At 45.5% G+C, this 121,896-nt stretch overlaps 1 protein-coding gene across 3 annotated transcripts; it reads right to left on the reverse strand.

Annotated features, from left to right (window-relative positions):
* Window positions 1–34,010: 34,010 nt before the first annotated feature.
* LOC147678714 (phospholipid scramblase 1-like) lies at window positions 34,011–121,545 on the reverse strand. Of its 3 annotated transcripts, none has more exons than XM_086946170.1 (8): window positions 102,275–102,291; window positions 79,367–79,451; window positions 72,626–72,816; window positions 66,973–67,000; window positions 61,382–61,566; window positions 60,795–60,956; window positions 44,783–44,911; window positions 34,011–34,753 (listed from the first exon to the last, which is right to left on the reverse strand). In XM_086946170.1, the coding sequence occupies exons 2-8, from the start codon at window positions 79,377–79,379 to the stop codon at window positions 34,694–34,696; spliced, it is 768 nt and encodes a 255-aa protein (XP_086802296.1). In that variant the 5' UTR covers window positions 79,380–79,451; window positions 102,275–102,291; the 3' UTR covers window positions 34,011–34,693. The 3 variants fall into 3 exon arrangements, with proteins under 3 accessions (XP_086802296.1, XP_086802294.1, XP_086802295.1); XM_086946168.1 differs by lacking the exon at window positions 102,275–102,291 and adding an exon at window positions 121,405–121,545 and having other exon boundaries at window positions 34,012–34,753; XM_086946169.1 differs by lacking the exon at window positions 102,275–102,291 and adding an exon at window positions 104,446–104,557 and having other exon boundaries at window positions 34,012–34,753; window positions 79,367–79,449.
* Between the last annotated feature and the right edge of the window lie 351 nt (window positions 121,546–121,896).

The raw sequence follows: 121,896 nt of genomic DNA on the forward strand, positions 1-121,896 counted from the left end.
CTGGCGTGTGGGTGTGTAGAAGGTCAGGCGGTTGTTGAGGTACTTGGGGCCCAGGTCGTGGAGAGCCTTGTGTGCCTGGGTGAGGAGTCTGAACGTGATCCTCTTGCTGACGGGGAGCCAGTGCAGGTCTCTCAGGTGGGCAGAGATGTGGCTGTGTCGGGGGATGTCCAGGACGAGTCGTGCGGAGGCGTTCTGGATGCGCTGGAGTCTTCTCTGGAGTTTGGCTGTGGTTCCGGCGTAGAGGGTGTTCCCGTAGTCCAGGCGGCTGGTGACGAGTGCCTGGGTGACCGTCTTCCTGGTTCCTGGAAAGGGCATCACCAGCGTCCAAAACAATCTCCAAATATACAGTCTCTTCTTAAAATGGTTACTCATTAACAAGGTTTCCTCCTGGAATTAGTTAACACAAGGAACCCTCTGGGTTGTTAGGTGTTAGGATAGATTGATAACATTAGAGGTTAACAATTCAGACATGAGAGAGTTTTATAAAGCGGCTATCTTCATCGCTTGTACTTCAAGGTGCCCTCAGTCTATGGAGGTGCAAGCAAAATTCAGACAATTGCCTAGGAACACATAATTTGGTCAAGAAGGGAAGCCATAGTTAACCCAGATTTATGGTTTCACTTACACCAGTTGTACCTCCTCGAACAAGGATTTCTGCAGGAAGTCTATAATAAGGCACAAGGCCATCCAATCACTAGTAATTTAAGCACAGACAAACAAATCTTGGTGGTACTTACTGGCGAATGCACAAAGGACAAACATTCACTGAAACCGGATTGACACATTATTAACTTGTTAGCAATAAAATGGTATGTCTAAGTGTAATTTTCATTCAATATTAAATGTGCTATAGGAGTGGTGCTGGAGGTTGCCTGCCTTTCCGCCAGTGCGACCAGGCGGGTCGCAAAAGCTTGTCATCCTAAAAGTATGCAGTGGTCCCAAAAGTTTTGGGGTAAAACTGGGTTGAGCAATTAGACAACAGTTCTTGAAAGCATTCAGGATTCCCACAAATTAAGAAAGGGCAGTTATCTCTACATAATTATTAGTGAGTGGGTTAACATACATCGGTTATTCAGCGCCATCATGCTCACGGGAGCACGCGTGCCTCACAAATATACAATTATGTTATGCTCCAACAAGCACTATACACAAAAAACTGTAAGAGTGGAAGTAAGGTGCATTGGATATCTTTTGACTTCTACCTGCACTGGCACATCTTGTCAAGAGTTGCTTGGGTAAAGGTATTGCACTACTGCCTGGCAACATTGATAACCCATCCACACTAAGGTAGTTGTACTCACAGATGTACATAAGACAAACATTCAATGAAACCGGTCGACACATTATTTCTTCATTATAGTTTTATCAAGAAACTTGTCCGTGCAAATGTATTATTCATTTCAACAGAAATGGTAGATAAGCCAAGTTCGGCCACCTCTTCACCATTGCAGCTTGACGAGTTGCGTAAGTTTGTCAGTATAAAAGAAATTGTGTTGGGGTTCTATACATTTAAGAAACTCTGGGTTACAGCACAAGGGATACTACTTATTGGTCACTTGGCAGGCCCACAATTAAAGAAAGGGTAGGGGATCTGTACTTATTGTTCTCTCCATCCCAGTAGCTTTTATACAAAGTGTGCTGTCCTTCAACAGTGTGGAAACAAAACATGTGGTTGGAGCACAAATGCCGACAACTACCAGTACATTTGGCATTCTTACTTCAGAAGGTGCAGGTACATTTGGCCATGTTTTACTCCTGGTCCTCATATCCAAAATAATTGGTTAACCTTAGTGGCACTCTGGTATACCTTTAGCATAAGCTATTTATGGGTTACATATGCTGGGGTGGGGGACTCCAGCATGGCGACACAGCATCCATTATTGCAGTCAGGCGGATGGGTTTGCAGGCAATGAGGACATGAAATGTAGCAGAAGATTAGGAGTACCATTAGGGGACCTCAGACCTTTCCCCCTGTGGTGATCCACCCTTGTCTTGGTTTAGGTGAGGACACTCACCAGGCATCCTTGTAAGGACACGAGACCGCTTCAATTTGCTCCATGTCTACATGTTCACTGGCTGGGGCAGCACTTGGTCATCAGTCTGAACCCTCGTACTTGGGACCATCCAAGTAAGGGGGCAAACAAGGGCTTAGTCAACCCTGGAAGGAAATGCACAAACTGACACATGGTGGTTAGGGTTCGTATCACACAGAACTGTGCTTTCTCATTTGGGAACTGCCTGTGCCTTGTGTCTTTGGCTGGCTTGTTTTATCTTTTCACAGGGAAGAGACATGTTGGGTACCTACTTGCTTACAGCGTGGCACATTAATGTGGGTGCAAACAGGGATTTTCCCCATTAATGTCGCAACGGCACCTTTTTGCTAGCAGTTAAACAAAATGGAAAGTCTGGGGGGTTACACCACAGATGGAACTGAACAGGCGAAATTCCCGCAAGAAAGAAGAGATACATGGCATGTACATGACTACACACTTGCTTATTGTCACATATTCCTAGTTCATCGGATAGTTGAGCCTTTACACATCATAATGGGATAGTCACCAAGTGGAACAGGTGATTGGGTTCATCTTGTCAGGACATTAACACACCTTCAATTGGACTGGAGCCTCTATAAAGGGGAAAATGCTGGAAACACGGAATGGGGGTACATCTGGCTCAAAAACCAAGTGTTGCCAGGTGTCTTTCAGTGACAGGCAAGTACATTAAGGGAACTGCACGAGGTAGCGAGGTTACTTGCAGTGAGACAGTGTGGTTCCAGCAGACCCACAAAAGGGGTCTGCGTCAAAACATGAACCCGGGAATCTTAGATTCCATCAGTATCATTGTTTAACAATACGCACGACTCTGGTTATGTGGGGTATGAATGTTCCAGCCTGAATTACCAGGTGACTAGAAGGTAAGCCTAATGCGGCTTTGATTTTGTGGAGGCCAAACAATTCCGGGGATAAAGTGAACTAGGTCTATAGCTGGATTGAGCACCAAGGGTCACAGCTGGTTAGCAGGTATGTGTGTATCGGTGATCGAGCTTTAGTTAAGCAAGCCTAGTAGGTGGCGTAAGTTGTCACTCCAAAAAGGGTGCTGTGACTGCAATAGTGTGCGCAATACGAACATTCCTGTTCGTCATGGTTTAGCAATCAAAAAAGGTTTGTTCAATTGTCTGGTCAACTTCAATAAAGTATGTGCACTCTGCTCTGAGGGCAGGTTACAGGTTGCTTCATTTAAGCATAAAAGTCCCCGCCCTGATAGCCATAGTAAATAGGCTGGATGTGGAAGCGGTCATCTAACAAGTGTGCTGCTGTCCCATAAATTGGGGAAACAGGTGTTAAGGCACATAAAGTGCTAGAAGTATTGCAACTACAGGTTGCAGGAGGTTGGAGTCTACATTAGCTTGAAGGGTAATATAGCTGTGGTTAAGAGTAGAGCTCCCTCCCGGGAGGCCATCACATTCCTACGGAAAGGAAAGTAAATCCAGGGTCAAGCCCACCAAGCAGGAGGGCATGGTTCAAATCAAATTCAAGTTAAAATAAGAATGGCTGGTTAATTGGGCGTGGCCGCTTCGTGGAACAACTTGTGGTAATGATAGGGACGGGGTACACCTATCAGAAGTAGATAAGGAAATGATCTACCTAGAAGGGGTAACTGCAGGCTGCAGGTAGTTTAGGAGGCCATGGTGTGGGGAGGCCCCGGATATGATGTGGCCACATCCAGAGCGTTGGCAGAATTACAGGGCGATCCGGCACTGCCAAATCCCCGAAGTCCTCATGGCAGGTCCCTGGAAAAAAAATCGTCAGCGCCCTGCTAGTCCTTAGAGCAGTTGTAAGCCTGCACAGCCGGGGGCTGGCCTTGCAATGCTTCACCCGGAAAGGGGCGTGAGTAAGACGGTGGTCCCCGTGATCCTAGGGAGGGGGATCACACCATAATTGGTAGCACTGACTGGGTTGGCCACAGTGCAATTTGGCTCATCAGGTGGGCAGGGCAGCGTAGGTTAGTCACCGCTGCCTGCCCTTGGATCACCCGCAAGATAACCCATTATGTTGCATACTTTTGTATGGAAAAAACCTGCAGCAATATTTTCCCAAACAACAAATTGTGTTGTGTATTTATTTATTCCATCATGCATGCTATTTGGCATTGAGTGGGGAGTGTTGCCTATATAGGCCCTATGCGGCTGCCCGCGGCTCACGCAGTGGGCCACCTAAAAGGGCGACCCCCTTAGTGCCACTTAGGCACACCATCACCCCTCTAGTCTGGGAACTCGGGGGAGGAGTCCCTCAGCTCGGCACACTGGTTGTGTCATTTCCGGCGCACAGAGGGTTGGGGGAAGGTACGTATACCTCCCTCTGCCTTGCTGGCGCCGCCTTTGCTGCCGGACACGCCGTCTCCCGCCCTACCGCTTACCCGGTGTGTGGCTGGGGAGGAGGGTTAGGTAGGACCTTGTAATGTTCTTTTTTGTATTGGAGGCGGAGTTACAGGGCGATCCGGATGTGGAAGGGTAAAGAAGGGTACCTCTTCAGGAGCACAATAGGGGTGCCAGTGCCAAATCCCGGGAGTCCTCACGGCAGGTCCCTGGAAGAAAATAGTTGGCGCGCTGCTAGGCCTTAGGGCGGTTGTAAGCCTGAACAACCGGGGGCTGGCCTTACACCGCTTCGCCCGGAAAGGGGCGTGAGCAAGAAGGTGGTCCAGTGGTCCACGTGATCCTAGGGAGGGGGATCACACCATAATTGGTAGCAACTATTGGGTTGGCCACAGCGCAATTGGCTGATCAGGAGAGCAGGGCAGATAGGTTGGTCACCCCTGCCTGCCCTTGGATCGCCCGTAAGATATCCCACCAAGTTGCATCGCCCGTAAGATATCCCACCAAGTTGCATACTTTTGTATGGAATATACCTGCAGCAATATTTTACCAAACAATAAATTGTGTTGTGTATTTGTTTATTCCATTATGCATGCTATTTGGCATTGATTAGGGAGTGTTGCCTATATAGGCACTAAGAGAAAAGTGGGACGCGTCACCGGCTTCGGGGCAGGTGAAATTGACTTAATAAATTTCTAGCCTATTTAAGGAAACCAGATGGAGGCATAGCTATTCGAGCGAATTTGATGCTGGTATGGGAACCCATGGCACGCCATACAAGCTGATAACGTCAGGCAGGAGGAGAAGAGTACCGGCACCAGCCTGTAGCACCACCAGCGGCTGCTCAGGACCAGCACGATATTAGCCGGTAAACTGCATGAGTAGAGGCGGTCCCAACAAGTGTGTGTCCTGCCCCAGGTGGCACTAGAGACCAAAGATGCATCGGTCGTCCGGAGAAGAGAGGGAGAGCCTGACAAGGACTGAAAAGCCGATAGCATCAGGCAGGAGGAGAAGAAGAAGAGTGCCACCAGAGCCCATCAACCCTCTGCACCCAACTTTCTCCTTGGTAGAGTGAAACAGAACAATGAGGCAGCAACAGCACCTGCCGGCTGTGTACGGAGACCCTGGCAATCGGGGCAACACAGGACATTGACAGCCGGGGAGGGTGAACTACTGTTCCCTGGAGTGGACCCAGGACATCTTAAGGATTTGGGGGGCCCTGAGCCAAACGTATTTTGGGGGCTCCTGTTTGGACCAGCTTTGAGTTTATGATCCAGTTTCAGCTCTTTAATGCCCTCTTTGGCTAGGTTACCGACAGTGTACAGGCACAGTTGTCTAAATTCTAAATGTGTTTACATCTAATATTGAGGGATAGTGACTTGTGCTTTCAATATTACAGCACAGCAGCAGCTCACTAGTATTACTGCAAATAATCTCTGCGGCATCCTCCCATTTCTCATATGCGAGGTCGGGTTTTGATCTAAAAGAAACTTTTTTAATGGATGTTGCATGAAACAAAAACCCATTTCTTTGCAAAATGTCTGTATTACACTTTTGCATGCCATTCACATTGAAAATAAATTAAAGAAAAGCAGAATTTAAAACAATTCTGTTTAAGAATTATTCAAGGTCATCGGGGCAAGACTCTCTGCATAACAGAGCTCGCTGTTTCAGGGGGCCCCATGAAAGGCTTCGTCCCTGGCTAGGGCCGACTTTGCCATGCCTTAAAATGTCTCTGAGTGGACCATGGTTAAAGACAGACCAGTGCGCTCTCACACAGCGATATGGTCTGGTACTCCCCAAGTCCCCTTTTTTAGCTGTGGTAACCACAGCCCTTGTCCAGATGGGGTCTCCCTCACTCCTTCAAGGCAAGAATTGAGACCACACCAATTTTTGGATTAGGGGGTCTAACCCCCCGGCCGTTTTTATTAGAAAATTAAAAAACATTATTTATTAACATTATGTACAATTACGCAGAAAGGCCAGATACAATGTTAGACAGATGATGTCACATGGCTAACCTTAACTCTAATACACACGACACTCCTACCGTAAATCTAACAATGCATATATTCACTTTCTGCGTGTCCCCTCTAGAGCCTACGGCAGAGTCAATGACTGGCAGCTTCTAGATCCCAGCAAACTACGAAAAATGACTCGCCGGAGTTGGCTTGCGCAGGGGTTAGAGCTTATCGAACGGATACATCATCCCGGGGACTGGACACCATCCCTCAATATAGCACCCCTCACCAGGCCACCCAGAGAATAATGCAACTGGGAGAAGAGGAAAGCACAGGGGACCTGCCAGAAGGAGTCGCCGAGCCTTCCAGGGCTGAACTGTTAGCAGCTATCCAGGGCTCGATCACAAAATTGAGAACGTATCTACTCTGCTACGAGTAGGCCTGAGAAAGGTCACGAACAAAGTAATGACTGCTGGAAGTAACATCCCTGAGCTCCAGGGTGAAGTTGCAGCCCTCAAGCGTCAAATGACCACAGTTACAGGGGAGCTGGAACCTCCCGCTGAACATACAGAGGGTCGCTCCCACTGTAGTAAAACCTCAAAGGGCTCAAGGGTTTCTACAGATAAGTTCCTACAGGACGGTTTGAGGACCGAGCTCAAACCACGGGGCCTTTCAGAATTTTTTGTAGTGGAAAGAGCCCATAGAGCCCTGGTGACCCCTCCACTGCCCAGGGCCGCCCGCCATGGCCAGCATAGCCAGAATCCTCCAAGCTGTCTGTGAGCAGGCCAGCCCCCGCTTCAGCAACAGCAAAATAGCCATCTACCCGGACTATACAAAGTGGGTACAGGAGCAGCGCACGTCTTTTCTCAGCATCAAGCAAAAACTAAGAGCGCTACAGTTGCAATACATCCTCCTGTGTCCAGAAATTTAAATTAAAAAAACGGGACATTTCACAAAAATAGAAGAAGGACCATAACTTTATGTCAAGCGAGCGCACAGAATGACAGCGCTCCTCAGCAAAGAAATACAAAACAGGCAGTAAGAACATACATAAGATGCCATTTTTAAACCCAGTAGCTTGCCTGTGAATTAAATTGCTTTCTTGGAACAACTGCTAACTATCCCTGCTTGTAAAACATAAAAAAACAACTCCCACATTTTTAGTCGACCCCCTCCAAAAACCGGGACATGAGCTAAATTCCTCGAAATCTGCCCGGACAGCTGGTGAAAAACGGGGACCGTCCTGGCAAGTCCAGGACGCCTGGTCACCCTAAGCAAGACTGAAAATCATTTTCCAAGGAAAAGCACATTTCTTTGATCATCCGGAGGAGGTGTAGGAATGGCTTGAACTCTGGGACAAGACAGCCATACCCCGACCGGGAAGCAGCCAACAATGGAGACGGTTGTTCCGCTCCCAGGGGGCCCTCAGCTGTCACTGATGGGTGTGGGAGGAATTGATCACCCTTCTCCAAGCTTGCCGGAAGGTGACGGTCAGTGAGGATGGGACCATGCAGCTATGCACCTCAAACACAAGACATGGAACAGGAAAATGGCACACAACCGCTTGTTGAAGGAGCAGAGACCGGCCCGAGCCCTACCAGATACCATGGTCACCCCAAAGGTGGGGTTTGGAGATGACTGGCCGGAGATGCCTGCTGTTTGAATCTGCGAAGCAGTAAGTTAGGGGATGGCATGATGCATGCCTGGGTAGGGGGGTTCTGAATGCTGCTGGCAGCTAATAGGACTATCGCAACTGCAGGTCCTCACGGTGGTATACTGGACTGCCAGATAACCCAGAATTGATAGGTCATGATCGCATGCCTCTGGGACGTACACATGGAGCACACAGACTCACTAGGCCAGATCGATTGTGGCTGGAGTGAAGCAGGTATAGTGTATGCATATGTGAGTGGCTGGCCAGTTGCTGGCTAGTGGAGTGTGTTAGCAGGTCCCCGTTGGATAGGCTGTGATGCTGAACATATCCTTGCACAAGCAATGGGCGGGTGTAGATGGTCAAATAGTTGCCCTATGGTTGTTTGTGGGTGGGTGGGTGGCATTTAGTTTGTATTCTTTATTTGTTTTGGCAGTTAGGAGCATCAAGGCGTGATAGGGGTAGAGGAGGCTCACACCCGGAATCTGAGAGGATGGTGGGGGGGTGACTCTAAAACACTGACCGGGAACTTCAGCGGATTAGGAACATACATTAAGAGGTACAGGGTACTCACTTTTAGAAACAGCATAAAATCAATATTTCATGCTTGCAAGAAATACACTTGGAGGACAGCTGCCACACAACTAACTACAAAATGTCCAGGACAGGTCTTTTTACTCCTCCTATTCTACATATGCCTGGGGCACTCTAATCTGGGTGACCCCAGGAGTGCCTTTTTCTCTAACATACATGGAGGCCCCACCCGAAGGGTATGCATGTTGAATTCCACGCTGCATAACACCTTCAGCAGGTTAGATAGGATACTGGTGACTGGATTCCCGCAAACAGAAGACATTGAGGTAACACACCTAGCGCACTCCCAATCAGATCACTCACCAGTTGCCCGTTATACTGGGGAGGTCCAGCATGAGGTGACCAGTCCTGGTGGATGCCAGTAGACATAGTAGCGTATCCAGTTGGGAAGGAGGCTCTTTCACAGTCTCAGCCAAACTGCATGGAGGCTAACTGGTGCTCCAAATCAGGTAGCCTATTAGCCTGGATCCTGCGTGGGGAGCATACACCACCACTTACAACACATCTGATTATGCCTGAAGGCACCAGGGTCGCCTCCAGAGTGGGTATAGTGGATACATTTCGGGACCACCTACATCGAGTGTACACCGGAGACCCAGATGCAGACCCAAACCAATACACACCATTCTTGGAGTGCCTAGATGGCCCCAGACTTGGATCGTCGGCTGCCGAGGCCCTGGATGACCCCAAAGAACTTGAGGAGCTATGGTCAGCATTGACCATGCTCCCACGGGCTGAGGCATCAGGCGAGGATGGCTTCTCATCTAAATTGTATCAAGCGTTCTCGGTGCGGATCACCCATGGACTCCTGGAGATCTTCCTTGAGCTAAGCAATGAGTGTTTACTGCCAGGCCCATTGTTGTTTTCCCTATGTTACCCTAATTGTGCACATTATAGGTCACATTTCACTTTGCACCCGTTACTATATAAAAATGCTCGCCTTTGTGCCACGTTGTATTTTCACACAGAAACTGCACGTTTTCGTATTCTGTTCTTTTCCTGGGATTTAGTCTAAACACAGTAGACAAGGTCAAACAACAATGCCCCTTATTATTCTCTATGGTCAGGCACTTGCACCTAAGCATAACATGAGAATGCAGCCGCAGTTTGTTAGCAAACATGTCTTCTCATATAACCGTGGACAGGGGTTCTAAAAACACTCACTGAGCGTGAAGGTCGTGAGGCCAGATTGCTGTGTCAGACGAGATGTAGAGCATCCAGTTATGCATGCCAAGGTATGGGGTCCACCACTAATGCCAGAGATCTGTGATATATAATCATTTAGTTTCAGGAGGAAAGGTTGGGGGTTTAGTCTAATCTGTCATATAGAATGAAGGGCATTTATGGTATATGGTTTATTAATCATGCTAACAATATTTTTGGTCTACATTTATTTTCTAATTGCGGCACAATTACTGCATTTTAGAGCATGATATTTTAAATAAATATTCTAAACTTCTGTTGTGTCTCTTGTTTATCTTAGTGTGTACAAGTACAAGTGAGAGAGCGAAAGGGTGTGTCCTGTTACTGTGATCCCCGAGTGGCTTGAGAGTATTGTGTTCTGGGGAGCCAATTCACTTGTTTCTCTGGGAAGGTTAGGAGAGCAAGTGAGGCACTATATCTAGTAGGACTCAGGCTCATTGATACGGAGGTAGTATGATGACTCAGTCCCAACATGCTGAGGTTCTATGATCGTAAGCAAAGGTCTGTTCCTGAACTCAATCCCGTCAAAAATGGGAAACTGCCACCGACCATGAGGGAGAGAGAGATATGTATTATTCCTCAAACTGGGAGGTGATAGAGCCGACCCCGCAGCATACAGGCCACTCACAATTATTACCTCCGACGTGAAAGTCCTTTCCAAATTACTTGTTAACCGACTGACAGCCCACATGACACAACTGGTACACGAAGACCAGTGTGGGTTTGGAGTTCTGGACTTTTTGGTTCCGTCCAGAGGTGTCAGGGTACAACACCCGAAGACCCCGGAGTTCCACCTGCCTTGGTGCACAAATGAACAGAAACACGGGCTTCTCGATGGTGGCGTCAAAGACCAAAGGTTTATTACTGCAGGGACACAGAAGTCACAGAATCTACACACGGGCAGAATCTAGGAGACTGTTCGATTTGTACATTGAGGGTTGCTCCTTATATACCAAAAATTGTGCTCTAGGCAAATATTTCACATGTCGGTACATTCCCAAACCTTTTGTGTCTCTAAACAATAAATATTTGGCGTTACACAGGAACTGTCGATAATATCTGATACCAAACATCACGAAGAGGGGTTCCCACCAGTCCATCACAATCCCTTGTCAATATTGTATTCAAGAGCCGGACCGCCTCATCGTAAAGTTCGTTACCTCCCCCTAATAAAGGCCCAGAAGGAAAGGAGTAGAGCCAGGTGCAGGAGATAGAAAAGCGGGATAAGAGATGTTTGTGGGTTGTAAATGGGCAAGGCTACCGGCTTCGGCCGCCTAATCATGATCAGGTACAATGGACAGGAAAACCAGTTCAGGTGGGCTGGCCTCGGGCAGAGGAGACAGCCTTTGTCGAGTCATGCAGCTTCAGCGTGATCTGGTTTAAGGTGCACGTGTCATGTAAGAGGTGAATCTCCGGCTAAGGCTACGTGTCTTTAATCAAAGTGAAGTGAATGAAGTAATCAGAGGCTATTGCATATGTGAGGGCAAGGAAACACAAAATGGCGGCCACGATCTAAGATGGATGCCGTGTGTATATCAGAAATGTGTCAGTGGAAGGAGTGCTCTTGCTCGTAGCGTAGCGAAAACACTAGGATATACTAAATGGATCATTTGCGGTTCACTGATACCAATATTATGTATTTCCGACAAACTTGAAAACACGGGTTCAAGTCGTCACGGAACCGTCACGGAACGTTACGGAACCTCACGGAACCTCAGACCCTCCTTTTGCCCTTACATAGGCAATTACTCAGTCTATGTCAGAGTCTAGTTCTATGCTCATCAGGTCAGTGACATGCTGTTGTATCATCATCCTTTCTCGTGTCTTTTCTCCAAACGCAGGTGGTTTTCTAAAACAGGTTGTAGCACAAAGACTACACAGAGCAGGACCACACTGGATAATCAGACAACATGAGAATAGTAATATTAAGATGACACCAATGACCATTAGAACCTTCCATCCCCACGCTGAGATCAGAGTCCAAACCCACTCCATAAAGGACCAGTTTCCCTTGTCTACATGTATGGAGTCCGAAATCTTGTGCAACTTAGAGATCGCCTCGTAAACTGTTGGAGCATTATTAGGAATAAAGACACAGCAGCTCGATTGGATCATTCTGCATACCCCACCTCGATCTGCAAGTATAACATCTAGAACCATACGGTTCTGCAATGTCATGAGCCTATCCGCCTGAAGCTCAGCTGTCAGATTGCTAAGGGCACCAGTAGTTTCGGTAATAGTAGATTCAACTACCCGTGTTAGCTGACGTATGTTTCTACTATTGGCCATAGGCCCCCAGAACGGAAGGAAGCCTTTGAAGAAATCTCCAGCTTCCTGACCAGCGGTATCTTCCTTGCTGAAGACACCTCTCGCTACTCTTGTTCTGTGGTAATCAGGTGAAGCAGTGTATGTCGGAGGCAATAATCGAGCAATATAACATGAACCTGAAAAGTCAGCAGGCAACCATGTATAAGCTCTGTCTCGACAGATGAAGTAGGTACCCCTGGCAGTAAGGAAGGCAGGGGAAGAGTTAGCCGGAAACACATAAGTCTCTACGCACTCACTCCTCCCTAGCTGAGCTCTCGGATTTCTCCCATTACCTTGCAAACAGACCTGACCTCGGTGAGGTACGACCCAGATTGGAGTTGAGCTTTTACGCTTGCTTTCTCCTAAACTAAGGCGATACTCTGAAGTATTCCAACTTAAATATACTCGCAATTCGTCTCTAGGGTAAGATGGAGTATTATTGACGTCTTTGATCATGTCAATAATTCCCTGGACTAAAGCTTTGTTAGCAGAGTTATATTTAGTGGAACGTGGTGGACGTGGAGGATAGGTTTCAAGAGCATAAGCAAAGATGGTTTGGAAGGCCTGAAATGATCCATTATAGCTGAAAGGCAAAACCAGATAGGGAATACCTTTATCCATAGTGTGGGGTATCAAGCCACACACCCAGCAGTCTGTCGTGTTAACTACCAGTTGGTGTTGGTGCAAGAGCTGTACAAAAGTATTATTAATGAATTCTGAGCGTCGAGCTTGCTCATGTTCCGGAAACGAGTGAAAAGAGTGTATAGAAGAAACAGTAGAAATAGCTGGATCAAGGGGAGGCACTGTAGAAACTGGCACAAAAATCAAATTTATGCTAAAGACAATTCCACCCACCAATGTTGCTAAAACAATCAAAAATGTAATGGCACATTGCATCAAGAAACATTTGCTATGAAGAATTCTATTTAGTCTGTTTCTGCGAACGTAAATCACATTTTCTCGTTGCAGCGCAGGAAGTTCCATCTTCTACAATCCGCTCGCGACCACTGATGATGTGTACGTAGATGAAAATGCCTCTGTCAGCCCTGGGAGTTCCCAGTACTAACAGAAAGATCGACCTTGTGTCAGACCCCTGCAAATTCAAACTAGGCACACAGCCACGACCCTACGGCTACCCAGACGGCAAGGCAATTTATTAAAAACAATAAACAATAGCAAACTTCCTGGCTGAAAAGCAAAAAAGTCCAATGTATATAAATATCAAAATCACAATATGCAGTTGCCTGCTTTATTAGTTCGTTTTATGGCTTCTAAGGTTGTATCTTTTCCTTGCTGGTACTGTTTGATCGGAAAATAGTGTATCACTAGCAGCTGTTGTAGAGTTTACGTTCGCAGATGGCAAAGTTTCTTCTGATGCTGGAGACAAATGTTCAATGTTCAAAGTAGTCTTTTCAAGAGGAGAGTCACGTTTCAAAGTGTCAGAAATCAAATCGGCATCGCTGAAAGGGACAAATTTTGGAGTTATTTCAGATTCGGAGGCACCAATTCCCTTCTTCACCCAGTCGTCGTAGGGCAGCGGCAGTGGAACACGCTTTACGTGAGAAGCGTGGATCCAGTTCTTCCGGCCAGCAACACGTACAGCTGTCCTCGTTGCCAGTAGGATTTGGAAGGGGCCGATGTAGCGAGGCTGAAGATTCTTTGTCCTCGCGAAGTTCCGGACCACAATGAAGTCACCCGGTTTCAGTTGATGCCCTGGACTCTCCGGAGGCTTTGGTAAAGCATCAAAAACCTGTTGATGAATAAGACTTAATTTAGCAGTCAAGTCATAAAGATAGTCTATCAACATAGGATATTCAATGGAGCAGAATTGTTTAGGCCTTGGCACACCCCAGACATTTGCCGGGCGGCCAAATACAATCTCATATGGAGAAAGCCCTATTCTAGAATGCACTGTTGCTCTCGTTGATAACAAGGCCAAAGGAAGTGCGTCTGGCCAGGCTAAACCTGTGGATGCTTGTATTTTGGCTATTTTAAGCTTGAGGGTGCCATTGTAACCCTCGACTAAACCAGCTGACTGGGGATGGTTCGCACTATGAAATTTTTGTTTCAATCCTAGACCAGCACACACACTCTGCATAACTTTCCCTATAAACTCACTTCCGTTATCTGACCATACAATCCGTGGCATTCCGTACCTAGGGAAAAATTCTTTGAGAAGAATTTTGGCAGTTGATAAAGCAGTGTTGTCCTTTAGTGGGTATGCTTCTATCCACCTGGAAAAAGCACAAACTACCACCAGGACGTATTTTAAATTGTTGCAGCGTTCCATGTGAATGAAGTCTAACTGTATTACTTCAAAGGGACAGGAAGGAGGAGCAAAATGACCAGCTGGAGTTGGAGTTCCCTTGCCAGGATTATGCATCAAGCACACCATACAATTTTTCACCACTCTCTCTGCACATTTACTGATTCCCTCATTCTTCCAGACCGGAGCTAACATCTTACATATCCCTTTAGAACTTATGTGCGCCACTCCATGCGCCATCGTCACTACTGCAAGCACATACGCATCAGGCAACATCCAACGCTGCTGTTCTGTTAAATCGATCCAACATCCATTCGAGTCCAATTTGCCCATACTTTCTCTCCATACGCGTTTCTCTTTCTCAGTCGCTTCTTTCTGAATCTCTTTCACACTTTCCATAGTGTCCTCACACATTCCAGACTCAGCAATCCATCTTGCAGACGTAGCAACATACATTCTACTCATCATGTCTCTAGCTGTCTGTTTAGCGGTTTCATCAGCAAAGGCATTTCCCCGACCAACATCATCCGTGATTGCTTTATGAGCACTGCACTTCACAATCGCAACTTCAGTCGGTAAGGTTAGAGATTCTAACAAGTCGTTAACTAGCTGACCATGTTGAATCTTAGTCCCATGGGACGTAATGAAACCCCTTTCTCTCCACAACCGGCCAAAACTATGGGCCACGCCAAATGCGTACTGACTATCTGTAAACACATTCACTCTCTTTCCCTCAGCTAAAACACACGCTCTCGTAAGAGCTATTAATTCTGCAGCTTGGGCAGAATTCTGACTCACTCTTGCAGTCTCCACAATCGTCTTCAAAGTCGTTACCGCGTAGGCAGCAGTCACATCACCATTCTCCAATTTAAAACATGACCCGTCCACATACAGCGTACCATCTGGGTCGGATAGAGGAGTATCTCTCAAGTCGATACGACCTTTTGTCTCTTCCTCCGTTTTGAAATAACAGTCATGTGGCTCAGAATCACTCGACTCTTGATCAGTCGGCAACAATGTTGCTGGGTTCAATACATTGCATCTTTTGATCTGAATATGACTCGCTAATAACGTCAGCTCGTAACCAGATAATCTCGCACTAGTAAGGTGTTGTGTCTTCGTTCGGTTCATGAGTGTATCCACTGCATGAGGAACCATGACCACTAGCATATTGTTCATCACCAAACCAGCAGATTGTCGAATGGAAGCCGCAGCTGCCGCTGTAGCCCTCAAACAACTAGGTAATGCTCTAGCTACCGGATCTAATGTTGATGAAAAATACGCACAAGGGCGTTGTTTATCACCAAACTTCTGTGTCAAGACACTCAACGCGCAACCTTCTCTTTCGTGAACGTAGAGCGTGAATGGCTTACTGTAATCAGGTGTGCCCAATACAGGAGCTGAACACAAAGCTTTTCGTAATTCAGCAAAACTCTTTTGACATTCATCAGACCATGGCACCGGACTCGGAACATTTTTCCCAGTCAAAGCTACCAATGGCTTTGCTAAAAGTGAAAAATTTGGGATCCATTGCCTACAGTAAGAGGTAATACCTAGAAAGGCACGTACTTCCCTCTGTGTGCGTGGAACACTCATCTGCGTAATTGCTTTTATTCTTTCTGGGGTCAACTTCCTTCCCTCCTTTGACAAGAGATGACCTAAGTAGGTTACTTCTTGGCAGCAATATTGCATTTTGGAAGGTGACACCTTATGATTCAAATTAGACAAATGATGCAATAGTGAAATTGTAGCTGCCTTGCAAGTTTCCTTGTCATCGGCAGCCACCAAAAGATCGTCTACGTACTGTACTAGGGCAGAACCTGGAGGAAGGACAAAAGAATCTAACTGGCTTTTTAAAGCTTGAGTGTAAATAGATGGACTTTCACAGTAGCCTTGTGGAGCGCGTTTAAATCTGAAACTGCGACCTCCTAGACAGAAGCCAAAAATATCTCTGCTTTCCTCGGCTATCGGAATGCTGAAAAAGGCATTCTTCAAGTCGATGACTGAGAACCAATTGGCTGTAGCGGGAATCAATGTTAGCAAGGCAGTAATGTCTGGCACTACAGGAAACTGCGGAATTACAATCTTATTAACTTCTCTAAGGTCTATGACAAACCTATAAACTGGAGGTTTTGTAGGATCTGTTCGTTTCAAAATCGGCAATACAGGACTATTACAAACATTTCCTCGCGTTTCTTCAACCACACCTTTTTTAATCAAATCTTGCACAATCAATAAGAGTGCACGCTCACCTTCATTCGATATTTTATATTGAGGAATTCTTGGAAATTTCACATTCGCTTTCAAAGTTACTACATACGGTGGAATCTCTAGTAGACCTACATCATTGGGACCAGTCGCCCAAAGAGAATCAGGGAGTGAACGTAGCTCCGGCGGGAGTTTGTCCATTGACAAGTACATCGGAGAGGTGAGTCTTTTACCCAAAGTAAGCTGTACTCCTTCCGGAGAACAGTACAATGTCGCATATAGTCGTTTTAACAAATCTAAACCAAGCAGATTTTCATTACAACCTGTCGTCAAAATCAGGGGTGCTTTCAATTGACACGGTCCAACAGAAATAGACAAAGGACCAGATATCGGGTTGTACACAGGGGCGCCTGAAAAACCTACGGAAACATTTGTTGAGCCAGACAAAGGTGCGCCAGGGAGTTTCGCATGCATGATAGAACTTTTTGCGGCACCAGTATCCAACAGAAACGGTTCGACTACACCTGATGTTGCTACTGCGACATAAGGCCCACTCTGATCCACTGGAACTGATACTACTCCCTCTCTCTGTCCATGGCTGTCCTAGTACCCATTTTGTTGAAAACCCTCTTCTACTTCACAATAATCTTCAACAAGATATTGCTGAGATCTATTTTGCTGAACAGATTGTCCATTTCTCTGATCAAAGTGATTGGAGGGACGATCATTCGTTTGTGGAGGCATAGCACCTCGTCCCCGACCTCTAGAATTCTGTGCAAAACCACCACGACCTCTCTGAGCTGCTGCCGCATTATTTTGCGCTAAAATCTGACAATCATTTTTATAGTGACCCTCTTTCTTACAGTACGCACACTGATTCCACTGGTATTGAGGCCTGGTCGAATTATAATCTGTCTTTTGATACGAATTCTGTTGCATATTAGTCTGATTCGTGCGAGGCGGATACGCCTGCTGTAAAAGAACTTTAGTCTTTAAATCTTTCGTTTTCTTTTCTGATTTCTCCTTTTCCTCTTTATCCCTATTTTCATAGTACTGTGCAGTCGCAAGTATTTGCGCAGTTGTAGATACAGCCCACGCACTTTCTGAGTCTTTCAATTTATTGCATAATTCAGGTAACAAATTATGCACAAATTTATCGACAAACAATCTCTGTCCTCCTTCAGTGCTCATGTCCTGACCACTATGATCCACAAAAGTCTCTTCGAACCTCGTGAAGAAGTCGGAGACACTTTCGTCTTTCTTCTGCTTGCATGCGGATAATTTATCCCAATTAACACGCAATGCTGGCATCAGAGTCTTCATTAAATCAATTATTCTACCTGGCAGATTAGCAATTAGGGGTTCGGGTTTCGCACCACCTGTTTGTTGAGCATCTGCTGCAGTGATAGCTGCCCAATCACCACCTAAAGCAGCCTGATGATCCTCTCTACGAATTTTAGCCCACACTGGTTGCGGAACTACATTACCAAACAACATATCAATGTCGGCTAAGTTCATTATACAAGCCTCAACTGTCTGTGTCAATTCCTTGTAATATCCGGCTGGATTCTTACGTGGATCTGGCAAGGCCTGTTTCACTGCTAACACTTCTGCTCGCTTCCATGGAATATGTATCCATACTCTTTGGAACTGTGCTGGAGCAGCTGCAATACCCGCATTATCATCACGTTGTACTGCCTCGCGCCAAATTGGAGGAACTTCCCTCATAGGATATTGGCGACTTGGCTTCATTCTACCTTTCTCTAAATCTCTCGGGGAACGAAGAGATGGATCATTCCTAAAACTCAAAATGAGTTCCATCGCTTCCTTTATTTTATCACCCACTATCATTCCAGCAGCAAACTCTTTTTGAATTTTAATTAAATCTTCCAAATCTGATTCGACATCGTCTTCTTCTATTTCCTCACGCAACAACGAGCACATCTCGTCGAAGACGTATCGCTGCGTTGGCTCTCCCCATTGCATAAATGTCTCTAACACATCTTTCGTACTATATCTTCTAACTTTTGTAATCCATCTGAGAGCTGTGGAGTCTAAAACTCCCCGTTCCTCAGTACTTGGAAGCTGACTCCGTCTCTGAACAGAGTCAGGAGTAGGAGTCTTAATCAAGGTTTTATATATAGGAGACAGCATATTAGTAACAGAATCAGTGATTCTTCGACGAACAGAAAGTGGAGTTAGTACACTCGCAGACATAGAGAACGCAGTGGAGGTAGGAATAGATGACGAAACAGTAGGAGTATCGAGAAAAATAGTTTGAGGACCAATAGGTACAGTGGTAGGTATAGGAGCGGGCAGTGCAGGAAGAGGAGGAGCTGTAGGAACATTTACATTCACCACAGGAGGTATAGGAACTTGATTCTGAGGAACAAGGACACCAGGTTGTCCAGCAACCGGCAATTGAACATTCGGGATCAGTGGAGCCGTAGCACCTTGTGCATACGGTGGAGGCGACCGTAACAGATAAGATAGCAGAGGATCGTTTTCGGAATCCTCCAGTATCTTAGCCATTTTTGATGGCAAGGCAGGATAGCACTTGTCAATCGCTAAGTTACGCTCTCTAATGGCTACATCTATGGCTTTCTCACACTCGTTAGCCTGCAACTGCTTAGTCGCTTGTTCTAGAGTTAACTCTTCTAGTTCTTTTTGCTCTTTTTTCAACCTTTTCATTTCTCTCTGTTTGGATTCTTTCCGCCAATAACGAAAAGAGTCAAACATTGCCGGCCGGGCTTTCTTCCTAAACAATTTCGCTTCTAAATTGTCGAGAATCTCTTGTTCAAAACTACCATGCAGTGGCCAACTAAGGACACCATCCTTCTTACAATAGCGGACCCATATCTCATTATAAGTTATAGGACCCACGCCATATTTGCAATATAAATCATAAAGGGGAGTCCCAATCGGAGGAACCAGACAAGAGTCCTCCAATCGTGAGTCACGGTTGCAACCAAAACAAGACAACATTTTCCGACTTACCATTTTCAGTCCGGAACACAAAACAAACAAAACACGGAACAAATATGTGCACTCGAACCAAGAACTTAGGCCTACCAAAACGAACTGATGTATCGATACCCAAAACTGAACCAAATAGATTATCGTAACTAGAACAACCAAAGATAATCTTACAAAAACCAAACCAAACCAAGAACCGATCAAGGATTTTTAACAATCCTCACAAAAATAACCAGCTAGCTATCACTAAATACTTAACTGAGTCACTGAAGACGTCACCAAGGAGAAACCCGTCACGTTTCGCTGTACTAAGGACTGCACCACTTCGGGTCCAAGACAGGGCGACGGTCAAGGCAACAGCCCACTGCAGCCGTCCTGAACGGGAACCCTCGTGGAAGAGAACTTCAGGGCCACTTTTGCGATATGCCGGGATCGATGAAGTGGGGCGCCTCCCTCAGGAATCTTCACACGAAGCTTCTCGAACTCTTCAGGCTTTTGGACCGGTACCGAATGACGTCGCCCCACGTTGGGCGCCAATTGGAGTTCTGGACTTTTTGGTTCCGTCCAGAGGTGTCAGGGTACAACACCCGAAGACCCCGGAGTTCCACCTGCCTTGGTGCACAAATGAACAGAAACACGGGCTTCTCGATGGTGGCGTCAAAGACCAAAGGTTTATTACTGCAGGGACACAGAAGTCACAGAATCTACACACGGGCAGAATCTAGGAGACTGTTCGATTTGTACATTGAGGGTTGCTCCTTATATACCAAAAATTGTGCTCTAGGCAAATATTTCACATGTCGGTACATTCCCAAACCTTTTGTGTCTCTAAACAATAAATATTTGGCGTTACACAGGAACTGTCGATAATATCTGATACCAAACATCACGAAGAGGGGTTCCCACCAGTCCATCACAATCCCTTGTCAATATTGTATTCAAGAGCCGGACCGCCTCATCGTAAAGTTCGTTACCTCCCCCTAATAAAGGCCCAGAAGGAAAGGAGTAGAGCCAGGTGCAGGAGATAGAAAAGCGGGATAAGAGATGTTTGTGGGTTGTAAATGGGCAAGGCTACCGGCTTCGGCCGCCTAATCATGATCAGGTACAATGGACAGGAAAACCAGTTCAGGTGGGCTGGCCTCGGGCAGAGGAGACAGCCTTTGTCGAGTCATGCAGCTTCAGCGTGATCTGGTTTAAGGTGCACGTGTCATGTAAGAGGTGAATCTCCGGCTAAGGCTACGTGTCTTTAATCAAAGTGAAGTGAATGAAGTAATCAGAGGCTATTGCATATGTGAGGGCAAGGAAACACAAAATGGCGGCCACGATCTAAGATGGATGCCGTGTGTATATCAGAAATGTGTCAGTGGAAGGAGTGCTCTTGCTCGTAGCGTAGCGAAAACACTAGGATATACTAAATGGATCATTTGCGGTTCACTGATACCAATATTATGTATTTCCGACAAACTTGAAAACACGGGTTCAAGTCGTCACGGAACCGTCACGGAACCTTACGGAACCTCACGGAACCTCAGGTTCATCCCAGGCCGGAATACCGGAATGAAGCTCAGGCATTTAGCCCAAGAAGTCGAGCATTGCGATGAGGAAATGGGGCTGGTCTCTATTGACCTAGAAAAAGCTTTCAGCACAGTGAACTGGTGTTGCTTACTCGAAGTGCTGTGATTCATGGGGTTTAGACCCCGTTTCGTGGGTGGGTCCGGCTGTGGTATACAGAGCCTAGTGCCAGAGTGCATGTGGGACGAAGCCGCTCAGAAAAGTGTGTTTTGGGGCGTGACATAGCTGCCCACTTGAGCCGGTCCTGTTGGAGCTTGCAATGGAGCCCCTGGCCGTATGGGCAGGCCAGGAGCTATGGGACAGGGCATATGTCTAGGAGATGTTCATCACATCATTGTCAATACTGCTGAATCTAATGGATGCGTTTGGAGACCTCTTGGGTCTCAGGTTCAACCGCACCAAATCACTACTGTTTCCCATCACATCCCTGGTCAGAATGCCTCCTGGACATCGTCTTATGCTGGGAGCTGATGCAAATTAGATACTTGAGGATCAAGGCTGCGCACACCAGAACACAACAACTACATCTCAACATAGGGTGATGTACATGTTAAAGACAGACATCGGTGACCTTCTGGAACACACTGTCCCTCTTTTTGATGGGTATGATGGCTATCTCCAACATGGTGCTACTACCACAATGTCTGTAAATACTGCATAACTTGCTATGCCCCTTTTTGAAGAGGGTCTTCAGACAACTGGACTCAATTCTCATCTCCTTGCTGTGGGCGGGCAGGCAGGCGTGGCAGGGTGACCTTGGCCACACTGACCAGACTGTATGAAGAGGGTGGGTTGGATGTGCCATGACTGTACCTATATTACTATGCTGCACACCTACAGTATGCTAGATACAGGAGGCAGCTGTGAAAAGCGTCTGTAGCTGGGATAATGGATTCAGGCCGACTAACAGAATTATTAATGGAGGGTAAAGGGATAACAAAAAACATCCCTCACGTAATTCAACAGTTAGCAAGAATATGGCAACGCTTCGTTGAGGCAGCACTGAGACAGGCCTCATTCCACAGAGAACTCCCAGTTTGGACCTTGATACTGATTAGACAAATAATGGAGGTTATATCCTTTCAAGAACAGAGGGAGGGCGGGTGTCCCGTACTTGCAGATTTATAACCCTTTCATAACCTTCGAGGAGGCTTGCGAAGAATTTACTCTTGGACCGGGGCACTTCCTACTTCAGGCTGGCGTAGCCGAGATAGCCAAGTTCAACTGGCCCTCTTACCCTGCTACGCTCAAACCTACCCACACCCCTGGGTATCCTACTGTCCTGTGGCATGGGCAGGCATTTGATTACAGTGATACATATGAGCTAATGCAGTGGGTCAACCGCTGCAAGCATGCACGACCTGGGATGCTGATCTAGAAACCCCGCTGGTTGATGGGGACTTGGCCTGTCTGCGAACATACTTGCACAGTCTCTTGTAATGCCCACTTTCAGAAACGGTCATTCTTGAACCCTCTCCCATCGAATTAGAGCTTACATCTCCTAGTGCTGTGGGTACAACAGCATTCCCATTGATGTTTGCATTACTCACTCCTCCCACTTGAGTTACATTATACGGGGTGCACAATTTAACAATAACTCATTTATGAAATCCTCATCCGAATCACTATCACTGTTCTCTATACTATTCTATGTCTCATCTACCGCTTCTTTATTTTTCGTTTATTTTTCTCCTCTTCCTCACTCGCCAATGCAGGATATAGTCTAGTTTCATCACATCAGTTCCCCATGTCTTTTGTTCTGCATCCCACCTAGCATCCACACATGTGTGCATTGCTTTCTTGATCCTTCTGTAATATTTCTCCTTATCTTTTATATGGGCTATGTGTTTCCAAGCATTAAGTGCTTCGTAAAGAACAGGTCTAGGAGGCAGTTCCATGTCATACAACACTATCCTCAAATGTTCAAAGATTCTCAAATTATGTGTACCATAGCTTGGAAATTTCAATGCATCCTCTTTCTCCATGATCTTATGCCATTGTTCAAGCCAAATACTAGGGGTGGGTGGAGTTCTACTTTATGGAATTCCATCGAGTTACCAAAAAACGCCATACAAATCAACAGAGTTCTGCATATGGCAGAATGCCACTAGGTCTTAGTGTTTAGTGCCTCCTGTCACCAGAGCTAGCCAGGCCCTAGGTCAGTTCTTTGCACGGTCGAGTTGGTTATGAAAGAAAGTAGATTTTTCACTGAAAAAGTGTTTCTTGTAGGCGAGCCGTTTGGATGTTAGGAGTGAGAGATTTGCCAGTGAGGGATTCTGTCTTCACAACCTTTCAGTCTAAGTTGTCTTCTTTTGTTGTTAAGGTCCAAGTTGAACCAGGATCTGAATTGGATTTTTCTCAATCTCTTTAGTTTGAGTAGCATAACCTGGTTAAGAACATCAGTCATCGATGATCTTTAGTGGACAGTGAGTTCATCGACGGTTTGAAGGAGGGGTTGCAAATGGAATTTAGCTTTGATCCTAGATTCTAGCTCTGTTAGTGGGATATGCTTGATGTTCCTAGCCCAGCGTTTGAGTTTGCTGGCTGGTGCTGGGAAGGATTTGTGGTGTAATTTGAGATTGAATAGAATTTGATGGTGGTCCGACCATTCGATAGGCAAGATGGAATGAAGGAACACAAGCCTATTTCTAGTATTTATTGCATCCAGAGTGGAGCCTTTATTGTGGGTAGGTTCATTGCAGAGTTGCTTGAGATCATTCATTTCCAGTTGGTTATTTAGGTCGCCGATTGTGGGGTCTTCTGTATCATTCCAGTGCAAATTGAAGTCACCCAGGAGCACATCATTGGCTCTTGTTAGTGAGAATTGAGTTATTAAATTGTTAAGTTCATTGGTGAAGAGTGTGTGATCACTGGGTGGGTGATAAATGGTGTGGAGTTAAGGAATCTCAATGCGCAACCCTATTGATACTCACACCTCTACTTGTTACCAAATTGTTGGAACGCCATCACTCCACTGAACGAACCATGTGCTTTGGATATTTGGGCTGGGTTTAGGCAATTTCTGAAGAGGACACCCTAACTCCCTCACTTTGGGGATTAAACCATGCGACAATGCTACCAGCTGGTGGAGCTTTAGGCCACTCACCTAAAATCCGTCCTGAGATGGACCTTTTTGAGTCGTCCCAAAAGATGATGGTAGTTAGCATTATTCACAACAATTTCCAGTTACAATGGTAGCACATTTGGCTACACAACGAGGAGTAGGAATCAGGAATAAAATTAAGAAGTTTATTACAAGTTAACAGTCGGGTTATTGTAAATCAGTCTCAAAACCATGCTGTAAAGATACAGGATCATAACAGGATAACTAAATTGTCTAAAGGAAATTAGGAACATCAGTATAAGGCATAAAAGAAGCTCAGCTACAGCAATACACAAAACTAGCAATTAAGATTTGATTCATGAAAAGACTCTTCGATTCTCCTTCTTAAACATGAGTAGTTTCCAAGGTCATCTAGCTCCAGACCTAAATTAATCTAGGGAATAAAAGTCAGGAAAATGCTAGAAAAAGAAAAATAGGCTCATGCATATTTAGAAGGTGTCAGCATTTCAGCAGCTCGGTAAAGAGTCTTCTTAGAATCGGAAAATAAGTGTTAGCCTAAGCCACACTCAACAAAATGGGACAGAATAAGGATGAAAGTTAGAGGCCTGTACCTCTCAAAGTCCAAAGGGGAATCTGCCTCTCACAACCTCTGTGAGCACTAGTTAATATTACATAAATCCTTCTAAGCAAAACCCCTTGTCTACATCAGCAGTGATTCAATTATCCTTTCTGATTCTCATGTTGTAAGCTGCAACATCTATGGTTTTTCCCAGAGCTGTGCTGAGAATGTCTTCCTACGTCATCATATGTTTTGGAACTCCCTACTGGTAGAGTCGGACAATGTTCCCATTGGACAAAATTAAAAACATTTCTGGGAGGACTAGTTCTACGTAAATAATAAAGTCCATAATGATGGTTATAGAACTTTTAAATACAGTATAATATTCAAGCTCAGAAAGTATTGAATCAACTGTTTCAACATCCCAGTCATCAGAAACAACCCCATGAGTAATAATGTAATTCATAGAAATTTTGAACACATATGGTATTTGTATCATTTCAGGTGATCCAAATATATATAAAAAAGAACTTTATCCCAAACAATACCACAAGGAACTTGAACAGCAGAAATGTTAAGGGATAAGTCTCTTTGCGGGAAGACCAATGAGGCTTTAAAACCTCATCCACCAGTTCAACAGCAGAGCATTCAGGCAAATAATGGCCATGTATGAGCAGAAAAAAAAACCGAACAAATCCAATCTATAGAATGGAAAGCAAGCAATGCCAATATAATACAGAGGTAGTACCATGGACAAATCAGAGAGTTACGTTGTAGCCCGTTAAAACGCTTATATATACCATGTGCTGAGGCAGTAGTAGGTACTAAAGAAATTGAAGAAAAATCATCAGTCTGCAAAATGACCAGAAGCAGTCTGTGCACAAACTGGAGCCGGTGCTAGGGAAAGAGAACAGGTAGATGCATCCAATGGGGGAAACAGCCAGTACAATGAGGCTGTTTCCCCGTATTCCCTTAACCACGCATGCACCCTTACCATGCATAACATATACCAATACTGCCCCTTCAACTAATTATGCTGTAAAGGTATATACAGTAAAGGTCTGTGTGTGGGAAGGGTGTGCACCATTAGAACGCATAGACTTTACAATGTAATTTTTTGTAAAGGCATGCATGGTAAAGACGTGTGGTAAAGGTATGTGTGTGGTAAGGTGGTGGAGGCTATCAGCGTCATTAGAGGAAACAGACCATTCCGCTTCATACATTGCACCTCAGAAGAGCTGGCGAGGTGATGTCGTGGAGCTGTAAGGGGGAATTTGAAATTAATTTATTAATATTTATTTTAATAAACATATTTATTATGTTTTTTAAGTTTATTTTAGGGCGGGGGGCAGTTTTTAGAATTGCTGGGGGCCGAAGGGGAGTGGTCCACTTTGAGGGCTCAGGTGAGGGGAAGTTTTAACAAGGGCTAGGAGGGGGGTGTCACGCAGGGGTCAGTTACTAGGGTTCAGGGGAGGGGTATTTGTTAGAAGAGTTGGGGCCAGGAGGGGGTCGCGCAGACGTGGAGGGGTAAATTGTTTTTTTAAAAAGGACTGAAGGTGGGTGGGGCACAAGGGACCCTATTTTAGGATTTTGGGTAGGGGCCAGGGAAAACCTTTACCAGGAATATGCCCTTAACGTGCATGCTTTTACAGTGAAATTCGTTGTGAAGGTAAGAGTAGTAAAGGCATATTCGTGGTAAAGTTTATGCTTGGTAATGCCATTTGTGTTGTATCGCATGCATGGTAAAGACATGAGTTGCAATAGAATGCTTTCTACTGACATACAACCAGCCAAGGGAGGTTTGTAATAGATAATCCCATCAGTTTACTTTGAACTTGCAAAATGCAAATTCAGATTCTGGACATTTTTTCTCGATTAAGTGGTTACTGAAATCCTCAAAAGTTAATTTCCAACCCTCCCCAACCTCGGGGAAACCATGTCCGTGTTGTTTAATGCTTGAACAGGTATGTCCTATATGGTAGTGAGGGGGGGAAGGGGTCTACCCAGGAACCATCACAGCCTACTGTGTAGGATTGACCACAACCAGCAATTTTGTGTGTTCAATAGAGACAAAGCTGTGGTCTTTGGAGACAGGCAGTGGTGGTAGAATAACAATTCTTCTACCTTGTATTCCAAGAACCAGCACCGGCACCTGGGAGGATGTGCCAGATTCCTTCATCCCAGCAACTTTTTCTTGAATCAGATCCCCAATTTTTGAAATGGAGCCTGTGGAAGTTGCTGAATTCTTCATTCCCAAGGTGGTGGCAGGTGCTGCAGAGTATTCATCACAGAACTGTCGTAATTCCTTCAAGACAGCAACAGGTTCTTTTATGCCAAAATGTGTTTCTGCCACCACAACAGGACCATCAAGATCTTGGACGAACATAGGGATGCTGAACAGGACTTCATTGGGGGTACGGTCTCTCAAAGATCTTCTAGGAAGATTATTGCTCTCCCCTCAACTCTTCAACATTTACATGGAACCCCTCACCACCCTACTCAGAAAAGCGAACATTCCCTTCCACCTATATGCTGATGATACTTAAATTTACTTGGAAATCTCCTCTGCTAAAGACATTCAAAGACTCAATGACATACTAAGGGAAGAGCAACTTTGGCTGTCAAGTAACCACTTAAAACTGAATCCGGACAAAACTGAACGACTCCTCATATTGAGCAAAGAAGAGAACCCACAAATGGTCGAGTGGTTTAAAGCTATTGATGCGCTCAATGGGAACCTCACCCTGGCTGACTCTGTTTCATCATTAGGCATTAGGCTAGACTCAAAACTGGACATGACCAAACACATTAAGATCTCAGCTAAGAGCGCCTTCCTCAACCTGAATCTACTAAACAAAATAAAACCTTTCATTCTACCCAAAGACCTCAAACAAGCCACCCAAGCAGTGGTGCGGTCAAGATTAAACTATGGAAACGCAGTCCTCTCTGGAATAGCTAAAACACATCTTGCTCCTCTGAAAACAACTCTCAACACGGTTGCCAGAATGGTCACCGGAATAAAGAAATGTGATCACATCTCTCCTGCACTCAAAGAACTCAAGTGGCTACCAATAGACATGCGGGCGAACTTCAGAACAGCCTGCCTCACCTACAAAGCCCCTACACACCATCAAACCCGAATATCTGGCGGCCAAACTCAAAAAAGCAGGTCAGAACAGGAACCTCAGAAGCTCTAACACCCTACTACACAACCCGCTGAAATCACGAAAACAACAAACTGCGACCATGTCCTTTGCCAGAAATGCGCCCAAAGTCTGGAGCTCTATTCCCCCCCACATCAGAACTATTCCCTCCTTCGTTAAATTTAAAAGTCAGCTCAAAATCCTTTTTCTCAATCGATCCCTAGCGAACAGATAGGAGCAGTCGGAGTGCTGAAGTGGACACCTCACTCCTCCCTGATGCGGTGTTAACAAGACCCCGAACTGGAACTCTTTATCATTGACATTATTATTACTCTTTTTCGGAACGTCTCACTTTATTGTATTGTGCATTGATCTCTTTTGTTCTGCTCTGTAACTGATGTGAAGTGCCATCTCTTTAAGACAGCATTCTGAGACAGAAACAGGAAATGGGGTATCTTTTAAAGTTAAAGCTTGAAAAACCTACAGACTGAAATAGGAACTACGTATAAAGCGGAGGAGGATTGTTTCCCAACACCATAAACATCTCTGTATAAAAAGGTGCTTAGGGTACCTTTGGCATGCGAGAGAAAGTTATTCAAGAAATCTGTGGCATAAGTACCCGACTTAACATTGGTTGCCATGTCTTGTGGGTCTTATTCTGTAAATAAGACTGCGTGTTTAGGGTGGCAGCACCATGGCATGTGGGAGACTGAGTCAGCCCCACACAGTCTGGTAGCTGTAAGCCTAACTTCTGGCTAGCTCACAGTGCCTCACCCACCCTAATCAGAATAGTAGAGATTCATGGCAACCTAAACCGGACACTTCTGACTCCTCAGTGTGTTGTGCAGATCCCATTATAATAAAAAGACTGATTTTTAGGGTGGCATCACCACAGCGTGAGTGACTAAGTCAGTCCCACACTGTCTGGAAAATGTCGACCTAACTCCGGACTAGCTCAAGGTGCCTCACCCAACCTTAGAAAAGAGAAGATGATTTGTGGCAACCTAGAACCGGACACTCTGACTCCTCAGGGAAGTCATGATGAACAGATCATACCCCTTCCGCTCAGTTACTCAAAAGACTCAGACATGCCAACACAGAATAAAGATGCAAATTGGATGTCAATACATTTTATTGAAGTAATTCCATCCTATTGTAAAAATCATGAGCTGCAATAATTAGGCAGATGAAACATAATACAATGATCATAGTTTCTATCAGTGTGAAAAAGATAAACAATTCCACCATTTTATAGGATTGTGAAAACCTAGAAATTCCTACCTGCACTCTATGTCTAAAAACACGAGAGCATAGCAGTGGTAACCCTTCTGCCTATTCCAGTCTAAGAGAAAGACCCCCAACTCCAAACAAAGCTGGCAAGGGTCTGCCTGTTATCTGAATGGCAATCTTCTAAGTTGGCTGAAGACTCAGTACCAGAATCAGCAAAGCTGGTAATGGAATGGTGTACGTCACAGGACAGCCATGACTGGAATGCCCTCTGAACCCCCTTATGCTCATATGGTGTTTATTTAACAATTCTTGCAGTGTTCTAAGAACAGGTCTGAAGTGATAACTAGGAACTGGCTCTTGAGCTCCTGGAGCAGCAATAACAGTTAGAATATTATGTACTAAACATAATGGCCTGGAACATAGCACAGAGTGAAATGCATACAAATTGCTGATATAATGTGCGGCGCGAACAACTATCTCTTCTCAGAAAGAAGCAGCTGATTTAAATATATAAAAACAACAAGCTGAAGGATGGCTGAAATATGAAAATTAATGAAGCCATGTCTACTTGTACAAGGCACAAGCAACAGGCCTAATGCAAAAATAAGGGTGTCCAACCCAGGCACTAAGGAGAACCCACAACACCCGCCCCTTCTTAGTACAGGAGTGTAGAGTCCAGGACCTAAAATGTTAAGAATATACTACTTAAAAGCACATGTAATATAAAATACATACATTAAAGAGATAAAATGTCAACGTTGGTAACAGACCAGGCCAAAAGTTTAAGGCCAAATTAAAAAGTCAATTTGTAAAAGATGCAGATTAAAAACCATCAGAATCTTGCATGAGGTCATCAAGCTTAGAGGGAGAGATGGAATTCAGGATATACCTCACTTCAGCAGACGATAAAACCACCATGTCCTTATTGGAAGATGAGAAGGAGCACACATGACCAGTCATGGCTGAGGGGGCAGCGTTCTGTGCCGGGCCAGATGTTGTCGAGGCACCAGGAGCTAAAGAGTCTCGATCCCTGGAGTCCGGCTCATAGGAGGTGTCACACATCAACCGCAATCTCATTGGACAACTCTGGCAGTGAACCCTCATCGAGAACACCATTAGGTTTATGGCCACAGAAAGTACACTTGTTGCAGACCAAGACGCACATCCAGTGCATGTTCGAAAGAGCACCAGAAGCTACGGAAGACGGGCTGCAGATAGCAAAGTACTGGTCGAAATGACAATGACCAGCCTTTGTCTAGTTCTTCCAACGGTGCAGCTCCGAAATAAAATATCAAGCATTCATGACACATGTGGACGGGTGGGAGCTCCATCACTCTTCTTTGTTGAGATGGGGCCGCCATTGCGAATTAAATATAGCATGCACATGTAAATGCATGAGACAGGGAAGGCTACCTACCTGTCCGGGGACTGGTAAAAAAGTACCAGAAACTCTGAATCTGTGAACAAAAACAAACACTGCAGTATGCAGTCACAACAGGAAAGACCTATATGAGCCAGTTTATTTAAAGCAGACCAGATGTGAACAGTATCCTGCATATTGCATGCTTCATATATATCTATCATCCAGGAAGAGGTGAAATCTGAACTGGAGAAACTATGCAAAGCAGGAGTCATCGAACCAGTGGATGCAACGGAATGGTTGGCACCCATTGTGACCGCAAAGAAAAAGGATGGGTCGGTTCGGCTCTGCATCGACCTGAGGGCACTTAACAGAGAGGTCGTGGTCGATCGATTTCCCCTTCCGAACATCGCCCAGATGATGAGCATGCTAGAAGGGGCAAAAGTGTTTTCCACCCTCGACCTCACCTCTGCGTACTTCCAGATCAAACTGCATGAAGAGTCGCAAGAACTCACAGCATTTGTGACACCCATGGGCGCGTACAAGTTCAAAAGGATGCCTTTTGGACTAGTCTCGACAGCTGCCGTGTTTCAGAGGCTCATGGGGAACATCTTGAAAGGCATCCCAGGCGTCATGTGCTATCAGGACGATGTGCTGATATTCGCAAAAGACCATGAAGAGCATGATGAGACGCTGAGACGCGTGTTGGGAAGGTTCAGGTCGCAAGGTCTAACGCTTAAGAAAGAGAAGTGGGTCGTTGGCTGCGCAGAATTAGATTTTTTAGGACACAAGGTGACGGCCGAAGGAATATACCCTAAAGCCGAGCTCCAGAAGACTATTGTAAGTTTAAGGCCTCCCACAAGCAAGGATGAAATCAAGTCGTTTATGGGAATGCTAGAATTCTACAATAAGTTCATACGGAACCTTGCAGGAAGGACATACGCCATCAGGCTGCTATTGAAGAAAGAGATAGAGTTCAACTGGAGTAAGGAGTGTCAGAGAGAGTTTGAAGATGTGAGGAGGACACTGGCAGAAGCCCCCAGCTTGAAGTCCTACATACCCAACCGGGCGACAGTGGTCACCACCGATGCAAGCGCTAAAGGGCTGGGAGCAGTCCTCACCCAAAAAGGCAAAGACGGTGAGGAAACGATTGCGTTCGCCTCTAGATCACTCCAGAAGTCTGAAAACAACTACTCAGTGATCAAAAAAGAGGCTCTGGCAGTCGCCTGGGCATTGGGTAAATTCAGAGACTTCCTGTGGGGCACACAGTTTACGCTGCACACTGACCACAAGCCGTTAGTGGAAGTCTTCAGCAAAAAAGGCCTGGACGCCATCTCCAGCAGGATCAGGCGGTGGGTGGTCAGTCTTCAAGACTACACCTTCAGCGTCGAGTATGTTCCGGGAGCGCGTAATTTTGCAGCAGACTGTTTGTCAAGACTCGTAAATGAGGAGGAAGCGAAGGAGACGCATGACAGGGCAGATGATGAAGCAGATGAACACCAGATAGAAAATGTCTGCGCTGTCCAGAGGGCATTAGGAGAAGATACATGGAAAAGCGCAATGAAGGAGGATGAAATCTTGGAGGAGGTGTGCAAAAGAATAAAGGGCAGGTGGAAGCATGAAGACAAAAGGGAGGAGACTCTGCGGCCGTACTGGGTTGTCAAAGACGAGCTGTCCATAGTCGATGAATGCTTGTTCAGGGGAACAAGACTGGTACCACCTGCGTCAGTGAGAGAAAGCCTGGTTGAGATAGCCCATGAAGGCCACATGGGTATCACCAAGACGAAGCAAAGGCTGAGAGAAAACTATTGGCGGCCAAGCATGGACCTCACCATAGAAAGGAAAATTAGGGACTGTGTTCCCTGCAGCAACAGTGACAAAGTCTTGAAGCAAATGACACCGCCAATGGTATGCAGGCCGCCACCGTCAGGACCCTGGGAGGAATTGGCACTGGACATTGTGGGTCCATTGACAGGAGAAGTGCGCACGCCGTACATTCTGGTGCTCATAGACATGTATTCTAGGTGGCCGGAGGTGAGACTAGTGAGCGAAGTCACTACGAAGGTTGTCATCGAGTTCATGCAAGAGTTATTTGTCAGAGAAGGGCTACCCAGTAGCCTACTCACCGACAACGGGGTGCAATTATGTTCCAAAGAGATGGAAGACTTCCTGGAGGGGAGAGGTATCACTCACAAACGGTGTGCTCTGTATCACCCCGAGACCAACGGCATGATCGAGCGTTTCAATAAAACCCTCAAGGAAAGCATCCAACTAGCGAAAGCCAGTGGAATAAGCTGGAAGGAATAATTATGGAGATGGGTGGAAGCATACAGGTTCACCCCGCACCAAACAACGGGAGTCACCCCTTTCGAGTTGCTCCGGGCAAGAGTACCCAACACCAAGCTATCCCCAGGATGGATGGGGTGGCACAAAGGATGGTCGGATCACTCAAAGGAAGCGAAAAGCCGGGAGAAACAAGAGGGAGCCATGATGGAAAGGAAAGAAAGGTATGACCGGCTCAAATCAACACGGGAGGCCGAGTTCAAAGTGGGAGATAACATCAAGATCAGGACACCTACTGGTAGAGCAAGTTGGTCAGGTTACAGTTGTCCAACTAAAATCACTAAACTGTTCAAGAATGCTGTGAAGACTCAAGAGGGGAAAATCTGGAACCTGGGAAGAGTAGTGAGGTTTCACCCACCCGGGCATGACTCTGATAGTGAAGGAGAGGGGAAAGGTGATGTAGGAGGGAGCAATCGAGCAAACACTAGGAAACCGTTGCCGGTCTCCCACCCTGTTGTTAGGTCTAGCAGGAGAGTGACCAGACCCTCAAGACATTTGGATCAATATGTTATGATGTGATTTTCTGCATGCTATTGTTCTTCTGTATTATTCTCATGTTTCATTCCGCAGGGGAGGGGGATGTGTGGTATCTCCCATCTTTGTTCTCCCCCGGCAGCTCCGCGTGTGATGGACCTGCTCGCGGTGACATCACTTGGAATGTCACCGCGACGAGGGTTCCAAGGCAAGCGCCGGGGAAGACTGTGTGAAGCTGACCCGTGCGGAGGCTGTGGCTGAGGTCGTCAGGTTGACACTTATTTCAATAAAGTTCGTAAGGTCATCTCACCCCAGCGAAGTGTATCTTTCTTTACCCATTTCACAGGTTTGTTTTTGTTCACAGGTTTGGTGTTTCTGGTACTTTTGTACCAGTCCCTGGACAGGCAAGTAGCCTTCCCTGTTGCATGAATTCATACGTGCATGCCATTCTTGTGTTTAATGAACCTTAGAAATGCACTGGGGCTCCGACATTCCTTTTGTTCTGACGAATGCCTGGGACCAATCTTAGCCGTTCGAATAGGGCAGAAGCATGTTGGTAAGCTGAAGGTCATAGGACCATTGTACTACTTTTTTATAGTGCCCATCCACGACATGAATAAAAGCATGGAGGAGTCATTTTTAATAATACTATTAATCCTGGTCTCAAGAAAAGAATATATATATACAAAGAGCTCCTTTGTAAACAGTCAAGCCCATGCTGGCATTTAGCAGCCAGTATGAACCCGATGGTGAAGCATGTCACTACTAGAGTTAGTGAGGGTTGTATATAAAAAGGAAAGCATTTTCCTCTTCTGTATTTCAAGACTATGTTACTTCAGCTCTGTGGTTTTACTTGTGTATGGGCAGACAGGCACTTTATTGTTCTGAAGACTATATGTATAAAGAAGCTTTTGAGTAATCTCCTACATGTCACTCAGGCACCAAGAAAAGGCATCCAATGGAAGAAAGAGGTCTTTTCCTTTGCCCTATTGGAAGATCACACAGGGAATGAGATCTATTCTCCATAAACACTTGGGGATGGAAGTATTTCACAGGAAATTAGATCTTTTCTCCATAAACACTTGAGGATAGAAGTAGGTCACAGTGGTATTGCCAGACAGTGCCCGTGCATCACCCCCAGAAGGTGATGACAAGGTGAGCCCATCCGTCCATGTTCAGAGTGGACATCTTACTCCCTCCTCCTTACGGCTTTTGTCCTTCATGCCCCACACTCATGAGACAGACCCCATTCATCTGCACTCGTGCCCAAGTGCCAGCAATGGTTGGCAGTCAGAAGGCTGGGGTCAAATAGGTGAAGTGTTGGAAGAAGTTGGCCATGGTGGGGTAGGAGCCACCAGGCCCAGTGTTCTCTGTCCTTTCTCCCTACCTCTGTGCCTGAGGGAGAGTTTACTAATCGCTGCTGCTTGCGGCTTGCAGAGCCTGTTGTCTTCGTGTATAAATCATATGATCCTTTAAGAGAGAAAGAAAACAGTGAAATTTTACTTTTTATTGTCAACTTTCATTTAAGCAATTTAAATTGGAAAATGTTCTTGCAAACTACAAGAGGTTCAGGGTTTCAATTTAGGGTTTGGTGGACAGGAAGGAACACTGTAAACCAGTGGTCCTCCTGCCTCACCAAAAATGTAGTGTCCTCACGCTATTGAGGGCGCGTTGACGGTCACTCATATTCCCCGCTCAAGTTCACCACAGGCAGAGAAAACGTTGAATGGCCCCGACATGCAGACAAAAACTCTCAGCGTCTTGTGATATTTACCCTTTGTTAAGAAAAAAACAAAATCCTACCTTGTTCTGAACAAAAAAGTTTGCAGAGAGGGTGCCTTAAGCATGGCACCCCCTCAGAAAACATTACCGTGAAGGCAGCTGCGACCACTATAGAGAGGCTCCCACCAGGCAAATGGCAATCTCCAAATATGGCTGGTGACCTTCAGCTGGGGGGGGGGGGTGGAGGTCATGACTTTCAGCTCCCCGACAGGACAAAAGCCATCAGCTAAGGCCTAAATAAGGCCATTAACAATTCAATATTGAAGTCTAGGAAAAATTGGTTTGTAAAGACACTATCCTAGCGCATGTAGAGCTGCATTCTCCTCCATCTTCCTGTTCTGAATATTTCATTGAAAATTGTGGTCTTAATTAGTTGACCCATCTGAGTACATTACACCTGCAACTCAACCATCCCTTGGTATTTGCTTAATGGACAACTTTGGAGATTTTGATAGTCTCAAATAAGCTTCAATAAGAAACTTAATTAAGGCCATTTAAAGTCTTTTTGTCAGAATTGAATTCTGCGGTTACATATTTTGTTTGGAGAGCATAGCCTGTTGGGTTAAAAGGTCTGTCTGATCCGAAGTGATGAGGTGTGAGCCTTGCATGGATTGTAATACTCACTTGACCTTGCTTAGCCTACCAACAAATTTGGTGAATTAACCCAAAACAGCACCCGGTTATCAATTAAAAAAAGTTGACTATCCACAATTTGCTGAAAGAATGTTTGCTAAAGTTTCAGATACTGAAGATGTCAAACTAAAAAGCTTTAAAATACTGCAAGAGTAATATACCCAATTGCATTGTTTAAGGAGGAAACTAACAGTGACGGATATTCCACTCGCTGAATTACAAGTGCCATAGCATACAATGCACTTGTAATACGGAGGCCGGGGTAGCGATCATGTTCCTGATGAGAGTATTTCCATCCACCAAACTTTAGATCAGGCTGAAAGTTTCCAGTCCTGAGTGTTTGTGTGCGAGCCAAACGTATTCAGTGTTTTGTAGTCTTGGTTCACTTCCATTGAACTGGACAAACAGACCTGATAGCAATGATTAGTTGGTGAAAAGTTCAGGACTGGAAACAGTGTCCGTGATGACATTGAATGAGGTGGTCGCCCTAGACACACCTGTGTTTGTTAGCAAGCAGTTCAGTGTGCATGTGACTTATTCCAGCACGAATGTTTAATCCTGTAGTCTTCTGTTTCTTGTTTTAGCTCTTTAAACTCTTTGTGCAGATACTCAACTTCCTTATTTACTTCAAAGTGACATCAGTAGTCATTTAAGGTCAGGGGCGCCAATTCACCAAAATGCAATGCTAGGGGTAGCGTAAATGACATCAGATACCCGTGGACGTCAATGACATCATAGGAAGTGACATAATAGGACCTAACATCACTGCAATTGAGTATTTGCATTCAATTGTATCACAAAGTCCCATGGATGGTGCATGGGAATTCCCATGCAACAACACATGTGTTTTGACGCAAATCCCTATCTACAAACAATGGTAGACAGGAATAAAAATAAAAATCGTACGCTTCCTCAAGGCAGGCATAATGAGGAGAATGTTTAATTTCTTCTTGTTTTTCCAAGTTTGCATGGGTGCTGTATTGTACAAGCATAGTGTTTGCACTGGAAGGGACTCCTTCCAATACAAACCTATGGTTCAGAGAAGGCACACACCCTGCCCTCTGGCACAACATTATGTGCGTTGGGACATGGCTGCCAAAAGTGTGCCAGTGCACTGGGAGGAAACAAATGCGCCATATCAGTCAGAACAACTTTATTTCGCCAACACAATGAAGGCATAAAAAAGTATACTACAGTTAAAAAAAAAAAAAAGACATTTCATAGCATTTCACAACATTACAATAACGTATGAAAAAATATAAAAATTATTACATTAAAAGCCAAGTTCAAAGTTATTTACACAATAGAATAAATTGAATCATTATTCAGAATATAATTTTAGCAGATTGAACGTTTCTTTTTTAAGGCAGATAACAAAAACGACACCAAAGAGAAACAGATAAAATTGTCGGGTAATAGTTGCAGGTAATAAAGGGCTGCACAACACTGTTTAAAGTTCATTTTTTGCATAATGGGAATAATACATCGCTTCCATTCTTCGGAATAAAATTTACAAAAAAACTAAAAATTTAAATCATTCTGAACAGATCTTCGATCACAGGGACAAAATGGGAGATCAGAGACAATATAAACATTAGGGGGGGGGGGGGGGAGCCCAACATAAGCGGAATATAATTTAATAGAAATCTCACCAGAATGTACCTGTGCTGTAGATTAGTGACAAAGGAAAGATACATTATATTTTTGTCCATTCGCATTATACTCGGAGAAGCCAAGTATGTTCTTACTGTCGACAAAATTGTGTTTTTAATTTCTCTTATCTGCCTGCTAGAAAGTAATTGCGCTTTTAGATCATTTTTAGAGATGGAACAACAAGTAGTAGGATCCAAAAAAAGACGATGTAGCCCAACTGCTTTCAATGTGGTTTTAACATAATTTAACCAAGTGATAGTACCTACCCCATCTAGTTTCAAAACATCCTTTATAATCTCTCTTGCTAAAGCAAGGGTTTCCTTTTGCCATACTGAGTGCCACATGAAGATCGAGGCCACTGCAATTTTATCTGTAATATAGGGTGCTCCCAATTCAATGTGGCACTTATAGTTGGCGCATGACTTTGGTAAAGAGAGGACCCTTTTTAAGAAGTTATCTTCAAGAATCTGTAGTTTTGAGCAATCTCTCATTTCACAGACAGCTGCTCCATAAGTGGCAGCAGCGATGGTCTTAGCTTGATACACTGTTTTAATTACATCTATAGGTTTTAAGCCAGTTTTTTTTAATAAATGTGGTTAATGCCCCAATATTCTTTTCCATCTGTGACCCTCTATTAGTAATCTTCTTTTGCCAATTAGCTTGGGGGTCAAACATTATCTCAAAGTAATTGAAACAGTCAACAGCTCCCAGTCTTCCCCCTTTAGTAATAATTTGCGGATGATTTTGCTGCTTAGTACCTGCTACTAGAATAAAATACTAAGCATAATTAACTTTCCTTTCAAGGTTATTCATAAATTTTGTATATTCCAGGACTAGGCGAAGTAATGCATTATTAGTACGGACTAAAAGCACAGCATCGTCCACATATAATAAATCGGGACCTGTGCTGAACTTATATAAGGGACATCCGTAGTGGAATCTAACAGTGCAGATTCCACGCCGTTGGTATAGAGTGCAAAAAAAAAAAAGGGACAAGCACACAGCCCTGCCTCACGCCTCTTGTAATTTTAAAAGATCTAGTGCACTCACCATCCCTTCCATAGCAAACACAAGCTGAGGCACCTGAGTACAGGTCACGGATGATATCAATAATATTCAAGTCAATTGCCATAGCCTCCATGTTTTGTTACAGCCTAGTCTGTGCCACACAGTCAAAGGCTGCAGACAGTTCCATTGAAGGCTAAATGGAGATGACCTTTTTTTGCAGCCGTGTATTTTGCTATGATTAGACTCCGGTTCAGACACTGATCCACAGTGCCTTTCCCTTTTCTAAAACGAAACTTCCATGGGATGATGATATTTTTTTCCCAGGCCCAATCCTCTAGTCTATTTAAAATTAATCAGCCCATTAGTTTTGCAGTAGAATCTATCAATATTAGATTATGCCAACGTTCTCTATTTGGGTCTCCCAGATTATCTTGTGCAGCGGCTCCAGGTCGTGCAGAATTCCGCTGCGCGTGCCATCTTTGGCCTCCGCAGGCGAGCCAGAGTGTCCGGCCTGCTACAGTCACTCCATTGGCTGCCTATCCGACAGCGGATAGTTTTTAAGGCGCTGACGTTGGCCCATAAGGCGCTCTTCGGCTCGGGAGCAAAATACCTTCAGCGCAGGCTTGCTTTTTATCGCCCTACTAGAGTTCTGCGATCGGTTTCTCTGTCTCTTGCGGTGGTCCCCCGGGTGAGGAAGGCCCGTGTTGGGGGGGGCTCCTTTAGAGTGAAGGCGCCCCAGCTTTGGAACACTCTGCCACTGGCCCTACGCAGTACTTCGAATCTGTTGTCTTTTAGGAAAAGTTTAAAAACTTGGCTTTTTACTCTTTAGTTATGTTATCTTGTTTGTCTGAAAGTCCTTCATCTGCTATGTTTCTTTTGTATGAGCTGCCAAATTAAAGCGCCGGGACACTCCGTTGGAGTAGCCGTGCGCTATAAAAATAAAGTATAACATAACATAACATAACTTCAAAGAGAATGGTCTGTAGTTTTTCGCGATCAATCGATCCCCCTTTTTATATATTGGAACAATTACAATGGTCATCCACGATGGTGGTGCAGCTGTTTGGGCAATTTTATTTAAAACATTGGTTAAAAGTGGAGCCCAAAGATCCTGGTTATCTAAGAATAAGTCAATAGGGACTCCATCCGGTCCCGGTGCCTTTGCTCGTTTACATTGTTTTAAAGCAGGTTTGGTTTCCACAAGAGTAAAAGTAGTAGCAACCTCAGCTCTTTCTAAATTTTGGGAGATAGGTTGTAAAGCTATCTTTTCTTCTGCTCCGAAAAGACCTTCAAAAAGTGTTACCCAATCTTCCTGGTCAACATTGTTGTCTATGGTCATAGCCTCCTCACCTTTTAGAAACGGAGCGTTGATCAAAGACCAAAATGCTTGTGAGCTTTTTAATGTTGCAGCCTTCTGCATATTTTCCCACCATTCTTCCTTTAAGATCTTAAGCCTGGTGGTTCTTGCTTTCTTATAAGCTTGCCGCAAGTCTTCAACTAATATTGTATTTCGGGGCTTAGACTTCAATGCTTTATGTAAACTTTTTAATGTTTTATCACAGTCAGCATCAAACCAACTGAATTTTTTGCACCGGCCATTATGGATAGCACGGGTTAAATTATTTTTAACGTCATTTAAAATTTGCTCAAAATGCGGTTGTGTAAAACTGGATCCAGACAAAGCATTATCTCTCCAAAACAGTTGGACACTAAGTTGGTCAAAAATCTCTGCGTCTACCTTTTCCCACTTTAGAACAATCCCATTCTCTCTTGCAATAACTGGATTTATAGGAAGTTTAAAGGCACAATCAACTTTCTTTACAGATTGCATAGAAAAGGTTATTACAGCATGGTCACTGAATGAGTAAAACACAGTCTTAAAGTGAAAAAAAAGTCTCTCACAGGGTCAGAGACCAACATATAGTCAAGAGTTGAGGAAGAATAATGATTTAAAAAAGTAGGTTCTAACTGATCAGTTAAATGTTCAGAAGTATTTAATAATATAAAATTATTTAATAATCTATTTAAGCTGTTGCCATAATCCGAATGACAAATATGAGAGCCTCTTTCCTCATGATCATCCTGTATTCCACAAGCTAAAACATTTATCTTATCACATGGATGAATGTTAAAATCTCCAAGCCAAATTATATTAAAGGCTTTGGTACATTTATCTTCCAAATCATTAATAGCTTTTTCCAACGTGGCCAGCACCTCTGCTTGTTTACTTTCAAATTTATTGTTATAAAAGTTAATAAGAAACCAACAATAGTCCACAGAGTATTCAATTACAATAATATGGTAAGAGGGTGACATATTAAAAAAAGACTTTACTTTAAAAGGAAAAGCATTGGAAAGTAGCGTCAACAAACCACCCTTAGCCCGACCAGCAGGTGACGGTACAGCAGGAGTATGAAAGGTGCGGTACCCATTCAGGAATATTGGATTGATCGCCCAAGTCTCTTGAAGACATACTATGTCGTTGGGTGTCAACAAGGTCAGCTAATCGGTATTAGACCTCTTGATTACAACCTGTAATATTCCAAGATATAACCGCTATAGATCCCGAGAGATTCTCTCGGGCTTGTAAAGTATTTGACAAAATTAAGCTATCTTGGTGGCTTGCAGACACCACACTAGCAATTATATGAGGAGAGGTGCACAAGGGTGATAATTTTTGTAACTCTAATACATCATCTCCACTAGGTAATATATCCGGATAATCCAGTCAGTCACAAGCAGACAGGCCTTCTAAGGCAGCAAATCTATTCTTTAAAGGAAACGGGGAGACTATTGGGGAAGAGGTTGGTTAAATGGGAAACGGATGGTCTCCAAGGAGCATTTGAACTAACAATACGTGACTGTGGTGTAGAATACACTTTATAGAAAAACCCCAATGGTAGAGCAAAGATTTCAGAGTGAAATGATGGCATATTTGGTAGAACAGATAATAGTTCACCCACTATATTATGGTTATCAAAATTTACTATGATACAATCTCCTTTAATACTTTTGGGAGCTCTTCCCACCCAAGAAACTCTCCTCGCCATAATAACATTATGGAAGGCATTGATATTTTCAGCTAAACGCTTAGATAGCCAATGCTTAGATTTAGTTATGAGCTGCTCCGTACTTTCTATCATGTTTGGTTTCAGCTCTGGAGTATTAGCCAGGACTATAACATAAGGGTAGGCAGCTGGAGCGAGATCCAATCTGGACTTGGAGTTCCCACTCATCGTACTGGGAGGCTCTAATTCCCAAGCACAACAACTGTGGGCCTCCCTCTGGGCAGGTTGTAGGTACAGATGGAATTATGTGTGGGCGATCGACTATTGACCTCACAGGTGTTTGTGACTCATCATAAAGAGTTGAGCGACCAGTATTCTGATGGTTATCTTGTACCTGTATCTGTACCTGTGTTATAGCATTATTTTTATGGACATTGGGTCTCAACATTTTGGTAGAGTCAAGGGCAGAGCCAGGAAGAACAACAGGAAGCCCTGTTGCTTGATGTAGGGCCCGGGATCCCACAGTATCAATAATTAGATTTGGCCTATCAGGCAACATAGAGGGGAATATGCCCATGTGAGAATTGGAAGTAGGAACGGCATATCTTATTAGAGGCAGCTCAGTAACATTGGTGCAACATTGCCTTGTGTCAAAGAAGCGTAAATTTGGGCCTCAATCTCACACAGTCTCACTCACTACCAGTCAGTTGACTCATTCAATTTCACAGAAAATTTCACACATATGCACGCTCTCTTGCCCACTTAAACATGCTCTCACATGCAAGCACACAGAGTATACATTTAAAACCCTTTTTACATACTGCAGCTACATATCCTAAGTGTGCTCCATTTTTATTACTCTAATAGTGAATAACAGAATGTTATTCACCATTAGTATAGTGAAAAATAGGCAGGTAAGGAATGTGGAGCCCTCATCTGTTCTTGGAACAGCTTTTTCCACTTCTGAGGGCAGGGGTCGAAAGTGGCGTGGCCAGGGGTCACAGCTGCAACCGCGGGCACTCTTAAAATGACATCCATGTTTACAAGGTGCCTGTGTGTGTGTGTGTGTGTCTGTTTACGGGAGAGGGTGTTTGTGAGGGGTGTGTGAAGTTAGGTGTGTGGGGGGGTTGTGCAAGTATGTGACCAGTAGAAGCTCCCTTATAATCAGGAGAGAGAGAGAGAGAGAGAGAGAGAGAGAGAGAGAGAGTGAGAGTGAGAGTGAGAGAAAGAGAAAGAATGCGAGAGAGAGAGAACGAGAGAGAGAACGAGAGAGGTGGAGCTCCCAACCCCACTTGTGGGCTCTCAGATTCCTTTCTGAAGGGGTAGAGCCAGCCCCTGGGTCAAGAAAAGACAGTGCTGTGGAGCCCCAGGAATGCACTGCACCTCATGATCCTCTACCTTCCATTTAGAGGCGGTCATTTTCTGATTCACCAGGAAGCTCTTCTCTGGACAGGTTAACTCAGCATCTGCAACCTCAGTTACTTGTACCCGCTCTTTCAGGGCCTCATCGATGCAGCCCAGAAGACAAAACTCTGCTCAAAGGCAGCAGACGATGGAACCCTGACAAGTGTGCTCCTTCGACCAGGATGTTCTTATCATAGAAGGTGGGCACCAGAATGGGCTTCGTGGTCACGACACAGCGACAGTGGGCGCTGTACAACCAAAGGAATTATTGCACAAAACACTACACCGGATGGGACACTATCATATTCCGATTTTCCTCCTTCAAGCTGTGAAAGCTGGTGTTCTCAAACTGCAAAGGGGATTAGAAGAGTGAGTGTTGAGGAACAGATCCTAATGGTGAAAGGCAAGTATGCGGACCTCTTCCTGTGGGCTAGAAACTGGTGTGGCTGTGATGGAACTGCCCCCTTGCCTTTATACTTGGGACATCTAAAGGCAGTCACTATCTATGGTAACCTTGGGCTAGGAAAGGTTCAAAGACAGTCTTGACATCTGCAAAGTGAACCAGCATCCCACAATTTAAGTGTCATTTTGTGGCACTGGACTCTTCGCCCTGGGTGTCACTGGGCATACTAGAGCCAAGGTAATTAGATGACCGTGTCTACCTACATTCATGACTCTGTACAGCGATCACCTTGTTATTTTGAGGGCATCCTCAACACAATAGGGGGTTTCTGAAACTAAACTAGAGCTGGGGGGGGGGCAGTTGTAATACACAAGTGATTAAAACTACAGATTCATTGTACAGATGGGTATTTACTTTGGGGTCTCTACAAATCTGTGGTCCATGACAGACTCTGCAATATAAGGTAATCATTGAGCTAAAGACCATCCTTCTGCCATGTATGGATTTTTGGCTCTTCATGAAGAATGAAAGTACACCGGAAACAACAAAACTGTAATACTATATGACAACAAGCATGGCGGCGCACAATTCGAAAACCTTGTGCTGAATGGCGAAAGAATTGAGAACATCTGTCTACATGCTCGGCGAACTCAACTGAGATGCAAAAGATGGGTAAATTTTCAACGTGTGGGCAGATCCATGACACAAAGATTGGGAACCGAAGACTGAGCATGTGCTGCTCCGGTTATGTGTTGTCAATATAGGAGGGTAGTATATGGGGAGGGCCCTGTAATCTTTCGGGGTGGATTACTCACTCGATGTAGGGATAGATTTTTAGTGAAAGATAATTGATAGATTTTTACTGGCAAAAGAAAATCTCCTCAAACTAAAAATGGTGATGAGGAGTGCTTGCAATTAGTCTCACATTGGTAACTGCTCGAGGTAGAATCCCAACCCATCATTATTTTGCTCACTATGCCACCTCAATTTAAACACAGCCAAATTGCAAATCAGCCATGACCCTGTTCCTTGTGGGATCAGTGCAGCCCGATGTATCAAGCCAGGTACTCACTGAACCAGACCACAAGCATCCTGGGATCGGTGTCACCCCGATAAATGCCACTGGAACCAAGCTATATCTGGTTGATGAGTTTTTATCAGAGCAAAACCAGCCCTAGGTTGTGTTCCAGTTTGGTGAGGACCTGGCTTGGTAGTTCAGGCTGGACTTTTCTCATGAGGAGCAGGGTTAAGGCTGATTTGCATATGGCTGGATCAAGGCTAATTTGCATATGGCTGGGTCAAGGCTAATTTGCATATGGCTGGGTCAAGGCTAATTTGCATATTGCTGGGTCAAGGCTAATTTGCATATGGCTGGGCCAAGGCTAATTTGCATATGGCTGGGTCAAGGCTAATTTACATATGGCTGGGTCAAAGCTAATTTGCCTACGGCTGGGTCCAAACTGAGGATGCTTGATGAGCAAAAGAACGATGGGTTGGGATGCAACCCTGATTGATCGGCAGTGGTTAGATGAATTGTAAGCCTTCCTCCCATCACCTTTTGAGCGTTTTATGTTAAAAGAAAATATGTTCACATTCGAAAATACTCACCAAAAAGAAACAGGATCCAATGAGAACAGCCTTTAACTTCACGTCCAGGTCAATTGGAAACTGGACAGAAAAGAGCCCACTGTTGCGACGAATCAAACCGACGGTCTGCGTTTCATCGTTGGACTTCACCTGTTGAGACACATGGTAGAGGCAAGGTACTGAAAGAAAACTTTGCATCCTTCACCCATGAGTCACCCTGTTCATTTCCATCATGTCTCATTCTATACTGAACTCTATGCCTCTCTATTCAAAGCCTGACTGCCATGTTCCACACCCACCAGCTCCAACTGAGATCCACCAACATTTCTATTTTAATAAATCTAGAAAGTAGCAGAAGAGAAAAACATTATTTAGAGAAACAGGCTTTGTAAGTGCTGCTTTATCAGCAACAGCCACGGTTGTCAAGAGGTTCAGCAATCAAAGACCGGTTTGTTGAACATCTGGGAAGACGTCTGCTCTCGACTTAGAAAGTGACTTTTAGAGTAAGACCCACATGAGATTGTGTTATTGTGCAGATATCTTGCAAGGAGCAAGAGAAGCAAATCAGTGGGCATCCTTTATTCAAAATGTGTACAGTGATTTTAAGCATGGAAATTGGAGGATTTTCCATTACCAATGAACTGTAAATGAGTCCCCTGGTTTTTGCATTTAGTAGAAAGGAAGTTTTCTATGTTTTATTGCAACTCACAGCATTTGAAAGCCTTAGTCACTTCCACCTCTTGTGTTACCCCTCACACTCAGCTGCCTCATCTCTCTCTCCCTCCCTCCACCAATCCTATTCTAGTTTTGCAAAGTTTGTTGAAGCCCCTGGGTGGTGTGCAGACAGGGGTCTGTCTCTCTCCCTCTCCCTCCCTCCCTCCTACAAATGCTATATTCTTGTTCTAGTTTGCACAGTTCTTGTTGTAGCCTCTGTAGACAGGGGTGGGTCTCTCCCTCTCCCTCCTTCCCTGCTCCCAAACCTCTATTCTTCTTCTAGTTTGCACAGTTCTTGTTGTAGCCTCTGTGTGGTGTGTAGACAGGGGTGTGTCTCTCCCTCCCCCTCCCTTCTACCAATGCTCTATTCTTGCTCTAGTTTTGCACAGTTCTTGTTGTAGCCTCTTTGTGGTGTGTCCACAGGGGTGTGTCTCTCCCTCTCCCTCCCTTCTACCAATGCTCTATTCTTGGTCTGGTTTTGCACAGTTCTTGTTGTAGTCCCTGGGTGGTGTGCAGACAGGGGTCTGTCTCTCTCCCTCTCCCTCCCTCCCTCCTCCCAATCCTCTATTCTTCTTCTAGTTTGCACAGTTCATGTTGTAGCCTCTGTGTGGTGTGCATACAGGTGTGTGTCTCTCTCCCTCTCTCCCTCCCTCACACCAATGCTCTATTCTTGTTCTGGCTTTGTACAGTTCTTGTTGGAGCCCCTGGGTGGTGTGCATACAGGTGTGTGTCTCTCTCCATCTCTCCCTCCCTCACACCAACCCTCTATTCTTGTTCTGGCTTTGTACAGTTCTTGTTGGAGCCCCTGTGTGGTGTGCAGACTGGGGTTCTGTACCAGGAAGTGCTTAGAAGGATTAGACTGTACCTGGCCTGTGTCCTGGCTTTACATTGTTCTGAGCATGCTTTGAACCACATTCCTGATTGTTAGGTCTTCAGTGGACTATAATTGATTGACTTTGTGATTTACGTAAGAGTGGACAGTATAGATGCTTTCGCCACGAAACATTCTATGGTCAGTCAGAGGCAAGGGTACTTGTGACGTCATTACTGAATGATGGGGTGATTCAGACTGATTAAAGGGGTGGAAGGGGCAGTTTGGGTTTGGCTGAAGACTGGCAAAGAGTTGTGCTCAATCATGTCTCCTGATGAACCTTAGGTTATGAATCCCCTTCCCAGGTCCCCCCTTAACTTTAAGGGGTAAAAGGTCTGAGAGACTGACTCAAGTTCATTGCAGACGAATGTTCTTATTAATGTGAACCAGACAACTGTTCTATATTTATGACCAGACCTCTGACAAGTCACGGTTTCAAAGTAAACTCTCGGACTAACCTTTATTCATTATCCTTCTCAGTCAGAAGGGGTGATCTTTTGTTTAAAGGTTACACATTTTAAAATAATATTGTTGGATAAAGTTTTATATTTCTACAATGAATTAAAACACTTCTTTGTGATAGCATGTAAATCTTGTGTATGGAATAGCATTTGAATTTGAGCATGCACTACCAGAGAAGAAACATTATAAAACCATGCATAAAAACCCTTTTTTGGGTGGAAGGACTTTTTCTATGCGGTCATGTTTTTATAAAATGTAAACATTCTATGTGTGCCCCGGTAGGTTGTACCTGAATATGCCTAGGACCTCATAAAAAGAAGCTTAAATTGTGGTTTTGGCATTGCCGATCCTAGGTACATTGAACATAAATAATGAATATATTTGATAGAGAAATTAAGTAAAAAAGTTATAGTACTCTTGCATAAAGTAATGTATTCCAAGTGTATCAAGGGGTTGTTGAAACCTTTCCAGTGGCAGCTGTTGAGGGTCATTATTGTCATTTCTACCAGCCTGGACTCAATGTCTTACCAGATATACGGAGGTATGACATTTCACACGCGTTCAAGGAAACTCTAATGAGTTGGAACATACTGCGATGTGTGGACGAGATCAGCAATGGAAATAGAATGAATGTGTGCAAGTGGTACCTAAAAATGTCAAGATTTCTAGGTAGTCAAGGATTTTTTAAAGATCAAGGGACAGCATTTCAGTTAAGGATTATAAGGGCACAGGGCAAATAGGGAACGCTAAGCAGTAAAGTTGCTTGTAAGAGTTGTGGGAAAAACTAGATATTCTGACACAATGAAATGTTGTCTGAGAGATAATGAAGATATATGGAAGTGCTGGAGGATTATAAAGATACTGTATTACAGACAAATGTTAGAGATAAAGACAGCCTGCTGGATAGAATAGTGGTTGAATGTGATGTTGCAGAAAAATTAGTTGATTCTAGAGGTAAATCAGACTATATCTTCTAATTATATCTTTGTAAAACACTTTATGAAAAATGAAAGGATATTGAGGAAATCTCATTAGCACAGTGGTTATGCAGGAGAGCATTCCAAAACAAGAGGAAATGTTGATGCATGCATAGCGTTTAAAGGAATATTTGCAGTGGGCAAACTTCACATATCTAGTAAAGGTGACTATATTCTTTTAGCCTCATCAAAAAACAATAGGCATGAAGCTTGAGCCCAGTGTCAATCCAACTGTGTAGAGGGGGAGGTCAACAAAGAAAATGTGGAGTTTAATTCAATTGAAGGAAATGCTAATAAGTGTTAAAGGGGCTATTTCTGAGGAACTGGATGAGTTATGCAAGATCCAGATGACAGAACCAGGTGAAGCAACAGAATGGTTAGCCCCACTGGTAATTGCAAAAACACCTGGAGAGACATTAGGCTACGCCTACACTTGAGGGATAGTAACAAATGCATGATTAAGATAAATATTCTTTACCCAGTATGGAAGAGATGGTGATGCTTGTACATGATGTCAAATATTTAAAACCTTAGATTTAGCCTCTGCATACCACCATCTCAAAGGGATGAAGAATCAACTGATTTTATACTCAAGCGTTAGCTTTCTCAATGCGAATGGTTGCGAGCTGCCGTGCCCGCCTACGTTGATGAATTGCGCGAGGTGATGCAAATTCTCACCTGCGCTCACCAAACTAACATTGGTGAACTGCACGCAAGGTAAAACTCCGCAACAAGGGGGTTGGCGGAGTTTTGCAGGAACTCTGTGTTGCAAGCAAAACGCAGAAAGGGCAAAACTCCACAAACTCCGCCTGCGGAGTGGAATTACTCAACCACCCCTCTTTTTTTTTTCAAATTTTTGGGAACAGCAGAAATTTACACAAAACATGTGCTGAATGTTGGGAGTAAGACTCAAGGCCAGATTACATTTATAGGTGCTATTTAGCGTACCTGATAAATAATACCATGAGGTACGTTATTTATGGAGTGCGATAAATAACACCTATTATGAGTTATTGGGGAATACGTGGGTTTTTGTGTTTAATGCAGCAAAAATGCGCATGGTATTAACTGCACCAGATAATTACGAAATGCGTTAAATACCTTTTAACTCGTAATTCTGACCCATGCGTAAACAGGGTTTTGCGCACCAGCCTGAAAATAACAAGCAACTCATAATCAGGCCCTATGTATTTAGGAAATATGGTAAAGGAAAACACTAAACACAAGGTTTAGCTGATACGCATGACCAAGAATTTGTGGAGATTCAAATGTATTCGAGTAATGCACACAGTGTGTAGCACTTTTATTCTAGAAATGTATCTATGATTACAACTGATGGGTACAGTAAAGCTTTAGAAGCAGTGCCAATGCAAAATTTCTTGGAAGAGGTTAAAATAACTATATTTGCCCCAAGGACTTTGAAAATGACTAAGAAAAAAATACTCTGTGATCTAAAAGGAGATTAGAAACTGTTTGAGTAATACTAAAGTTCAAGTTGTGTGTGGGGCACAAGATACACTATTAAGCCAGACCACAAGCTGTTGAAAGAATATTTCACTAAAAAGGGTTCTGACTCGGTTTTCTGGTTGCCAATGGAAATGAGTCGTAACATCACAGGAGCATACAAAGCTGTAGATTGTTTGACACCTTTGGTTAATGTTGGAGAGGAGACTGAAGATGGAATGGGTGAATAAGAGATGTAAAAGAATTTAGGAAAGGCAATGTGGTCATACAGGGAGTCACAAAGAGTAAAAAGAAAACTGTTGGGATAGGTACATATGGGGCATTGGGGTGTCAATAGGATAAATGGAAGATTGAAGAGCGATCTTTAGTGGCCTGGTTTGGCCTTGGATATGTAATGATTTGTATGTAATTGTTCAAAGTGGTGTAAGAGTAGTAGTATGTGAAAAAGTAAGAATTCCAACCATAATTTTTATTTAATTGCATTGTGCATCAAGACACGAAGTTGCATTTGACATTGCGGATCTTGTGAATGGCATGAACACCAAAAGCATACTCTGATTTCTTAATGAATTTGTTTAGAGAGGGGAGCTTCCCTGCTTCCATTTGGACCAATGTTAGTAATTAACATGCAATAAAATGAAGACATTGTTCAAAAGAGAAATTACTCAGACGACATGTGCATTATGTGACCCAGAAACCAATGGACTGGTTGAAATATTGAACAGGATGATCATGGAATGTATTCACATTGCTCAGGGTTGTATGAAGAAGTGTAGGGAAGGATTACAAGAAAGAATATTGGTATATATACTCCACATTCGACAACAAGGAATTGTCCAAGGGAAGGAAACCTAATACGAGTGTTTGTCCAGAGGGAATGAAATTAAACTAACAGTTAATAAGTATTAGTTTCAGAAAAGACCAGAGGAATAAAAAAGCGATTTTGCAGGAAAGAGAGAAAAAAAGGTTTGATATGAAAAAAGCGATGAATACAATCAAAATTATGATGGAAGACATGTCAAATGTGAACACATCAGAGAGTAGGAAACAGTAGTCTATATTCTCAAAGCAGCTTAAACTAATTAAGCTTTTTAATAATGCAATAAACACATGGTCTGGTTGCATTTGGGGCTTAAATAGTCAAAAGATGTAAAGTTCCAAGATATAGGAGTAAATCTGCAGGAGCAAGAGAGTCCTCAGAGGATCTGAAGAGTCATTAAAAGGGAATTGGAAAAAAGAAGAGTTCTTACAGAATAACATAAGTAGGGATGTAAGTTGTATTACCATCGCGACTATGTTTTCAATTATCATTGTAGTGATGCAATTTTAGTGTCTGTTCCATTTCTTGTTTATGGTGTGGATCGGTATTCCTCATCTTTCCTTAATGTTGCAATATTTATTTATTTTGCAGACTTTAAAGAGTGCTATTTGTAAAAGAAAAGATATATGTACCACAGAGGCTCAATTGTTATGCAAGGTCATAGCAACAAGGTTCTGTTATGACAGAGGCTTGTAGTGAGTGATCTTAAAATGCCTGTTACTGCTGACTGCAGAGAATTGTGGAAAGAGATTTGCATCCTGCAATAAACCTTTACCTTATTGGTGAATGCTCACATGGTCTTTCCCATTTTCTTCCATTTCTTTCCTCGACTTAGCCTCTTCCATGGATTTCTCAGAGAGGCAATTTAGAATGTTGGTTTTTTGTCAGATTGTGACCTGCGGGACTGGTAATTGGAGGGGTTTATCTACGAGTCTCAATAAAGTTTTACTTACCTTCCGGCTTATTCATTTACTTCATTTTGGTGATGATCAAGGGATGCTGTGGCAGGGACAGCGTGACGCCTCCACCCTGTTGAAGTACATCTTGCCAGTCTTCGGAGTTCTTCCTGCGGAACCATTTGCGTGCTCACGCCCTTCATTGCAATGGATGGCAGTCGGTCGTGGTGTTTCCCAGGTGTGGGGGAATTATCAGTTGTGAACTCCCTGGCGCTTTTCCACTGTCAGGTTGGACTCAGACTCTATCATCGCTCCAGCGGAGTCTATTTGCGTGGGCCTCTGCTTTGAGGGACTCTCATAGTGTGCCTTTCTCAGAGTGCAGTCCTCACCTTTACCCTCCTGTTTCGGGATGAGGGTTATCGGTCTCCAGACTGTTCAGTGGTGTGTGTGCCCTTCCAGCACTCAGGTTTGACAGCCTGCAATCTGCCTCAAGCCTGTTCTTAGTCTGCTTCGAGGGAATTCTGAGGGACACTGCAGCGTCAGCCTGCTAGTAGGGTGTCTCCATTGCAGACTTTTCTGGCTTAGCCTCCCTTTGCCTCTGTCGGCTGTTTGGGTTTCCAGGAAGGAAGGTGTATCAGGACATAACAGGAAGAGATGTTGACGAAGAGTGAAAGGGGGAGGAAGTAGGGGTAGATGCATATGATTAAACATTAAGAAAATTGAAGACATACTATAGGGGAAAAAATAAAATGTTTTAGCGAGGCATACGTTTTTGGAAAGGGCCCAAGGGAAAGATGAGAGAGTATCAGAGTATGTAGCAGTTTTAAGGGGAATGTCAGCTACCTGTAAATGTGGCACCCTTACGGATTCCCTTATAAGTAACTGCGGGCGGAGAGCTCCGCTCCGCCCACGGAGTCTGCAGAGATTTGCCTACTCTGCATTCCACGGAGAAAGCAAATATCTGCACACCCCGGAGAGGAGTGGACCAGCCCCCGCCTCCACCCCCCCCTATTTATACTGAATTAAAACTACATTAAAAATAAATTATTAAATATTTAGCTGCCGTCCTCCTCTTTATCGATGTCTCAGTGTAATCTGCGCATGTGCATTTCTCGCAAGGAATGTGCATGCACGGGTGTGCGCGCATGCGCATAACACCGTGAGACAGCGATGAAGAGGCGGACGGCAGCCCGGGAATGCCGCAGTCAAGGTAAGTCTTTATTCTTTTACTTTACTTTTAATGTCGTAATAGGGGGATGGAGGTGGGTGGCAGAGCGGAGTGGAGTTCCAGAGTTGGTCACCAACTCCGTGGACCTCCGCGAAGTCCCACTCTGCCAGCTCCACCCAGGGTTAACTTATAATGGACCAGATTGTCAGATGCACTAATGATCAAAAAATACAGGACGAACGGCTTACCAGAAACCCTGATTTAATTGAAGCCATCAGTATTGCCTAAGGTATAGAACATACAACATTATGCATCAGGGAGATGAAAAAGGTGTCAGTGTTGGACAAAGAGAGAGGAGGTTAAAATCCTGGTTAGTGAAGATGCGGTGTGAAAGATCAGTGAAAGCAAAAAGAAAGTTCATCGCAATAAGCAGGAAAATGCTTGCTGCTACAGGTGTGGTAACGATAATCATTTGGCGAATAATTTGAGGTGCCCAGCGAGAAATGTGGTATGCAGGAAATGTAATAAAAGGGGCCATTTCGCCAAGGTACACAAAACAGCAAATGAAAAAGTACATGATAAATGGTCCTGCCCCAAAGTGGAAGTGAAAGAACCTGTACAATACCCCACTTGCAAAATAACTCTTGAAGGGGTCAGTATCCAGGTGTTTGCTGCCTCGTGCTCACCGGGTATACACTTATAGAAGAAAAACAGTTTGAAAAAATGTTTGGCACACAATCTTGTAGTGGAGGCTGCAGACATCCATCCTGGTGGGTACAACAGGGAACCTATTCCTTTAGTGGACATGGTAAGAATGAGAATATACTTCAAGGGAAGACACACGGTAGGAAAGGTATACATCACAAAGGCAGGTTTTAGTTTATTGGGGTGGAAACACCAAAAGGAACCTGGCATCACTCTCGATCCCAAAAACATTCATCAAGTGCTACTAGTTGAACCACCAGAGGTAGACGGCATCACCACCAAGGAATTCCCGGATGTATTTACCGAGCAGTTGGGAAGATTAAACAAATATGTTCATCAGATCACCCTCAAAGAGGGAGCTGTCCCTGCGGTTCACAAAATCAGATCCGTTCCCCTCCTTATGAAAGAACCTTTAAAGGCTGAGTTGTACAAACTGTAACAACAAGAGATGATAAAGAAAATTGAGAGCTCAGAGTGGTTGGCACCCATTGTTCTTACCACCAAGGACAATAGAAAAAAAAGCGTATATGTGTAGACTTAAGGGACCTCAACACCAATATCTGGGTGGACAGGCATCCCTTACCGAGGACACATGAGATGCTGTGTACCATACAGGGCGCTAAGTACTTAAGTATCTTGGACTTATCATTGGCATACCACCAGATCACTTAACATCCAGACTCCCAAATGTTGACTGCATTCACCACTCCGTTTGGCAACTTAACATTATTGAGAATGCCAATAGGACTTTCAACAGCTGCCTCTGCATTCCAAAGATTAATGGAGAACATATTGAGAGTGTGTGTTAATACCTTATGCTTTCAAGATGATATACTTATATATGGGTCCAGTGAAAGTGAGCACAATTACAATCTTAGAAATCTTTTGAGCAAATTAAAGGAAACCGGTTTTACTACCAAGGAAAGCAAGTGAAAGCTGGGGGTAACTTCAGTGGACTATTTAGGTCATTTCAGAGGAGGGAATATAAGCCAGAGCAGATTTGGTTGAAGCGGTACGCAGAGCCCCCAAACCCACATCCAAAGACGAGATAAAGTCCTTCTTGGGACTGGCTGAATATATGGCCAAGTACATAAAGAATTTGTCTGTCCTCACCCAACCACTCATGAACTTATTTAAGAAAGGATCAGTGTTTGAATGGGAGAGGGAGCATGATGCTGCGTTTGAGGGGATAAATAGTTCTATTGCTAATGCACCCCACATTGGTAGTTTCAGTGTAGAAAGGGAAACATTTCTTATCACAGATGCCAGCAACAAGGGTATAGGAGCCACCCTGTTGCAAAGAATAGCCAACCAAGAGAGAATTGTAGCATTTGCCTCCAGGACACTTTCTGGTGATTAAGCCAATTACTCAACAGTAGAGAAGGAGGGACTGGCATGTTACTGGGCCATCACCCACTTTAAATGTTACTTGTAGGGTTTACCGTTTGAGCTAAGAACTGATCATTAACCCTTACTATCTGTTTGCAAAAAAAGAAAAAGAAATGGTCAACACCACGCCCAGCATAGCCAAGTGGGTCCTGGGGCTCCAAACCTTCAATTTCGGAATAACATATGTGCTGGGCAGCAACAACAGTGCTGCAGATTACTTGTTTAGGGCCCCGTGGCCAAGGAGGAGGGTTGTGAGGTCATGGAGGATGCCATTTTGGAGGTTAGAGTACCAGCAGTGAAACAGAGTCAGTGGGAGTCAAGTACAGAACAAGATTCTCAAGGCCGTTAAGGTGTTTATGGCCAATGGAAGGCCTCACAGATGCAGGGATCTACCAGAGGAACTACAGTGCTTCTGGAATGTAAGGGATGAATAATCCATTAAAGAGGATTTTGTGTTGAAGTCCGGTAAAATTGTCCCACCTGAAGGCCTGAGGGACCAGATATTTGATTTGGCTCATGAGGGGCATTTGGGGAGGAGTCTCTGTAAGGCTAAACTCCGATCTGATTACTGGTTCCCCCTCATGGATCACCGCATGGAAGAAAAGGTTAGAGACTGTCTGGCATGTAGTCTTGGTGACAAAACTAAATGTCTCAGGCGTTGCCCCCTCATCCCCATAGAAGTAGCTATATTCTGTGGAACAAATTGGGGCTGGACATTGCGGGACCTCTTCCGGCCATGGGCCCCCAGGGCAAGTACCTTATTGACTATTTCTCACAGTGGACATCACCCAAATTTGTCAGCATTGTCAATATTAAGACCCTCACTGATTTCTTAGGGGAGGTATTCTCCAGGGAGGGTATCCCTGATACTCTCATCACGGACAATGGGGTCCAATTCGTGTCTAAAGAAATGAGACTTTCTAAAAGATCTTTCCAACTGATGTGCGTATGGCTTTGTATTGCCCCAAGGCCAATGACAAAGTTGAAAGGGCTAATAGAATGCTGAAAAAGTCTATTCAGTTACCTCTGACCTCAGGGAAACCCATAGAGAGCACTGTGAGACATGTTATGCTCTTACCACCCTACCCCCAATGCCACCACTGGAATGTCTCCATTTGAAATGTTGAGGGGGCTAAAGGCAGGATCCAAGCTTTCTCCCAGTTGGTTGTTCAAGAACAAGATGATTACCTTTGACCCAGAGGAAGTAGGAGAAAGGGTGGTGAGACAACAAAAGGTATACAAAGACACGACAGGAAGTGGGGCACCAGAAGCAAAGCCTGGAGAACAGGGCAGTGGGTTCTTATAAGGAAGTCCCAGGTGACAAGCAGCAAGGGTGACAAAGTCTATGAATCAGAAAAGATAAAAGCATGTCACTAACAATGTAGTCGTTCTGGAAAATAGTAAAATGTGGAGCATGGATTGAATTAGTGAATGCCCCCCAAATCTGATTCTCTGTGAGGGGAAGGAGGAACTGGTGGGAAGTAAGTGTGGTACTGGTCTTTAGAAAAGGGTCTGCAGAACTGTGTGTCCCCCAAGGTGGCAGAAAGCTTTCGTAATGACCTAGTTGCAATGGTTTCTGGATTGCTAGCTTTTGCTTATATTTCTTTTGTGCTTTCTGTTCCCTTCAATCAATCAAGTAATTTGTAAAGCGCGCTACCTACCTGCCAGGGTCTCAAGGCGCTGGGGAGGTTAGGGGGGGGGGGGCTGCAGTCAGTGGTCGAAGAGCCAGGTCTTGAGCAGGCTTCTGAATGTCGAGAGGTCTGTAGTCTGTCGTAGGTGGAGGGGGAGGGCGTTCCAGGTCTTGGCGGCGCAGTGGGAGAAGGATCTGCCCCCGGAGGTGGTTCTGTGGATGTGTGGGACGGCAGCCAGGGAAAGGTCGGCGGAGCGGAGTTTCCTGTTGGGTGCGTAGAAGGAGAGTCTGCTGTTGAGGTAGGCTGGGCCGGTCTTGTGGAGTGCTTTGTGTGCGTGGATCATGAGTTTGAAGATGATTCTTATGTCGATGGGGAGTCAATGCAGGTCTCTCAGGTGGGGGGTGATGTGGTCTCTGTGAGGGATGTCTAGGACCAGGCGTGCGGAGGCGTTCTGGATTCTTTGGAGTCTGCTGATGAGGTTGGCCGGGGCTCCGGCGTAGAGGGCGTTTCTGTAGTCGAGTCGACTGCTGATGAGGTCGTGGGTGACTGTTTTCCGAGTGTTCGTTGCGATCCATCTGTAGATTTTGCGGAGCAAACGGAGGGTGCGGAAGCATGAGGAGGAGACTGCGTTGGCTTTGTTGGTCATGCGGAGAGTGGAGTCGAGGATGATCCCTTGGTTGCGTGCATGGTTGGTCGGTGTCGGGGGGGGGGGGTTCCTAGGGAAGGAGGCCACCAGGAATCGTCCCACGCCGATGGGTTGGGCCCAAGGATGAGGATCTCCGTCTTGTCCGAGTTCAGCTTGAGACGGCTTGCCTCCATCCAGTAGGCGACGGCGTTCATCCCCTGGTGCAGGTTGGATTTGGCGATGAGGGGGTCCTTGGTGAGGGAGAGGATCAGCTGGGTGTTGTCGGCGTAGGAGATTATGTTGAGGTCGTGTAGTCTGGCGATACGGGCGAGGAGGCCAATGTAGACGTTGAACAGCGTCGGGCTGAGGGAAGATCCCTGAGGGACGCCGCAGATGGTTTTGGTGGTTCCGGATTGGAACAGGGGAGGAGGACTCTCTGGGTTCTGTCAGTGAGGAAGGAGGTGGTCCAGTCCATGGCTTTGTCTCGGATCCCTGCGTCGTAGAGGCATGTGCGGAGAGTGTGGTGGCAGACGGTGTCGAAAGCGGCGGAGAGGTCCAGGAGAATGAGGGCTGCTGTCTCGCCGTTGTCGAGGAGGACTCTGATGTCGTCTGTGGCGGGGATGAAGGCGGTGGTTGCTGCGAAAGCCAGACTGGGAGGGGTCCAAGATGTTGTTGTCTTCTAGGTAGCGGGTGAGCTGGGTGTTGACGGTCTTTTCAATGACTTTTGCTGGGAACGGAAGCAGGGAGATGGGCCGGAGGTTCTTGAGGTCGCTCGGGTCCGCCTTGGGTTTGTTCAGGAGGGCGTTGATCTCGGCGTGCTTCCAGCTCTCAGGGAAAGTGGCGGTTTCGAAGGAGAGGTTGATGATGTTGTGCAGGTGGGGTGCAATGTGGTTTTTGGCTTTGTTGGCGATGTGGTGGGTGAGAGGGTTCGAAGGGGGGCCTAAGTGGATGGTGCTCATGGTCTTGATAATGTCTTCGGTGCTCACGTTGGTCCATGTGGTCAGAAGGTCGTGATCGGTGGGGTTGGGTGTGCTTGACGTGGTGGGGTGCATTGGATTGATCTGAGTGTTGAAGCTGTTGTGGATGTCAGTGATCTTGTGGTGGAAGAAGGTGGCTAGGGTGTCGCACAGAGCTTGCGATGGCGGGATGTCGTTGGTGCAGGAGCTGGGATTGGAGAATTCTTTCACGATGTTGAAGAGCTCTTTGCTGTTGTGAGCGTTGTTGTTGAGGCGGTCTGTGAATGAGGCTCTTTTGGTTGTTCTGATGAGGTGGTGATGGTTGCGGATGGCGTCTTTGTGGGCTGCGTGGTTGGCGGGTGTTCTGTCGCTGAGCCAGATGTTTTTGAATTTCCGGCAGGTGCGCTTGGAGGCCAGGAGCTCCGGAGTGAACCAGCTGGCTCTCTGGTTGGTGTCTCTGTCGGCGGGTAGTAGTAAAGGTGCTGCGATGTTGGCGCAATTTTCCATCCAGAGTCTGAGGGTGCTGGCCCCCTCCTCTGGGTCGGTGGGGCTGGTCCGAGGGTCGATTGCGAGGGGAGCTTCCAGCAGGTTCTTGGTTACTTTGCCCCAGCGATGGCGGGGGATCTGTGGGGTGCGGTGGTGGGTGACGGGTTTCTGGAAGGTGAAGTGGATGCAGTGGTGGTCAGTCCAGGTGAGCTCCGAGTTGTGGCCGAAGGTGACGTGGGGGCTGGAGGAGAAGATGGCATCGAGCCTGTGGCCTGCGATGTGGGTCGGAGTTATGACGATCTGTTTCAGTCCGAGGGTGGCGAGGTTGTCGACCAGGGTGGAGGAGTTGCTGTCGTTGATGTTTTCCAGATGGAAGTTCAGGTCGCCGAGCAGGATGTAGTTGGTGGAGGTCAGTACGTGCGTGCTGATGAAGTCTGCGATGGAGTTACCGAATTGGGGGCGTGGGCCCGGCGGTCTGTAGATGAGGGTGCCTCTGAGGGTGATCTTGGGGTCTGAGTGGATCTTGATGTGCATGTGTTCGGCGGTGGTGAGGGTGTTGTCGGTGTTCGTGGAGACCTTGATGGTGTTCTTGTGTATGATGGCAATTCCTCCACCGACTCCGTTGGCGCGGTCTCTTCGGGAGATCTTGTACCCGTCGGGAATGGCCATTGCGATGTCAAGGGCGGAGGTTTCATTCAGCCAGGTCTCGGTCAGGAAGGCGACGTCTGGTGCTGTGGTGGTGAGTAGGTCCCAGAGCTCGACGGCGTGTTTACGTGTGGAGCGGGTGTTGAGCAGGATGCATTGTAGTCAGTCGGATCCCGTTGCTGTCGGGGCTTTGGTGTCATTGGTGCAGGTGAAGGTGCAGTTTTGGCAGGTGAAAGGGCCGTGGGTGCCCTTGGGGGTGGCTTTGTAGCAGTTGGAGGGCCGTCCTAGGTTGAGTGCGATGAGGGTGTTGGCGTCGTAGCGGAGTCTTGCTTCGTCTCTGGTGCAGGGACCAGGGGTTCTGGCACTGGGCGCGGTCCAGGCCCTGACGGGCGCAGACGGGCTTGCATTAGGCGTGCCTTCGGCACGCGGCCGCCATATAAGGGGCAGGTGGGGAGGGCGGGTCAGCTGGGAGGCGGGAAGGTGGCAGCGAATGGGCACGGGGGCGGGCCGCCTGGAGGGCAGCGGCGGGAAGGGAGAAAAACGACAGGGGAAAACGGGAGGAAACAGTAAGGGGAGAGCGAGCTCAGAAGCAGGCAGGCCCGTTCGGAGAGGCTGCAGGGAGGCTGGCAGTCACACGGGCACACGGGGAGACAGGGGCACAGGCAGACGGGGTACAGGAGAGAAGGGTTAAGGCGCAGGCACTCAGGGGGAATGCGGCAGTGGAGGTGGCGATCAGGGACACAGACAGCAGCAAGCAGGGAGGAGCAGGCAAGGCTGGCACAGGAGATGGTGGCGCTGCAGCGGAGGGGGTAGCGACCTACCAGAAGGTCAAGGTTCACTTGTGACTCTCTCTCTCTCCTTCTCTCCCTACCTCCCTCCCCACCTATTTCTCCTTCCTCTCCCAGCCTCTTTCTTCCCTCTGTTCTCCTTTAAGGGAGGGAGATGTGTTGTATGCTCACTTAGTCTCTCCCATTTTCTTCCATCCCTTTCCTCCACTTTTCCTCTTCCATGAAATTCTCAGAGAGGCAATTAAGAAAGTTGGTGTCCTGTCAGACTGTGACCTGTGGGACTGGCAATTGGAGATGTTTATCTACAAGTCTCAATAAAGAAGTGTTACTTACCTTCTGTCCTCTTCAGTTAATTCACTTATCTTCTCAACCTCACTGCTGGGTCATCTAGAACTCCATGCGTCTTTTGGGTACTAAACTTAGACTGGTTTTGTATGAAAATGCAAATACAATAAAAGCTTTGGACAAGGTACACGCTAGGGTCAGCCAGAGTCACAGATTCCCGGGTTGTCATCTTGGAATGATAGTCTACTTTACTGAACGCAGAAGTGTGAGGTACTTGGGATTTGTTTAGAGAATGTAAATGAAGAGCGGTCCTTAGGCTGCTGGAAAAGGTTTCTTTCATGTAATTAGAAAAACATATCGATTTAAAAATGTACCTGGGTTCTCTTTCACGAACAGCACTGGAAGGATTCGAGGCTCCTGAAATATTTACCCAATTCAATAGAGCTACTTTTATAACTAGGTGGTACTAAGAAGGACTTAAAAGACAGAGCAGAGGCACTCTAGTATCACGAGAAAAACAAACAGTGAATGGAAGGTATGGATGTCTGTTCATTGGTCATCACATTCATATTCAGAGCTTTTCTTGGTCCTGATACATCAAGAGAGTAAGAGCTAAGCTCCTGTTACTGCCGCAGCATCACAGTAAATATGTGTTGTTTTTAAAGGGTGAGTATGGTGCTACATATTAGTTACTGGGGTCTACCAGCTTCATTACTTCCTTCCTATGTTTTTCCCTCTATTTTTTCATACTTCTCATTCCCTGCTTCTCGCGTCAACCTATGTCCATATTTCATCTGTTATTCCCTTCGGTTCCTCTCAACTTTCATCCCTTTTCTATCATTCTTCCCTTTTTTCACTCTGCTTCCTAGTCCATTTAAGCTATTGGTTCTCCTTTCCTCATTTCTATCACTGCAGTTGACCTTCATTCTCATATTTCTACACTTTCTTCTAATCTCTTCACATTGAACTTTCCATGCTTCCTTAGTATTTTCTACATCATACCTCTCTTGCTCGTTCCATCCTTCTTTCCATTTTCTCTGCTTTAAGCTGTCCTTGCCTCCCTAATTCCGTATGTCCTCTCTTCTTTACTCCCATTTTTCTTCTTTTCATCCATTCTCTTTAATCTGAAACTTCCCCTTCTACTTCTTTACCTCAAAGACTACGTCGCCGAAGATGCTGGTTTTGAAGTCAGGGCCCACTGTCACGAGGGCGGTCTGTTTGGCCTCATTTTGGATGTTGAGGATGGTTACAAAGTTGCTGTAGTTCCAAACGCTGTATCCAATGATGTTGCCAGGTGGGCAATGGATCTCCAACTGCAATATACAACGTGTCAGTAACCAAGAGTGTGCACTCAAAACAATTTCTAGTTATATGGCTGTAAGAAGTGTCATCAGAAGATCACATTTCAGAGTGTTGAGACCTCAATCAATAGGGGATCTATGTCCAGGCTAGGAGGGGCACATGGTGCAGTACTCTTATGAGGTAGCAGAGTATTCAATGAGGATACAGGTTCAGAAGTATCACGTTTTCACACCCGTGAATACCTCTGTTTGAAAAATGAAAAGATGACATGGTAATAGTAGAATGTGAACCTGACCAGACGCAACTTTTCATAGAACACAAAGTTGCTGTCTTCATTCACTTGAATCCATCTATTTGACTACTTTGGGTGAGAGGCCTAAGCAGTAGAAAACTACAGCTCCAAATATTGTCAGCTCTGGAATTGCAAGGACCTTACCTCGCTAGTGCAGCAGGAGCACTGGCAGTTCAGCAAGAATTGAATCACTTCTTTGTTATTGTTGTCTAGGACATGGAGGTTGTAGAGCGGACAACAGCATTTGACTTCCTGCTTGGCAAAAAATATCCTCTGGTTCAAGGTGTTTAGAATTTCATAACTCCGTCCCCATCTTTGCGTACTGGAAACTTAAAAAACATTATTTGATCACATCCCAATAACACCATCTTCTAGAATACCATTCCTGCATGTTTAAAAGTCATCATCACACACAGAATTCCCACCAGCTAAATATTTGTTAACAAACACATACACTTGATGAACCAGTGTGGTCTTTTTCCCCATTAATGGATCTAGTCCATGGTCATCATTATCAAGGACAGAGGCAATGATGTTCAGATATGATCTTTGTCATCGACCAGGAAAAAGGTGACTGTATCCAAATCATATAGAAAGTCATGTTCAGCTAGGACGGAGACAACAATATCAAAATATTTGTCATCATCCAGGGCAGAGACATCAAATTCCAGGATTTATTGTGGTGATTGGCCAGGAGAAAGACAAGAATATCAAAGTCTTATCAATACTAGCCATTAAGTAGGGCAGAGACAAAACAAATCTAAAGCTGACTTATCTTTGTCTTCAAACATTGATGAGAAAACAATGGTCTAGTTGATTGGGGTCATCAACCATGCCAGAGACCACATTAAGAACATTGTATTCATTGTCACCAGCAATCCTGGTAGAGTAAATTGAGTATGTCTTGTTTGTAATCATCATCAACTGGAGTAAAGACAAAATACAAACAAAACGAACCAACTCTTTTTAAATGGTTTTCCCCAACAAAGGCAGACACCAGTATGTCAGTCCATTTGCGATAGTCATATGTAAAGACAGAGACAGCAGTATTCAAGTCGTATTTGTAATCCTCAATCATGACCATTATTGCAGTATCTTTAATCGTTGTCATCAATAAAATTCAAAGACTTATTTATAGCCCCCATTAGCCTAGCAGGAAGAACAATAAATAACTTGTAGTCATCGTGTATCAGGGCAAGATCACAATGAATGGATCTTATTTCTCTACACCCACCCATGTAGAAACAAATATTTAAGTTTTAATCATTATCATGCCAAGAAGAGGAAAAACACCCAAGTCTTATTCATGGTCATCTAAGACAAAGACAACTTTATGCAAATCTGGGTTGAAGACATCTTTAAGTGGAGCAAAGACCAAGACAGCCCAGTCCTATTCATCACCATCAGTAACTTCAGAAGAGGCTACCATATTCATGTCTTGTTCATACTCATCATGTACCAGGACAGAGGAAACAATATCCAAGTCATTGTCATTAACACCCAGAAACCAGGTCTTATTCATCACCATCATTAGCAACCAGGGCAAAGATAACTTTATACAAATCTTGTTTATAGACATCTTTAACTGGAGCAAAGACAAAGACGACCCAGCTATATTCATCATTGTCATTAATCACAAGATGGACATTCATTTCAAAGTCTTTCATAATCATTATGTATTCAAAAAGTATCATGGACCAGAATAGGAGGACAATTTATCTTATTCACCACCAACTACCAATGCATGGACAAAGATATTCAAGTCTTGTGCATTCTCCTCATTAACCAAAAGGGAAAGGTAAAAACAACTAAGTCATATTGGTTGAAAACCAAGACTGAAAGAGGAGATGGACTAGCCAGGTTGCACTTCATTTAGTTTCCGAGATATGTTTTAGACCTGTGCACTAATCATCCGCATTTGTCGCCCTCAAGTTCCAGTGATTCCAAACTTGATGAAAGCAAGGAGGTAGACCAAGAAAGCATATCCAGTCCAGTATAATTCTTGAAGAAATTCCAAATTCATGCACAATAAATGAACAACCAGCCAATGTGTTTCGTTCCCAAGATACATTCATGGAACTTTGTCAGGGCTGTAATGGAATCACATAAAAAGCATCAATGATAAACAGTCATAAATAATAATAATAATATAAACTAATACAACATTATTGCAATAACGTAACCATGACTATGAACTGAAATAATTAAAAGGCACATAAGGCACACAGTAAACACAACAGAGGATAACACATTAAAAATGACTTAATAGAACCACAGATTTTGGACATTGGTAAGAACCCAAGTTTTCAAAAAAGAAACAGATGCCTAATTTTAATATCCAAGAAAAAGTTAATTACAAAAATTAACACTTAAACCAATTTGACTGTATCATCCTTTTCACCCAAATTTCTGAGGATTTCACCTCAGAGCCAATAAGATTTGACACTTTACCATAAATAGCATAGAAATGGCGTGTCCAATAACGAAAAGTTAAAGCTATTAAAATATAGCTGCAATTGATCACATCAGAACAGAATAGTGAAAGCAAGAGTGAACAGGGTCAAAGGGGGTAGAAGGGAAGCAGCAGGAGTCGCACGTTAGAAACTTATAGCTTAATAATGTGATATCTAAATTAATAAAAAAGATGTGATAATAGTTATTTAGATGAAAATCTTAATTCTCACCTCTATATTAGAGTAGGCTAATACGCCATGAATGACCATCACGATTCAGTAGTAACATTATAATAATTGGGAAATCCCAGGCCGGATGTCTGACACCTAGTTTGAAAACATATAGAAACACTTGAAGGGAGTGCAGTTCAATGTACTCTGTTAGGTATGCAAGAAAAAAGGGCTAAAACCTGGGTTACAAGGTGCACAGGGACATTTGGGGTTACGTACCCTCTTTTTGAAGTTGGAACGATTAAAGAAACAAGAGCTAGCACGGTGGTGGGATGGGATCACTCTACAGCAGTATATTGATAACAAGAAAACTCCCAGAGGTTTACGTATTTAGATTTTTCCAACCTTTGAGGATCTGAGCGAAGACTTACTGAAGGGGTGGGAGGCCAGTCTCGAAGGTGCCTCACTTATCATGATGCAAATACTCAGGCATGCAATGGATAAAGGGGCAACGCTGTTGTCAGAGATTGAGGTGGTTGAAAGGGAGATTGAAGCCTTGGATTTAGTTGAAAAAACAATGATATTTTTTTTAAAAAAGGGTAATTGAGAGCCACCAGCAATACCTTAAAGATAAGAAGATGAGGAAAATAATGTGTGATTATAGAGATTGTAGGAAGGCCACATCTACACATTTGCCAAAAAATAGGACACAGTTCAGATCCCAGAAGACAGAAAGAGAGGGAGGGAGGGATGAGACAGATGACACTCGCTCAGCAAGCAGCATCTCTATCTCTTCAAAGAGTAGTGTTGCTTCAAGCAGCAATGTGACTGAGATCCACTTAGTTTTGGAAACATCCTCATTTCAAAAGGAATTGGCAATACTGAGAATCAGCAGCAGACAATGAAAAAAGCAACATCCAAGACCAGGATAGTGGAAGGAGGTACAAAAGGCAATGCAAAAAATGGTCAAGTAGACAGGGACGGCATGATGAGAAGAGCAAAGAAAACTTAACATACGTGACTATCCCAAATGGGGTAAATATGGGGTCTCTACCTAGGAATGAATATTGTAAGACTCAAATATTGTGGAGAATCTCAACATTGACTGGTGGCTCGGCCCAAGTCTAAATTTATTCCCATGAACTCTTACCATCAGAATATTGGCATTTTCCACAAAAAGGTAACATAGGATTTATATAAACTTGAGTCCCCAACTAGATTTGTCAGTCAACCTTGTTCCAACCGGTCAGCTGGTGAGAGGCGGGCCTTAGGCAGGCTTCATAGTGATGGCAGCATTGTAATCAGAAAAGCGGATAAAGGCAGTATTGTGGCTATAATCAATAAAGCAGATTATATGGATGAGATAAATCGCCAACTTAGTGACGGTTCATGTTATTTACCAGTAACAGCTAAACCCATAAGTGAATTTCCGTCGCTTATCAATTTAAAATTAAGTGAAAGGAGAGACATTCTCCTTGGTGACTCTGAAAATACATTTTTGAAGATTGGACAATCTATATATGTCACTGAAGGTTGCTACTGAATCGTGGTGGTCATTCATGACGTTATTAGCCTTCTCTCTAATAGAGAGGTGAGAATTAAGATTAACATCTAAATAACTATAATCACATTTTTATTTACTTAGATATCACATTATTTAGCTATACATTTCTAACACGTGGCTCCTGCAGATTCCCCTGTACCCTACTTTGACCCTGTTCACTCTTGCTTTCATTATTCAATTCTGCTGGGATCTATTGGAGCTACAATTTAATAGCTTTAACTTTTCGTTATTGCACACGTCATTTCTATCCTGTTGTTTATGGCAAAGTATCTAATCTTATGGACTCAGAGGTGAAATCCTAAGCAACTTGGGTGAAAATAATGATACAGTCACATTGGTTTAAGTGTGAATTTTTACAGTTAACTTTTTCTTTGATATTAAAATTAGGCATCTGTTTCTTTTTGCAGACATGGATTCTTACCAATGTCCAAAACATGTGGTTCTATTAAGCCATTTTTAATGTGTTATCCTCCGTTGTGTTTACTGTGTGTCCTATGTGTCTCTTATTTATTTCAGTTCATAGTCATCGTTATGATATTGTGATAATGTTGTATCAGTTTCTGTTAATATTTATGACTGTTTGTCATTTATGTTTTCTATACGATTCATTACAGCCCTGATGAAGTTCCATGAATGTATCTTGGGAATGAAACACGTTGGCTGGTTGTTCATTTATTGTGCATGAATTTGGAATATAGAAGTTCTTCAAGAATGATACTGGACTGGATATGCTTTCTTGGTACACATCCTTGCTTTCATCAAGTCTTATTGGTTGCCAACTTCACCAGGGCAAGGAATATCTTTATATAAATTATGTTCATGGTCCTGTTCAAGCAGTGAAACTACAAACATAACCCACTAGCACTAATAGTCATCATAAATCACAAGATAGACAATCATATCTAAGTATCTAAGTATTTTTCATACCTATCAGGTACCAGGGCATACACGGCAATATCCAGGTCGAAGTCATTGTCGTTATCACCCAGAATCAGTCTTATTCTTCATCATCATCAAATGCAGAGACCACCGTATTCAAATCTTACTACAAAAATACCCAAGTCTTACTCATTACTGCCCTCAACTAGGACAAACAACAATACCGAAGACTTATCAATAGTTCTCATTCATCAGGACAGTGACAAAAATAAACAAATCTTATTCATATTCATCAAACATTAGAGCAACAGAACATTATATCATATTCATCTGGTCAACCCTCAACCAGGGCTTAGACAATAAGAGCCATATCCTAGTCATCGTCATCATCAACCAGAGCAGAGACAAAAATATGTATATATATTTTAATTGTCAACTTCATCCATCAGAGTAAAAGCAAAACTATTCACGCCAATAAACAACTAATATTGGAGGGCTGGGTGAAAGATCTCTTTTTACATCGGTGGTCTGTAAGTAGTCATTATGTAATTATTAATCATGAGCGGACTGTCCTACACTGTATTGACTCTGCCTTTATCTATTCCTTGTGAGACATGCTCTCAATGATCATTGGTAAGAGCAAAAGGAAACCATAAATCAAGCCTTACATTTTTCTTGAATCACAACTTGGTCGATCTGAAAGTAAAAACAGAAAAAACACTGCATTAGTTCATCTACCTATTAACAATTTCAATTGATGGCGATGGCCCTTCCGCAGGTATAACAGGGAACAATGTAAGAACATGGTATGCCAAGAAGAGCACATGAGTGATCACATCAAATACAATAACAATAGTGACCATCCCTTGCAGGACAAATAGTAGTGACCAGTCAGATGTATGTCACACTACTGAGTGACAACATATAGTCATGACAAAATATAACTAGAAACATGACTAATACAAATCAGGAAAGTATGTTTACATACTTAAGGATAGATTTACTATTCTTAAATCAACATCTATGGACCTTGAAGATACATAAAACTTGCCTATAAATAATTATCTACAGGATACTGTGGTAGTCACTATTCAGAATACAATACTTTGGCTGAACAATATTTAAAACTTGATATTGTTGTCGAACACCAACCACCCCAGAGCATACATCTAGGTTACTAATAACAATGGCACGAAAACTTAATCAGCATAAAATGTCTCCACACAACTAACGAATACAGCCACGCCAGAAAGAGCCCAGCGGCACAGAGGAAATACAGCTATAAATCTCCTTAACTCTGTTTGAATTATCATTAAAAGAACAGCTTCAATTACGCTGGATTTCTCACCATTTTATTTTCAAACATCAGCATGGTTATTTCTCAAAATACATGTTTTTCTATCAAATATGTACAATTCATATTGGGTACATGTTTTTCTATCAAATATGTACAATTCATATTGGGTTAACACAATCACAAAATTGTTTGTCCTTTTGGAAGAACTCAGTTTTTACCAAACAAATTGGTTTTCAAGCCTGGTCTCCACATGTCAGCTTGTGATTTTCCTAGTACAAATGTATCACACTGACAGATTCTGCTTCACATGTCCAGGAATTACCATCACATTATGCAAATGATGCCCTTGATTTCCTCAAGGACACTGTGGTGCCATGGCTGTCTGCCACAATGCTATGAACCACCGCAGCAGATCAGTCATGATGATCAACATGTGATACCTCGGTCTCGCCGATACCCTAGGGATTGGTAATCCGATTGAAAGCACCTACTACGAATTAGAATCCAAGTGTGAGCCCTCATCACCGCCAAGAGAGGAGATTTACAATATACATACATGTTCAAAACCAGAAGCAAAACACATAATGTATTTGATTGTGGGATGAGGAGTTAATGCAGCTTGTGGAAACCATTGTTCCACCTTGTTTTTGGACGTTTTTCTACATCTCTAATTAAAATATCTAAAAAATATAAACATTCTAAATGGTTCAACAAGACCAATGGAGACGAGGGAAAGACATCACATGCTCATCCCCACACACGCGTCCCACATGACCGGCTTGTGAGATTCTATCCCCCTCCTCACTTTATGAAACACTAGCTCTTTTAAAAAAGTCATGGTCTGCAAAGTGAGGTTGTTCCAAGGTAAGTCTTTGGAGCCCATCAGACCATCAGTTTTAATCCTAAAGTAAATGTAGCCTATGTGAATAATTTTAAAATCTGCGCCACTTGGTTAAATAATACGAAGTGTGGAATTTTAGGGAGAAGAGGGGGCTGCAGCCTATCTCATTTAGTACTAAAAATCTCCCAGCAGGCCCTGCTCTCCCCCCTTTCATCCTGGGCTTCACAGCATAAAGTAGGTGAAATAATATGAGCCGTGATGGAGGAACGTGTGAATGAAAAGGTAGAGGCTGAGGTTAGTAGGACCACTAGAAGCATCCTGATGGAGCAGTACCTAGGTTATACCACAGCACCACATCCACCACAAAGAATTACCACTACAGCAAAGTTACAACACTGCATTTACCACTGTAATGAGGTAAGTTACAGTGAGTTAAGATACAGCGCATTACATTTACAATGTGTCTGAGATGGGTGGTTGGGGGGGCATAGGGGTAGTAAGGGGTTTTAAGGCTCAGGGATGGGTGGGGACTAGGGGTAATTGGGTGTTTTTAGGTATCAGTGATGGGTAGTGCACAGCGGGAAGGGATTGGCAGTGTACAGTGGTAATTAGGGGTATTTAGGGTTCAGTGATTGAAGTGTATAGGGGCAGTGGTTGGGTTTTAGCATTCACTGATGTTTTATTTTTTTAGGGTATTGGTTACTAATAATACAACTCTATCAGTCCATCTATTGGATCAGCAAACCCTGGTCATTCCAAACTACGGGCTTCATGGCAAAGTGTGGGCCGTGGATGGGGTCCCGCCGGGTGTGAATGTGGTGCCATCCTTCTGACAAATGTGTGACTATGGACGCCGTGTCCCCTCCACAATTTACCATGAAGCCTGTAGTCTAGTATGACCAGGGTTTGCTGATCCAGTAGAGGGACTGCTAGTGTTTTAATATTTATCTTATTTGCGTGGTTCGACTGGATACCATAGCTTGGAATTCTTTTACCATGAAGAAGACCAGAGACCTAGTGAGGTTTAGCGGTCGAAACAAGTTGGCAATTATAAGATTTTTTGTAACTATAGAATTCTTTCAGGCCTAATGGCTCATTGTACTTCATCCTAAGACCAACTTTTAGTATTTTTAAATCATACCAGAGGTACTCGCTATATAAAGAATATAATGGAGTACACCTCTAAGTAGATTTGATGCTCCTAACTTGGTGTGAGAGGTCGTCAAATGATGAAGCATGCCTCAATAAGTTGAGGGCGAGATGACCTCTCAAAAATCTTTTGATGACCCACGGCCTTAATAAGTCAAAACCCAAATAGGAAGTTTTGGCTTCAGCATCATCCAGTAGCTGGAATTATTATACTATTCCTTATGTTAGCGCGCCCCCTAGAGCAAGTCCATGTAACGACTTGCATTGTAATGTACTGCGATGTAACAATGCGGTCGTTGTAACACATGCAATGTAATGGTGGTTTCCCACTCTGCACGAACTGGTGTGGCAATGATGCCTTACATGCTGGGGTGGGGGATGAATACATGGCAACTGAGCTTTACCTGATAGGGTTCTGTGCAAACTGGTGTGGCAATGATGCCTTACATGCTGGGGTGGGGGATGAATACATGGCAACTGAGCTTTACCTGATAGGGCTCTGTGCAAACTGGTGTGGCAATGATGCCTTACATGCTGGGGTGAGGGATGAATACATGGCAACTGAGCTTTACCTGATGGAGCTCTGTGCAAACTGGTGTGGCAATGATGCCTTACATGCTGGGGTGAGGGATGAATACATGGCAACTGAGCTTTACCTGATGGAGCTCTGTGCAAACTGGTGTGGCAATGATGCCTTACATGCTGGGGTGAGGGATGAATACATGGCAACTGAGCTTTACCTGATGGAGCTCTGTGCAAACTGGTGTGGCAATGATGCCTTACATGCTGGGGTGAGGGATGAATACATGGCAACTGAGCTTTACCTGATAGGGCTCTGTGCAAACTGGTGTGGCAATGATGCCTTACATGCTGGGGTGAGGGATGAATACATGGCAACTGAGCTTTACCTGATGGAGCTCTGTGCAAACTGGTGTGGCAATGATGCCTTACATGCTGGGGTGAGGGATGAATACATGGCAACTGAGCTTTACCTGATAGGGCTCTGTGCAAACTGGTGTGGCAATGATGCCTTACATGCTGGGGTGAGGGATGAATACATGGCAACTGAGCTTTACCTGATGGAGCTCTGTGCAAACTGGTGCGGCAATGATGCCTTACATGCTGGGGTGAGGGATGAATACAGGGCAACTGAGCTTTACCTGATGGAGCTCTGTGCAAACTGGTGCGGCTGGGGTTCCTAACATGCTGGGGAGATGGGGGGGGAGGAATTCAAGGCAGTGGACTATACGACAGTGGGGGGTGTTTATAAGCCATGGTTTTCCCATGCTTTCCATAATCTGGGGACAAGGAAATGAGCATTGAAAACATGGTCTATTTGGAAAAGGATCACAATGTGCCCTTTTCATATCAAGCCACCTCCTTTCTCCCTGGGCCACCGTCCAGACATGTTTCATGCTTTTGAACTCCCCATGCCGAAGTGTATCCCGGGCTGTGCTACTTAAATAGAAATGAAGAGATGCAACATGAATGAAGCAAAAGGTAGGGACAGACAGATGCCTAGGATGGGGTAAATCAAAACATGATTCAGTCCTCTAAGGAAAGATAGTGGACCGCATTTAAACCCTTATCAGGATTCGTAGCCACAAGGGTGAGGAAAAGGACTGGCCAAATTTAGAAACTTGAAAAAGAATTCGGAAAGATCAGAGGAAGCAGGGTTCACAGTGTAGCAGCTTACTATCTGTGCTTCTGCAGAGCTTTGTATTGTACATACATAAAAAAAAGAGTTACAATATTCAGTTGGGATGTTACAGAGTTACAACAGTCAATACTTAACAGTAGAGACATAACAGAGATACAATATTCAATACAGAGTTACAAGAGTTGATACTTAATAGTTGAGATATGAGATGCCGCGCCTAACAAAAATGAATGTATCTATCCATCTGTAACGAAACTGGTGCTCATGTAAAGCGCTCTGATACCCGATGTTTCGGGTCTAGTTCCCGCTATACAAAACTCCATAAAAAAAATCAAATTTATAAAAAGATGCAATATTCATATCAAAGATGTACAAAAATTACAACTGATACTTAACAGTAGAGATATCACAAAAAATACAGTTTAGAGATACAACTTAAGAGCTCGAAACTGGGGCATTGCAAGAAAATTGCGTAACTAGGTATTTAATATCTGACCCTATGTTGTTTCATCTACTGCCATGCAGTTTCTTGTATTCTGCCCTTGTTAACATAGTCTGTTCTGTTCTCTCACTCCTGACATTTCAGCCTCGCTCTGCAAGGCGAGGATTGATAAAGGACTGGCTCAGCGTTTGTAAGGTAACCTTTCTGCTACCTTTCTCAGGGTTCTTCTTGTTCTTCTCAGGGGAGAGCCAGGCACCTGATAATCGGAGTTTCGGGTCTGGTCCCATGGACTCTCACTTGAAGCAAAGGTCAGAAGAAACCTATAAAATGTGATGCAAACTGGGGAAAGCTCAGCGTTAGATGCTTGCTTCTATGGAGGAGCAAATGCTGTAACCTTCCACAGTAGTATTAGGCAACACCAGTCTGCTGAAGAAACTTGGGCAGACTTCAGTAGACATGAGAGTATCTTTGCCTTATCTCCGACAGGGACTATGGAGATATAACAGATATAAGAGATTGAATGAATGAGATGGGTGGTGTAAAAATATAACAAACATGCCTCAGAAGCAATTTATGCTGTTGAGCTGTAACAGAAATGCATGGTAGAGATATGCCACAGTAATATAACAGAAACAGAATAAATGAGTTAGAAACTAGGTAAAAATAATAAAAGACAACAGAAAAAATAGATACTGTAGAGCTATAACAAATACACATGGCAGAGAGATACCATGGAGATAAGAGATAGAATGAATGCGATAAATATGATATAAATATAAAAAAGACAATAGAAGCTAGAGATACTATAGAGCAATAACAGAGGTACAACAGAGGAAATACATGAGCGGAGATAGTGTACAGTCGTACAAGGGAAGAGGGATCATCTTCCAGAAACGAGAATCTAATGAAGGATTGGTAGATGTAAGCCTTACCTGTGTCAGGTATTCCAGCCCCGGGGGCACTCCTGGAATCTGTGCTACGTAGGGCATGATGGCCGTCTGCTGCGCTAGCGGGAGCCCTTGAAGTTGAAGAGGGATGTTCATTGGTCCTGGCCCTGGAGGCTGTATGGCATTGTAGCTTGGTGGGTTGTCATCCATGCCCTTTAATGGGGCGTTGGCGTAAACTGCAGAATAAACAACGTTATAAGTGCAGACCTCTGCGTAAGCTCTTAGCGATCACGGAGCTCATGGTTGCCACCAGAGAAACCGGAGTTGATTTAGGGTTTAGTGATTGAAGTGTATAGGGGCAGTGGTTGGGTTTTAGCATTCACTGATTTTTTTTTTAGGGTATAGGTTACTAATAATACAACTCTAGCAGTCCATCTATTGGATCAGCAAACCCTGGTCATTACAAACTACGGGATTCATGGCAAAGTGTGGGCCGTGGATGGGGTCCCGCCAGGTATGAATGTGGTGCCATCCTTCTGACAAATGTGTGACTATGGAGGCCATGTCCCCTCCACAATATACCATGAAGCCTGTAGTTTAGTATGACCAGGGTTTGCTGATCCAGTAGAGGGACTGCTAGCGTTTTATTATTTATCTTATTTGAGTGGTTGGACTGGATACCATAGCTTGGAATTCTTTTACCATGAAGAAGACCAGAGACCTAGTGAGGTTTAGTGGTCGAAACAAGTTGGCAGTTATAAGATTTTTTGTAACTATAGAATTCTTTCAGGCCTAATGGCTCATTGTACTTCATCCTAAGACCAACTTTTAGTGTTTTTAAATCATACCAGAGGTACTCGCTATATAAAGAATATCACTGAGTACACCTCTAAGTAGATTTGATGCTCCTACCTTGGTGTGAGAAGTCGTCAAATGATGAAGCCTGCCTCAATAAGTTGAGGGCGAGAAGACCTCTCAAAATATTTTTGATGACCCACGGCCTTAATAAGTCAAAAGCCAAATAGGAAGTTTTGGCTTCAGCATCCTCCAGTAGCTGGACTTAGGAATAGTATAATTTACTATTCCAACTCTAGTGTGCGCAACAGTAGGGAAAGTGTTGGAATAGTTAATATATTATTCCTTATGTTAGCGCGCCCCCTGGAGCAAGTCCATGTAACGACTTGCGTTGTAATGTACTGCGATGTAACAATGCAGTTGTTGTAACACATGCAATGTAATGGTGGTTTCCCACTCTGCACAAACTGGTATTGCAATGATGCCTACATGCTGGGGGGGGGGGGGGGGGGGGATACATGGCAACTGAGCTTTACCAGATGGGGCTCTGTGCAAACTGGGGTTCCTTACATGCTGGGGAAAGGGGGGGGGGGAGGAATGCAAGGCAGTGGACTGTACGACAGTGGGGGGTGTTTATAAGTCATGGTTTTCCCATGCTTTCCATAATCTGGGAACAAGGAAATGAGCATTAAAAACATGAGGTCTATTTGGAAAAGGATCACAATGTGCCCTTTTCATATCAAGCCACCTCCTTTCTCCCTGGGCCACCGTCCAGCCATGTTTCATGTTTTTGAACTCCCCATGCCTGAGTGTATCCCGGGCTGTGCTGGTTAAATAGAAATGAAGAGATGCAACGTGAATGTAGCAAAAGGTAGGGACATATAGATGCCACCATGTGACTTTAGGCTCTAAGTGCCTCATTACGAGTTTGAAGGTGCGTGCGTGCCCTGTTCCCGCACCGCCAAACCCGTTGATGAACCGCCCGCCAGGTAAGAAGTATTCTCCTGTCTGGCGGGTGGTTCTTTGGTGTTCCCAAAGCGTCGCAATTGGAATATCAAATGCAGTACCGGCACAGCATAAACTGCTGCATCCATGTCGTGCAGGTATGGAGGTGCATACACACGGGGGGCACAACATTTGCCCCCCTCCATTCCCCCCAGGATGCGGAGGTGAAAGTGGGCCCTGCACGGCCCCCTTCATTTCCTCACTGCCACACTTTTCATGGCAGTCGCCCCACCATGAAAAGTGTGGCAGTGAATATATTCGTAATATGATTGGTGGGCCATAGCTGCCCTGCCAAGCATATTGCGGCCTCAAGACCCCACGCCACTGCCAGGAATCTCTGGCAGTTGCGGTGGTCCCAGGGTGGCCAGACTGCCTTGGCCGTAATACAGCTGTCAGAAGATCGCCACTGTTTCGCCCCGCAAGTCTGGTGATACGTGGGCTGGCACGCTTGTAATGAGGCCCTTAGCTCCCACTAGCAATTACAAAGCTCTAACAGTCCTTCGCTCATAACTCCTGACCACTTGCACTGGAAGCCGCACAGCTTATAAATGCAAGATGCGAACAGTGGTAAGGGGGCTTGGGTGGAAAGAGTAGAAGCACAGCACACATCCTGCTCTATCAACAAAAAGGGAATCATTCTGGTGACTTCCGGGGAGATTTTCAGCTTGTGCAATTCAAACTATGTAATATATAGCTAGACTGAATTCACTGGGCTCTAAGGTCACCGTCATGTCTGTGCCCTTGAACCCAGTTGCATATGCCTCAAGGCATATACTAACAGGAGGGGGGAGAGAGAGAGAGTCAGTGGATTCAGTCTCCCGAGTCATATACATAAACAAAGTGGAATCCACTTAGGTGATAGTGATCCCTAAAGTAATGGGGAACACACAGTGTTGTATAAATGCCCCTCACACACCAACAGGCCCCTTGGTGTCATGCTTCATCATCGGGGCCTTCGCACCCCTCTACGGGATGCGGCGTGCTACGACTCGCGAATACGCAGGAGCACTTGACGTGAACTATGTGTGGGGGTGTGTGTTTTATATGAGAATGTGAGTGGGGTGAGGTGAAAAAGTGAGTGGTTAAAAAATACCTGGCACGTGGGAAGAAAAACTTTATTAAATCCCCGGCTGGTATTAGTAAAATTAAAAGTGCAGAGCGTGGTTATAAAAAGATACGGATTATGGTATCAAACCACTGTATTAAAAGTCAACATGTTTCGGAGGTCAAAGCCCCCTTCTTCAGGACAAGGGTGTATGCACTTACCCTCCCCTTACTCACATGTAAAATGTAAAAGTGAAAAAATTAAAATTACCACAATGTGTAATGTTCCTCACAATGTTATATATAAGAGTGAGTGTCGTTGCGCCCAGTTGGCGTAATAACCTGTGGAGACAAAACCATATATAAACATACAGTATATCACAGGTTTAGGGGAGAAGGATAATTCTTCTCTGAAAAAACATCAGGTGAAACCAAAAAAATAATTGGAATCCTGGGAAGAGAAAAAGGAAAAAAAGAAGACACTACACACACATACACACGCATACCAACACAAATTATTGCTCAATTGGAGCAGAACACAGTGAACAAAAGATCTTACTTTTACATTTTACATGTGAGTAAGGGGAGGGTAAGTGCATACACCCTTGTCCTGAAGAAGGGGGCTTTGACCTCCGAAACATGTTGACTTTTAATACAGTGGTTTGATACCATAATCCGTACTCACATTCTCATATAAAACACACACCCCCACACATAGTTCACGTCAAGTGCTCCTGCGTATTCGCGAGTCGTAGCACGCCGCATCCCGTAGAGGGGTGCGAAGGCCCCGATGATGAAGCATGACACCAAGGGGCCTGTTGGTGTGTGAGGGGCATTTATACAACACTGTGTGTTCCCCATTACTTTAGGGATCACTATCACCTAAGTGGATTCCACTTTGTTTATGTATATGCCTCAAGGCCTCATCTGATGGCACAGTAAGCCATGCAGGGAGGCTTTTCATGACTTGTATCAAACAAGGGTTCCCTGTATGAACAGATGAAAATGTACCCCTAGGTCAGGGAAAAACACAGTGAAAGAAACAACCTAGGCGGAGATCATAAGTTGCCTACACAATGGTTACAGGACAAAGACTAAAAATGAACAGTTTCAAAATGATTACTTGTTTTTATTAAACAATTTATTATTTTATAGAACAAATAAAATTACATGTATCAGAGAACAAAATTAAAATTACATTCTTCAGAAGTAAATATCACAATAAAATAACATTAATAATTCCTTTCACAGTGAGGAATAAGTTGTGTGTCGACGCGTTTCGGCGGCCAGCGCCTTTCTCAAGACAAAGTACAACTTTCTACAGCTAAAACCAACTGGTCGTAACGATGTTTATCTGGAGTTAAGAGTTCTATTCAGATCTTTAGGAAAATAGAGGATTCACGTGCCAAAAACGATGAAATTCTAATATAACGGATATTTATTTCTTATATAGAACTGATATTTATATATATTTCACTCTTTGACACAGCGAAAGATAGGTAGATTAGCCTGATATTAAACAAAGAGTTGCGTCGCCTCCACAAGGTGTAGTAAACTTGTTTCAACCTCTAGTTTTTCGGCATCGCCTACGCAGGCTATTTAAAGGATTGATAGATTCTTAAGAGGCTTGCTGATGAAATGTTGAGAATTCGTAGTCTATGCTGGGTTTAGTGGATAGATATTATCACAGCATAGTACTTAAAACTGAACTGTTCTGGGTCTACAGCGAGGCGTTTTACCAATATTGACGAGTGCCGAGGATGTGAGCACTTGGGCGGTGCCGTTAGTATTTAGGATGTTGCGCGTGGAGGCGGTCATCTAACCCGAACGTATTTCCGTGATGAAATTTCATCACGGATATCTATCTACTAAACCCAGCATAGACTACGAATTCTCAACATTTCATCAGCAAGCCTCTTAAGAATCTATCAATCCTTTAAATAGCCTGCTTAGGCGATGCCGAAAAACTAGAGGTTGAAACAAGTTTACTACACCTTGTGGAGGCGACGCAACTCTTTGTTTAATATCAGGCTAATCTACCTATCTTTTGCTGTGTCAAAGAGTGAAATATATATATGAATTGAATCACTTCATGTGGAGAAAACATGGAATAAATTTCATGATGATGGAAGTCCTTGTTTGTTGAACTTTATTGATTCAATAATTTTTCAGAACGTCAGGAAACACGTTTCAATCGGTTGTGCTCAGGGAGTCGACACTTACCCTAAGTGTCGCAGACTGTATTTTGATTACCGCACCTTTGTCGGGGAGTGATATCATTGGTGCACACCACAATTTATTCATATTATCAACAGCGGAGTGCGTAACCTCTACCGATTTTGTATCTGATTCAAGACATCATCTGATGGCACAGTAAGCTATGCAGGGAGGCTTTTCATGACGTGGTGTATTTTGATAAGCTAATACAACAGTGCCATCTGCTTCAAAGCATCATCTGATGGCACAGTAAGCTATGCATGGAGGCTTTTCATGACCTGGTATATTTTTATAAGCTAATGCAGCTATACTGCTAGATGGCTGGTTATAGCTTATGCATGTTCTACCCATAGATGTTAAAGATATGCGATGAAATAAGGTTGGGGGCTTCTCTGACCCTTGTCCAAATGTGCATAATTATTGCTGAGCTGGTTATACTATTCACATTCATTCTAACACACATGGTTTGTAGATTAATAGTGTATGATGCATAATCATATATTGCATAATGCTAATTTTGTGAGTGCATACTGATTTCAGCTTATGGGGTGAGGCTCTGTTTATACCACTTCACAAATTCCTGCTACCATAGCTGAGCTCAGTAGAAAAAGAGTGCGAGACACCGGCCAGCTTTCCTGATCTCCAGCAAGGCTTAGGTTTCTTTTTGAAACTTATAAAGTCTACCAATGTGACCTCAATATTGCTATTTTAGAAGTAAAAAGAAGGCCAGTGGAGGCCTTCCATTCGCAGGCCTCAATCCCGAGCCATGTATCATCACCAATCCCACATCTCAAAATCTATCAAGCACATACAAGAAGTCTAGTTTTTTCTCACAAAACTGTGCAGTATTAATTATTTTCTGGACAGCCAATGGTCTAGAAACATTCAAAATAAGAGCATGAGAAAAATGCAGTGGAAAAGTCAATAAGTCACACATTTGCCAAAATGGCCACCACGATACAGCCACTCATGCATGTGCATGTCTGTTGAACATGGAGGCCATCCTGGAAGCATAACCATTCCAAGATGGCCACCATGTCTGATGCATAAGTGTTGCGATAAATACATGTGCCTGTGTTGCATACTCGTGATACACAACAGCAATATTTATTTGTTTATTTGCCAATCCAATATGCGTGTATGGTAAACTAAAAAATAAAGTGTGCTCAAATACATAAAATGAACCCAGTGGCTTGGTAGACCTTTGCAGATGCTGGGCTAGAAATAATAAAAAAATATATATATACACACAATAAGACAAAAAACGGAGTGGAAGGGTCATAGATGGTGGTGGGCACACCCACAGAGAGGGAGGGTGGAGGCCCTACAGATTATATAAAAATGAAAAAAAGAAAATGGTAATGCACATGCGGGCTACTTTTGAGGTGTTCACATCCGCTGATACTAGCTCTGAAGGACATCCTCATTATCCAGTGACAAGCTAGATGATCCAATGGCTGAAAGGAGCTGTCCAAAACCACAGTATGTATGTGTATATGTATTTATCTGTGTGCTGTTTGGGTGTACGAAGATATGGGCTCTTATCAAATAGCTAAAGGTGTCTGTATGCATGATCTAAAAAGTGATCATTTTTTTGCATCCGCGAGGCAGGCATTTTTAAAGGCAAGAGAGTAGAGATGTATATTTTTTTTTAAAACTATTTGACTCCCACAAGTGGAGCTGTCCCTACAGAGACACAGAGGGGTATTTGGCTCTTGTGCTTACCTGGAGCCGACATTTCAAAGTGTGTCGCCAGTCACTTCTCTGCACTCTAGTTTTAACAAGTCTGGGCACCACCTAGGTCTCAGGCCTAAAAAGGAGAAATAAAAAAAGATATGAGCATAAGGTAATCATCAGACATGGCAGAAGTCTGGAAATAAGAAAGATCCAATCATGTATACGTTTATCCATTTATTTATATATATAAAAGTGGTGAGAACCAGGGCACCAATCAACAAGATGTCTAATCACTAAAATAAAAGTCAAGAGTTTGTAATGAATATTAAAATGCTCTGAATATCCTTGGCGCAGTCAGATGCCCACAACCCATATAATCCCGGCCCTCGATATACCTCTGTAAAAAAATTGTTGTCCAGAGATTTTCATTTTTGTTTTTGGATCATTAGAGAAGTAATTTAGCTTGGGTAGACCACTACGGGCTAGATGTAGGTAAATGCATGTTTGCTGTTCCTTAATAGTGATTTTTAGGGAATCGCAATTAAGAAAATCGCAAAATGCCATGTAGGTAGGAATCGCAATATTTTTTGCAATTCCTTAATATTCCCCAATTGTGAATCGCAAATTGCGATTCGCAATTAACAAATACCTTCCCATTCATTCCTATAGGCAAAGAGGCCCATAGGAATGAATAGGAATTACTCCAGCAATTTGCGAGTCACCAAGAGGCATTCACAAATTGCGGGCGCAATTTCAAGGGTGCCAGGGTTCCAAAAGAACACCCTGTTGCAACCCTGAAATGTGCATGTGTGCTCAGGTGGCACAAATACATGCCCTAAGGGCATGAATGCGTGCCACATGGCACTTAAAAAAAAGCAAAAAAGTGATTTTTTAAAGGAAATTCTAATTACCACCAACTTGAAGTTGGTGGTAATAAGCGATTCCTTAAGGCTAAAGTGTACTTTCTTTGGTGCTACTTACATTGCATTTAAGGAATCGCAGTTTGCGATTCCTTTAACGCAAGAGCAAAATAAGGAATCGCAATGCTGCGATTCCTCATTTTGATAGTAGGTTTCAACTTAACTGCATTGCTCGCTGCCAATTAACGATCGCAAACGCTGAAATTCTGTGAATTAAAGCATTAGCGCTTGCTATTTGGCCACCTACATCTGGCCCTACATTTCTAAAAATGGCGGATGTGTTGCAGTGATGATTAATATTTAAGGAACCATGAGACATTTATACTTCATTTTGGTGTCAAAACATAGGTTTGAGGTCAAGTAGTGTTATACAGACAGAAAATAACTCCTCATAGCAATCCTCCTGCCATTTTCCAAAATGGCAGCAATAATAGAGGAATAAGAGACCTATATAGAAATGGAAAAACTATTTTTTTAAATCCTTTTAGGTATAGACCATTGTTTATGATCTAAATATGAAAAACAAATAATGTTTATCACCCCTGTTTTAGACACGTTTTCATAGTTCACTTTATTTGTTTCTGCGATCACTATTGGTACATTTGTAGAATATTGAGCATTTGAGAAGACCATATCAACACAAACACTTTTTTGTAGCACAGGTTTTGCAAATACATGTATGTGTACTTTCTGTGGGTAGAGGCTTTGGAAATTTCATAGGTTTCAGCACCTCATCAACATCTTCCGAACCAAAATAACATGGATCTTTCTTTACATATGCATGATCCAAAACATTTATACATCTTCTGATCAAGTAGAACGCTCTTTTAAAGTGTCCACGCACAGACTATGACGTCAATGGAAGGTCACTTAGCAGGACTGATCTCTTGAACTCACTGTACCGAAGATAGTCAGATGTGTGATAGTCAGAACTTGTTTTCCACAAAGGCACAAGGCATTTTTCTACATCTTTAAAGTCACATTCTTTTTCTGTCTCAGCAAATCCTTTTAGAAACTTCATTGTTCAGCAGTTAAAGCTACAAGTTTAGTTCCAATTTCGTTCATAGTGCCATCGCCCGTAAGAATATGAGCCTCGATAAGAACACTGGGCATCTCTGGGTCAAGTTTCTTGCACTAAATATGAAACAGGATTAAGTGTCTTTTCTCGCCTGTTCCATAACGTATCCATAACTCTGACAATCCTTGACTTAAGAACATTGTAACAAATCTAAGTAGCACAATCATAAGATCTGTGTCATTTGACAGTACAATGACTCGATTGGAATTATTTCGTACAGCCCACTCAACATGTCACACAACACGAAGGTCAGCTTTCCCCAATTTGCTCTTACAATATGGCCCATACCTTTTGAATATCTCTCTGCAGGCATCAACTCCTCATTGACAATCATTCCACTTGCGATAATTGGAAATTCAGTGTTCATGTCTTTTGAATGAAGTGCACACTGTGCCTTGTTCTCTTTTGAGATTTAGGTTGGCGAAACCAAGTATGTCATTCTTGTTCCAGAAACCATTCAAACGCAATGTTTCTATAGCCTCGGAAATGGTGAGCACACCTTGTAACAAACAAACAGAGTTCCGCTCAATACTGACTGGACACAACAAACTCTGGATTATCCTTGAGGCAATGGAAGTAGAAATACCACTTATAAAGTCCATGAAATAGCTATACCATGGTGCGTGTGCTAGGGTCAGTTATGGAAATATGGGAGAGTGCACTGCTAAATTCCTAATAAGAAAATGGGTGAGACAAGGTTGTGTCCTTTCCTTATATATTAATGGCCTTGACCAAGTTTTAGTTAGTCAATGTCAGTATCTCCCACTCATCGATAAACGCCCAATCCCTGCGTTATTGTACGCAGATGGCGATGTCCTAATGTTGCGTACCAAATTGGGGTTACAAAGATTAGTGACTAGCTTTGCCACATACATGTGAAATCTTGGTTTGCAAGTGAACACTTCAAAAATGTTTATAATGAAATGTGGAACGAATAGTGTTAAATGCCACAAGTTTTATTAATAATACCAAGGTTCAGTGCACTAACCGAATATCCATACCTTGGTATTCACTTTGATTATAGAGATTATTGTGGAATGAAGCGTGCACGCCTCCTGTGCTTTGCGTTGTACACATGTTGTGTGGAATGCAGCTTGCACTCCTCCAGTGCTTTGCGGTGTACACCTGCTGTGTGGAATGTAGCGTGCACTCCTCCAGTGCTTTGCGGTGTACAAATGCTGTGCTGATTGAAGTGTGCGCTCCTCCAGGGTTTTGAAATGTACACTTTATGATGCATTTCAGTTTCACTAGCTCCAGGATATACATACCAAGAGAGTGTCCTCTGTAATTAGACGGTGCTTCCTTTTGCAGATGTAGGATGTTGAAACCAGGAATGAAACAGTGTGCACATTAAAAATAAATTATTAGGCAGACCGTGCATAACCTCACACAGCCACCTTTAGGTTTCTTAGCCGTCGTCTCATTGGTCGGCAGCGCTCTACAGCTTCAGTTTCTCATTCCATGAAACAAAAGAGAACCAACTGTGGCAAGGTCCTCCAACCAGAAGGGAGCTCTGATCTGAAGCTCCCCCTTGGTGAAGCGTACATCTGTTGTTTACAAGGCGACCGTGGTTCTGTGAATAAAATCAAGGTTTATTAAGCTTTATGCAACACTTCCCAGCAGATACCCATGAAGAGTCTATCTGTGATGTGGGACAGTGCTTAATTTGTAAAAAAAACATAAGTACCAGGGCCCTCGTCAGGAGACCACTGCAGCTTGCACCACATCTAAGCATGGGTGAATTTTGCGAATCTGGCATTCGCGAATTTTGCGAATTTGCGAACTCGCAATCCGCAAAATCTGCGAATTCTCGTGAATTTTTGTTGTGTTCGCAAGGATTTCTGCCAGTTCGCGAGGGTTTTGTACCAGTTCGCAATTGCGAACTTACATGTCGGCTCGCAACGGTCGCGATTATGTTGTTTCTACGTCTGGTTCATTATCACAGGTTCCCAGCACCCTCTGTTTCACCCCTGCCACCCTCTGTTTCACCCATGCCACCCTCTGGTACATCATCACTGCAGATTATGGGGGGAAAAAGCAAGCATACCTGCCCTGCTTCAACTGACTTGAATTAATTTGGGGTTGATTTATTAATGTGTCACAGTTTTAAAATTCCAGTCTGGCACCTGCTTCCTTATCTGTAATTTGCTTTCTGTTGCAGTGCAATTTTTTTTTCCAGGACCTTTGTGGCCTACTTGTAGCGATTCTATGATCCGGCTGTGAGGGTCAGAGCAGGGTCATACAATTGTTGCAACTAGCAACTGAACTCTGGAGGGGCCCCAGTCAGGAAGCACTATAGGGAATGGTTACTAATGATGAATTTGAACTTTTGCACCTGCTGCTGAGTGCTTTCAGTTTAGCAAAACTCGTTTTTCTGCAGAACAGCATTACAGCAACTGTAATGCCCCAAACAAGCTTACTTGTGAAAGTTGATTTCTAATCCAAAAGTGACCCAAAGAAAGTCAAAAGGCCTCAAATCCAAAAAAGTGCAGGCAAATGTCAGCCTGAGGAGTTATTCTGATAAAAATCATCATTTTCAGAAGGTCTATGCTGCTTGCTCGTGGATTTCTTGTGCAGAATTGCAATTTTTGCAATTTCGCGAGTGCTAGATTGTTGCTGCCCGCCGCACCTACATGTTCGCAATTGCGAACTTACACTGCACGCCGCAAAATTGTATCACCAAGAAAAAAAAATCCGCTGCGTGCGAATTTGTGGATTTTCGGTCAATTCACGAGCGTTCGCGGATTGCGAATTTACCGAAAATCCGCAAAATCCGCGAGCGGAACGGATTTTCCGCCCATGCTTAACCACATCTTGCCCCTGCCATGCTTCCAGTTATAGTAACAACACAACTTCTAACCATCACCCTCCTACATGTGTGACAATTCAGACTTTTCCAGACCCTCAGAACTATCAGAATTGCTTGCACAGCAGGTAGTGGGCATTGTTAATGTATATAGAATTAATAGTGGACTATTTTAATCATCTCTAAATTAGCCAGGCAGCGCCACCTTGAGGCAGAATATCATACGCGCTGGTGTTGACAATTAAGTGCTGGTGCCGAGCACTGGAAACCACCTGCTCAAATTAAGCACTGTGTGGGGATGCTTTCAGCAATGGGGGATTCCCCAATCAGGTAAGATGCCAAAGTTACAAAGTTGGCCACAAGTCTCCTTTTTTTTTTAAATTGTCAAATGTTCTTTCGCTCCCGCAGCAGGCGATCTTGCTAGGAAATTAACCTTTTACTTCCCGTAATCTTCATTACCTCGATTAGGCATTCTCCTCATCGAAGTAAATAACACATGCAACATCCTTGCCTCCATGACAGCCCAAAACACGATAGAAACCATATTATATTCTTTTTTTTACTGTAAAATAAAACCAGCGAGTTCTGTCTCTATGCCTAAGCCTGCAACAAAGCGCCCCCTATATAGTTGCACTTGTCCCGTTCTGCAAGTCATCCCCAAACTTTGTGTCTACATCCTTCTGTTTTCTGGCCCCATTTTTGATGGACTTTAGGACTCTGCGTACTTTACCACTGCTAACCAGTGCTGAAGTGCTTGTGCTCTCTCCTTTAAGTATGGTCAAATTTGCTTGCACCAATTGACACATTTAATTTACTTACAAGTCCCTAGTAAAGTGGTGCTACCTGTACCCAGAGCCTGTAAATTAAATGCTACTAGTATTTCACCCTAGTGAATGTTTACCAGGCCTAAACTTCCTTTTTAATACATTTAGGTTGCCCCTAGGGTCTGCCCTAAACATGCCTGTAGGGCAGGGTGCTTTGTATCTGAAACATTAGACATGTACTTTTTCCTAAATTCGTTTTCACTACTCTATGCCCTACCTCTAACATAGGATAACTTTGTGTTCCCTTATTACATTAAACAAGTGACAAACTTTAACCAGGAGCCTGTAGGAATGTAGAGTTTGGCATCTATGGAATTGTAATTTAAAAACCTCTTTAATGATGAAGTCAGATGTTTAGTAGAGGTGGGAGGAATTAGCGTAATCGGGTTACGCAAATCCCTGCGAAACGGTACAAAATCTACATGAACACGCAGAAATTCTGCGAGAACGTGGAATTGCTTGATCGCAATGCTTCTTTCCTGTTCACAATTGCTGTTTGCGTGCTCGGGGGGAAATATCTCACGAAAACGCATTTTGAGAACACGAACAAGCAAAAATTTCGCAAAGTCGCGGACCGCCGATTTTTGGCCAATTTTGCATTCTCCGCGGAACGCCAAATTACCCAAATTCCGCGAGAGGAATGGAATTTACCACCCAGGCCTAATGTTTATTCACAATTCTGAAGATGCCACTTTTAGAAAGTTACAAGCAGCACACAGTGCCCACACCACAATTACTCAATACGTATTTTGAAGGGTAAGAAACCTATTTATTGTCGCTTCCCTAGACCACATTACTTTGTGTTCATTATTTTATACCTTTTTCAAGTTTTCAAAAAATTCATAGCAGAAAAAGACAATGAATTCAAATATTTACAAGGCTAATTAAACTTTCTACAAACATTAAAAGACAAACATTATTTACACATTAGAAAACATTTTGACATCAAGCATTTACAACAAAATTACAAAAAAAATGATAATTGTTTCATCACAAACAACAATTATTACAAACGACAAATGAGAGAAACTAGAGTTGGGAGGAAAAATATAAGCAACTCAATGACTTATGAGTTTTTTTAATACTGGACCAGCCGGTCCTAGTGTTTTTTAACAATGATGGTTTTTAACTCCCAAACAACACTGCCGACGCGTTTCTAGACCAGGCGTAAAGTCACTGGTCTGTCATCAGGGCTGTATGTATCTAGTATCTGCAAGATGCAAAAACATTATTTTACTTAATCTAGCGTGTGGGCTCCTTCTTTCCATTCAGTAGCTAAAAACTGTTCTGTGATACATACCAAATTTTTTCAGGGGAGGAGTTCGAGAGGGGTCTTTTGAAGGTCCTTTTGATAAATATCGTGGCCAGACAGGGATGCCTAAAGAGATTTTTTGAGTGTGTGTAAGTTACATTATTGGTCGATTTATTTTGCTAATGACAAAAACAAATTGAAAGTGGAAGGGGGGGAAGAAGAGTATTGAGTAATTGTGGTGTGGGCACTGTGTGCTGCTTGTTACTTATATAGGGTCTAGCCCCCACCACGTAAAGGACCTAACCCCTGTTGTTCACAATATTTAGAGCGGGTGCATATCCACGAGGGTTTTAGGACTCAATCCAGTCCTTCTACTAATATACATCCATTTGGGTGGAGGGACTTCCGTCTCTCCCTAATATGGCAGAAAAGGACACATTGTCCTTCACTGAGACGCATATTCAAAATCTGATAGCCTCATCTCCTTTCTCCTCAGTAGCCTTGAGCACTAGCGCAAAAGAGCAAAATGAATCTGATAAGTTGATTAGACTACGAAAAAAGCACGTGAGAACAGAGCTACACGGGTATTTTCTCCTGAGGCACCTCAAGGGTGGTACCATCCCTTGGGGCCTTCAGGTGAAGAACGTGCCCGTCATTTTCACAGAAGACATCAAGTATAGAAAAGGGTTCAGCTAAATTAATACCAAGTGTAGCCGGGACCTTATGGTCCACACCATAGAAACGGCACAACGACTATGTAACAAGGAGGCCCAAGAAATCGAAGAACTGACTAAGACCATAGAGACCAGCCAGGCGGTCACCAATGCTAAGTCTCTTCTGGACAAAATAGAAAAAGACATCCAGACTTTTAGGGACAGTACCATTACTGATAAAAATAACAGATACAAGCGCGACGTCAAGGCGTTTAAAATAGAGCAAGTACACCCATTTTTACGAGAAGATTATTATTCACAACAAGATTCTCGCCAGGCCTTGTCAGCCTACCAGGGCAGATCCAGAAATAGATTCAGCACTTTCTCAAGTACGTCTTCCTCTGATTCAACGGGGTCTGACAATAGAAACTAAAAGAAGGGAGTGTCTTTTTTAGAAAAGGGCAAACAAACAAAACTCAGGTACAAGATACCATGGGAAATGCGAACCCGAAGCAGCAATTACAAGTCATAGGTAACTCTACAACTGTAGTCAATCTGTCATCCAGAGTTTTGTCTATGGAGGAGGAAACAGTACTCAATCTTGGTTTAAAGTGTGTACCCAGTAGAAACACTGATTTTACCAAATTGAAAATGGAGGCAATAGAGTTTTGCCGTAAGGTCAGACTGAAGGCTTTTTTTGCCAACACTCCATTAATTTCAAGTGCAGAAACAACTGGCCCGAGGAACAAATCTAATTTTGTTCCTTATACTAATATTCCAAAACAGGTCCAAACCTTTGAACAGGTATTACTGTCCTCCATTACCAAGATGGAGAAAGCAAAGACTTTCACTCAACAAAATATGAGCAAACATCAGAGAGACATAATTGGTTCGCTCAAGAATGACCCTTCAATAGTGATCAAACCAGCGGATAAAAGGCGGGGCGATAGTCATCTGGCCCTGTCCAAAGTATTTGTCAGAGGGTGAGAAGCAAGTGAATAATACCACCTGGTACCGCGCACTAACAGAGGATCCTACAAAGGATATCCAAGGACAAATTGCGAGAGTTTTGGACTCCGGCAAGGAAAGTGGCTTCCTGGGTAACAAAGAGTATGATTATCTCTCTAAGAAGTGCCCAAGGACCCCCGTTCTTTATCTTCTTCCGAAGAGACATAAGAACCTGACAGAGCCCCCCGGACGCCCTATCGTGTCGGGCTGTGATTCCTGTCTAGAGCCGATAGCGCAATATGTAGATTTTTTTCTATAGCCGTACTTGAGTCAGGTTAAATCCTATTTGCGTGACACAACCGATTTTTTGAACAATGTCGAAGGTACCAGCTTTGATCCACAATCACAAATCATGGTTACAATGGACGTTACGTCCTTGTATACCCAAATCCCTCAGGAAGAAGCCTTAGAGGTCATGTAGCTATATCTGGACCTGAGAGAAAGACCACACCGGGTCCCAACTGCCTTCATTTTAGAGCTGGCAGCAATAGCACTGAAGAGAAATTATTTTACCTTCAACGGCCAGTTCTACATGCAAGTGAAGGGCACCGCCATGGAATGTCCTTATGCCTCAGAAATGGCGGTGCTCTTCATGGCGCAGTATGAAGAAAAGTTTGTGGATATGAACAACCCTTTCAGACACCAAATTATACAGTGGTACATGTACATAGACGACGTCTGGCTCCTGTGGCAGGGGAGCCAGACCGACTTAATGGCCTTTCACGGATGGCTTAATACTAGGCACAGAGACATAAAATTCTCCATAGAGAATAGCTCCAGCCGTATGACCTTTTTGGACATTGAGCTAAGGTGGGAGGACAGACGGTTGGTAACATCATTGTTTAAGAAAGATACTGACAGAAATACGATTTTACACCACAGGAGTGCACATCCCCGCAGTCTAAAAGCTAATTTACCCTATGGGCAATTATTAAGAATAAGACGCAATTGCTCGGATATACAAGACTATGAGCGCCACGCACAAGCGTTTTGCTGCGACATGCAAGAACGGGGTTAACCTCGAAAGCTCCTCAAACATGCTCTCAAGCGCGCTAAATACACACCTAGAGAATTCCTGTTACAAACTAAACAGCGCACACCTCTGGATAAACTTGTGTGCGTTACAACCTTCGGCCCAGACACACACAAACTACGACAGGCTGTATTAAAGAACTGGCACCTTTTGGAGGGGTTGAAGTGTCCGTTCCCCAAACCCATTTTTGCCTACAGAAAAAAAATCACAGTATTGGCCAAGAACTCATTCGGGCTGATGTTGTCATACCCAAGCCCAAAAGCGACTTATTGGCACAATGGAATCTCAAGCCAATCGAGGGCCACCACAAGTGTGGCAACTGCGTGGCTTGTCTGAGCACAATAGAAGGTTCGTCCACAAAGCAATCAAGTGGAGACATAAAGAGTTCTCTAATTGTAGAACCAAGAATGTTGTGTATATGATACTATGTCCGTGCCCATTAATCTATATTGGAAAACCAGCCAACAAGTGAATCAAAGAATCAGCCAGCACCGATCACGTATCAAGAGACAATGGTTGAGCATTTTTGTGAAAAGGGCCACAATGAACAAGAGTTGAAATGGTCTGTACTGTATACCATGAACTCGAAGTCCAAATGCCATGACGTCGAGCGCGTTCTGCTACAGAAAGAAGTGTATCTGATTCTAAAATTTAATAGCGCACAGACTGGCCTGAATAGTCTGTCTGAGATAGCGCATGCATAATCAAATTTGCAGGTTCCGCCTTGTCCCTGGTTTGTCCGTTGGTCTTTGTGATTTAATTCTTCACATTGATAATAAAATTGGTCCTTAAAAGGCCTTGAGATGACCCTTGAATGTTTTTATAAGTACAGGTTGCCAGAGTCACTTGCTCCTTTAATATCCATAATAAGTTTAAAACACTTGAGGGCAAGCACCATTCACCCTTTAGGAAAAAAATTCTATGAGTGCAATGTGCCAGAAGTAGGATATTAATCCACGTGCATTCTGGTTACATAAAAAAAATGTTTTTTAACTGACTGCAATCTTTGGGACTTCACGTCCCAGAATGCCCCAGCTCATTCCCGTGTATAAAAAACAGGAAACAGCGGTGGCCATCTTTATTGAGAGAAAGAAGACCCCATCAGTATCGAGCAGTGGCTAAAGCAGCAGGTAATCATCCACCCTGCAACAGTAAGCGTTTATTTAGTGCCCCAACAATCTTAAACGTACCGCTAAAGTCGTTTTTTGTTTTTCTATTAGGATGGTGATAGTGATACTCCTTTTTCCTTGAAAATAAGAAAACGAAGGAAGGTAGGCCACCTCAATTGTTTTTACCCACCGTGTTACCCTGGTTGCACGCCACAAAGTTAATAGCGCAAATCTCCCCAACACCACAAATTCAACCTCGATGGTTACGCCGCCAAAATTGATCCCGCCGTAATTCGGCAGTACTCCAAGACTAAGGTACGCTCCCCCCCCCCCTTCCACTTTCAATTTGTTTTTGTCATTAGCAAAATAAATCGACCAATAGTGTAACTTTCACACACTCAAAAAAATCTCTTTAGGCATCCCTGTCTGGCCACGATATTTATCAAAAGGACCTTCAAAAGACCCCTCTCGAAGTCCTCCCCTGAACAAATTTGGTATGTAGCACAGAACGGTTTTTAGCTACTGAATGGAAATAAGGAGCCCACATGCTAGATTAAGTAAAATAACGTTTTTGCATCTTGCAGATACAAGATACATACAGCCCTGATGACAGACCAGTGACTTTACGCCTGGTCTAGAAACGCGTCGGCAGTGTTTATTGGGAGTTAAAAACCATCATTGTTAAAAAACACTAGGACCGGCTGGTCCAGTATTCAAAAAACTCATAAGTCATTGAGTTGCTTATATTTTTCCTCCCAACTCTAGTTTCTATCATTTGTCGTTTGTAATAATTGTTGTTTGTGATGAAACCATTATCATTTTTTTTGTAATTTTGTTGTAAATGCGTGATGTCAAAATGTTTTCTAATGTGTAAATAATGTTTGTCTTTTAATGTTTGTAGAAAGTTTAATTAGCCTTGTAAATATTTGAATTCATTGTCTTTTTCTGCTATGAATTTTTTGAAAACTTGAAAAAGGTATAAAATAATGATCACAAAGTAATGTGGTCTAGGGAAGCGACAATAAATTGGTTTCTTACCCTTCAAAATAAGTATTGAGTAATTGTGGTGTGGGCACTGTGTGCTGCTTGTTACTTATATAGGGTCTAGCCCCACCACGTAAAGGACCTAACCCCTGTTGCTCACAACTTTTAGAAAGTTGGCATTTTCTAGACCTAGCCATTTGGTGCCTGTATCCTAGGTCACATGACTAAGTGTAGCCTGCAGTTGGGTTTTGTGTATTTCTCCCAGTCAGTGAGACATAGAGGGAATAATTGGTGGCAGGATGGGCCATTTCTGACTTTGAGGGGGAGGAATTGGAACCTACCACCCTTGCACATCACAACGGCCCTGCCTAAGCACTCACACAAAGGGTTTGACACTAGTCTTTTGTGTCGCTAGGCAAGCTGAGGCCAGGGCAGGGAGGCTTGAAATTCCAGTCACCTCTAGGGTTGGAAGCCTCCAGAACCTTCTCTTACTTCAAAGTGGGCACCAGGTACAAATATTGAAACCTCAAACCAAGGTCTTTAATACACCTCTGGACATGTGGAAGCCTCAAAAGGACTGCTGTGCTGCTTTGAATGGACTACTACTCTGCTGCCCGAGTGAAAAGAACTGGACATCCATCGTGAACCCAGGCCACCAGAGTGGCTCCAAGGCCTAGTTGGCTGGCATCCTGATCAGAGCCTCAGGGACAGAAAAGTCTCCACCCACCTTTAACGGAAAAACCCGACTGTCTTTTGTGAGTCTGCCCCCCCCCCCCCCACCCCTCCAGGTAGTGCTGCCCCTGTCTTAGAACATTGGAAGTGGGCCTGCAGGTGCACGGCCAACCCAGCAGTGGTAAGGTGAGTAGAACAGACACATTGCAATGCAACTTCTCCCAGGCTCATCGGAAATGCCAGATCCCTAACACAGAGCCTCGTGTCGTAGCTTCCCCGGAACCACCACTGCATGACACATTCTCAGTGCAGCCCTTCGCATTGCCAGCCCAAATAGACTGCATCCTCAATGACACATCTGGGTCTGGAGCTTATTCGGAACCAACGCTGTGCAACTAGGCTTTTGCATCGCAAGCCCCTTGTCGATGGCATTGTCAATAAGGACACAGGATTTCACATCGCAGCCCCGCAGCTTCTGCTGAACAGCTGCTGTGCGACGCATCCTTGGCACGGGATCATGCAATGCTCTGCAAACCAGGAATAAAGGTCCCCCGCTCCATCGCAGTTGGCCAGAGTTTGTGACTTGGAGATGCCTCTCCAGATAGAAGCGCTCAGTCTAGCAATCCACCAGAAGGCGTGAAGCAAGATCCCAGGTACAGAGGGGCTCCCCACGGAACATTATGCAGCTTTCAGAGCCACTCTTACTCCTCGCCTGATAGAGAACTACAGAGAGGTAGACCATTGGGGAGTTTTACAAGCTCAGTGCATAGGGCCCTCATAGTGGTGCTCCGAAACAGGGTAGAGAAACCCTTAAGGTGATCTCTTACCACCTGTGGACAACATTGAACATTGACTACAAAATCTTAAGTAAGGTCCTTGCGAATAGGTTGCTTCCAGCACTTAGCTCCCTTGTTCTTTCGGACCAATGTGGGTTTGAGCCTCGAAGGGTAACGCACTCCAACATTCAGCCCCTGAGCCACATTATGGATGTGATATCCAGGGAAGCTGACCTCCCGGTGGCGGTCTCCCCCGATTAAAAAAAAGCATTAGATACGTGGAGTTGGTCCTACTTACTAGAGGTGCTGGAGGTGTTTGGGACAGGTTCTCATTTTCTAGGTTGGGTCAGTCTTTTATATACTGCCCCGCAGGCGAGGGTCCGCTTCAGTCATTAGAACTCGCACTCTTTTTCCAGAAGTAGAGGGACCCGCCACGGGTGCTCTTTACCTCTAGTAATGTCAGCACTTGCTATGGAGTCCCTAGCTGTCATGTTGCACACAAGGGGCCCTGTCTGGGGACTCAGGGTGGGACTAGAATGGCACACGGTGTCCTTATACGTGGATGATGTGTTAGTATATCTACGAGACCATGCATGCACAATACTGGCCATTTAGTACCTGCTCGACCGCTCCAGGGAGATGGCTGGTCTCAAGGTAAACTGGGGTAAATACTGAATCTTCCCTTTAAGCGGGATTGAGCCGGAGGGTCAAGAAGTGCCTCGAGAAGTGCCGGAAGTAGGGTACCTCTCCTGGATTTTTGAGACCTTTCGCTATCTCAGCACAAATGTTTACCACACAGACAGGGACTTGCTCGATGGTAGTCATGGTAAGGCCTTGACCTCGAATCGTCAATCCATGCACTTCTGGACCTACCCGGCTACCCCTCTTGCCTGTGGGAAAAGCATTGGTGGCAAAGATGCTGGTTCAGGTTCTTCAGAGGTTTCCATATTTCTTTGTGAATTTGCCATTGATACCAACGAGATCCTTTTTCAAGACTCGGAGCTCACTTGGGGACCTGCTCGGAAGCGGGTTTCGATCCCCATACTTCGGCGCCTCATGCTCGAGGCGGGACTTACTTGGGGCCCCAGACCTGGAGCTGTAGTTCACAGTGGTCCAATTGCAGTGGCCTATGCGCCGGTTGGCCGGAGATAAAACAGCAGAGGGTAGCCTGGTTCGAGCACATATGGGAGGCCTCAACATACTGGAGTGGATGCTCTCGCCGGGTAGTCTGACCAGGGGACTGGGCAGGCTCAGACGAGTAGCCAAGTTAATCTGGACTCCATATGTCCAAACCATACGTGAACAGACCCCCTATGCACCGCAGTTGGCCCTCTGGAGTGAGCCGGCCATGAAAGATCTGCTGCGGGCTCACGATTCTTCTCCATGGGGAGACGTTGGGCTCACCCAAATGGGTGATCTATACAGCAACAGTGCTATGCTCTTTCCAGGGACTGCAGGAACTACACAAGCTTGTGGCAGGACTTTTTCTTGCACACACTGCAGTTAGGGAGACAACTGGGGATGTATGGGCACCGGGGCTGGCAGAGCCTCTGCTCCACTTGGGTTTGCAGTTCTTCTTAACACATGGGCTAGGCCGTCTGGCGGTTTCGGGATTCTAGGCAACACTACTGAGGGATACAGTGAATTTCTTACCTGGGGTAAGCCCAAATGGGATGGCGGCTTGGGCAAGAAATTAACCACTAAGTAGTGGACCATGGCCTTAGAACGGGTGAACAAGTCTTGCGCAATGCCCGTATAAAATTCATTCAATTCAATAAATTACATTAAACCTACTTTACACTGCACTGTTTGCACAAACCGTTTCCGGTGGTGGCCCCGGCCTGCCCGAGATGTGGTCACATAGATCTTACATATATTCATATGGTTTGGGAATGCCCGTCGTTGATGCACACATGGACCCAGTTGATGGACTGGACCATACGTGGACGGCGATTGATGTCCAGTTGCCTCTAGCCTCGCTCCTATGGTTTTGGGGGATCACAAACCAAAGTAAGGAGTACCAAACACTACTTGGAGCTAGTTGAGCGGACTTTGGCCCTTTTTAAGCGATTATTGCCCTTGTTTTGACGGCCCCTGATCCGCCCACGATCGAGAGCTGGCTTCGGTAACTCATAAATGGGCTCCCTCTGGGAGAAGTGGACGCCATGATACATGATCGTAGGTTGCGAGGGGGAGAAAATACAATGTGGGACACCTATGACCTTAAGCTGTTCGACAGGTTGAGTCCACCCTTACCCTAGGTTACAGTACCTCCCACGGTGATCCGGGCAGCTGACTATATTGCTGTGCGACCCATTCACTTACCCACACTTGCTCACTGGATATCAAAGGGAGCTCCTGCGCTCTCCTGGGTGGACTGCACAGGGGTTCACCCCACTTGGTACCACCATGACCCTGTATGCTCCATGTTTACGGTATCCTCCTGTTCCCACATTACCGCACTTCCACATAGCTGCAAATGTCAGCCCCAGCCACAGGGTTTCAAAAGATACTGTACTGTTTGCTTTTATTTTGTGATACACATATCGGCTAATGCATGACGGGGCGCGTTGTGTCGCTACCGGTTGACATCATATTCCGCTTTCCCTTCCATGCCATTATATGACCTGCTACTGAAATACGGTTTACTCTGAAATGAAAGGAGGGGGTGTGTCCATCCACCTCATGAACGTGTTGAATATTGTATCCTATCCGGCTTGCAGTGGTTTTCAATTAATGTCAATAAAGAAATGAAAAAAAGAAATGTGTGCGCCTAGGCAATGATGCAGCCGTCGGAAGCAGTAGGTTCGTCATCACTCCCTTTTAACCATGTTTTGGTTTTGATGGTGATGCACAATATCAGCAAAAAGCAGAGTTTAAGTGGAATGAAAAAACTAGGTCTCTCAAAGAGGCGTGGCCTAAGTAAATAGGGGCGTGGCTTAACCCCTTCCCTTCTCATGACTGAACCACGCCGTCATGAGCCACGGGCGCCACGTGCTCAGGACGGCGTGGTTCCATCATGCTGCGGCTGCTCCGCCCACGCGGCACTGATTCCCCGCCTGTGCGGGCAAATTAGTGAATGGACGGAGTCGTGAGCACAGTGTGCCCGTGGCTCATGACATCGTGGTTCCGTCACAAGCATGGTGGCGCCGCACTCCCCCCTGCCCCGGGGTGGAATTACCACTGCAGCAAAGGGGTTACAAACACTAATCTAAAAATCTGTGCTTAGCATGGTGTAGTGTCCGACTGGCTTTTTGCTGCTTCTGTCACTGCATACTGAGATAAGTCAACAAGTAACATTACACCTTCAACTCTGATCCTTTGGCTTTGCCAATGGTTGTTAGTTGCATAAGATGAATAAGCAACATAAAATGGCTTTGTTGCATTGCTTTAAATGGGCCAGTTCACCGGTACAAAGTACCGGCACTTCGAATTTTTATGCCGTCAGTACCGGCACTCATGGGCATCCGCAGAATTGTTTCCAGGGGGGGCAACATTTTAACTTCATCACCATCCTCCGACATGATTGAGCACAAGTATTAAATACATTAAAAAAAATCTAATAAGACAAAGAGCTTAAATAAACAAAGAAACCCATAGGGGGAAGAGAAAAATATTGTGAGGCGCCACAGCAGACGTGGCAACTACAATAAAACAGGGAAAAACTAAAAATGACCTGAAAAAACAAAAACATTCTAAATCAGGTTGATGCGGTTCTAGAGCATGGGTACTCACAAACTTTCTCTCGGGCTAAATTTAAAGTGTGGTTTGTGACTGAGGGCCGCACCGGTGGGGGCGGCGTCAGTGGGGGAGGGGGAGAGGCTAGAGCAACAAAAAAACTATGACCATGAGGTTGAACACAGGTCCCTGAAGCGGACGCCTTCGTTCACTTAGCCACCAGACCCAGCATACACACATCTTTCTTTCTCTGCATCTCTCTCTCTCTCCCTCTCCCTCTCTCCCTGTCTCCCTCCCTCTATCTCTCTGTCTCCCTCCCTTTCCCTCTCCCCGTCTCCCTCTGTCTCACTCACTGTCTATCTCGCTCTCCCTCGCTCTCTCTCTCTGTCTCTCTCTCTCCCTGTCTCCCTCCCTCTGTCTCCCTCCCTCCCTCTGTCTGTCTCTCTTCCTCTTTCTGTCTACCTCCCTCTGTCGCCCCCCTCCCTCTGTCTGTCTGTCTCCCTCTGTCTGTCGCCCTCTGTCTGTGTCTCCCCCCTGTCTCCCTCCCTCTGTCTCCCTCTCTTTCCCTCTCTCTGTCTCCCGCCCTCTGTCTGTCTCTGTCTGTCTCCCACCCTGTATCGCCCTCTGTCTCCCTCCCTCCCTCTGTCATCCCCTTCCCTCTGATTGTCACCCTCTGATTGTCGCCCTCTGTCTCTCTCCCTCTGTCTCTCTCCCTCTGTCTCTCTCCCTCCCTCCCTCTCCCTCCCTCCCTCTCCCTCCCTCCCTCTCCCTCCCTCCCTCTGTCTCCCTCCCTCTGTCTCCCTCCCTCTGTCTCCCTCCCTCTGTCTCCCTCCCTCTGTCGCCCTCCCTCTGTCGCCCTCCCTCTGTCGCCCTCCCTCTGTCGCCCTCCCTCTGTCGCCCTCCCTCTGTCGCCCTCCCTCTGTCACCCTCCCTCTGTCGCCCTCCCTCTGTCGCCCTCCGTCTGTCGCCCTCCGTCTGTCGCCCTCTGTCTGTCGCCCTCTGTCTGTCGCCCTCTGTCTGTCGCCCTCTGTCGCCCTTTGTCACCCTCTGTCAGTCTCCCTCTCTCTGTCTCCCTCTCTCTGTCTCCCTCTCTCTGTCTCCCTCTCTCTGTCTCCCTCTCTCTGTCTCCCTCTCTCTGTCACCCTCTCTCTGTCACCCTCTCTCTGTCACCCTCTCCCTCTGTCACCCTCTGTCTCCCTCTGTCTCCCTCACTCTCTCTCTCTCCCTCTGTCTCCCTCTATGTCTCTCTGTCTGTCCCTGTCTCTGCCTCTATCTGTCTGTCTCTATCTGTCCCTGTTTCCCTCCCTCTATCTCCCTCTCCCTCCCTCTGTCTCCCTCCCTCTGTCTCTCTCCCTCTGTCTCCCTCCCTCTGTCTCCCTCCCTCTGTCTCCCTCCCTCTGTCTCCCTCCCTCTGTCTCCCTCCCTCTGTCTCCCTCCCTCTGTCTCCCTCCCTCTGTCTCCTTCCCTCTGTCTCCTTCCCTCTGTCTCCTTCCCTCTGTCTCCTTCCCTCTGTCTCCTTCCCTCTGTCTCCTTCCCTCTGTCTCCCTCCCTCTGTCTTCCTCCCTCTGTCTCCCTCCCTCTGTCTCCCTCCCTCCCTCTGTCTCCCTTCCTGTCTCCCTTCCTGTCTCCCTCCCTTTGTCTCCCTCTCTCTCTGTCTCCCTCTGCCTCCCTCTGTCTCCCTCTTTCTGTTTCCCTCTCTCTTGGTTTCCCTCTCTCTTGGTCTCCCTCTCCCTCTCTCTCTGTCTCCCTCTCTTTCCCTTTCTCTCTGTTTCCCACCCTCTGTCTGTCTCTGTCTGTCTCCCACCCTGTATCGCCCTCTGTCTCCCTGTCTCCCTCCCTCCCTCTGTCGTCCCCTTCCCTCTGATTGTCGCCCTCTGTCTCCCTCCGTCTCCCTCCCTCCCTCATTGTGTTTATCTATAATTATGTCCCCCCCTCTCGCCTCTTTTCGTATCTTCTTTCGTCAATCATTTCTCCCTCTTTCCTCTCCCCCTCTCCGTTTGTCTCTACTCCCCCCTACGTCTCTTATTTTTCCTTTTGCCTCTGTCTCTCTCTCTGCATCTCTCCTCTGCTCGTACATCTCCCTTGGCCTCAACATGGAGGGTTAATTACATTTTGCACTACAACATTGTCAAAATCGAATGTTCATTTTTTTCCATTTTTAGTCATATTGTTCTTTAAATGTAGTTATTTCAGTCCTTAGTGTTTTTCCCCGGAGTTTTTTCACTGTCAGCTGTATACAGCATTCTCCCCATTGCACAAACGGATGGAATTTAATAATAAAGTTTAAATTTCAATCTGGTCTGTCACGTCACAGTTTTTAAACCAAGAATGTTTGCACTAACCCCGCTCCCCAAACGCCCCCACCCGCGCCCCGTAGCTTTTTATCTGATCGTTGTGGCCTGCTGTGAGAGACTAAAGCTCCCGTCCCCTGCCTAAGACTTGCTAATTGTGCTGCTCATCTCCTGAGGCCTGGGATGGGCGGGGATGCAATACACAAAAAAGCAGACCAGGTCTAGGAACAATGTGTGGCTCTACCAGTCACCGTGGTCCCACGTAGTGTGTGTGCAAGTGAAGGTTGCTGTCCGTATAGTTTCATTGAGAACACATTATAACAACAATTGTTGAACAAAAGCTAAAGCGATTCCCATCAGACCACCCTTTTTGGTGGATTTTACGTCATGTGGGGATCGCTGAACATTCTATCCGACCATGTAGTGCCGGTGTGGGAATGAAATAACAGTGATGTAGTCATAATAAACATCCCAGTAAGGTGTTGGTGAAAGAGTGCAGTGCTACAGTGATGGTGATAGATAAAAATGACGACACAGACTCAGAAAAGGGTTTAAACAGAAGTCCATGTGCCAAAAGTTTAAAAAGCGCCAAGTAGTAAGGCTGCCTACTGGCGCAGTGCAGAGCGGTCGACATGTTTCAGCCATAGGGGTCAGTACCCCGGCTTTCTTCAGGACCTTGTAACATAAAATGGCTACTGCACCTACATCAAAGTGAGGTATATGCAAACATGTACTACAAAAACAATATATAAATTATTGTCTACCAGGAACTTCAATACTTAAGTGTCCACTGGAGGGAGATCAATGTGTTTTCTTCCTATCAAAAAACATGAAAACATTTCATCAGACAACACTAGACTATACATAAACAACCACATGTTTACACAGAGACCGATTGGCCACAACTGCAAGAATAATTTGCATTCTGCATTTTTAAACATTTCTAAACAAGCATACTAGCTTCATCACCATGAGGCATTTCCCCATGGTGATACTCACCCAGCTTTGTGTGGGTGAAGACCTCACCTCACCCGGCGACCGCTCGGGAGTATGAGGCCCGCTCTGTAGTGTAGAAAAAGGGGTACAGTAAGTACATAACTTCACAGTACCCAGTCCAATAACTCTACACTCCTATCCCAACAGACGTGTGAAAGCGATCCATCTTCCCCAAAAGAGAAATGCCCAAGGGGGTCCCATAAAACGTATGGGGACCACATAACCTGCAATATATTTCATTTCACAGGGTATCATATAGGCACTAGTGTGCATATCTGGATAACTAATCCTTCAGTAACATTGAAGGTCTGTACACTGACCTGAGACCACTGTGCATTGACATCAGTGGGGGGTACTATAAGGCACCAATGAATGGCCAAATTATGACATCCATAATCACATTGTTCCCTCATTACTAAGGAGCAAAACGACTAGAGACAGATTAGGAGTTCCAGGGCATACTAGCTGATACACTCCCCATTGCCTTATAGTAAATGTGCTGACCCTATCTCCGCTACACGTCCTATTCCCTTAGGGTGAATGTGTTGGCTCTAACTGCTACGTAGGAACCAACATCGCAAAATTATATAGACCGGAAAAGAAGTTAACAAACGGGACAGCAGGCGGCTCACCTCTCCGTCGGTACCTCCCGTCTTGTTGCGAGCGGAAGTGGAGGTGTGGGTAATGCCGCCTTGTCCCCTTAAGTAGTAATCGGTAATTGGATGCAGATTGTAAGGAATTTTACCAGAAGCGAGTGCGAAGAGAAGCACTGCTTATTCGCGCATGCACGATGGCCAAAAAGTGCTGTTTCAACGCATATGCGCAGTAAAACGTTGACGCCCAGCTGTAGCGTCAGAGCTTAACGCTATCGTGATTACGGGAAAAATGCTTTGAAAGCTGACATACCAAATCATTTCCAGCCAGGGTGAAGTGATCATTACAAACCAGGGTGAAGTGACCTGGCATAAATGGGTCCAGCTTTGTAATCATCATATTTTATATTTTACTCGGTCAAACACCGTGTGGCAAAAAAGCACTTTTACTGAACAGGTCATGAATCTCGAATAGTCTCTAGATGTATGATGTACCATAGTGAAGTCTGTCAAAGCCTAAGTAAGGTCAGAGAGTGCTAAATACAGCCCCTTCATTGATTATTTTAGTTACACACAGTGAGTGTTGTTATATTAGAATGTTAGGAGATGTAGAAGGGCAGCTTGCACAAATGAGTTGGGAGAGCTATGACTACGAACACAGCTACGTTCGCATCTATATCTAATTGACCCGCAACTAAACAGTTGCTCTAAACATTAAAAAACAAAACAGGTATGTGGAGGGTCGAGGGGAATCTTTAACGACCTGCCTGCTCATACCCCTTATGCCAATATACAATACACAAAAAAGCAGACCAGGTCTAGGAACAATGTGTGGCTCTACCAGTCACCGTGGTCACACGTAGTGTGTGTGCAAGTGAAGGTTGCTGTCCATATAGTTTCATTGAGAACACATTATAACAACAATTGTTGAACAAAAGCTAAAGCGATTCCCATCAGACCACCCTTTTTGGTGGATTTTACGTCATGTGGGGATCGCTGAACATTCCATCCGACCATGTAGTGCTGGTGTGGGAATGAAATAACAGTGATGTAGTGATGGGCGGAGATGCTCCATGCTGCGCCTCCTCTGCCGGCCCATGGTCATTCTGTCACTCTGGCCTGCTGAGAGTCACACTCGGCGCTGTAGCAGCCTTTTAGGTAGGAAAGTCGGCCCAGGTATGTGGGCCCATCCTCTAGAACTGGGCATGGATTCTGGAGGGGGGGGGGGGGGCAAGCGCCCCCTCTTCCCTCCCCCCCTCCCCCGCCCCTGCGGACGCCTATGCCGGCACTTCTCTGCACCCAGGGGGAGTACCTGTACCCTGATCCACGGCACTGCAGGCGCAGGTTAGGTTTCTTCTCCAGTGCAGGGCAGATGCTGCTCTGCTTCCGAGGAGCAGGTAATTAACCGAGCCGTGAAGTAGCCTTTCCGGAGTTGCAGCGCCCATTTCAATGTCCCCAAACTGCAGGGGCTTGAGAGGGCTGGTGTCAAGCTGTGATTACCCGGACAGGATCCCTAGACAGACCCTGCGCTGTCACTCAGGTGCGCAGCGACTATTCGGGTGCAAGTGCCATCATGGCTTTCATTATGTGCAATGAGTTCATCTTTCTTGTGAGTTTTGATAAGTGCTGCAACTGGTAAAGAAGTCTCTATGTATGATCATATCTTGCCCCTAGCCCCGCCCACTTGCCACACCTATTTTAATGAGTACCTGCACTTATTTTTTCTCATTTAAAGCACTGGTTTGTCGTCTATAATATTGAAAATGCTTCAGTTCTCACAGGATGAGACTGTGAAAGAACTCGAACGCGTCTCTTCGAAGTTACATCAAAGGCAGTGAGGGTGGCGCTGCTGCAGAGATAAGATTTGTTGTTGTCCCTTAGGGCGAGGGCTAAAAAAAGAGAGCCCGAGAGGGACCGGTCTCAGCACCCGCTTTAAACGAACGGCCGGTGCTGAGGAACGGCAAGACCCTCCCCACTTAAAGCCCTGGCAAAAAAAAAAAAAGCATTGGCGAAGGCAGAGGTCAAAAAGGCGATACTTGTTGAGTTTGCCAATGCTCGTTTCTGTTAGATACATACTATGATGATCCCAAGGTCCCAAACCTCACTGTGCAAGATTCGCCTCTGCCCTGCTCCCATGATAACTCGAAGGCACGTGAATGGGTTGGGGGGGGGGGGGGGGCAGGTGAAAAGTCCGTGCTGCGCCCCTCTCACACCTTATTCCCCCCCCCCCCCCCCCCCCCAGTCCCCCAGTCAAACGTGTACGTGGGGGCGCTGCTCTAGTACCTCTTCGTCGTCTTCTCGTCCGGGCCCCGGGTCGATCCCGGTCGGTACCTGCAGCTCCCCCGGTGCCTTTCTGCTCTGTACCTCCAGGTTTGCACCCCGCTCCCGCCTGCTTGCAATAAAACAAACCATCCAAGTGTTTCCAAAGCGGGGGCGTGACCCCAGTCACGGGCAGACAGGTTACAGTACACGAAGTACCGGTCCCGGATCCATCCGCCTCGGGGGCAGGTGGAGGCCTCTGACTCAGCCGCTGTAGGAAGGTCATTATGTGGCTATCTTTTCAGTGTTTTGATTGTGGACTTTGTGTTAAGTACCAATACAATGTGTATCTGTCGGGCGGGATGGGGGGGGGGGGGGTTAAGGGGCTGTGTGATCTACTACTACAGTGCTTCCCAAACTGTGGTCCGCGGACCCCCAGGCATTTAATTTTTTTAATAAGGTCTTCATTAACTATTCTTTAAAAGCTAATAACATTCAATACGTAATGATAACTGTGTTGTAGACTGCACCATTGTTTCCCAAAATCTTTTAGGGGAGAGCATTCCAAAGACCCCTCTGTAGTGGCCAGGCTCACTCACTGCACTTGCTATGCGCCATATGGGGACTGGTCTGGAAACATTTTCTAGGGCTGCTTTTGGTTTCCAGTCTGGCCCTGGCAGGAGCAGGAGCCTCGTGCTGCAAAATAAAACCAGCCATGTAAATGTGTGTCACTGGGATGCAGCAACAATCTTCCCATTAAATTATTTAGTTTTTTCAAATTCTTTCAATATAAAATTTTAAGAGGGATATTTACAAGAGAAGTGGAGGAGCGTGTCGTTAGCCTCCTTGGCTTAATGACACACTCCAACACTTTGGAAACGTAGGGCTGCATCATATTTACCGGAATATGTTGCAGCCTTGCGTTTCCCCCTGTGCTGGCGCTACACTTAAAAGTGTATCGCCAATGCAGGCAGCCTTGCACCATAGTGCAAGTGTGACTGCGTGCAGGGGAAGATGTACAGGAAGATCCTCCTTCCAGAACATAAAAAACCTAAGGCGTATTGCTTTTTCCATGTGTACTGCATATTGCAGAACACATGGAAAAAGCAAAATCGAGGAGAAATAAAGCATTTCTCCACGTTTCGTCAAGTTAAGTTCAGGTGTTTCCTGGTTTTCATTTTGGTGCAGCCTCCTATTTACGCTGCCCTTGTAAATAGGAGGGAGCGTTAACAAATCAATGGGTGTTGCAGTGGAACGCCCACCACAACGCCCACTGCCCACCTCTTTCACGCTAAGTATTGCATGAAAGGGGGTCTTATTTGCAAAGCAGCTTTAAGTCACAGTAAGTGGCTCAACGATGCCTTGTACATAAGGCGAAGCCCGTATCGCCACGGGAACATCGCAAAAAATGACGTTCCATTGGGGATAGGGGCTTGTAAATATATATTTTCTTTTGTGTACACCTGTGTTTATTTTGTTCGAATTACTGTTTTAATGTTTGAAATTTAAATCCTACAAATTGCTTGGGGGTCCCCGGCTTCCGGTGGTGACTCAATGGGGGCCCTCAGGAGTCAAAAGTTTGGGAACCACTGTACTCCTATCTGGCAGAGGCGTGACATCCTGGAGTCTGTATTTGAGTCACATCTTAGGGGAAGAGGGGATGTCATCTAGGTGTCTTTCGTGGTGCTTCTGTTATTGAATATACTACCAGTGTGTATTTGCATAGTTTATCTGACTAGATAGCTCAGTCGGGTAAGCGCTTACTGCAATGATGACGGTTTGTGTGCTTGTGTGTAGCCCAGAGACGCAACTAGAGCCACATTTCGGGGGGGGGGGGGATTCCGGGGTGGGGGGGGCTGAAAACGTTTAAGCAATCGGCAGAGTCGAGCTGCAGGGGCTCTTAGAAGGGATGAAACAACAACAAAGCCTCATTAACATGCACATGGTCTTTTAAAGACCAGTGAAGTGCTCGGGATGCGGCTGTGTGTGTACCTAGGAAGTGTCTCATCCCGGGCTGCGACACACAAGGGGGGGGGGGGGCTCATGGGGCTGAAGCCCTTTGAGGCCAATGGGTGTTGCGCGCCTAGTGTAGCCTGCCAAACACACGTTTCAGCCCCATCCAGGCAGACTCGGGGTCTCACGCAGGACTACCAGTGAGTTCAAGTTGCAGCATCTTAGGTCCTTTTCAGATCTCACCTCTAGACCTCTGGCTGCTGCGGAATGTCTTGCTTCTTATTCCATCGTCTGCTTCGGTTTGTCCCCTCAGCTTCTTCACCATACTTCTCATTGGATGACTTGTATTCTTCCACTGCCTATATTCTGGGAACTACTTTTTTTCTTGCTTTTATTCTCCTTGGGAGTGCAGGTTTTGGCCTGCTCTGCGGAGTCACTCCCCCTACGCATAGTCACCCCAACAGACCCCGCTCCCAAACATCAGGAGTAGTTTCCGCAAAGTAAAAAGCTGCAGTTCTCCTAAAACCATAAATCCCCGCTCACAGGGATCAAGACATCCATCGGCGTACTGAGACAGCCATGCTACATATTAAATATGGTAATTTACATCAAGTAGGGGGGGGGTGAACCTTACAGATCATCGGCTTGCCTCGCTTCCATTTGTCAGTACTCTTATGACCGTCTTCGGCCGTGTCCAGGCTGCAAGTGCTGTGACTGCTCTTGTGCTACGCAAACAAATGATGGACAGAATGCAGAATAAATCATACATTCACCCCCAGTCAAGAGATCTGAGTTAAATCCATTGTTCTTTTGCTCACCATGTCACCCCAGTTTAGACCCAGCCATATGCAAATCAGTCTTGGCCCTATGCCTCATGGGAACAGTCCAGACTGAACTGCCAAGCAAGGTCCTCCCTGGACCGGAAACAAGCATCTTAGGACTGGTTTCTGGGTATTAATCTTCATCAGCCAGGATAGCTTGAATCCAGTGGCACGGTGAGCAAGGGGCCCACGTATGGGCATACCGATCCCACTTAGGGTGAAAAGTGCTACACAAACAAATTTTGGACGGAATGCTGAATAAATCATACATTCACCCCAGTCAAGAGATCCGTGTCTTGTGACTTCAATTAATCAATCAATCAATCAATCAATCAATCAATCAATCATGTGCATTTGTATAGCGCGCTACTCACCCGGAAGGGTCTCAAGGCGCTGGGGGGGGAGGGGTCCGTTACTGCTCGAAGAGCCATGTCTGGAGGAGCTTCCTGAAGGAGAGATGATCCTGGGTCAGCCGGAGGTGGATCGGGAGGGAGTTCCATGTATTGGCTGCCAGGTAGGATAAGGATCTTCCCCCGGCGGTGGCTTTGCGCATGCGTGGTACGGAGGCGAGGGCGAGGCTGGTCCATCGTAGCTGGCGGGTGCGTAGAAGGCGGTTGTTGAGGTACTTGGGGCCCAGGTCGTGGAGTGCCTTGTGTGCGTGGGTGAGGAGCCTGAACGCGATCCTCTTGCTGACGGGGAGCCAGTGCAGGTCTCTCAGATGGCCGGAGATGAGGCTGTGTCGGGGGATGTCCAGGACGAGCCGTGCGGAGGCATTCTGGATGCTCTAGAGTCCTTTCTGAAGTTTGGCTGTGGTTCCGGCGTAGAGGGTGTTTCCGTAGTCCAGTTGGCTGGTGACGAGTGCCTGGGTGGCCGTCTTCCTGGTTTCGGTAGGGATCCATCGGAAGATCTTACGGAGCATGCGCAGGGTGTTGAAGTAAGATGATGAGACAGCGTTGACTTGTCTGGTCATCGAGAGGGAGGAGACCAGGATGAAGCCCAGGTTGCGCGCATGGTCCATTGGTTTGGGGGTGGTGCCCAGGCGAAGGGCGATGATCCCAGGATGAGGACTTCCGTCTTGTCTGAGTTCAGTTTCAGGCGGCTGTTCTTCATCCATTCGGCGACGTCTTTCATCCCTTCGTGTAGGCTGGTTCTGGCGGTGGCGGGGTCGTTGGTAAGGGAGAGGATTATCTGGGTGTCGTCGGTGTAGGAGATGATGTTGAGGTTGTGTTTGTGTGCGAGGGCTGTGAGAGGGCTCATGTAGACGTTGAAGAGGGTTGGGCTGAGTGATGACCCTTGTGGTACGCCGCAGATGACTTTGGTGGCCTCAGATCTGAACGGGGGAAGGCGGACTCTCTGGGCTCTTCCGGCGAGGAATGAGAGAATCCACTCCAGTGCCTTCTCTCGGATTCCGATGTTGGTGAGGCGCTGTACTAGGGTGCGGTGGCAGACAGTGTTGAACGCTGAAGATGAGGTCCAGGAGGATGAGGGCCGCTGTTTCCCCGTTGTTGAGCAGGGATCTGATGTCATCAGTGGCTGCGATGAGGGCGGTCTCAGTGCTGTGGTTGGCTCGGAAGCCGGACTGCGAAGGGTCGAGGGATCCGTTCGTCGACTTTTCGATGACTTTGGCAGGAAAAGGGAGGAGCGAGATGAGGCGGTAGTTCTTGAGGTCGGTGGGGTCCGCTGTTGGTTTCTTCAGGACGGCGCTGAGCTCGGCGTGCTTCCAGGTCTCCAGGAAGGTGGCGGTGTTGAAGGAGGTGTTGATGATGTCCCGGATTTGGGGTGCGATGATGGAGTTGGCCTTGTTGAAGACGTGGTGGGGGCAGGGGTCGGTTGGTGATCCGGAGTGGATGGTGTTCATCGCGGGTGGTGTCTTCGGTGCTGATCGGGGTCCAGGCGCAGAGGGTGGTGGTGGGGGGAGTTGGTTCGGTGTGTGGTTGGTGCGCCAAAGCTGTTGTGTATACCGGCGATCTTGCATTGGAAGAACGAGGCGAGTGAGTCGCAGAGGTCTTCCGAGGGAGTGATGCCGTGGTTTCCGGCGCTGGGGTTGGAGAACTCTTTGACGGGAACATTAAGTGAAAAGCTCCAGTGGGTTGCATGGCGGTTGAACTTCTCTGCATCCTTTGACATGGTCTCACACCCCATCCTCCTCAGACAGCAGCACAAGATTGCATCCAAGGACCTGTTCTCCGCTGGATAGAACACAAGCTACAAGCTAGGCACCGCACTCCCCTGAAGCCCCCCAAACTCATACACAGTGTGTGTCTAAGTTCATCGCTCCGCCCCATCCTCTTCAACGCATACACGATCCCTCTGGCCAATGTATCCACGCGCAACATCAAGATACTCTCCGTTGCAAACGAGACGCAATTCATACTCTGCCTCTCGGACAGGACCCCCAACACAAGAAACAAGCTCACTGCCTGTGAGACCAAAGGTGCTAACTGGATGAAAACAAACTATCTCAAGCTCAACATTGACAAGACTGAAGTAGTAATCTAAAAAAACAACTCACCATGGGACTGAAACTGGTGGCCAGGTGAACCCGGACCCACACTCAGCACCCACACAAGGAACTTTGGAGTCATCAACTGCAAACTGGGTGTGACCGCACAAGTCAACACCATCACTGGATCCTGTTTCCACACACTGAAGATGCGGAGGAAGACCTCGAAAGGGCACCCAAGCAACACTAGAAAAACTGTCACGCTTTAGTCACCATGAAGTTGGACTAGGGGAGCACCCTCTACGCTCTGGTCACAAAGCAACTCACAAGAGAACAACAAACCACCCAGAACCCGGCAGCCAGATCCATCCTCTATCTCACGGACAGAACTCACATCACAATACACCTCAGGGAGATCCAGCGGCTCCTAATGCACAAGCACGTTAATTCCAAACGCGCACATCCATCAAGCACTCAGACACCCCCGCTCTGCAGGACTTCTACTCACCACATCCCACATGTAGACAGAACCAGATCAGGAGGTCGGACGTTCTCTCACATCGCTCCAAAGCGTGGAGCGGCCTCTCACTCCACATCAGAGCCTCTTCCTTTCTTCTGGAATTCTGTAAGAAGCTGAAGACCCGGCTTTCAATTAACCAATCTTCCTGGGCAGGGCTAGACACACACACCTGCTCAGCACCAGGATGCCCTCGCGGGCGATAGTGCACTTTACAAATACACTTAACATAACGTAAAATACCCCTATAAACCCAATCTGTGTCTGAAAGCCCAAGAAAGAGACGTCTAATTCCATTTTCGTGTGTGTGCCAGTTTGTGTGGGCTCCAAGAAGGAGCACCCCCGTGTTGGGTTGTACCATCTGAGGTTTATCTGCTGCTCTGGGTTCAGAGCTGCTTCAGTAGTACAGCCTGTGCCCTCAGGAGGTGCGGCACTAAAACACAAGTTGATAAAGGGCCATAAACGACTGCATTTCGGCCCTTAGATTAATCCGAGGACTGACTCCTTCAGACTTTAGACCTGGACACTTTTATTCTCCAAGCAGCATGTAGACCCGGCTCCTTTCTCGCCTTGGCTTTTCACAGACGAAGGAAATGCGAATTACTGATAGTACATCGGGTGTATATTTTCACCAGTTGTGTAAAGTGAGGGAACCCTTGAAAACTGCACCTTGGTCAACTACCACTCACCTGTGCCCCTTCCCACGTATCCACAAAAAAAGAAATGTGTCCTGGGTTAGCATCGCAATGATCCATCTCAATTCAGCATACAATCCATACACTGTCGGGTTTTCGGCTTGAGCAGTGGTTAGTTGAAAGAAAATAGGGACAGCGATACTTTGGGGCAGATTTATGGAGCCGTTGCGCCTCTTTGCACCGCAATTGCGTCACTTTATTTGACGCAACTGCGGCGCAAACAATGCGCCCTATTTACAACGTGACGCATCTAGGAGATGCGTCACGTTGTAAAGCACTGCACCATAAGGAGGCGTTCCTGCGCAGGGGGGGGCGTTCCTGCGCAGGAACGCCTCCTGAAAGTGGCTGAGTGAAATCTATGAGATTTCACTCAGTCACTTTCAGGGCAATGCTGCGTCAAAACCCTGCGCCTGCTTGAAGCAGGCGTAGGTCTTGACGCAGCATTGTGCAGATGGTGTACCCCCGAGCCTTGCTGGAGCTGCGTCGCGCTTGCGACGCAACTCCAGCAATGCGCCACATTTCCGGCACAGATGCGTCACGCATCTGTGCTGTTTTTGCACCATGGTGCGCCGCATTATAAATGCGATTTACAAAAAGGGGGGTGGTGATGAACAGAGTGTCTGAGTTAAACAGACCACTCTTACCCAGTCCAAAGATCAGGGCTTGATCCATCACCTTTATTTATCTCACTGCCCCATCCCAGCTCAGAACCTGGCTATATGCAAATCAGTCTGTCCCAGGCCCAGTGCATCATGGGAACAGGGCAGACTAAACTACCAAGCCAATTCTTCACCAGAAAGGAGACAAGCTACCGGGGACCGGTTTCTGGCATTTCAGCCTTCTTCGGCCCGGCTTGCTTGAATCCTGATGGAGCAGTGAGAAAGGGACTCATGTCTGAGTATACCCTGCCACACCTATAGTGGCCAAAAACGATTTACAAAAAGGGGGGTGGTGATGAACAGAGTGTCTGAGTTAAACAGACCACTCTTACCCAGTCCAAAGATCAGGGCTTGATCCATCCCTTCCCTAAGCGTGGAAGGGTATTCTCAGATGTGAGACCCTTGCTCATTGCACCATCAGGATTCAAGCAAACCGGGCCGAAGACGGCTGTAATGCCAGAAACCGGTCCCCGGGAGCTTGTTTCCTTCCCAGTGTAAGAATTGGCTTTTGTAGTTTGGTTTGCCCTGTTCCCATCATGCACTGGGACAGGAACAGACTAATTTGCATACAGCCAGGTTCTGAAACTGGGATGGTGCAGTGAGCTAAAAAACAGTGTTGGATCTAGCCCTGATCTCTTGACTGGGTGAGAGCTTTCTGCTTAATTCAGAGACTCTGTCCCTCACCACCCCTTGTTGTAAATATTTTTGTCCACCCTAAGCGTGGAAGGGTATTCTCAGATGTGAGACCCTTGCTCATTGCACCATCAGGATTCAAGCAAACCGGGCCGAAGACGGCTGTAATGCCAGAAACCGGTCCCCGGGAGCTTGTTTCCTTCCCAGTGTAAGAATAGGCTTTTGTAGTTTGGTTTGCCCTGTTCCCATCATGCACTGGGACAGGAACAGACTAATTTGCATACAGGCAGGTTCTGAAACTGGGATGGTGCAGTGAGCTAAAAAACGGTGTTGGATCTAGCCCTGATCTCTTGACTGGGTGAGAGCTTTCTGCTTAATTCAGAGACTCTGTCCCTCACCACCCCTTGTTGTAAATATTTTTGTCCACCCTAAGCGTGGAAGGGTATTCTCAGATGTGAGACCCTTGCTCATTGCACCATCAGGATTCAAGCAAACCGGGCCGAAGACGGCTGTAATGCCAGAAACCGGTCCCCGGGAGCTTGTTTCCTTCCCAGTGTAAGAATTGGCTTTTGTAGTTTGGTTTGCCCTGTTCCCATCATGCACTGGGACAGGAACAGACTAATTTGCATACAGCCAGGTTCTGAAACTGGGATGGTGCAGTGAGCTAAAAAACGGTGTTGGATCTAGCCCTGATCTCTTGACTGGGTGAGAGCTTTCTGCTTAATTCAGAGACTCTGTCCCTCACCACCCCTTGTTGTAAATATTTTTGTCCACCCTAAGCGTGGAAGGGTATTCTCAGATGTGAGACCCTTGCTCATTGCACCATCAGGATTCAAGCAAACCGGGCCGAAGACGGCTGTAATGCCAGAAACCGGTCCCCGGGAGCTTGTTTCCTTCCCAGTGTAAGAATTGGCTTTTGTAGTTTGGTTTGCCCTGTTCCCATCATGCACTGGGACAGGAACAGACTAATTTGCATACAGCCAGGTTCTGAAACTGGGATGGTGCAGTGAGCTAAAAAACGGTGTTGGATCTAGCCCTGATCTCTTGACTGGGTGAGAGCTTTCTGCTTAATTCAGAGACTCTGTCCCTCACCACCCCTTGTTGTAAATATAGCATTACAAATGCGGCGCACGTTAACTGGCGCATCCCTGGGGATGCGCCAGTTAACATAAATCTGCCCCTTTATGTTTGAATGTACAATATGTTGGGACAATTCTAAAGGCATAGAGTGCTGCAAAGTCCCAATAGAGGCAGGCTTGCGCAAAACACACAAGACGTTCTTCGACAACTGACATCACATGACCAGAGCTAATAAAACACATGCTTTGAACGCCACTATGACCTGCACCTGTTTTTTGCTTCCTGCTTAATATATAACTTGATTACGTACTCCCAGTGACACAGTGAGTACTAAAGTAGGCTTGGTTACGAATTAATTTTAGATACTGCGTACTAGCAGACCGACACCCAGCGGTGGACCAGTAAGAATAAGGACAGAGTCCTTTGTTTCACGCCTGTTAGAGACTGAGGTGAGTTGGTTGAGGGGGTTCTCCTTACCAGGCAGTTGAGAGGGTGCTGGGTTATAAAGTCCTACATAGAGAAGCCCCCATGCAATATTAGGGTCATTATTCTTAATATATTCCTTTATAGATAAGTGGACACACGTCTAAGCAATTACTAACTGCAATGTTTACCAAGACCAACTAAAGAGACGGTGTTACCAACTGTACAGGTGATGGAGAGCGCGTACAACGTCGGGCAATAATCGAAACCACCACATCAATGGGTACTAAAAATACGATGAATCTCCTTAGCTCACCTGAGTTCCCTCCTTAACCTTCACAATCACATATATTCAGATACACGGCAACTCTCCAGGTTTTTGAGTTACCTTTGGTTATAACAGTAATACACACACGTGTACCCAGACTCTTGAAGTAATATACTTTATGTTTAACACATTTCAGTTAATTTTAGTCGCTCAGCGGTGGGACTGCTTAATGCAATATTCCCTGAATTAATTACATTTTTCTTTTCTCTACAAGCCCAATTAGATCTAGGAGACAAATCGCCATAGGAATTTTATGTACCTTTTTTTTTTAAACGTTGTGGATTAGTGAAGAATAAGTCACCTTGCTTTATTAATTGGGTCTACTTCGCATTTGCACGGGTGGTGACCAATGTTTTAAGGTCCTTGTATGTCCTGTTTCTTTCACATGAATGATCAGTGACCATCTTTCCTATCTAAGGTAGGGGAAGTGCTCTTCTTAAACATTGGGCACTCTTTTATACACATTTTGGCGTCATCAATACAATTTCTTTGAAGTCCTGCAGGGCATCACTGACATTAGCTGATGGTGGAATACTTTACAATGAATGATTTAGTGCCCACTGAGCCACATAATTGCATTATGGCAATCAGAGTGATAGCTACTTATGTTGATCTCGTCTAGCTCTGAAGAAGCCAAGACCTTATGCAACTAGGCGAAACGCGTTGGCTAGAATCAATTGTGCACCGAGCATGGGAGAAATCATTAACAAAGAAGATTGGTTTGCACTGCACTGTAGATAGAACTATATTTGTATGAGAGTGCTTGCAACCATAGACATTCACTATGACATATGCTTTGAAAGCCACCATGAACATTTCTGAAAACAGTGGTCCCAGTTATATACATAAATTACGGATAGTAGTCAATTTCCTATTTAATAAAAACGATAATGAAAGACGGGTGCCAGTGACAAAAACGGGGTTTGTGCTCTCTTTAGTGCGATACACATGTGTGAATAAGGTGGTCAGTGAGTGCATCAAGCAAACAATAACACAGACCGTTTGATTTCAACGAGAAAATTAAATGTAGGGTCTGTATTTTAAGTCTACGATGTTTCGACGCTGTAGTATAATATGGGTTCATCATCAGGACTCTTAGAGCATAGAGGTCGAAGGGGAGTATGGATGGATCAAAAGGATTTGTGTCGCTTTAATGAGGATAGTTCTATTGAACGGTGATATGTTGCCCTGTCCATGTCGAGAAGCATGAAGGTCCATGGTCTGCTTGCAAAAAAGTCTCTTTGCGAATCCACATTGGTTACAAGAGCACAGTCCGCAGTAATTAAAATGCCATGTTGAAGGTTTGGGGTCCTGAATCTGTGATCTTCTAGTACATAATTAATGGATAGGATAGTCCAAAATAATTTTAAAAAATGAAGTTTGCAACAATCTCAGCTTTCTCCTGGGACAGTACGAAGCTGCTACCACCCGGACCTGTTCATAGGATGAATCCTCCATGCAGACTTTGTTGCACCTTGTATTCTTTTGCAAATTTTATAAACCTTTTACATGTCGCTTTTTAAATTCTGTTCTTAAATATCATATTTTATTTATTAATATAAACCTGCACTTTGCTTTTTGTGAATACTAACCACCCCTACAATGTGCTTTTTTATGTTGGATATTTTCTAAAGTCTGAAGTGCATTACCGCAAGTGGTGACTTTTTTTAATTTCAACAGTTTTCTATTTTTTCAACTAGCAGATTTAGACATTTAGATTTGTCCCAGTTAACGTACTTTTGTGATTATTTATTAATAATCAAATAAAGGAATTGATCATTGACTGACCATACACAATACGTATGTGGTGTAAGTCTGCGTCTGGAGGAGGCCCAAGTATCTTCCGCTGCTTGGAAAACTATCTGACGAGTCGCTCTCCATGGTCTGTCCAGGAGTGTGGTATGAGCTGGGTGAAGGCCGATATGTCTATATTTGACCTCTGAATGGATAAATGGACAGCCATTTCAACGACATCATCTCAAGATGTCTCCCTCTATGTCTTCTTTCACTGACCTCACTGAGGTCTCTTTTTGTCCTTCTCACTCTCATGGCCCCTTTTGGTGTCTCTCTCTCCCCTCCCCCCCAACCCATTCTTTATCTCCTGCCCCCTCTTTTCCGGCAGAGGAATGGAAGCTTTGTGACTCCTCAACCATGTCTCACTCACCAAGATATCCCTTTTCCTCTCTTTATTTCGCTTTTCTTTGCCTACCCCCTACTCTCTCACCGGCTTTTCTCTTTATTCTGCTCTCGCTTTCGCTTTCCTTTCCCTACCCTCTACCCCTTTCCTCCTTACTGTTCGCTCTCCACACCCTATCACATGTTGTACCACAGGCCACATTGCAGCCTGCGCCTAACACAACAGTTTCAGCTGCGTCCAGCTCAGGAGAGTTATGTACACTACACAGCAGCCAGCAGGGCAGCGGACATGCCGGCAGGCCTTTACGCACTCCGAACAGCCTCACTGGAAGGTGGCTGGCCTGCCGGTGCGGTCTCTTGTGGTCCACTCCATAGGGGCCGGCTGGAGGATGCTATCAGTGTCTCCTTCTTCCTTGAAGAACTGCACCAAAATCCACTGGGAAGGATTCATGGGTATAAATTGAGCCCAATCCAATATGGCAGCTCTTCCATTTGTTTCTTAGGAGATGTTCCCAAACTGTTATGGCAACACCATGTTGATGACGTAATTTCCTATTTTCAGGTATATATAGATTCCTCTTCCTGCTTGTGTCGCAACACTTCTTCTCTTCAGTTAGTGTGCTTCCTCACTCCTACCCATTACTGGTGTTCCTTGACCTGTGTTTTCCGCCGTGTTCTTCATCGCCTTCTCCAGTCTCCTGGATTCTCTTCATCTCCCCCTTGCTATTGTAGAGCCACACTAACATTGTTGTAGTTTTTTTTTGCCTTTGGGCCATTTCCTCCCTTGGTGCTCCTTCCGGGAGGCACTATATGTTTAGCCGCTTTAGGTGTCGGCGGCATTGCGGCTACTGGAAGGGATCACCTGCACCTCTGGCAGACAAAGACCATCAAGAACTGGGCTATAAGGTTCCGAAGGTGCTCCAGAGTGTATGGACTGCATGGTTGTTGGGGTTTCATGAGTGCCGACGGTGGGCTAGGGGGTCAAGGTGCTCCTCTGGGTGTTGGCAAAGATGGGCAAGAGGGCTGGGAGTGTGGAAGGTTCTGTTTGAGGTTCCAAGTTGTTGTAGATGCCGGTGATCTTGTTGCCAATCAGTAGGGACAGCTGGCTGAGGAGGTCCTGAGTGGGAGGTCCGCTGGTGGACCTTGCTGCCAGAGAAGTGGTCTTTCACTAGGTAAAGATTTCCTTGGAGCTGCTTTCGAAGTGGTCAGTGAGCATGAAGCGTTTGGTGGCTCCGATTTGCAGATGGCACCGTCTGATGGCACATTTGTAGGTGTGCTTGTTGCGGTCATTCTGTCTCCATGTGTGTTCACGATGCTTGCAGTGGCGTTTGCTGATCCTCACCTCTTCTATTTGCGTTCTCGTTCTTGAAGCATTGTTGGCTTTGAGAGGAGCCAGGGTATCCGCGCAGACGGTGATCAAACTATTGAAGTTGGAGATGGATTTGGGGAGGGTGCTGTTGTGTCGATGCCTGTGGTGTAGGAATAGAGCAGTCCAGGATATAGATTATATATATATATATATATATATATACTCTTATTTTAACCCCGCCCCCTCCAGGCCCAGCCTCAAGCACCTCCGGGGGTATCTTGCAGCTCACCTCTTCCATTGCTCCCCCACCCTCACCCATTAGTCCCTTCCCACTTATCTCATCCATTGCTTCCCACTCCCTGCTCCTCCATTGCTCCCCACCCTCACCCATTGGTACTTCGCCGCTCACCTCTTCCATTGCTCCCCCACCCTGCTCCTCCATTGCTCCCCACCCTCACCCATTGGTCCCTTCCCGCTTACCTCATCCATTGCTTCCCACTCCCTGCTCCTCCATTGCTCCCCACCCTCACCCATTGGTACTTTGCCGCTCACCTCTTCTATTGCTTGCCCCTTCCTGCTCCTACATTGCTCCCCACCCTCACCCATTGGTCCCTTCCCGCTTACCTCATCCATTGCTTCCCACTGCCTGCTCCTCCATTGCTCCCCACCCTCACCCATTGGTCCCTTCCCGCTTACCTCATCCATTGCTTCCCACTCCCTGCTCCTCCATTGCTCCACACCCTCACCCATTGGTACTTTGCCGCTCACCTCTTCTATTGCTTCCCACTCCCTGCTCCTCCATTGCTCCACACCCTCACCCATTGGTACTTTGCCGCTTACCTCATCCATTGCTTCCCACTGCCTGTTCCTCCATTGCTCCCCACCCTCACCCATTGGTACTTTGCCGCTCACCTCTTCTATTGCTTCCCACTCCCTGCTCCTCCATTGCTCCACACCCTCACCCATTGGTACTTTGCCGCTCACCTCTTCTATTGCTTCCCACTCCCTGCTCCTCCATTGCTCCCCACCCTCACCCATTGGTACTTTGCCGCTTATCTCATCCATTGCTTCCCACTGCCTGTTCCTCCATTGCTCCCCACCCTCACCCATTGGTACTTTGCCGCTCACCTCTTCTATTGCTTCCCACTCCCTGCTCCTCCATTGCTCCACACCCTCACCCATTGGTACTTTGCCGCTTACCTCATCCATTGCTTCCCACTGCCTGTTCCTCCATTGCTCCCCACCCTCACCCATTGGTACTTTGCCGCTCACCTCTTCTATTGCTTCCCACTCCCTGCTCCTCCATTGCTCCCCACCCTCACCCATTGGTACTTTGCCGCTTACCTCATCCATTGCTTCCCACTGCCTGTTCCTCCATTGCTCCCCACCCTCACCCATTGGTACTTTGCCGCTTACCTCATCCATTGCTTCCCACTCCCTGCTCCTCCATTGCTCCACACCCTCACCCATTGGTACTTTGCCGCTCACCTCTTCTATTGCTTCCCACTCCCTGCTCCTCCATTGCTCCCCACCCTCACCCATTGGTACTTTGCCGCTTACCTCATCCATTGCTTCCCACTGCCTGTTCCTCCATTGCTCCCCACCCTCACCCATTGGTACTTTGCCGCTTACCTCATCCATTGCTTCCCACTGCCTGTTCCTCCATTGCTCCCCACCCTCACCCATTGGTACTTTGCCGCTCACCTCTTCTATTGCTTCCCACTCCCTGCTCCTCCATTGCTCCACACCCTCACCCATTGGTACTTTGCCGCTTACCTCATCCATTGCTTCCCACTGCCTGTTCCTCCATTGCTCCCCACCCTCACCCATTGGTACTTTGCCGCTTACCTCATCCATTGCTTCCCACTCCCTGCTCCTCCATTGCTCCACACCCTCACCCATTGGTACTTTGCTGCTCACCTCTTCTATTGCTTCCCACTCCCTGCTCCTCCATTGCTCCCCACCCTCACCCATTGGTACTTTGCCGCTTACCTCATCCATTGCTTCCCACTGCCTGTTCCTCCATTGCTCCCCACCCTCACCCATTGGTACTTTGCCGCTTACCTCATCCATTGCTTCCCACTGCCTGTTCCTCCATTGCTCCCCACCCTCACCCATTGGTACTTTGCCGCTCACCTCTTCTATTGCTTCCCACTCCCTGCTCCTCCATTGCTCCCCACCCTCACCCATTGGTCCCTTCCAGCTTACCTCATCCATTGCTTCCCTCTCCCTGCTCCTCCATTGCTCCCCACCCTCACCCATTGGTCCCTTCCCGCTGACCTCATCCATTGCTTCCCTCTCCCTGCTCCTCCATTGCTCCCCACCCTCACCCATTGGTCCCTTCCAGCTTACCTCATCCATTGCTTCCCTCTCCCTGCTCCTCCATTGCTCCCCACCCTCACCCATTGGTCCCTTCCAGCTTACCTCATCCATTGCTTCCCTCTCCCTGCTCCTCCATTGCTCCCCACCCTCACCCATTGGTCCCTTCCAGCTTACCTCATCCATTGCTTCCCTCTCCCTGCTCCTCCATTGCTCCCCACCCTCACCCATTGGTCCCTTCCAGCTTACCTCATCCATTGCTTCCCTCTCCCTGCTCCTCCATTGCTCCCCACCCTCACCCATTGGTCCCTTCCAGCTTACCTCATCCATTGCTTCCCTCTCCCTGCTCCTCCATTGCTCCCCACCCTCACCCATTGGTCCCTTCCAGCTTACCTCATCCATTGCTTCCCTCTCCCTGCTCCTCCATTGCTCCCCACCCTCACCCATTGGTCCCTTCCAGCTTACCTCATCTATTGCTTGCCCCTTCCTGCTCCTCCATTGCTCCCCACCCTCACCCATTGGTCCCTTCCAGCTTACCTCATCCATTGCTTCCCTCTCCCTGCTCCTCCATTGCTCCCCACCCTCACCCATTGGTCCCTTCCAGCTTACCTCATCCATTGCTTCCCTCTCCCTGCTCCTCCATTGCTCCCCACCCTCACCCATTGGTCCCTTCCAGCTTACCTCATCCATTGCTTCCCTCTCCCTGCTCCTCCATTGCTCCCCACCCTCACCCATTGGTCCCTTCCAGCTTACCTCATCCATTGCTTCCCACTCCCTGCTCCTCCATTGCTCCCCACCCTCACCCATTGGTCCCTTCCAGCTTACCTCATCTATTGCTTGCCCCTTCCTGCTCCTACATTGCTCCCCACCCTCACCCATTGGTACTTTGCCGCTCACCTCTTCCATTGCTTGCCCCTCCCTTCTCCTCCATTGCTCCACACCCTCACCCATTGGTACTTTGCCGCTCACCTCTTCCATTGCTTGCCCCTTCCTGCTCCTACATTGCTCCCCACCCTCACCCATTGGTACTTTGCCGCTCACCTCTTCCATTGCTTGCCCCTCCCTTCTCCTCCATTGCTCCCCACCCTCACCCATTGGTACTTTGCCGCTCACCTCTTCCATTGCTTGCCCCTCCCTTCTCCTCCATTGCTCCCCACCCTCACCCATTGGTACTTTGCCGCTCACCTCTTCTATTGCTTCCCCCTTCCTGCTCCTACATTGCTCCCCACCCTCACCCATTGGTACTTTGCCGCTCACCTCTTCCATTGCTTGCCCCTCCCTTCTCCTCCATTGCTCCCCACCCTCACCCATTGGTACTTTGCCGCTCACCTCTTCCATTGCTTGCCCCTCCCTTCTCCTCCATTGCTCCCCACCCTCACCCATTGGTACTTTGCCGCTCACCTCTTCTATTGCTTCCCCCTTCCTGCTCCTACATTGCTCCCCACCCTCACCCATTGGTACTTTGCCGCTCACCTCTTCCATTGCTTGCCCCTCCCTTCTCCTCCATTGCTCCACACCCTCACCCATTGGTACTTTGCCGCTCACCTCTTCCATTGCTTGCCCCTTCCTGCTCCTACATTGCTCCCCACCCTCACCCATTGGTCCCTTCCCGCTTACCTCTTCCATTGCTTCCCACTCCCTGCTCCTCCATTGCTCCCCACCCTCACCCATTGGTCCCTTCCCGCCCACCTCTTCCATTGCTTGCCCCTTCCTGCTCCTACATTGCTCCCCTCCCTCACCCATTGGTCCCTTCCCGCTTACCTCATCCATTGCTTCCCACTCCCTGCTCCTCCATTGCTTCCCACTCCCTGCTCCTCCATTGCTCCCCACCCTCACCCATTGGTACTTTGCCGCTCACCTCTTCCATTGCTTGCCCCTCCCTTCTCCTCCATTGCTCCCCACCCTCACCCATTGGTACTTTGCCGCTCACCTCTTCCATTGCTTGCCCCTCCCTTCTCCTCCATTGCTCCCCACCCTCACCCATTGGTACTTTGCCGCTCACCTCTTCTATTGCTTCCCCCTTCCTGCTCCTACATTGCTCCCCACCCTCACCCATTGGTACTTTGCCGCTCACCTCTTCCATTGCTTGCCCCTCCCTTCTCCTCCATTGCTCCACACCCTCACCCATTGGTACTTTGCCGCTCACCTCTTCCATTGCTTGCCCCTCCCTTCTCCTCCATTGCTCCACACCACTCACCCATTGGTACTTTGCCGCTCACCTCTTCCATTGCTTGCCCCTTCCTGCTCCTCCATGGCTTCCCACCTCTCGCAGCCCTTTCAATCATTTTCTTTTGTTGTATTTTTTTAGGGAGGCCTCAGTAAGCTGCTATGCGCTACTGGACTGTCCTAGAGGCACTTTGGCTCAAGCGCATTTTATTTATTTTATCAAGTGGCGCCCGTAAGATAGAATTGGTTCATAAAAACAAAAAAAGGGTGTGTGCAAGGTTGGTGACGCATGCACACGCATATGTCATCAAGTACTCACGCACCTAGGACATACATACCAAGGGCCTCATTTATGAGGCCTTGCGCCAGTTTTGAGCTTCCGATGCGTCACGTTTTGTGACGTATCGGCGGCGTAAAACATGCCTCCGGTTGCGCACTATTCACAAAGTGACGTAAGCAGATGCGTCACTTTGTAAACCCCTGCGCTACATTATACTTGCGTCAGGAATAATGTATGCTGGAGGGGCGTTCCCCTGCAAAAAGCCTCGTAGAAGTGATGCAGTGAAATCTATGAGATTTCACTGCGTCACTTTTAGGACGCTGTTGCGTCAATATCTTGCGCCTGCCTCATAACAGGCGTAAGACTGACGCAGGCCCTTTCACATGGGGCTTGCCCCATGTGAAAGGACACATTGCTGGAGTTGCATCACTTTTGTGACACACTCCAGCAATGCGTCACTTTTACGCCTACAGATACATCAGAAATATTGACGTATCTGTAACTCCTTGCGACATGGTGCGTCACACTGTAAATAGGACGCATCAGGTATGTCGCAAGGAGTGCGCACTGAGAAGTGACGCAAAGCTGCTTTCACGCAGCGATGTGTCATTTCTCATAAATGAGGCCCCAACATTTTAAAACTTAAAAGTGGGACATTTTTAAGAAAATAAAAAATGAGATAAATGCATTTTCCTTTTTGACATATTGAAGCACAGGCAGTGAGATAGCTAAAATAAAACCAATTTTTGCTTTAAAAAAACTCGGAGTCTCCCGTCCGTAGGGAATTACGCAGGTACCATTACGCCAATGATGCACTATAGCGGGAAATAAGTATTGGCAAATGGCAAACGAAAAGGTCTAAAAAGGCGAGGCTAATTGGCTTTGCCAATGCTAGTTTCAGGTGAATACGCCCTATGAATTTCAGGAAAAGCCTCGGTCATTGCGCAAACTACGCCTCTGCCCCGTTAATTCTCGGTACATAAAACCGTTTGAGCTGAGGTTAAATATCCCTTCTGCGCCTCCCTCACACTTACGCCTCGTACCCCCCACACTTTACGCCTCCTGTTCCACCTACCCTCCCCCACGCACCCTTTACGCCTCCTATGCCCCACAGATATTTTACGCCTCCTATGCCCCACAGATACTTTACGCATCCTATTCCCCACAGATACTTTACGCCTCCTATTTCCGACTCACACTTTACGCCTCCTACTCCCCTCACACACGGTCACATGATCACTCCTTCAACCCCCTTCCCCCACCGCAATGATAACTCGGTGGAGGCGGGCAGGAACCAGAAGGGCCGCTTGGCATCATGACTCCGAGTCCTCTCGCCCGTCTCCTGCCCCCTCTTGGGCCCAGGAAGGTCAGGTGGGGCGGTGCGCGCTGTACCTGTTCGTCGGGTTCTCGTCCGGGTCCCCGGGTCGGTTCTGCTCGGTTCCCACGGCAGGTGCGCTCTCGCTGGAGCCAGCGCCGGTGCCTTTATCCTCTCTGCCCTCCAGGCTTGCACAACACACTCCCTACCTGCTCGCAATAAAAGAAACCCAAGTGTTTCCAAACCGGTGGGCGGGGCAGGGAAGGGCGTCACTCGAGACACAAGTTACAGTCACGGAAGTAGTGGCCCCTGATCCTTCCATCTCTGGGCAGGTGGGGCCTCGAAAGACACCCAAGGACTGGAAAAAAGTTATGGTTATATTCATTTCTTTTTAGCTTTTCAATCTTTTGCTTAGACTGTGTTTGTGTATCCATTTGAAGTGCGGGACTACAAGTACCAGCATGCAAAGGTAAAAAATTCAGGACTGGGTGGCCCACTCTTATGTGGAGGGACAGCTTGAAAAGTGAATTGGAGTCACATCTTAGGGTGTTGCAGAAGACAGGATGGAT

The sequence above is a fragment of the Lissotriton vulgaris genome, chromosome 12, assembly GCF_964263255.1.
Source record: "Lissotriton vulgaris chromosome 12, aLisVul1.2, whole genome shotgun sequence".
In the NCBI taxonomy this organism is placed as follows: Eukaryota; Metazoa; Chordata; class Amphibia; order Caudata; family Salamandridae; genus Lissotriton; species Lissotriton vulgaris.

What these genes read in the sequence shown, in the direction of transcription:
- LOC147678714 (XM_086946170.1), bottom strand. An exon ending in GGCTGGAATACCTGACACAG is followed by an intron (nt 67,001 to 72,625) that starts GTAAGGCTTACA and finishes TTTTACTTTCAG; the next exon opens with ATCGACCAAGTTGTGATTCA. An exon ending in AGTTGTGATTCAAGAAAAAT is followed by an intron (nt 61,567 to 66,972) that starts GTAAGGCTTGAT and finishes ATGTTTTTTAAG; the next exon opens with TTTCCAGTACGCAAAGATGG.